This window comes from Oncorhynchus mykiss, chromosome 3 (genome assembly GCF_057628025.1).
Source record: "Oncorhynchus mykiss isolate SJ-2025 chromosome 3, ASM5762802v1, whole genome shotgun sequence".
NCBI classification, from domain to species: domain Eukaryota; kingdom Metazoa; phylum Chordata; class Actinopteri; order Salmoniformes; family Salmonidae; genus Oncorhynchus; species Oncorhynchus mykiss.
Window position 1 is genome coordinate 19,656,361 of NC_143024.1, and position 116,140 is coordinate 19,772,500.

Sequence of the window (116,140 nt, forward strand, 5' to 3'; positions counted from 1 at the left end):
CTGTGAGTGTGCATAGAGACAGTGTGTTAGTGTGTAGGGCCCAGTGAGTGTGCATAGAGACAGTGTGTTAGTGTGTAGGGCCCTGTGAGTGTGCATAGAGACAGTGTGTTAGTGTGTAGGGCCCTGTGAGTGTGCATAGAGACAGTGTGTTAGTGTGTAGGGCCCTGTGAGTGTGAATAGAGACAGTGTGTTAGTGTGTAGGGCCCTGTGAATGTGCATAGAGACAGTGTGTTAGTGTGTAGGGCCCTGTGAGTGTGCATAGAGACAGTGTGTTAGTGTGTAGGGCCCTGTGAGTGTGCATAGAGACAGTGTGTTAGTGTGTAGGGCCCTGTGAGTGTGCATAGAGACAGTGTGTTAGTGTGTAGGGCCCTGTGAGTGTGCATAGAGACAGTGTGTGAGTGTGTAGGGCCCTGTGAGTGTGCATAGAGACAGTGTGTTAGTGTGTAGGGCCCTGTGAGTGTGCATAGAGACAGTGTGTTAGTGTGTAGGGCCCTGTGAGTGTGCATAGAGACAGTGTGTTAGTGTGTAGGGCCCTGTGAGTGTGCATAGAGACAAATAAACGCTCAACAAAGATACAAGGTTAACTCAGATAGTCCACGTAGCTATTTTGTTATCTATTTATCAGTCGTATTGCTTGGGGATAGAAGCTGTTCAGTAGCCTGTTGGTGTCAGACTTGATGCACTGGTACCTCTTGCAGTGTGGAAGCAGAGAGAATAGTCTATGGCTTGGGTGGCTGGAGTCTAATGATTTTCCAGGCCTTCCTTCCACACCTGATATAGATGTCCTGGATGGCAGGAAGCTCAGCCCCAGTAACCTCCTGAGGGGGAAGAGGCACGTCACACCTTCTTCATGACTGTGCGTGTGTTTGGACCATTTTAAGTCTTGTGATTAGGACACCGAGAAACCTGAAGCTCTTGACCTGCTCCACTGCAGCCCTTTCGATGTGGATAGGGGCTCCACTACAGCCCTTTCGATGTGGATAGGGGCTCCACTGCAGCCCTTTCGATGTGGATAGGGGCTCCACTACAGCCCTTTCGATGTGGATAGGGGCTCCACTACAGCCCTTTCGATGTGGATAGGGGCTCCACTACAGCCCTTTCGATGTGGATAGGGGCTCCACTACAGCCCTTTCGATGTGGATAGGGGCTCCACTACAGCCCTTTCGATGTGGATAGGGGCTCCACTACAGCCCTTTCGATGTGGATAGGGGCTCCACTACAGCCCTTTCGATGTGGATAGGGGCTCCACTACAGCCCTTTCGATGTGGATAGGGGCTCCACTACAGCCCTTTCGATGTGGATAGGGGCTCCACTACAGCCCTTTCGATGTGGATAGGGGCTCCACTACAGCCCTTTCGATGTGGATAGGGGCTCCACTACAGCCCTGTCGATGTGGATAGGGGCTTCACTACAGCCCCGTCGATGTGGATAGGGGCACCACTACAGCCCTTTCGATGTGGATAGGGGCTCCACTACAGCCCTTTCGATGTGGATAGGGGCTCCACTACAGCCCTTTCGATGTGGATAGGGGCTCCACTACAGCCCTTTCGATGTGGATAGGGGCTCCACTACAGCCCTTTCGATGTGGATAGGGGCTCCACTACAGCCCTTTCGATGTGGATAGGGGCTCCACTACAGCCCTTTCGATGTGGATAGGGGCTCCACTACAGCCCTTTCGATGTGGATAGGGGCTCCACTACAGCCCCGTCGATGTGGATAGGGGCTTCACTACAGCCCCGTCGATGTGGATAGGGGCTCCACTACAGCCCTTTCGATGTGGATAGGGGCTTCACTACAGCCCCGTCGATGTGGATAGGGGCTCCACTACAGCCCTTTCGATGTGGATAGGGGCACCACTACAGCCCCGTCGATGTGGATAGGGGCTCCACTACAGCCCCGTCGATGTGGATAGGGGCTCCACTACAGCCCCGTCGATGTGAATAGGGGCGTGCTCGCTCCCCCGTTTCCTGCAGTCTATGATCCGCACCTTGGTCTTACTGACGTTGAGGGAGAGATTGATTCTCCGGCACCACACTGCCAGGTCACTGACCTCCTCCCTTTAGGCTGACTCAGCGTCGCCGGTGATCAGACCCTACCACCGTCGTGTCGTCAGCAAACTTGATGGTGTTGGAGTCGTGATTGGCCACGCAGTCGTGGATGAACAGGGAGTACAGGAGAGGACTAACCACACACCCCTGTGGGGCCCCAGTGTTGAGGGTCAGCGTGGCAGAGGTGATGTTGCCTATCCACAGCATCTGGGGTCGGACGGTCAGGAAGTCCAGGATCCAGTTGCAGAGGGAGGTGTTCAGACCCAGAGTCCTAAGCTTGGTGATGAGCTTGGAAGGGACAATGGTGTTGAACGCTGAGCTGTAGTCAATGAACAGCATTCTCACATAGGTATTCCTCTTATCTAGGTGGGTGAGGTCAGTGTGGAGAGCAAATGGAGTTGGACTAGGGAAGAGTTCCCCAAATTTGGCCCGTGGGAGATTTTATTTGGCCCCCGAAGTTTTCTGTGCCCAAATAAAAACGTTGGGGATTTTTAATTATTGGACATAAAAGACCAGGAAATAAAAAACACCAGGAAATCTGCTCCAAGTTATTTTAATTCAAGAAATCTGTTCCCAAGTATTCCCATGTATAATGGAGAGACACGTGATCGTATATAAATGTAAGCAAGGTTTGAAATGATTGTTTTAGTCAAACATTATATCTATTTGGGCTTCTCACGGTCTTTGCATCTACAAATTATTAGTAATTATGTTCCGGCCCCCCGACCATCCACGCAAGAAAAAAATTAAACCTGTGGTTTGGGATGGTGGAGTTAATGTGTTCCATAATCAGCCTCTCAAAGCACTTCCTGGTTACAGAAGTGAGTGGTACAGGGAGGTAGTCATTGTGACATGAAGCCTTAGAGCTCTTGGGGACAGGAATGATGGTGGTCACCAGCTGTTTCTGTAACACCAGTGTGATACTGCCTTTTTGTTTGATTGTTATTCAAACTGTTGATGAGGCATTAGAGTATATGCAAAAATTCTATCATCTATGCCAGCTTCAGAAGTGTTTCGCCTACTGCCTGTCTGACCTTTATTTGAAGTTTTCTTTTGTTAAACAAGCTCCAGTCTCTGTAATAACTATTGTATGTTCTAATTTACTATTCAGAAATTGTGACTCTCAGAAGTTTAAATAATGACTTAACAAGATAATATGCCATGGGTGGATTTCCATTTGTTGATTCATTTATTATTTTACACATTTGGAATAAACCGATTCTATTAGGAATAAACCAATTCCATTAGAATAAACCAATTCCATTAGGAATAAACCAATTATCTTAGCCATTTGTATCATGCCTTTGTTTAGGCTTCTAGATGTGGATGTTAAGCTGATTGTCAAGTATTTTATCATGTAGTTTCTTCAATAGCATTAAGAACAAAGTGGGGAATCAATGAAATCAGTGTCAATCTCAGTGGGCTCGTTTGAGTAATGCAACCGACTACAGAAAAGTTGAGTGAGGTTGGTGCGTCTGCAACAGCCCGAAAGTCAGACACTGATGTGGTTTCCCAACAGCAAGGCATAGTGCAGTGGCAGTGTTGCCATCATTTATATACTTTACATTTTTTTGTACTGTCTAAATAATTTCCAACCCACGTATCGCACACTCACAAACTTTCAATGTATTGTACTATTTATTTTATATATTGCGCAGAATGGCTAATAAGAAGAAAATATTAAGATGTGCAAACGAACACAGACACTGGACAGAGGAATTCTGCCTAGAAGGCCAGACTCCCGGAGTCGCCTCTTCACTGTTGAAGTTGAGACGGGTGTTTTGCGGGTTCTATTTAATGAAGCTGCCAGTTGAGGACTTGTGAGGCGTCTACAGTGCCTTGCGAAAGTACTCGGCCCCCTTGAACTTTGCGACCTTTTGCCACATTTCAGGCTTCAAACATAAAGATGTAAAACTGTATTTTTTTGGGAAGAATCAACAACAAGTGGGACACAATCATGAAGTGGAACGACATTTATTGGATATTTCAAACTTTTTTAACAAATCAAAAACTGAAAAATTGGGCGTGCAAAATTATTCAGCCCCTTTACTTTCAGTGCAGCAAACTCTCTCCAGAAGTTCAGTGAGGATCTCTGAATGATCCAATGTTGACCTAAATGACTAATGATGATAAATACAATCCACCTGTGTGTAATCAAGTCTCCGTATCAATGCACCTGCACTGTGATAGTCTCAGAGGTCCGTCAAAAGCGCAGAGAGCATCATGAAGAACAAGGAACACACCAGGCAGGTCCGAGATACTGTTGTGAAGAAGTTTAAAGCCGGATTTGGATACAAAAAGATTTCCCAAGCTTTAAACATCCCAAGGAGCACTGTGCAAGTGATAATATTGAAATGGAAGGAGTATCAGACCACTGCAAATCTACCAAGACCTGGCCGTCCCTCTAAACTTTCAGCTCATACAAGGAGAAGACTGATCAGAGATGCAGCCAAGAGGCCCATGATCACTCTGGATGAACTGCAGAGATCTACAGCTGAGGTGGGAGACTCTGTCCATAGAACAACAATCAGTCGTATATTGCACAAATCTGGCCTTTATGGAAGAGTGGCAAGAAGAAAGCCATTTCTTAAAGATATCCATAAAAAGTGTTGTTTAAAGTTTGCCACAAGCCACCTGGGAGACACACCAAACATGTGGAAGAAGGTGCTCTGGTCAGATGAAACCAAAATTGAACTTTTTGGCAACAATGCAAAACGTTATGTTTGGCGTAAAAGCAACACAGCTCATCACCCTGAACACACCATCCACACTGTCAAACATGGTGGTGGCAGCATCATGGTTTGGGCCTGCTTTTCTTCAGCAGGGACAGGGAAGATGGTTAAAATTGATGGGAAAATGGATGGAGCCAAATACAGGACCATTCTGGAAGAAAACCTGATGGAGTCTGCAAAAGACCTGAGGCTGGGACGGAGATTTGTCTTCCAACAAGACAATGATCCAAAACATAAAGCAAAATCTACAATGGAATGGTTCAAAAATAAACATATCCAGGTGTTAGAATGGCCAAGTCAAAGTCCAGACCTGAATCCAATCGAGAATCTGTGGAAAGAACTGAAAACTGCTGTTCACAAATGCTCTCCATCCAACCTCACTGAGCTCGAGCTGTTTTGCAAGGAGGAATGGGAAAAAATGTCAGTCTCTCGATGTGCAAAACTGATAAAGACATACCCCAAGCGACTTACAGCTGTAATCGCAGCAAAAGGTGGCGCTACAAAGTATTAACTTAAGGGGGCTGAATAATTTTGCACGCCCAATTTTTCAGTTTTTGATTTGTTAAAAAAGTTTGAAATATCCAATAAATGTCGTTCCACTTCATGATTGTGTCCCACTTGTTGTTGATTCTTCACAAAAAAATACAGTTTTATATCTTTATGTTTGAAGCCTGAAATGTGGCAAAAGGTTGCAAAGTTCAAGGGGGCCGAATACTTTCGCAAGGCACTGTATCAACACCCTTCTAGTGTAACAGGTCCATGAAGCCATGCCTAAACACAGCTATATCAACACCCTTCTAGTGTAACAGGTCCATGTAGCCATGCCTAAACACAGCTATATCAACACCCTTCTAGTCAATGTAACAGGTACATGTAGCCATGCCTAAACACAGCTATATCAACACCCTTCTAGTCAATGTAACAGGTCCATGTAGCCATGCCTAAACACAGCTATATCAACACCCTTCTAGTCAATGTAACAGGTCCATGTAGCCATGCCGAAACACAGCTATATCAACACCCTTCTAGTCAATGTAACAGGTCCATGTAGCCATGCCTAAACACAGCTAGATGTTATCCAATCAGGAGCCCAACAAGTGAAGGAAGGTTGGGTTTACAGCGATAAGATGGAGAGTTAAAAGGGTCTGAAGTTGAGGGACCATGGGGAATGAAAGGAAAGGCATAGTGTGGAATAAGGGGTAGCGAGGGATGGTTGGCCATGGAATAAACATAAAAGGGGGTTTTGTGGATTCAGCACAAAAGCTCTAACAGGGGAACTGATACATCCTAACAGGACTTTGTCTGGTAAAGACTGACTCAAACTAAAAAGTACTGACAGTGACTCCTCTGCTTCACCACGCTCACCACCAGGCCCGCATAGCACCAAACGGCGGGCATCACAAACACCCGGAATCTCCAACCTCAATTGCCCCACGCTACACCATAAATCACTCCTTTTGATGGTGCCCTGTTCCTAAGAGCAAAGAAAGAAACCAATCTTGACCCAAGTTGCATGACACTGGTCAGAAGAGACACAAACAAATATCACAAGTCACAAGTCAATATCACAGGTTACCTTCACTGATTCAACTGCACCCAACTCCTTTCCCACCCACCCTGAAACCACAGATGTCACTCCTACTGGACCAGATTCTTCTTGATCATGACCATCGATGCCATACTGGGGCTCAGAGCTCTTCACCACACCTTCCACCTCATTTAACTCACTTCCATTTCACCTCCAGCACTCGGTCTGGCGAACGGCTCACTCTGTTTGCACTTGACACCACTCTCCTCCAGGTCTCATTCTGTTTGCACTTGACACCCCTCTCCTCCAGGTCTCACTCTGTTTGCACTTGACCCCACTCTCCTCCAGGTCTCACTCTGTTTGCACTTGACACCACTCGCCTCCAGGTCTCACTCTGTTTGCACTTGACACCACTCTCCTCCAGGTCTCACTCTGTTTGCACTTGACACCACTCTCCTCCAGGTCTCATTCTGTTTGCACTTGACACCACTCTCCTCCAGGTCTCACTCTGTTTGCACTTGACACCACTCTCCTCCAGGTCTCACTCTGTTTGCACTTGACACCACTCTCCTCCAGGTCTCACTCTGTTTGCACTTGACACCACTCTCCTCCAGGTCTCACTCTGTTTGCACTTGACACCACTCTCCTCCAGGTCTCATTTTGTTTGCACTTGACACCACTCTCCTCCAGGTCTCACTCTGTTTGCACTTGACACCACTCTCCTCCAGGTCTCATTCTGTTTGCACTTGACACCACTCTTCTCCAGGTCTCACTCTGTTTGCACTTGACACCACTCTCCTCCAGGTCTCACTCTGTTTGCACTTGACACCACTCTCCTCCAGGTCTCACTCTGTTTGCACTTGACACCACTCTCCTCCAGGTCTCACTCTGTTTGCACTTGACACCACTCTCCTCCAGGTCTCACTCTGTTTGCACTTGACACCACTCTCCTCCAGGTCTCACTCTGTTTGCACTTGACACCACTCTCCTCCAGGTCTCACTCTGTTTGCACTTGACACCACTCTCCTCCAGGTCTCACTCTGTTTGCACTTGACACCACTCTCCTCCAGGTCTCACTCTGTTTGCACTTGACACCACTCTCCTCCAGGTCTCACTCTGTTTGCACTTGACACCACTCTCCTCCAGGTCTCACTCTGTTTGCACTTGACACCACTCTCCTCCAGGTCTCACTCTGTTTGCACTTGACACCACTCTCCTCCAGGTCTCACTCTGTTTGCACTTGACACCACTCTCCTCCAGGTCTCACTCTGTTTGCACTTGACACCACTCTCCTCCAGGTCTCACTCTGTTTGCACTTGACACCACTCTCCTCCAGGTCTCATTCTGTTTGCACTTGACACCACTCTCCTCCAGGTCTCACTCTGTTTGCACTTGACACCACTCTCCTCCAGGTCTCACTCTGTTTGCACTTGACACCACTCTCCTCCAGGTCTCACTCTGTTTGCACTTGACACCACTCTCCTCCAGGTCTCACTCTGTTTGCACTTGACACCACTCTCCTCATTTTCTTCAACCTCTTCTTCCTCTTTTTCTCCCCTCCATTATTCCTCAGAAATCCACCTTTGTGTCCAAAACATGTGAATACCAATTAATGTAAAACCCACAATAGCAAAGAGGACTAAATAAGATTACATAACCTTGCCTACTAGCTATACTTATGATCTGCTGTCCAGAGCGTAACAGCAATCGATGTCTTCCCGCAGTAAATTAAATTGAAAGGAAGTCACGCTTCTTGCTTAGCAAGTACCATTTCCTCCCGATTCGGCCCATACGAGACCTCTGCCTTGCTAGCACACATGACTGCCCTCTTGAAGCATCTTACCAGTTAGCGCCACATGACAAGCTAGCCAGTCACTGGCGAAAGTGGGGACACCTCAAGCTGAGGAGTAAGTTTCACACATCCCCATGTGTTACATAAACTCACTGTTGACTCAAGATATACTAATCAGTCAGTCTCTGAAACTTCTCAAAAAAGCCAGCCCAAAATAATACAGCTAGCTAGGGTAGCTACAAGTCAAGTCGGCTACTTGAAGTAGACTACTCGCCCAAAGACACAAACAAGCACTTTCAAGAATTCCTAGCTTTACCATCTAACTTAGTTAGCTAGTTATAACTAGTGAGCTAGACTGTTGGTTTATAAAAGTCAAAGAAGGCTTAATTCGTCTTTATCAATTTCTCATGCATTTAAATGGATAGACAAATAAACCACTAATGTGGCCATCTAGCCAGGCTAATGTTGCTAACTAGCTAGCTAAATGTAAGCTAGCTAGATAACAGGTATTGTGTAAATTTAAAACTTGCCCAAGACTGTTCACAGAATTGTCAATTTAAACAAATTTATTAATTACTGAATTTAGCTAACATTAGATAGTTAATCCAGAGATTCTTACCTTTGCCTCGTTTCGGCAGTCTAGTCCAGATCATCATAGCCCTGGTGAGTAATGCTAAGCTTGAGACAGGCATTTGTAGTTCTGTATGATAGCCACAAATAGCAGCTAATTTGCAATTCATTTTTGGGGGGGTAAATACAGGCAATTATATTTATAAAAGTCACCTTGTTCAAGAGAGAATTACACAGTTATCAAAACGTCCCGCCAGGGTAAGTCTACACGAAACACAGCCCTTATTTGAAGTGTTTCTAAAATTCCCTATAAGAAAAATGTATGGTCAAAAAAACTATTGGAACCATTTCTGTGTTTGACCGCTAGGTTTTATGGGTATTATGACTCATAAGATGGTACTCTATCGCCACATTCACATGCTAGATGGAACTAGGAAATGTTGAAATTTCCAACTTGCTGATTCGTTGAACTCGGCAAGTGTATAACTACAACCAGTTAGCAAGTCGGACATTTCAGAGTTTCCTAGTTCCGAAAAGGACATAAAAGCGGCATATGCAACATACTTTGGAAGGCGTGACCCTATGGTGTCAATATCATCTCAAATGTATTTGTGAACTCACAGCATACATTTTATATTTAAGTATCATGATCTGTACAAATAAGTACCAATCCACAAATGTAAATCACCAATCCACAAATGTAAATCACCAAAACAAATGTAAATCACTTTCCACAAATCTAAATCACTTTCCACAAATCTAAATCCCTTTACACAAATGTAAATCACTATCCACAAATGCAGTTTACTATCACAAACAAAAAAAGTTCTCACATGTAGAAAGAGATGTGTAGTCGTAGAAAAAATGTTCTCAAGCATAAAAGGTGATTTGACGCCATAGAAAAAAAGTTATCACACGTAGAAAAGATGTGTCGTTGTAGAAAAATGGTTTGTACCCATAGAAAGAGATTTCTATAAATCACTGGCAGCCTCTCGTTTGGAAATGTTGATGCCTGCCTTTCAACACTGCAGAAATTACAGTATGGTAACCATAATATGTTAACCATATGTGAAAGCCATAGTATTGTCATGCCCTGACCTTAGAGGGCCGTTTTATTTCTCTATTTGGTTAGGTTGGGGTGTGATTTGGGTGGGCATTCTATGTTGTCTGTTTCTTTGTTTTGGCCGAGTATGGTTCCCAATCAGAGGCAGCTGTCTATCGTTGTCTCTGATTGGGAATCATACTTAGGCAGCCTTTTTCCCTCCTGTGTTTGTGGGTAGTTTATTTTTCTGTTTAGTCTCTGTTACCTGACAGAACTGTTCGCTTTCGTTTTTGTTACTTTGTTTGAGTGTTTTTTGATAATCATGAACACTTTTCACGCTGCGCTTTGGTCCACTCCTTCCGACAACAGGCATTACAAGTATGTCCAACGTAAATAATCAAAGCCCTAGATTACTCTATATTTGCAACACTATTGCGGAGTACACCCGTTCATCATCCAAATAGTTGAATTAGCTGGCCAGTGTAATAGCACCAATACTTTTGGCATGATATTGATTCCATACATATCCTTCACATTTAGGGGTGCTATCACACTGGCCAGCTAATTCAACTATTTGGGTGATGAACACCGCAATAGTGTTGCAAATACAGAGTTATTTTCTATGACTACAAATCGCTTTCTAAGTGTGAGAACTTTTTGTCTTTGTGGCAGTCATTTTACTTAAAGGCCCTTGGAAATGACCTGCGTATCTGCAGGTATAAAAACATTCTAATGCAATATATAGATTTACAAATACAAATAAAAACGTGTTTGTTTGTGGATAGTGATTTACATTTGTGGATAGCGATTTTCATTTGTAGAAAGTGATTTACATATGTGGATTGGTGATTTTGTTGCAACCCCTATTACCAGTCTGTTCAATCTCTTTTTTGTATCATCTGAGATTGATAAAGATTGGAAAGCGGTCGCGGTCATCCCCCTCTTCAAAGGGGGAGACACTCTTGACCCAAACTGTTACAGACCTATATCCATCCTGCCCTGCCTTCATAAAAGTATTTGAAAGCCAAGTGAACAAACAGATCACCGACCATTACGAATCCCACCATACCTTGTCCACTATGCAATCTGGTTTCCGAGCTGGTCACGGGTGCACCTCAGCCGATATCATAACCGCGATCGATAAAAGACAGTACTGTGCAGCCGTCTTCATTGACCTGGTCAAGGCTTTCGCCTCTGTCAATCACAGTATTCTTATCGGCAGACTTAACAGCCTTGGTTTCTCTAATGACTGCCACGCCTGGTTCACTAACTACTTCTCAGATAGAGTTCAGTGTGTCAAATCTGAGGGCCTGTTGTCCGGACCTCTGGCAATCTCTATGGGGGTGCCACAGGGTTTAATTCTCAGGCCGACTCTTTTCTCTATATATATATCAATGATGTCGATCTTGCTGCTGGTGATTCTCTGATCTACCTCTACACAGATGACACCATTCCGTATACATCTGGCCCTTCTTTGGACACTGTGTTAACAAACCTCCAAACGAGCTTCAACGCCATACAACAATCCTCCAACTGCTCTTAAATGCTAGTAAAACGAAATCCATGCTCTTCAGCCGATCGCTGCCCGCACCTGCCCGCCCGACTAGCGTCACTTCTCTGGACGGTTCTGACTTAGAATATGTGGACAACTACAAATACCTAGGTGTCTGGCTAGACTGTAAACTCTCCATCCTGACTCACATTAAGCATCTCCAATCCAAAGTTAAATCTAGAATTGGCTTCCTATTTCGCAACAAAGTCCTTCACTCATGCTGCCAAACATACATAAACTGACCATCCGACCGATCTTGACTTCGGCGATGTCATTTACAAAATAGCCTCCAACACTCTACTCAGCAAATTTGATGCAGTCTATCACAGTGTCATTCGTTTTGTCACCAAAGTTCCATATACTACCCATCATTGCGACCTGTATGCTGTCATTGGCTGGCCCATGCTACATATTCGTCGCCAAACCCATTGGCTCCAGGTCATCTATAAGTCTTTGCTAGGTAAAGCCCCACCTTATCTCAGCTCACTGGTCACCATAGCAACTCCCACCAGTAGCACGTGCTCCAGCAGGTATATTTCACTGGTCATCCCCAAAGCCAACACCTCCTTTGGCCACCTTTCCTTCCAGTTCTCTGCTGCCAATGATTGGAACGAATTGCAAAAATCACTGAAGTTGGAGACTTATATCTTATATATGATTTACACTTGTGGAAAGGGCTTTACATTTGTGGATTGGTACTTATTTGTACAGATCATGATACACGAATACAAAACGCATGCTGTGAATTCACAATACATTTGGCATGATATTGATCCCATAGTGACCATCGACTTGACAAAATGTATCCACTCAAATGAGCCCAGTATCTTGATGTTGCGGTTGCGCAGTAGAGACCCACTCTAACCAGACGATGGGCGGGTTCCAGCGAGGGCAGTCTCTCGAGTCAAATCGGTTTTCGTTTACTTGGTCGCTCCTCCTCTCTCCATCGTTTCTAGCAAGCTAGCTAGATAACTAGGAGAGCTACCTTGAAGTTTGGAGACTCAAAGTGGATAAGGGGGAAACAGGCTGACGGAAAATGGCAGACGTCGAGGGAGAGGGAATTAATTCGGTGGCACCTCCGTTAGTTCAGCCATCCTCCCCTAACGGCTCCGGTGTCAGCCCAACGCAGGGCACCGGCAGTTGCCAAACGGTGACTACCGTTACGTCAGGCCCGCGACTGGTGCGGATAGTCAAGTCTGATTCGGGATATGGCTTCAATGTCCGGGGACAGGTTAGCGAAGGAGGACAACTACGGAGCATCAACGGGGAATTGTATGCCCCGCTACAGCATGTTAGTGCTGTTTTACCAGGCGGTGCAGCGGACAGAGCCGGTATCTCGAAAGGAGACCGGATTCTGGAAGTGTAAGTAAGAGTTAGCTTGCTATCTGGTAGCTGCTAACTACATGCGTAAGCTAGCTCAATGGTAGATATTTGGTCAAGGCAGGGCAAAACAAACAGACCACAGCAAAGTTTAAAAGGACGGTAATTGCCATGTCAGCTCCTCTGCACTGCAGTTGGTTCGTGAAACAAACGTGTTCTGCTGTCCCAAATTTAAGCTCGCTAGCTAACGTTAACTCCATAATTCACAAGCTGTTGTCCTCGGCTCAGTGCAACGCCATAAACGATCATAGCTAGCAACGTTAAATGATATGTTTCACTTGACCTGGAGACTAGGTTAACAAAGCCTTGCTAACTCATGCATCAGTCTGTGCTTGTGCCAGTCTTATCGGGAGTGTACAGGGCAGAAGAGCCGGTTCATCCCAATGAAAAGACGGTCTGTGTGAGAGCATGTGATCATTACGAATTCCAGTCACACTGACTCTCTGAACTTGGATACAAGCTAACTATATTAACACCACCACACACACAGGTTCCTTCCTTCCCTACACATCACGTTACCAGAAAAACAGCATGTGTCATTCTTATTAACAGAACCAGATAATGGAAAAATGGCCATTCAATGCGTGCACATTCATAGTCCGCTACTATTTTTACCTACTTGCCTTGATGATAATAATATGTATTTTAATAGTGTGCCCAAATGCTTTCTATCTAGTCTCAATTAAATGGGACTTAACATTTCCTAATTGTAATAGATCAACAATAGCCATAGTATGCCAAATGTGTCTGGATGCGGATGCTGCAATGCATAGAGAGTGCAGTGTGTCTGTCTGGTCTTTGCGACAGGTTTAGTATGCACAGGGGTAGCTAGCTTGGCGATGTTAGGTTCTGTTGCCATGGCAAGGAGCAGGCAGCATACAGCTCAGCATCAGTACCAGTGTGAGGGGAAGAAAAAGTGAGCGAGGGGGGTTGCTGGATACGGGATACATATTTGATTGGATGTGCTCTCAGTAATTCTCTGTTTTGATTTGTTGGCTCACTGTTTGCTGCTTTATGATTGGGTGCCGTGCAGTGGCCTGGCAGCTTGTTGACTCTAATATTGGTGTGCGTGCAAGGGTGGTTGCACGCCCATTGTGTGTGTGTGTGTGTTGAGCAACACAATTATCTATGCCAGCGAGAGACACCTGCCCATGTGCTCCATATGCTCACACACAGCAGTCCCTCAGTGTTAGCTGCAGTGCTTGTGTAGCATCTCCACAGCTCTCCAAAATCCACACTCCTCAGCAACACAGTCCCAGAGAACACACACACAGTCCCAGAGGACACACACACACAGTCCCAGAGAACACACACACACACACACACACAGTCCCAGAGAACACACACACAGTCCCAGAGGACACACACACACAGTCCCAGAGGACACACACACACAGTCCCAGAGAACACACACACAGTCCCAGAGAACACACACACACACACACACAGTCCCAGAGAACACACACACACACACAGTCCCAGAGAACACACAAACACACACACAGTCCCAAAGGGGTCACACACAGTCCCAGAGAACACACACACACAGTCCCAGAGAACACGCACACACACACACAGTCCCAGAGAGAACACACACACACACAGTCCCAGAGAACTTCTGCCTCTCAGCCCCCTACCCATGCCTTTATGACAGCCTCCAGTCCAGTCCAAACACTCATGGTTATATGACCCACAGTTGTTCCTGAATTCTAACCAGACTAGACTGGAGAAAGACTTGGAAGTGTTTTTGTCTGTCTTTCTGTGTGTGTGTGTTTGTCTCGGTCCAGTCTGTCTTTCTGTGTGTGTGTGTTTGTCTCGGTCCAGTCTGTCTTTCTGTGTGTGTGTGTGTGTGTGTTTGTCTCGGTCCAGTCTGTCTTTCTGTGTGTGTGTGTGTGTTTGTCTCGGTCCAGTCTGTCTTTCTGTGTGTGTGTGTGTTTGTCTCGGTCCAGTCTGTCTTTCTGTGTGTTTGTCTCGGTCCAGTCTGTCTTTCTGTGTGTGTGTTTGTCTCGGTCCAGTCTGTCTTTCTGTGTGTGTGTGTGTGTTTGTCTCGGTCCAGTCTGTCTTTCTGTGTGTGTGTGTGTTTGTCTCGGTCCAGTCTGTCTCTGTATGTCTGTGTGTGTGTTTGTCTCGGTCCAGTCTGTCTTTCTGTGTGTGTGTGTGTTTGTCTCGGTCCAGTCTGTCTTTCTGTGTGTGTGTGTGTTTGTCTCGGTCCAGTCTGTCTCTGTATGTCTGTGTGTGTGTTTGTCTCGGTCCAGTCTGTCTTTCTGTGTGTGTGTGTGTGTGTGTGTATTGTCTCGGTCCAGTCTGTCTTTCTGTGTGTGTGTGTGTGTTTGTCTCGGTCCAGTCTGTCTCTGTATGTCTGTGTGTGTATGACTACCTCAGCAGCTTTCAGTTAAACATTAGCCAGCCGAGAGACTAGTGATTTAAAGGAAATGAGTCTGGGTTTTTTGACACCTGTAAGGGATACATGCAGTGATCAACATGTTGGGACGCATAACACACACAGGCCTACAGATTACAGAATGGACCTACTGTGTTCTCTACCCACACACACTGATTAGGAGTTGTGCCGGCTGTGCGCACACTGTCAGTTTCCTTGATGAAACATTGGAGTGTGTGTATCTCTGTCATTGTCTGTTTGTTTTATGACCCCAGTGTCTTCCTCAGTGTTAACTGCAGTGCTCGTGGAGCATCTCCACTGCAGGTGGTCTGTCTGGCAGTGTTGTGTGTTGATGCTGTAATCTTTGGCCTGCTTTCTGTTCCTCTGTCACTGATGTAACAACATGATAGTTAGCCTGGGTTTACTAGGCAAAGGGCTACTTTATCATTTATTTTCCTGTGAACTTCTACAGAAATATCACGTGGACATCATGTGTATCCTGAAGGTAGGATTGGGTTCTTCTGTATCAATAGTTTCTACTGTGTGAACTGTGAGCCTAACTATAGTTGGTAACTGTAATATTTACTATAGGCTGCTGCAGTGCAGACGTCAGCACTCCTGCTTACACACACACACACACACACACACACACAGTCTCATGCCCTGGCAAGCTGCCATCTGAGTGGCCCAGTCTCTCTTTCTCTCTCTCTCTCTCACACACACACACACACACACACACACACAGAGTCCCTGTAGAGGTCACAAGTCCAGCTTACTAGCTCATGCTCTGACGCACAATCATCTGAGTGACGTGACCCCACCGTGACCCCGTTGCCATGGGAGACGTCAGAGTTCCGGCTGAGGTGAACATTACACTTGCTGACAGCCTTATCATGACGTCTACTGACTGACCCTTAATATATGATGATCACTGTTAAACAAGAGGGCTCGTCCATTCACTCCCAGACACACACAGACTGGTACTTAATATAGGATGATCACTGTTATACAAGAGGGCTCGTCCATTCACACCCAGACTGGTACTTAATATAGGATGATCACTGTTATACAAGAGGGTTTGTCCATTCACTCCCAGACACACACAGACTGGCACTTAATATAGGATGATCACTGTTATACAAGAGGGTTTGTCCATTCACTCCCAGAAACACACAGACTGGCACTTAATATAGGATGATCACTGTTATACAAGAGGGTTTGTCCATTCACTCCCAGACACACACAGACTGGTACTTAATATAGGATGATCACTGTTATACAAGAGGGTTTGTCCATTCACTCCCAGACACACACAGACTGGCACTTAATATAGGATGATCACTGTTATACAAGAGGGTTTGTCCATTCACTCCCAGACACACACAGACTGGCACTTAATATAGGATGATCACTGTTATACAAGAGGGTTTGTCCATTCACTCCCAGACACACACAGACTGGTACTTAATATAGGATGATCACTGTTATACAAGAGGGTTTGTCCATTCACTCCCAGACACACACAGACTGGTACTTAATATAGGATGATCACTGTTATACAAGAGGGTTTGTCCATTCACTCCCAGACACACACAGACTGGTACTTAATATAGGATGATCACTGTTATACAAGAGGGCTCGTCCATTCACACCCAGACACACACAGACTGGTACTTAATATAGGATGATCACTGTTATACAAGAGGGCTCGTCCATTCACACCCAGACACACACAGACTGGTACTTAATATAGGATGATCACTGTTATACAAGAGGGTTTGTCCATTCACACCCAGACACACACAGACTGGCACTTAATATAGGATGATCACTGTTATACAAGAGGGTTTGTCCATTCACACCCAGACACACACAGACTGGTACTTAATATAGGATGATCACTGTTATACAAGAGGGTTTGTCCATTCACACCCAGACACACACAGACTGGTACTTAATATAGGATGATCACTGTTATACAAGAGGGTTTGTCCATTCACACCCAGACACACACAGACTGGTACTTAATATAGGATGATCACTGTTATACAAGAGTCCACTCACACCAAGACAGACACTGACTAGGCAGCAAGAAACGTCAACAACACAATTCATTTTAGGCAGAAAGAACCAATGCTAGTTTCTAATTATGTATGAGTGCTGCTGCTCATTTGCAATGATGACTCAGTATACCCTAGCCCAATTATGAATGAGTATTCAATCTCTACCTCCCTTCATCTGCCTCTCTCTCTCTCCATCTCTCGTCTCAGTAATAGTGTGAACGTGGAGGGGGCGACCCATAAGCAGGTGGTGGATCTGATCCGTGCGGGGGAGAGGGAGCTGATGCTGGCCGTGCTGTCTGTACCTCCCCAGGAGGCTGACTGTCTGGACCCTGGAGACGACGGCTCAGCCCAGTCCTGCTACGACTACAGCGACAAACAGGCCGTCCCCATCTCCGTCCCCACATACAAACACGCTGAACTCAACCAGGAGAGGTTTGTGGTGAGTAGATGGACGGAAGGAGAAAGAAAGGAAGGGGTGGGTGGAGAGAGGGACGGAGTGGTGCGAATAACCTGTCCACATCTGTCCCAGCATGCAAATACACTGAACGCAACCAGGGGAGAGAGGGAGGGAGAGATAAAATGCCTGAGGAAAGATGTACATAACATGTAGGTATTGCCGCAGGTAGCCTAGTGGTTAGAGCGTTGGGCCAGTAACCAAAAGGTTGCTTGATCGAATCCCCGAGCTGACAAGGTAAAAATCTGTCGTTCTGCCCCTGAACAAGGCAGTTAACCCACTGGTCCTAGGCCGTCATTTTAAATAAGAATTTGATCTTAACTGACTTGCCTAGTTAAATGAAATAAAATACCTAAAGTATATTTGAACTGTGTGTCTCTGTTTGCAGATGTATAATGTGTACATGGCAGGCAGACAGCTGTGCTCTAAGAGGTACAGGGAGTTTGCTATCCTCAACCAGAACCTGAAGAGAGAGTTTGCCAACTACACCTTCCCCAAAATACCTGGCAAATGGCCTTTTTCCCTGTCTGAACAACAACTAGACGCTAGACGCAGGGGACTGGAGGAATACCTGGAGAAAGGTGAGAGGGAGGAAAAGGCCAGAGAAATATGGAGCAAAAACCATTTGGAAAGGTGATAGAAAGGGTGGAATGAGAGATGGAGAGATAACTGGAAGAAGGTGGAAGATGATGCAATAAATGGAGGAAGAAAAATACATGTGGAAAGGATTGGAGAGGAGGTAGAGATGGTCAGGATTACAGGCTACTAAGAGAGGCTCATGGGAGTGTCTTAGAGAGGAGGTAGAGATGGTCAGGATTACAGGCTACTAAGAGAGGCTCATGGGAGTGTCTTAGAGAGGAGGTAGAGATGGTCAGGATTACAGGCTACTAAGAGAGGCTCATGGGAGTGTCTTAGAGAGGAGGTAGAGATGGTCAGGATTACAGGCTACTAAGAGAGGCTCATGGGAGTGTCTTAGAGAGGAGGTAGAGATGGTCAGGATTACAGGCTACTAAGAGAGGCTCATGGGAGTGTCTTAGAGAGGAGGTAGAGATGGTCAGGATTACAGGCTACTAAGAGAGGCTCATGGGAGTGTCTTAGAGAGGAGGTAGAGATGGTCAGGATTACAGGCTACTAAGAGAGGCTCATGGGAGTGTCTTAGAGAGGAGGTAGAGATTGTCAGGATTACAGGCTACTAAGAGAGGCTCATGGGAGTGTCTTAGAGAGGAGGTAGAGATGGTCAGGATTACAGGCTACTAAGAGAGGCTCATGGGAGTGTCTTAGAGAGGAGGTAGAGATGGTCAGGATTACAGGCTACTAAGAGAGGCTCATGGGAGTGTCTTAGAGAGGAGGTAGAGATGGTCAGGATTACAGGCTACTAAGAGAGGCTCATGGGAGTGTCTTAGAGAGGAGGTAGAGATGGTCAGGATTACAGGCTACTAAGAGAGGCTCATGGGAGTGTCTTAGAGAGGAGGTAGAGATGGTCAGGATTACAGGCTACTAAGAGAGGCTCATGGGAGTGTCTTAGAGAGGAGGTAGAGATGGTCAGGATTACAGGCTACTAGAGGCTCATGGGAGTGTCTTAGAGAGGAGGTAGAGGTGGTCAGGATTACAGGCTACTAGAGGCTCATGGGAGTGTCTTAGAGAGGAGGTAGAGATGGTCAGGATTACAGGCTACTAAGAGAGGAACTCATGGGAGTGTCTACAGTGGGATCTGCCTTTCTCAGTGTTTCTACTTTCTCTCTCCTCTCCTTTTCACCATCCTGCTGCCCATTCTTCCTTCTCTCTTCACAGTGTGTTCAGTGAGGGTGATTGGGGAGAGTGATGTCATGCAGGAGTTTCTGTCTGACGAGTCTGATGAGGTAAGCGTGTCATTCTGAATGTGTTTGCTTATTCCTCTCTCTAAGATGTATTCTTGTTTTAGACTCTTTCTCTCTTGTTCTCTCTCCTCTCATCCTATCCTCTGGGATGTGTGGTGTGTGAGATGGGGCTGGCATCTCTGTCCTTTTTTCTTCTTTTTGGTTTCCTCTCTTCTGCTTTTCCATCTCTGTCTACACTGTGTGTGTGTGTGCGCATGTCTGGCCTATGAGTGGTCCTGTGACCGCCTTCTCAACCGTCTGGCTGTAAGTCATCTCTTGCCACCCCCCATTCTCCGTAGAACTATAACGGCGTATCAGATGTGGAGTTGAGGATAGCCATGCCTGATAAAACCACCGTCACAGTCCGAGTCCGCAAGAACTGTACAACTGACCAGGTCTACCAGGTAACACACCCCTAACCTCTAGTTACACATACAGCCCTCACACCTAGTCCCCAGGACCATCAGGCCACACCCTCACACATAGTCCCCAGGACCATCAGGCCACACCCTCACACCTAGTCCCCAGGACCATCAGGCCACACCCTCACACCTAGCTAGTCCCCAGGACCATCAGGCCACACCCTCACACCTAGCTAGTCCCCAGGACCATCAGGCCACACCCTCACACCTAGCTAGGACCATCAGGCCACACCCTCACACCTAGCTAGTCCCTGGGACCATCAGGCCACACCGAGTCCCCAGGACCATCAGGCCACACCGAGTCCCCAGGACCATCAGGCCACACCGAGTCCCCAGGACCATCAGGCCACACCCTCACACCTTGGTTACCACTTGGACCCACATTAAGCAATTCTAGGCTGGACCGTAAATGGCCTCTTTGTTCATGCACAGGCCTCTTTGTTCATGCACAGGCCTCTTTGTTAATGCACAGGCCTCTTTGTTAATGCACAGGCCTTTTTGTTCATGCACAGGCCTCTTTGTTCATGCACAGGCCTCTTTGTTCATGCACAGGCCTCTTTGTTCATGCACAGGCCTCTTTGTTCATGCACAGGCCTCTTTGTTAATGCACAGGCCTCTTTGTTAATGCACAGGCCTTTTTGTTCATGCACAGGCCTCTTTGTTCATGCACAGGCCTCTTTGTTCATGCACAGGCCTCTTTGTTCATGCACAGGCCTCTTTGTTAATGCACAGGCCTCTTTGTTAATGCACAGGCCTTTCCCACTCTCCCACAGGCTGTGGTCATGACAGTAGGAATGGACAGCATAACAGCCAGCTACTTTGCTCTGTTTGAGGTCATCAACCACTCCTTTGGTAAGTGTGAGGGTGAGATCTTTTATTTCATAGTACTAGTCTTTTTCCATGTGCTAACTCTAGCATTAACCTTAATCACCTGAGACTTTGGCCCAGAGAGAGAGAGTGCGTGCGTGCGCGGTCCTCTTACTACATTCAGATTGAGAGTGGACCTGAGAGCTCTGTAAAAAGCTATATGACGCTTTAATGGCCTTAATGAATGATTGATAGCTAATGTTGGGTTGTTCTAACTTTAATATGGTCAGAATCTTCCCCCTAAAGCACATTTTACTCACATACAGAGTCGTTAAAGTGACAGTTCACTCAAGTCTTACCTCAATAGTCAAGCTATAGTGTGTGTTGTTTGCATATCCTGCTACAGTGGGTAGCATTGCTCATCTTTCCCATTAATTTGGGGTAGAGACCTGCACATTTTTCCCATGAATGTACCAACATGTAGACACCAGGATCTCTGGTGCCAGTCTCTCATTCATTTAATGAAGTCTGTCTCCACTCAGTAACATCTGTTAAGTCAGCCCTGTCCCTCTTCCATCAAAGACAGGCTAACACCTACTCCTGTGTGTGTGTGTGTCTGTCTGTGTGTGTGTGTGTGTGTCTTTAATCATAGAGGTTAACATTCCTACCCAGGAGCTTTGTTGATTGAATCACTTCTTCATGATGTTGCTGTTGAGGGAGTTGTGGTGTCTGGTTGGTTGGGATATGAGCAAAGCATTTCTATTTGTAGCGAAACACGGTTTTGATTAGATGGTATACAGCTACGAATTGGCTTTTCATAGCCGGGTTAGGAGAACTTACGCAGCAGGTTAGGAGAACTAACGTAGTGGGTTAGGATAATTAACGTAGTGGGTTAGGAGAACTTATGCAGCAGGTTTGGAGAATTAGAACTTATGCAGCGGGTTAGGAGAATTAACGTAGTGGGTTAGGAGAATTTACGTAGTGGGTTAGGAGAATTAACGTAGTGGGTTAGGAGAATTAACGTAGTGGGTTAGGAGAATTAACGTAGTGGGTTAGGAGAATTAACGTAGTGGGTTAGGAGAATTAACGTAGTGGGTTAGGAGAATTAACGTAGTGGGTTAGGAGAATTAACGTAGTGGGTTAGGAGAATTAACGTAGTGGGTTAGGAGAATTAACATAGTGGGTTAGGAGAACTTACGCAGCGGGTTAGGAGAATTAACATAGTGGGTTAGGAGAACTTACGCAGCGGGTTAGGAGAATTAACGTAGTGGGTTAGGAGAATTAACGTAGTGGGTTAGGAGAATTAACGTAGTGGGTTAGGAGAATTTACGTAGTGGGTTAGGAGAATTTACGTAGTGGGTTAGGAGAATTAACGTAGTGGGTTAGGAGAATTAACGTAGTGGGTTAGGATAATTAACGTAGTGGGTTAGGAGAATTAACGTAGTGGGTTAGGAGAATTAACGTAGTGGGTTAGGAGAACTTACGCAGCGGGTTAGGAGAATTAACGTAGTGGGTTAGGAGAATTAACGTGGTGGGTTAGGAGAATTAACGTAGTGGGTTAGGAGAATTAACATAGTGGGTTAGGAGAACTTACGCAGCGGGTTAGGAGAATTAACATAGTGGGTTAGGAGAACTTACGCAGCGGGTTAGGAGAATTAACGTAGTGGGTTAGGAGAATTAACGTAGTGGGTTAGGAGAATTAACGTAATGGGTTAGGAGAATTTACGTAGTATGGTTAGGAGAATTAACGTAGTGGGTTAGGAGAATTAACGTAGTGGGTTAGGAGAATTAACGTAGTGGGTTAGGAGAATTAACGTAGTGGGTTAGGAGAATTAACGTAGTGGGTTAGGAGAATTAACGTAGTGGGTTAGGAGAATTAACATAGTGGGTTAGGAGAACTTACGCAGCGGGTTAGGAGAATTAACGTAGTGGGTTTGGAGAATTAACGTAGTGGGTTAGGAGAATTAACGTAGTGGGTTAGGAGAATTAACATAGTGGGTTAGGAGAACTTACGCAGCGGGTTAGGAGAATTAACATAGTGGGTTAGGAGAACTTACGCAGCGGGTTAGGAGAATTAGTGTAGTGGGTTAGGAGAATTAACGTAGTGGGTTAGGAGAATTAACGTAGTGGGTTAGGAGAATTAACGTAGTGGGTTAGGAGAATTAACATAGTGGGTTAGGAGAACTTACGCAGCGGGTTAGGAGAATTAACGTAGTGGGTTAGGAGAACGTACGTAGTGGGTTAGGAGAATTAACGTAGTGGGTTAGGAGAATTAACGTAGTGGGTTAGGAGAATTAACGTAGTGGGTTAGGAGAATTAGGTTAAGGTTAGGAAAAGGGTAAAGGTTAGGTAAAATGCTACATTTTTCCTTGACGCAACTCAAACATGGAACTTTCCTACTGTAGCTGTATACCATCTAGCCACAACCGGAAAACACCCACCGACCTAACCCTGTCGCTCTCTCTCTCTCTCACCCACCGACCTAACCCTGTCGCTCTCTCTCTCTCACCCACCGACCTAACCCTGTCACTCTGTCTCTCTCTCCCACCGACCTAACCCTGTCACTCTCTCTCTCTCCCACCGACCTAACCCTGTCTCTCTCTCTCTCTCTCTCTCTCTCTCTCCCACCGACCTAACCTTGTCGCTCTCTCTCTCTCTCCCACCGACCTAACCCTGTCGCTCTCTCTCCCACCGACCTAACCCTGTCGCTCTCTCTCCCACCGACCTAACCCTGTCGCTCTCTCTCCCACCGGCCTAACCCTGTCGCTCTCTCTCCCACCGGCCTAACCCTGTCGCTCTCTCTCCCACCGACCTAACCCTGTCGCTCTCTCTCCCACCGACCTAGCCCTGTCGCTCTCTCTCCCACCGACCTAGCCCTGTCGCTCTCTCTCCCACCGACCTAGCCCTGTCGCTCTCTCTCCCACCGACCTAACCCTGTCGCTCTCTCTCCCACCGACCTAACCCTGTCGTTCTCTCTCCCACCGACCTAACCCTGTCGCTCTCTCTCCCACCGGCCTAACCCTGTCGCTCTCTCTCCCACCGGCCTAACCCTGTCGCTCTCTCTCCCACCGGCCTAACCCTGTCGCTCTCTCTCCCACCGACCTAGCCCTGTCGCTCTCTCTCCCACCGACCTAACCCTGTCGCTCTCTCTCCCACCGACCTAACCCTGTCGCTCTCTCTCCCACCGACCTAACCCTGTCGCTCTCTCTCCCACCGACCTAGCCCTGTCGCTCTCTCTCCCACCGACCTAACCCTGTCGCTCTCTCTCCCACCGACCTAACCCTGTCGCTCTCTCTCCCACCGGCCTAACCCTGTCGCTCTCTCTCCCACCGGCCTAACCCTGTCGCTCTCTCTCCCACCGACCTAACCCTGTCGCTCTCTCTCCCACCGACCTAGCCCTGTCGCTCTCTCTCCCACCGACCTAGCCCTGTCGCTCTCTCTCCCACCGACCTAACCCTGTCGCTCTCTCTCCCACCGACCTAACCCTGTCGCTCTCTCTCCCACCGACCTAACCCTGTCGCTCTCTCTCCCACCGATCTAGCCCTGTCGCTCTCTCTCCCACCGACCTAGCCCTGTCGCTCTCTCTCCCACCGACCTAACCCTGTCGCTCTCTCTCCCACCGACCTAACCCTGTCGCTCTCTCTCCCACCGACCTAACCCTGTCGCTCTCTCTCCCACCGACCTAGCCCTGTCGCTCTCTCTCCCACCGACCTAACCCTGTCGCTCTCTCTCCCACCGACCTAACCCTGTCGCTCTCTCTCCCACCGACCTAACCCTGTCGCTCTCTCTCCCACCGACCTAACCCTGTCGCTCTCTCTCCCACCGACCTAACCCTGTCGCTCTCTCTCCCACCGACCTAACCCTGTCGCTCTCTCTCCCACCGACCTAACCCTGTCGCTCTCTCTCCCACCGACCTAACCCTGTCGTTCTCTCTCCCACCGACCTAACCCTGTCGCTCTCTCTCCCACCGACCTAACCCTGTCGCTCTCTCTCCCACCGACCTAACCCTGTCGCTCTCTCTCCCACCGACCTAACCCTGTCGCTCTCTCTCCCACCGACCTAACCCTGTCGTTCTCTCTCCCACCGACCTAACCCTGTCGCTCTCTCTCCCACCGACCTAACCCTGTCGCTCTCTCTCCCACCGACCTAACCCTGTCGTTCTCTCTCCCACCGACCTAACCCTGTCGCTCTCTCTCCCACCGACCTAACCCTGTCGCTCTCTCTCCCACCGACCTAACCCTGTCGCTCTCTCTCCCACCGACCTAACTCTGTCGCTCTCTGTCTCTGTATCTCTCTCTCTCTCCGTCAGTGCGTAAACTGGCTCCTAATGAGTTCCCCCACAAGCTGTATGTTCAGAACTACACATCTGCTGTCCCTGGGACCTGCCTCACCCTGCGCAAGTGGCTCTTCACCACCGAGGAGGAGATCCTGCTCAATGACAACCAACTGGCCGTCAGCTACTGCTTCCACCAGGTGTGTGTGTCAGGGGAATGTGCATTGTGTGTCAGGGGAATGTGCATTGTGTGTCAGGGGAATGTGCATTGTGTGTCAGGGGAATGTGCATTGTGTGTCAGGGGAATGTGCATTGTGTGTCAGGGGAATGTGCATTGTGTGTCAGGGGAATGTGCATTGTGTGTCAGGGGAATGTGCATTGTGTGTCAGGGGAATGTGCGGTTTGTCCATTATAACGCTCTCTCTCTCCCCCCACCTCTCAGGCGGTGGATGATGTGAAAAGGGGATTTATCAAGGCAGAGGAGAAGTCCTACCAGCTACAGAAATTAGCAGAACAGAAGAAGATGGCCATGGTTAGTGTCTCTCTCTCTCTCCCTCTCTGCTAGTCACTAGATGGCCATGGTTAGTGTCTCTCTCTCTCTCTCCCTCTCTGCTAGTCCCTAGATGGCCATGGTTAGTGTCTCTCTCTCCCTCTCTTCTAGTCACTAGATGGCCATGGTTAGTGTCTCTCTCTCCCTCTCTTCTAGTCACTAGATGGCCATGGTTAGTGTCTCTCTCTCCCTCTCTTCTAGTCACTAGATGGCCATGGTTAGTGGCTCTCTCTCTCCCTCTCTTCTAGTCACTAGATGGCCATGGTTAGTGTCTCTCTCTCCCTCTCTTCTAGTCACTAGATGGCCATGGTTAGTCTCTCTCTCCCTCTCTGCTAGTCACTAGATGGCCATGGTTAGTGTCTCTCTCTCTCCCTCTCTGCTAGTCACTAGATGACCATGGTAAGTGTCTCGCTCTGCCTCTCTTCTAGTCACTAGATGACCATGGTTAGTGTCTCTCTCTGCCTCTCTTCTAGTCACTAGATGGCCATGGTTAGTGTCTCGCTCTGCCTCTCTTCTAGTCACTAGATGGCCATGCTACAACAGACATTACTGTCACAACTAATGAGCAAATACAGTACATGACTGTCAAAAAGAAAGGAGGACCAAGGCCCTCTTCAGATAATGAATTAAAATGCCTTTTTTTGTATGGCATGTTCAATGGAAACAGATTTAAAACTCATGGCCTTCGTCAGGGAGTACATGACTGGTAGGGCTGTAATAGATGGGAATAAACTAGGTCATGTAGTGTAAGACTTGGTATATACATGGCATATATGACCAAATAGACATGGAACATAGGATGGTTTCTAGAAATGTTTTCTCTTTCCCCCAGTATCTCAGTATGTTACGGGGCTGTGAAGGCTACAATGAGATCATCTTCCCACACTGCTCCTGTGACTCCCGACGCAAAGGCCACGTCGTCACAGCCATCAGCATACACAACTTTAAACTGCACGCCTGCACAGAGGAGGGAACACTAGAGGTATGGAGAATGTGTGTGTATATGTGTGTGTGTGTGTATATGTGTGTGTGTGTGTGTGTGTGTGTGTGTGTGTGTGTGTTAACCCTGTCTCTCTGTAACAGAACCAGGTGATTGTGTTTGAGTGGGTGGAGATGCAGCACTGGGACACTGATGAGGAGGGCATGGCCTTCTGCTTCCAGTACGCCAGGGCAGAGAAGAAACCTCGCTGGGTCAAGATCTTTACTCCCTACGTGAGTCTCACACACACTCACAGTACACACCTTTTGAGAGTCCCAACGAATGTCTGAACATGATGTATCAATGTGCAGAGAGTTAACCCTTTGTTGTCCTGTGTCCAGTTCAACTACCTGCATGAGTGCGTTGAGAGAGTCTTCTGTGAACTCAAGTGGAGGAAAGAGGTGAGAAGAGGGTTGTATACTGCTTTGTACTGTCTACTGGCTAACCAGGAGTCTTATACTGCCATGTACTGTCTACTGGCTAACCAGGAGTCTTATACTGCCATGTACTGTCTACTGGCTAACCAGCAGTCTTATACTGCCATGTACTGTCTACTGGCTAACCAGGAGTCTTATACTGCCATGTACTGTCTACTGGCTAACCAGGAGTCTTATACTGCCATGTACTGTCTACTGGCTAACCAGGAGTCTTATACTGCCATGTACTGTCTACTGGCTAACCAGCAGTCTTATACTGCCATGTACTGTCTACTGGCTAACCAGGAGTCTTATACTGCCATGTACTGTCTACTGGCTAACCAGCAGTCTTATACTGCCATGTACTGTCTACTGGCTAACCAGGAGTCTTATACTGCCATGTACTGTCTACTGGCTAACCAGGAGTCTTATACTGCCATGTACTGTCTACTGGCTAACCAGGATTCTTATACTGCCATGTACTGTCTACTGGCTAACCAGGAGTCTTATACTGCCATGTACTGTCTACTGGCTAACCAGGAGTCTTATACTGCCATGTACTGTCTACTGGCTAACCAGGAGTCTTATACTGCCATGTACTGTCTACTGGCTAACCAGCAGTCTTACGCTGCCATGTACTGTCTACTGGCTAACCAGGAGTCTTATACTGCCATGTACTGTCTAACCAGCAGTATTACGCTGCCATGAACTGTCTACTGGCTAACCAGCAGTATTACACTGCCATGTACTGTCTACTGGCTAACCAGCAGTCTTATGCTGCCATGTACTGTCTACTGGCTAACCAGCAGTCTTATGCTGCCATGTACTGTCTACTGGCTAACCAGCAGTCTTATACTGCCATGTACTGTCTACTGGCTAACCAGCAGTCTTATGCTGCCATGTACTGTCTACTGGCTAACCAGCAGTCTTATGCTGCCATGTACTGGCTAACCAGCAGTCTTATGCTGTCATGTACTGTCTACTGGCTAACCAGCAGTCTTATACTGCCATGTACTGTCTACTGGCTAACCAGGAGTCTTATGCTGCCATGTACTGTCTACTGGCTGACCAGCAGTCTTATGCTGCCATGTACTGGCTAACCAGCAGTCTTATGCTGCCATGTACTGTCTACTGGCTAACCAGGAGTCTTATGCTGCACATTTCACTGGCTAATATCTTTTGAATGTTGTCCACTGATATTGTTTGAGAATGTTGTGGAATGTTGTGTGTCTCCAGGTGGAAGAGGAGGCTGTGGATAAGGACAATAAGAACTGCAGTAAAGAAGGTATGTGTAGCAAGGTAAGGCTTTGCCTGCCTCTGTCTCTGGTACAGCAGTGGCCTGGGGGTGTGTGTGGGTGGGTGTGTGCGTGTGTGTGTGTGTGTGTGTGTGTGTGTGCGTGCGTGCGAGTGTTCATATTGTGCATTTTTGCCAGCCTGCGCATGTTGTTGTTTCCTGAGCCGTGTGTCTGTTTCAGAATATCTTCCAGCTGTTGAGACACAGAAGGAATGGAGGCACCTAGGAGGAGAGATCATCACCTCCTAAACATGCTCTCCTCCATCCATCCCTCTGGTCTGGTTCGGCCCGGAACTACCACCACTACCTGTCCTCACACAACTACTACTACATCAACTACAAACCAACAAACTACAACTTCTACATACCAATAACAGCAACTACAGATCAACAACCACTACACACCATCAAACTACAAATGAACGACTTCTGGACTGACTGAAGGAGAAACAATGACGCACGCACACTACAACTTAAGCTGTTATTCACCATGAACCCTTGAATACAACCCAAGCACACGATATAAACACAAGCCAACAGGAAGCTACAGTAGAAACATATAGCAGGTTTGTACAGGTGAATAAGTAACTCTAAAAACTTAGATACATGCCTTCAAAACTCCATGGAGACCTGTGACTATTGGCTAAGGAGGCTAACGTCTTGTGGTGCGATTGGCTGAAGGAGATGGTTCTCTGAGACGATATTGGACAAGGGATTTGACAACGTGCAAGGACAACGTTCAAGGCCATTTTGTGGCCACTTTGGAGTGCTCTGGACTGGAACAGAGTGCAGTGGAAGAAGAGAACAAAAGAGGGATACAGATGCTGAAACAGAACCTGTTCTAAAAGAGGAAACGGCTGGTGGTGATGGAACAGAACCTGTTCTAAAAGAGGAAACGGCTGGTGGTGATGGAACAGAACCTGTTCTAAATGAGGAAACGGCTGGTGGTGATGGAACAGAACCTGTTCTCAAAGAGGAAACGGCTGGTGGTGATGGAACAGAACCTGTTCTAAATGAGGAAACGGCTGGTGGTGATGGAACAGAACCTGTTCTAAAGGAGGAAACGGCTGGTGGTGATGGAACAGAACCTGTTCTAAAAGAGGAAACGGCTGGTGGTGATGGAACAGAACCTGTTCTAAAAGAGGAAACGGCTGGTGGTGATGGAACAGAACCTGTTCTAAAAGAGGAAACGGCTGGTGGTGAGGGAACAGAACCTGTTCTAAAAGAGGAAACGGCTGGTGGTGATGGAACAGAACCTGTTCTAAAAGAGTAAACGGCTAGTGGTGATGGAACAGAACCTGTTCTAAAAGAGGAAATGGCTGGTGGTGATGGAACAGAACCTGTTCTAAAAGAGGAAATGGCTGGTGGTGAGGGAACAGAACCTGTTCTAAAAGAGGAAACGGCTGGTGGTGATGGAACAGAACCTGTTCTAAAAGAGGAAATGGCTGGTGGTGATGGAACAGAACCTGTTCTAAAAGAGGAAACGGCTGGTGGTGATGGACTGAGGAGACGCATCTGAAAAGTTATAAACAGGAAGTGTGTGTGTGTGTGTCTGTCGACTGATTATGGACAGCTGTGAGAGTCTAGGTTGGAACCCTGGAGGTAGAAACAACCCTTCTCTCTGACTCTGAACTGAACTCCCAGAATGAGTCTAGACAGACAGACGGAGGGAAACGGCCGCATGATACAAGAGACTGGACTCATATGAACCACACAGACCGATTGACATATAGATATTATCTCCTGTTTGTAGCCACTATCTCCATTTCAAAGATATCTACTGAAGAGACTATTACAGAGAGAGAGAAACCATACATTTCCTTTATTTGTGACTATTGGGCCGAGCAGAACCAAGGGTAGCATGTGTGTTTCAGCTGCTGGTTCTGTTTTAGTTTACAGATGCTGAAATTGCCCTGAAGCCATTTTTGAATACACAAACCTTCTCATTAAAACACACACACACACACACACACACACACACACAATGCTCATCATGTAGGAATTGGATCCCAGAAAAGTATTCTGCCATCTTGACAGATACCTGAACAAGGAACATGTTTACTTCACCTGTGTGTTTTGTGTACCAACAGATATATATATATATCTATCATTTTTAATGTGGACATTTCAGACATTGGACAGAATAGCACAAAAAGAACCCTGTAAGATGTTGACCACGTTAAGCTCAATCTGTATTCATTCTATCCTAGCCTAAGCTTTCTGTTCTGCTGATGCCTAACCGTGGGGTCTCATGAAGACTGTATTTATACTGGGTTGTAAAAACACTGAACTCAAAGTGCATCTCGATTTACATGTTTTGTGTCTTTCTGTTCTTGAGAAAAGGTGTGATGCTTTAGAAAACACATCGTGATTGTCAGTCTGTAGGATATGTCTATGGTGTTGGTTTAGGTGAGTCTTTGGTTCAATTGATATATTGGTCCTTGTGTATCTGAAGACGCTGCAGTGCTCAGAACGACCTGCAGGGGTCTCCCTCCCACTGAGAAACACTAGATCAGTTCCTATACAACAGGGCTGGCCAGTATTCTAACAGAGGGCCGGTGTGGGTGCAGGCTTTTGCCCCAGCCAAGCAGTAACACACCTGATTCAATATCTGGTGGATGTTATCATTGGATGCTGATGCAACACCACACACATCTTTAAATGCAGTGTTAACCTACAGGAGGTATACGCCCTAAACCCCACAGAGGTTTAAACAGTGGTGTAGTAGGAGCTACCGGAGGTATACGCCCTAAACCCCACAGAGGTTTAAACAGTGGTGTAGTAGGAGCTACACGGAGGTATACGCCCTAAACCCCACAGAGGTTTAAACAGTGGTGTAGTAGGAGCTACACGGAGGTATACGCCCTAAACCCCACAGAGGTTTAAACAGTGGTGTAGTAGGAGCTACACGGAGGTATACGCCCTAAACCCCACAGAGGTTTAAACAGTGGTGTAGTAGGAGCTACACGGAGGTATACGCCCTAAACCCCACAGAGGTTTAAACAGTGGTGCAGTAGGAGCTACACGGAGGTATACGCCCTAAACCCCACAGAGGTTTAAACAGTGGTGTAGGAGGTATACGCCCTAAACCCCACAGAGGTTTAAACAGTGGTGTAGTAGGAGCTACACGGAGGTATACGCCCTAAACCCCACAGAGGTTTAAACAGTGGTGTAGTAGGAGCTACACGGAGGTATACGCCCTAAACCCCACAGAGGTTTAAACAGTGGTGTAGTAGGAGCTACATGGAGGTATACGCCCTAAACCCCACAGAGGTTTAAACAGTGGTGTAGTAGGAGCTACACGGAGGTATACGCCCTAAACCCCACAGAGGTTTAAACAGTGGTGTAGTAGGAGCTACACGGAGGTATACGCCCTAAACCCCACAGAGGTTTAAACAGTGGTGTAGTAGGAGCTACACGGAGGTATACGCCCTAAACCCCACAGAGGTTTAAACAGTGGTGCAGTAGGAGCTACACGGAGGTATACGCCCTAAACCCCACAGAGGTTTAAACAGTGGTGCAGTAGGAGCTACACGGAGGTATACGCCCTAAACCCCACAGAGGTTTAAACAGTGGTGTAGTAGGAGCTACACGGAGGTATACGCCCTAAACCCCACAGAGGTTTAAACAGTGGTGTAGTAGGAGCTACACGGAGGTATACGCCCTAAACCCCACAGAGGTTTAAACAGTGGTGCAGTAGGAGCTACACGGAGGTATACGCCCTAAACCCCACAGAGGTTTAAACAGTGGTGTAGTAGGAGCTACACGGAGGTATACGCCCTAAACCCCACAGAGGTTTAAACAGTGGTGTAGTAGGAGCTACACGGAGGTATATGCCCTAAACCCCACAGAGGTTTAAACAGTGGTGCAGTAGGAGCTACACGGAGGTATACGCCCTAAACCCCACAGAGGTTTAAACAGTGGTGCAGTAGGAGCTACACGGAGGTATACGGTGTAGTAGGAGCTACACGGAGGTATACGCCCTAAACCCCACAGAGGTTTAAACAGTGGTGTAGTAGGAGCTACACGGAGGTATACGCCCTAAACCCCACAGAGGTTTAAACAGTGGTGTAGTAGGAGCTACACGGAGGTATACGCCCTAAACCCCACAGAGGTTTCAATAAAGGTTCAATAAAATAAATATGCACAAAACCCACTTTTTGTTCAGTGGACATTGGGTATAGTCACTTCTTAATTCCCACTGATCCGTATCAAAGTAGTGTAGTGGTGGTATAAATGGTATCAAGTATGTGGTACAATAGAGAAAGTAGCCTACACAATCGCAAAGCACGTGTATTATATTCACATGTGCGCTGCACACAGCCAAGTTTCAGCTGAATATCATGGCAGTAAGAGCCGCAGCTGGTTGTCCCATGGAGCAGCTCTTTGCAGTGCTCAATTCAGTCATCGTGCTGTTTTGAATGAACATTTCCAAATGCTTTCCCAAGGAAAACTTCCTAATTAAAGCTGCAATATGTACATTTGGGCGACCAAACGAGATCATAGAGGTTGAGAATGTACAAAGACTCTCTGTACAATTACCTATTGTTTTGTCACAAACTGAAATTAGGCAAACTTAGAATTTTAGCAACCAGGAAATGGCGGAGCTATTTCTGTATAGTGCATCTTTAAATGTTGACTGCAAATTGGGCCTACAAGATATAATTATGATTTGTATCAATCTGGAGGGCATTTCTTTTGAAAACTCTGCAATCACATGTACTCTACTGTAGGCCTACATTGTAGAGTACAGACACTGCGAGCCACATGGTATTTTGCTTAATTATTTTAAAGGGCAACTAGACCCTCGCAAAATAGTATTTTAGATTTTTCCCAGACCTAAAAAATGGTCTCCTTGTGCGGTATAAGCATTGATGTGGGCTTAACATGCATTTGTTGTTTTTCTATGAAAGATTTTTCTGGCAAAATGATGGTGTACTCACTTCTCCAGGCATCGCTACACCAATGGGTTTTCCTGTATCTGTGAGTGATTTGATTTGGGACCTGAATCTCCAACAGGCTTAGGCTGTTTACACAATGGATCATCATGTCTCACTCCCATAGGCTGCTTCACTTGTCAATCAAGCCTCTGCTATCTCGCCCTGTAATCTGCGATATCTCTCTCTCAAACACTCCTCTGTCTCTCATCGTCAACTCTTTATTTAAGTAAGATATTAAGCAACTTCTCTTATCCTACAGTATCTTCACCTGTCTGACAAATGAAGCAAATGAGAAAATAAAACAATCTGAAGAGAACCACACAGGGTTGAATTGATGAAAGCTGATGTCATTTAGTAATTTAACTTATTGACTTATTGTAATGAATTGTAACATTATTTTAAATGAAATTGAAAACATTGATGTCTTCTCTCCTTTGGTGTCTCCAACTCTAATCTCAATTACCTAGTTTCTAGTGCACTTATGCCCAAGAATGGAAAGTGTGTGTGTGTGGGGGGGCACTTGGCACCAGTCTGTGATTGTGTTTGTCAATCGATTATTTCATTGATAAACACCCTGGTAGATATCAGGTGATGACGAGATAATAATGTATTGTTCCACTGAACCCAAATGCAATCTAAGATAAGTAGGTTTTCTGCTGCACCCAGAATGGACCATTTACACTATTACACCATTTTCTACGCATCTTAAATCAGAATGGACCATTTACACTATTACACCATCTTCTACGCATCTTAAATCAGAATGGACCATTTACACTATTACACCATTTTCTACGCATCTTAAATCAGAATGGACCATTTACACTATTACACCATTTTCTACGCATCTTAAATCAGAATGGACCATTTACACTATTACACCATTTTCTACGCATCTTAAATCAGAATGGACCATTTACACTATTACACCATTTTCTACGCATCTTAAATCAGAATGGACCATTTACACTATTACACCATTTTCTACGCATCTTAAATCAGAATGGACCATTTACACTATTACACCATTTTCTACGCATCTTAAATCAGAATGGACCATTTACACTATTACACCATTTTCTACGCATCTTAAATCAGAATGGACCATTTACACTATTACACCATTTTCTACGCATCTTAAATCAGAATGGACCATTTACACTATTACACCATTTTCTATGCATCTTAAATCAGAATGGACCATTTACACTATTACACCATTTTCTACGCATCTTAAATCAGAATGGACCATTTACACTATTACACCATTTTCTACGCATCTTAAATCAGAATGGACCATTTACACTATTACACCATTTTCTACGCATCTTAAAATCAGAATGGACATATTACCACCCCCAGCTGCTCTCTCTCTTCCTCTCTCTCTCTTCCTCTTATCTGCCTTTCCTCCCCCTCTTTCTCTTTTCCTCTAATGAGAGTGGCAAGACAATTATCCGCTGGACAGAAAGTGTCTCCTTATCGACCCACAGAGAGCCATCTACAACCACTAATCAAGCCGTATTGATTAGAGGGGGTGTTGATATCACATACCACTATCTGACTGACAAAGAGAGACACTAAATATACACTCTGTTTTGAAACACTGACTTGAAAAGTTGTCTCTCAACTCTGAACAGAAAAGATTCAGTTGATATGTCTTTGGGTCCTTTAGCCCAGGAGAAATCCAACCTGAACGTCCCTATAACATGGCTAGAACAGATTTTAAATGCGACTATAAATCATTATTTATCTTCATTCTTTTCCCTCTTTTCTTATTTTCCAACTGAGCAGACACAAAATCTGACAGCATTGCACAAAGAGGTGGGTGTGTGTGGGTGGATGCATCCCTGTGCAAATGTGTGAACTGCGACAGGACAGAGGACTTGCTGCAGTCACATCCTGGCACTGTTACTAGTGGTCCTGTGTGTGTGCATGTTCACATCTGCATGTACAGTGCCTTCAGAAAGTATTCACATTCCTTGACTTTTCCCACATCTTGTTACATTACAGCCTTATTCTAAAATGTATTAAATAGAGATTGTTTTGTCACTGGCCTACTCATTGCCCCATTTATCCATTATTTTACCAGGTACGTTCACTGAGAACACATTCTCATTTGCAGCAAAGACCTGGGGAATAGTTACAGGGGAGAGGAGGGGGATGAATGAGCCAATTGTAAACTGGGGATTATTAGGTGACTGTGATGGTTTGAGGGCCAGATTGGGAATTTAGCCAGGACACAGGGGTTAACACCCCTACTCTTACAATAAGTACCATGGGATCTTTAATGACCTCAGAGAGTCAGGACACCCGTTTAACGTTCCATCCAAAAGTCCAGCAGGATCTGGTCTCCCATCCAGGAACTGACCAGGACCAAACCTGCTTAACTTCAGAAGCAAGCCAGCAGTGGTATGCAGGGTGGTATGCTGCTGGCCTGAATAACATCAAATAGGAATGATGTTTTTCCAAATTTTTAGGAGTAAACATGTTCTTAACAATTCACATAAGTTGCGTGGACTCACTCTGTGTGGGATAATAGTGTTTTAACACAGTTTCTGAATAACTACCTCCCCTCTGTACCCCACACACACAATTATATTTAAGGTCCTTCGTTCGACCAATGAATTTAAAACACAGATTCAACCACAAAGACCAAGGAGGTTTTCCAATGCCTCATAGAGAAGGGCACCTATTGGTAGAAGGGTAAAAAATTTAAAAAGTTGACATTTGTATTTATTGAGGCTCCCCATTAGCTGCTGCCAAAGCAGCAGCTTCTCCTTCTGGGTTCCAGAACATTAAGATAGTTATATACAATCAAAAATATGACATTACATTTCATTACACTGTTCACAACATATTAAGTGTGTTCCCTCAGGTCACTACTCTACTATCACATATCTAGAATAAAAATCCATGTGTACGTGTGTGTGTTATCATGTGTCTGTATCTTCACAGCCCCCGTTGTTCCATAAGGTGTATTTTTATCTGTTTTTTTATTAATCTAATCCTACTGCTTGCATCAGTTACCTGATGTGGAATAGAGTTGTAGCCATGGTTCCATGTACCGTAGTACCGTGTGCCTCGCATTGTCTGTTCTGGACTTTGAATATCCCTTTGAGCAGGGTGAAATCATTAATTACACTTTGGATGGTGTATCAATACACCCAGTCACTACAAAGATACAGGCGTCCTCAGTTGGTGGAGAGGAAGGAAATCATTCAGGGATTTCACCATGATGACAATGGCGACTTTAAAACAGTTAGAGTTTAATGGCTGTGATAGGAAAAAACTGAGGATGGATAAACAACATTGTAGATACTCCACATACTCCATAAGAAGGAAGCCTGTACAGAATACAATTTTCCAAAACAAGCATCCTGTTTGCAACAAGCTGCTTAATTAATACTGCAAAAATGGATGGTGGCAAAACAATTAACTTTTTGTCCTGAATGTTTGGGGCAAATCCAATACAACACATTACTGGGGACGGGTGGTTCAGGAGAAAAACAGAAACTGAATGGAGCTAAGCACAGGAAAAATCCTAGAGGAAAACCTGGTTCAGTCTGCTTTCCACCAGACACTGAGAGATGAATTCACCTTTCAGCAGGATAATAACCTAAAACACATGGCCAAATATACTCACAGCTCTTCGAGACTTACCCAGAGAGACTCACAGCTCTTAGAGGCTTACCCAGAGAGACTCACAGCTCTTAGAGACTACACAGGGAGACTCACAGCTCTTAGAGACTACCCAGAGAGACTCACAGCTCTTAGAGACTACCCAGAAAGACTCACAGGTCTTAGAGGCTTACCCAGAGAGACTCACAGCTCTTAGAGACTTACCCAGAGAGACTCACAGCTCTTAGAGACTTACCCAGAGAGACTCACAGCTCTTAGAGACTTACCCAGAGAGACTCACAGCTCTTAGACACTTACCCAGAGAGACTCACAGCTATTAGAGACGTACCCAGAGAGACTCACAGCTCTTAGAGACTACCCAGAGAGACTCACAGCTCTTAGAGACGTACCCAGAGAGACTCACAGCTGTAATCAAACCCAGAGAGACTCACAGCTCTTAGAGACTTACCCAGAGAGACTCACAGCTGTAATCAAACATGTTTTCACTTTGTCATTATGTTTGTAAATGGGTGAGAAAATGTATTTTGAATTCAGGGTGTAACACAACAAAATGTGGAAGAAGTCAAGGTGATTGAATTCTTTCTGAAGGCACTGTATGTGTTTAACCTTTTTTTCTCTGTCCACTCAATAAGGCCCTGTCTCGCTCATAATGCTACATTGAAGCTGTTTAGTCCTGCTGTCAGATATAGAATCGCCAATCACCCTCTCCCCCGCCCCCTCCTCCATTAATTCTTATGGCTGCAGGGGCAGTATTGAGTAGCTTGGATGAAAGGTGCACAGAGGTGCCCATATTCAACGGCCTGCTCCTCAGTCATAGTCGCAAATATTTGCATATTATTATTAGTATTGTATAGAAAACACTCTGAAGTTTCTAAAACGGTTTGAATTATGTCTGTGAGTATAACAGAACTCACAGAAATTCCACTTCCTGTTTTTTTTCTGGGGGTGGCAGATTTTCAACCCAGCTCGCATTGAAATTACAGCGAGATATGGATGAGTTTTCACTTCCTATGCCTTCCACTAGATGTCAACAGTCAATAGAACTTTGTCTGATGACTCTAATGTGAATGGGGGTCGAATGAGACAGGAAATAGTCACCACTGCCACGAGTTGACCATGCTTCACCATGCGCGTTCACAGGGGAAGCACCTGCATTCCACCAGTCATCTGAAGTCATTCTAATTCTTTGGTTGAAAAGTTATTCAAGATGTATGTAACCAACATTCTAAAGATTGATTCAGTACATCGTTTGATATGCTTCTACTGACTGTTACGGTACTTTTGGACATTTCGTCATGGTATACTGGACGCGCTTTCTGACTTTGGAATTGTTTACCAAACACGCTAACCAAAGTAGCTAATTAGACATAAATAACGGACATTTTCTAACAAATCAAGCATTTATTGTGGACCTGGGATTCCTAGGACTGCATTCTGATGAAGTTCATCAAAGGTAAGGAAACATTTATCATGTATTTTCTGGTTTCTGTTGACTCCAACATGGCGGCTAATTTGGCTTCTGTTCTGAGTGCTGTCTCAGATTATTGCATGTGTTGCTTTTTCCGTAAACTTTAAAAAAAATCTGACACAGCGGTTGCATTAAGGAGAGGTATATCTATAAATCCATGTGTATAACTTGTATTATCATCTACATTTATGATGAGTATTTCTGTTGAAACGATGTGGCTATGCAAAATCACTTGATGTTTTTGGAACTAATGAATCTAATAAGCCAATGTAAACTCAGATTTTTTGATATAAATATGAACTTTATCAAACAAAACATGCATGTATTGTGTAACATGAAGTCCTATGAGTGTCATCTGATGAAGATAATTCAAGGTTAGTAATTAATTTTATCTTTATTTCTGCTTTTTGTGAATGCTATATTTCGCTGGAAAATGGCTGTGCTAATTGTGGTTTGGTGGAGACTTAACATAATCGTTTGTAGTGCTTTCGCTGAAAAGCCTATTTGAAATCGGACACTTTGGTGGGATTAACAACAAGATTACCTTTAAAATGATATAAACACATGTATGTTTTAGGAATTGTAATTATGAGATTTCTGTGGTTTGAATTTGGCGCCCTCTATTTTCACTGGTAGTTGTCATATCGATCCCGGTATTGGGATTGCAGCCATAACAAGTTCTAATGACCAATCAGTAAAAACTCTGTTTCTCTACCACTTGCGATGTCAGCACCCACCTCTACCCCCCCCCCCCCCCCCCCCTTCTCCCCTCTACATCTCTCTGCATCTCTCTCTCGTCCTCTCCCTATCTCACAATGCATCACTCAATCGCTCTGCCTATCTCTATCCCATATCACTCTCTGCCTCTGCCTCTCTCTCTCTGCCTCTGTCTCTCTCTCCCTCTGCATCTCTCCCTCTCCTTCCCTTTTTCCACCTCTCCCTCTGCATCTCTCCTTCTCCTTCCTCTACCTCTCCCTCTGCATCTCTCCCTCTCCTTCCCTTCCTCCACCTCTCCCTCTGCATCTCTCCCTCTCCTTCCCTTCCTCCACCTCTCCCTCTGCATCTCTCCCTCTCCTTCCCTTCCTCCACCTCTCCCTCTGCATCTCTCCCTCTCCTTCCCTTCCTCCATCTCTCTCCCTCTGCATCTCTCCCTCTCCTTCCCTTCCTCCACCTCTCCCTCTGCATCTCTCCCTCTGCATCTTCGATCGGAGGGACACCGTCCAGAAAAGACATAGAAAAGTAGAAAATAAGATTATTTATTTTGAGATGCAAAACGTAGACTGACATCTATTGTAGTTCCTCTAGACAGTCTCTCAACAACCAGTTATGTTTTATTTATTAGTGGGTGTTCGTGTGTGTGTATGGTTCTTTTGTTTGAAGCAGAGCTGAGCTGAGCTGAAGCCACAGAACCTGGTGCCAGCCCAATATGACTTCTGTCCCCTCTCTGTCCAGTTCCCATCATCACACATATCACATTCATTAACAAATGGCCAAAGGACAAAAACATCATCATCAGTGAAGGAATTGACACATAACTCCCTACATTAGCCAAACTGGGCATGAAGACCCGGAAAACAGAAGACATGCACAGTAATTGCACAGAATTTAAATTCAATATCATAATACAAATTCTAAATTATGGAATTCAAATACAATTTATGTTCCCACTGAAATTGCTCCATAGTCTCCCACTCCCTTCCTGGGGGGGGAGGGGGGGGGTCCGGGGGCATGCTCCCCCGGGATGTTTGTTAAATATATTTTTTAGGACTGTTAAATGGTCACTTCTGGTGACTTTTTAAAAGGACATTCTACAAAATGTCTCTTTAAAATAATTATAACCTGTAGCCCAACTGATGCAGCATAGCAGCTTTAAATAAGCTTAAGCATGGGTTTGCCAATCTCCATTTACCCCAAATGAAAATCCCCAAAGACTCTGAATGCATCAAATGCAATAAATATGCGTTATAACTTGTCAATCTGATCTTAAAAGCACATCTTGGCAGAAATATGGATATATGTTGTTGTTGTTTTTTTGAGTGGTGGCAACGATTTAGAAGCAGCGGGGCTCCTTCTCAGAAGAAGTCCTTGGAGGCGGCCTCTGCAAAGTTGGGTGCGGCCATGAGGATTGCAATGGTACAAATTATGTTGAACACACTGAACCCCACCAGACACAGACGGTCAATGACCACTGCTGCAAACTGCCACTTCTCCGCCACGCTCACCCTGCGGTCCTGCTCACGGAGACCCTCGGCCAGGAACCGCACCTCCACCAGCAGGGCCTGGAGCTGGGCCTCTGCTTCCCCAGCCTGGAACACCCTGGCCTGGGCATGGCAAGTACTTGCCCCAGCCCCATCCTCCACACAGCTGGAACCTGAGGATGAGGGGTCAGGGTCTGGAGATGTGGGGGGTTGTGAACGGGGGCTACCCAACATTGTGGAGGAGGGTGGGTGGTGGTGGAGGATGCGGGTGTCAGAACCCCTTCTTTCTTCTCCTCCTCCTCTTCCTCCTCTCCAGGTGACAGCAGGGTCAGGTTCAGGAGGACTCTGGAAGCCCATGTATGGCAGGTGTCCATTCGGCTGAGCGTGGGGGATGGAGGGGAGATTGGGGTGTAGGTTAAGAAGGGGCTGGGGATATCGATTTGGGTTAAGGTGGATATTAGGCTGGGGGTTTGGATTATAGTTGGGATAGGACTGGAGGGTAGGGTTGGAAGGTGGGTGTGGTAGGGGCTGGCTGAGCTGGCTTAGACTGGCCTGCAGAGAGGTGAGGCTCTGGGGGAAGGTTAAGGGGGCTGGGGTGGTGGTGGTGGGAGGGGCAGAGGAGCAGGTCTTGGTCTGGGGGTTGGAGGGGCTGTGCTGGGGTGTGAGCTCACCCCACTCTTCTGGACACTTCATCCTCAGAAACCATGGAACCCACTGGAGTAGAACCAACTCAACCTGAGAGACACACACACAGTAAGTAAGTAAGTAAGTAAGTGGACCCAGTGACCTTCTGTGGCAGAACCAACTGAGAGAGGGAGAGGACACACACACGGAATACAATGCATTTGGAAAGTATTCAGACCCCTTTCCTTTTTCCACATTTTGTTATATTACAGCCTTATTCTAAATGGATTAAATAAACATTTTTCCTCATCAATCAAAACAAAATACCCCATAATGACAAAGCGAAAACAGGTATTTAGACATTTTTGAAAATGTATGAAATATAAAAAACAGAAATACCTTATTTACATAAGTATTCAGACCCTTTGTTAGGAGACTAAAAATTGAGCTCAGGTGTATCCTGTTTCCATTGATCATTCTTGAGATGTTTCTACAACTTGTTTGGAATCCACCTGTGGTAAATTAAATTAATTTGACAAGATTTGGAAAGGCACACACCAGTCTATTTAAGGTCCAGAGCAAAAACCAAGCCATGACATCGTAGGAATTGTCCGTAGAACTCAGAGACAGGATTGTGTCAAACACAGATCTGGGGAAGGATACCAAAACCTTTCTGCAGCATTGAAGGTCCAAGAACACAGTGGCCTCCATCGTTCTTAAAGTGAAGAAGTTTGGAACCAGCAAGACTCTTCCTAGAGCTGCGCCCGGCCAAATTGAGCAATCGGAGGAGAAGGGCCTTGGTCAGGGAGGTGACCAAGAGCCCGATGGTCACTCTGACAGAGCTCCAGAGTTCCTCTGTGGAGATGGGAGAATACTCCAGAAGGACAACAATCTCTGCAGCACTCCACCAATCAGGCCTTTACAGTAGAGTGGCCAGACAAAGCCACACAGTAAAAGGCACACAACAGCCCACTTGGAGTTGAACAAAAAGCACCCAAAGTACTCTCAGACCATGAGCAAAATATTCTCTGGTCTGATGAAACCAAGATTGAACTCTTTGGCCTGAATGCCAAGCCTCACGTCTTGAGGAAACCTGGTACCATCCCTACATTGAAGCATGGCGGAGGCAGCATCATGCTGTGGGGGTGTTTTTCAGAGGCAGGGACTGGGAGACTAGTCAGGGTCGAGGGAAAGATGAACAGAGCAAAGTACAGAGATATCCTTTTTATTTTATTTTGATTTATTTTTCATTTTTATTTCACCTTTATTTAAACAGGTAGGCTAGTTGAGAACAAGTTCTCATTTGCAACTGCGACCTGGCCAAGATAAAGCGTAGCAATTCGACACATACAACAACACAGAGTTACACATGGAATAAACAAAACATATAGTCAATAATACAGTATAACAAAATAAAACAAAAAGTCTATATACAGTGAGTGCAAATGAGGTAAGTTAAGGAAATAAATAGGCCATGGTGGCGAAGTAATTACAATATAGCAATTAAACACTGGAATGGTAGATCGGCAGAAGATGAATGTGCAGGTAGAGCTACTGGGGTGCAAAGGAGCAAAATAAATAAATAAATAAATACCAGTATGGGGATGAGGTGGGTAGATAGATGGGCTGTTTACAGATAGGCTAAGTACAGGTGCAGTGATCTGTAAAATGCTCTGACAGCTGGTGCTTAAAGCTAGTGAGGGAGATGTGAGTCTCCAGCTTCAGAAATGTTTGCAATTCGTTCCAGTCATGGGCAGCAGAGAACTGGAAGGAAAGACGACCAAAGGAGGAATTGGCTTTGGGGATGACCAGTGAGATATACCTGCTGGAGCGCGTGCTACGAGTGGGTGCTGCTATGGTGACCAGTGAGCTGAGATAGGGCGGGGCTTTACCTAGCAGAGACTTGTAGATAACCTGTAGCCAGTGGGTTTGGCGACGACTATGAAGCGAGGGCCAACCAACGATAGCGTACAGGTCGCAATGGTGGGTAGTGTATTGGGCTTTGGTGACAAAACAGATGGCACTGTGATAGACTGCATCCAGTTTGTTGAGTAGAGTGTTGGAGGCTATTTGATAGATGACATCACCGAAGTCAAGGATCGGTAGGTTGGTCAGTTTTACGAGGGTATGTTTGGCAGCAAGAGTGAAGGATGCTTTGTTGCGATATAGGAATCCTTTTCTATATTTAATTTTGGATTGGAGATGCTTAATGTGAGTCTGGAAGGAGAGTTTACAGTCTAACCAGACACCCAGGTATTGTAGTCCACGTATTCTAAGTCAGAGCCGTCCAGAGTAGTGATGCTGGACGGGCGAGCAGGTGCGTGCAGCGATCGATTGAAAAGCATGCATTTAGTTTTACTTGCGTTTAAGAGCAGTTGGAGGCCACGGAAGGAGGGTTGTATGGCATTGAAGCTCGTCTAGAGGTTGGTTAACACAGTGTCCATGGAGGGGCCAGAAGTATACAGAATGGTGTCGTCTGCGTAGAGGTGGATCAGAGAATCACCAGCAGCAAGAGCAACATCATTGATGTATACAGAAAAGAGAGTCGGCCCGAGAATTGAACCCTGTGGCACACCCATAGAGACTGTCAGAGGTCCAGACAACAGGCCCTCCGATTTGACACACTGAACTCTATCAGAGAAGTAGTTGGTAAACCAGGCGAGGCAATCATTTGAGAAAGCAAGGCTGTCGAGTCTGCCAATAAGAATGTGGTGATTGACAGAGTCGAAAGCTTTGTCCAGGTCGATGAATACGGCTGCACAGTAATGTCTCTTATCGATGGCGGTTAGGATGTCGTTTAGAACCTTGAGCGTGGCTGAGGTGCACCCATGACCAGCTCTGAAACCAGATTGCATAGCGGAGAAGGTATGGTGTGATTCGAAATGGTCAGTAATCTGTTTGTTAACTTGGCTTTCGAAGACCTTAGAAAGACAGGGTAGGATAGATATAGGTCTGTAGCAGTTTGGGTCTAGAGTGTCACACCCTTTGAAGAGGGGGATGACCGCGGCAGCTTTCCAATCTTTGAGAATCTCAGACGATACGAAAGAGAGGTTGAACAGGCTAGTAATAGGGGTTGCAACAATTTCGGCAGATAATTTTAGAACGAGAGGGTCCAGATTGTCTAGCCCGGCTGATTTGTAGGGGTCCAGATTTTGCAACTCTTTCAGAACATCGGCTATCTGGATTTGGGTAAAGGAGAAATGGTGGGGGCTTTGGCGGGTTGCTGTGGAGGGTGCCGGGCAGTTGACCGGGGTAGGGGTAGCAATGTGGAAAGCATGGTCAGCCGTAGAGAAATGCTTATTGAAATTCTCAATTATAGCGGATTTATCGGTGGTGACAATGTTTCCATGCCTCAGAGCAGTGGGCAGCTGGGAGGAGGTGCTCTTATTCTACATGGACTTTACAGCGTCCCAGAACTTTTTTCAGTTAGTACTACAGGATGCAAATTTCTGTTTGAAAAAGCTTGCCTTGGGGCCTCACGGATGGCGCAGATGGCTCTGTCGTAACCGGCCGCGACCGGGAGGTCCGTGGGGCGACGCACAATTGGCCTAGCGTCGCCCGGGTTAGGGAGGGCTTGGTCGGTAGGGGTGTCCTTGTCTCATCGCGCACCAGCGACTCCTGTGGCGGGCTGGGCGTAGTGTACGCTAGCCAAGGTGGCCAGGTGCACGGTGTTTCCTCCGGCGCATTGGTGCGGCTGGCTTCCGGGTTGGATGTGCGCTGTGTTAAGAAGCAGTGCGGCTTGGTTGGGTTGTGTATCGGAGGACGCATGACTTTCAACCTTCGTCTCTCCCGAGCCCGTACGGGAGTTGTAGCGATGAGACAAGATAGTAGCTACTACAACAATTGGATACCACGAAATTGGGGAGAAAAAGGGGTAAAATTAAAAAAAGAAAAAAAAAAAAAAGAAAAAGCTTGCCTTAACTTTTCTAACTGCCTGTGTATATTTGTTCCTAACTTCCCTGAAAAGTTGCATATAACGGGGGCTATTCGATGCTAATGCAGAACGCCACAGGATGTTTTTGTGCTGGTCAAGGGCAGACCGGTCTGGCGTGAACCAAGGACTATATCTATTCCTAGTTCAACATTTTTTGAGAGGGGCATGCTTATTTAAGATGGTGAGGAAGGCACTTTTAAAGAATAGCCAGGCATCATCTACCGACGGGACGAGGTCAATGTCATTCCAGGATACCCCGGCCAGGTCGATTAGAAAGGTCTGCTCGCAGAAATGTTTCAGGGAGCGTTTGACAGTGATGAGGGGTGGTCGTTTGGTCGCAGACCCATTACGGATGCAGGCAATGAGGCAGTGATCGCTGAGATCTTGATTGAAAACAGCAGAGGTGTATTTGGAGGGCGAATTAGTTAGGATGACATCTATGAGGGTGCCCGTGTTTACTGATTTGGGGTTGTACCTGGTAGGTTCATTGATAATTTGTGTGAGAGTGAGGGCATCAAGCGTAGTTTGTAGGATGGCCGGGGTGTTAAGCATGTCCCAGTTTAGGTCACCTAGTAGCACAATCTCAGAAGATAGATGATGGGAAATCAGTTCACATATAGTATCGAGGGCACAGCTGGGGGCAGAGGGAGGTCTATAGCAAGCGGCAAAAGTGAGAGACTTGTTTCTGGAAAGGTGAATTTTTAGAAGTAGAAGCTCAAATTGTTTGGGTACAGACTTAGAAAGTAATACAAAATTCTGCAGGCTATCTTTTCAGTAGATTGCAACACCGCCCCCTTTGGCAGTTCTATCTTGGCGGAAAACGTTATAGTTAGCAATGGAGATTTCAGGGGTTTTGGTGGTTTTCCTAAGCCAGGATTCAGACATGGCTAAGACATCTGGGTTGGCTGAGTGTGCTAAAGCAGTGAGTAAAACAAGCTTAGGGAGTAGGCTTCTAGTGTTAACATGCATGAAACCAAGGCTTTTACGTTTACAGAAGTCAACAGATGAGAGCACCTGGGGAGTGGGAGTGGAGCTAGGCACTGCAGGACCTGGATTAACCTTTTTGGGGAATAATCAGAATGGAATGGTAACATAGGTAAGATGTTTTATATTCATCATATGTTTGTAAGTTACTTCTCATCAGAATGTTATTTTTGTATAATACTGTGGCGGGGTTGCAGTATCTGTTCTATGTCAAGACTAAGTTGCTTGGGCCGGAGAGAGGGGAGAGGTCAAGAGTATCTCTTGGCTCCACAATGTCTGTGTGCCAGTCAGTGTGTCACTGTGATCTTGTCAAGATAGGATGGATTTGATATATGCCTGTTGAAATGGAGGATTGGTTTATGGTTCTGAGTTTGAGTAAAGAACATGTTTTAGGAGACAAAGCTGAACGATGAATTATGCCTATGCTGTCTTATCCTGTGTGTGTCTTTGCTATAAAGGATCTCAGTTGAAATGTGGAAGGGACTCTCAGAGAATTCATTGATAGACACTGAATTGATCTGAGAGTCACAGGGTTGTGATAGAGCTCATATAATTAAAAATGGACTTTGTGATAACTAACTCTGACTTGTGTGTGGTTTGCTCTCATGATTTGGTAAATAGAAGAAATTTCCACGACAACCTCCACATCACCAGAGGAACAGAGGAGAAGTAGGATAAGGGTACGGCTAAAGACTATATGAACTGGCCGTCTAGCACGTTCAGAACAGAGTGTAAAGGAGCAGGTTTCTGGGCACGATAGCATAGATTCAAGGCATAGTGTACAGACAAAGGTAAGGTAGGATGTGAGTACATTGGAGGTAAACCTAGGCATTGAGTAATGAAGAGAGAGACATAGTCTCTAGAGATGTTTAAACCAGGTGATGTCATCGCATATGTAGGAGGTGGAACAACATGGTTGGTTAAGGCATATTGAGCAGGGCTAGAGGCTCTACAGTGAAATAAGACAGTAATCACTAACCAGGACAGTAATGGACAAGGCATATTGATATTAGAGAGAGACATGCGTAGCCAAGTGAACATGAGGGTCCAGTGAGTGGTTGGGCTGGCTGGGAACACAGCGATTCAGACAGTTAGCAGGCTAACAAGCTAACAAGCTATCCTTGATGAAAACCTGCTCCAGAGCGCTCAGGACCTCAGACTGGGTCAAAGGTTCACCTTTCAACAGGACAATGACCCTAAGCACACAGCCAAGGCAACACAGAAGTGGCTTCAGGACAAGTCTCTGAATGTCCTTGAGTGGCCCAGCCAGAGCCCGGACTTGAACCCGATCGAACATCTCTGGAGACACCTGAAAATAGTTGTGCAGCGACACTCCACATCCAACCTAACAGAGCTTAAGAGGATCTGCAGAGAAGAATGAGTAGAATGAGAGAAACTCCCCAAATACAGGTGTGCAAGCTTGTAGCGTCATACCCAAGAAGACCAAAGGCTATAATTGCTGATAAAGGTGCTTCAACAAAGTACTGAGTAAAGGGTCTGAATACTTGTGTAAATGTCATATTTCATTTTTTATATATATATACACTGCTCAAAAAAATAAAGGGAACACTAAAATAACACATCCTAGATCTGAATGAATGAAATATTCTTATTAAATACTTTTTTCTTTACATAGTTGAATGTGCTGACAACAAAATCACACAACAATTATCAATGGAATTATCAACCCATGGAGGTCTGGATTTGGAGTCACACTCAAAATTAAAGTGGAAAACCACACTACAGGCTGATCCAACTTTGATGTAATGTCCTTAAAACAAGTCAAAATGAGGCTCAGTAGTGTGTGTGGCCTCCACGTGCCTGTATGACCTCCCTACAACGCCTGGGCATGCTCCTGATGAGGTGGCGGATAGTCGCCTGAGGGATCTCCTCCCAGACCTGGACTAAAGCATCCGCCAACTCCTGGACAGTCTGTGGTGCAGGAGTGGATGGAGCGAGACATGATGTCCCAGATGTGCTCAATTGGATTCAGGTCTGGGGAACGGGTGGGCCAGTCCATAGCATCAATGCCTTCCTCTTGCAGGAACTGCTGACACACTCCAGCCACATGAGGTCTAGCATTGTTTTGCATTAGGAGGAACCCAGGGCCAACCGCACCAGCACATGGTCTCACAAGGGGTCTGAGGATGTCATCTCGGTACCTAATGGCAGTCAGGCTACCTCTGGCGAGCACATGAAGGACTGTGCACCCCCCCAAAGAAATGCCACCCCACACCATGACTGACCCACCGCCAAACCGGTCATGCTGGAGGATGTTGCTGGCAGGCAGCAGAACGTTCTCCACGGCGTCTCCAGACTCTGTCACATCTGTCACGTGCTCAGTGTGAACCTGCTTTCATCTGTGAAGAGCACAGGGCGCCAGTGGTGAATTTGCCAATCTTGGTGTTCTCTGGCAAATGCCAAACATCCTGCACGGTGTTGGGCTGTAAGCACAACCCCCACCTGTGGACATCGGGCCCTCATACCACCCTCATGGAGTCTGTTTCTGACCGTTTGAGCAGACACATGCACATTTGTGGCCTGCTGGAGGTCATTTTGCAGGTCTCTGGCAGTACTCCTCCTGCTCCTCCTTGCACAAAGGTGGAGGTAGCAGTCCTGCTGCTGGGTTGTTGCCCTCCTACGGCCTCCTCCACGTCTCCTGATGTACTGGCCTGTCTCCTGGTAGCGCCTCCATGCTCTGGACACTACGCTGACAGACACAGCAAACCTTCTTGCCATGGCTCGCATTGACGTGCCATCCTGGATGAGCTGCATTACCTGAGCCACTTGTGTGGGTTGTAGACTCCGTCTCATGCTACCACTAGAGTGAAAGCACCGCCAGCATTCAAAAGTGACCAAAACATCAGACAGGAAGCATAGGAACTGAGAAGTGGTCTGTGGTCCCCACCTGCAGAACCACTCCTTTATTGGGGGTGTCTTGCTAATTGCCTATAATTTCCACCTGTTGTCTATTCCATTTGCACAACAGCATGTATTGTATTGTCAATCAGTGTTGCTTCCTAAGTGGACAGTTTGATTTCACAGAAGTGTGATTGACTTGGAGTTACATTGTGTTGTTTAAGTGTTCCCTTTATTTTTTTGAGCAGTGTATATACATTTGCAAACATTTCTAAAAACCTGTTTTTGCTTTGTCATTATTGGGTATTGTATGCAGATTGATGGGAAAAAACGATTTAATCAATTTTCGAATAAGGCTGTAACGTAAAAAAATGTTGAAAACGTAAAGGGGTCTGAATACTTTCTGAATGCACTGTAAAGTAAGTAGATAAGAGGAACCAGGGAATGTACTGCAGCAGAAAAGACTGCACCTGATAGAAGAGGACAGGACACACACAAGGTGCAGACATTCACAGATATGAGAGGAACACACACAGACAGTCACAGACACACGTCATAATCAGTAGACAGACAGAGAGCCTCACCCATTGAGGCATGTCTCCACTGTTGGGGTCGTGGTGATGGTACTGAAGTACAACTACAGTCGCCACCACTGACATCCCTACGGTAACCATGGTACTCACAAAATACTGACCTAGGATGGAGACACAGTATTATAGTACACGTATACAGAGACATACACCCACACACACACACATTCACTGACCTATCAGTGGTATGCAGTCTGAGGTAGCTGGCATAATCTCAGCCACAAGCAACATGAAGAAAGTCTGAGAGAGAAGAATTGTAATGCCTGGAGAGAGAAATGGGGAAAAGGATATTATTACACTGGGAAATACAGCAATACTTGTGGGTAGTACAATTCTCCAAATCTCTGCCAACTCACCCCACCCATCCATCTCTCCACCATCTCTGTCCTTCCCCTCCACACTCTCCTTCTCTCTCCCCATCTCTGTCCCTCTGCTACGGTCCCCACCCCTCTTCTCTCCCTCTATCACTGTCCCTCACCTCCCCGCCCCTTCTCTCCCTCTATCACTGTCCCTCACCTCCCCACACCTTCTTTCCCTCTATCACTGTCCCTCACCTCCCCGCCCCTTCTCTCCCTCTATCACTGTCCCTCACCTCCCCGCCCCTTCTCTCCCTCTATCACTGTCCCTCCCCTCCCCGCACCTTCTTTCCCTCTATCACTGTCCCTCACCTCCCCGCACCTTCTTTCCCTCTATCACTGTCCCTCACCTCCCCGCCCCTTCTCTCCCTCTATCACTGTCCCTCACCTCCCCTTCTCTCCCTCTATCAGTCCCTCACCTCCCCGCCCCTTCTCTCCCTCTATCACTGTCCCTCACCTCCCCGCCCCTTCTCTCCCTCTATCACTGTCCCTCACCTCCCCGCACCTTCTCTCCCTCTATCACTGTCCCTCACCTCCCCGCCCCTTCTCTCCCTCCATCTCTCTCCCGCTTTCTGATTGTAAAAATCACTTGAGGTTTTCTTGGACCGCTGCAGAATTACTGACAGAGAAACAATAAGAGAGGGCAGGTACGGAGAGAGACAGAGAGAGAGAGAGAGAGAGAGAGAGAGAGAGAGAGAGAGAGAGAGAGAGAGAGAGAGAGAGAGAGAGAGAGAGAGAGAGAGAGAGAGAGACAGAGAGAGAGAGAGAGAGAGTTATACAGCAGGACCATTATCTCATCTCTAACACCTGATTTATTTTTCATCACTCTGAACTACTATTTCTTTCTCTTCTATCTTTCCCTTACACCTCATCATCTTCCCTTACACCTCATCATCTTCCCTTACACCTCATCATCTTCCCTTACACCTCATCATCTTCCCTCTTTTCATCATATTTTACACTTTCCAGCACCTTAGACCTCCCCTTTTTACCTCCAACATCTCTCCTGTCTCCATCCCTTCTCCCTTTTATACTCCTCTTCTCCCTCCCCCTGTCCTACGCCTCTCCCTCTTCCTTCTCCCTCCTCCCCCTCTCCTCACCCAGACCGATCTTCTCCCCCGATTGGGCTGGCAGTAGAAATACCAACAGTGTCAAGGAGGAGATGAGAACACAGGGGACGAGGAGGTTGAGAGCGTAGAATAGAGTTCTCCGTCGTAGGGTCACAACAAAGGTCACATCAGAGTAGGGCTCTGTACAGCACTCATAAAATATCTCATGACGATCACCTGGTACACCTACAAGAGGGGGTAGGAAAGAGGAAAGAGGAAGTGAGAGATTAGAAAATAAGAGAGAGGAGAGAGATACAAGAGGGATGGAAAAGAAGAGAGGGAGGGTAAAGGAGGAGGGACAACCTGGGTCAGGGGCAGACAGAGCTCTCTCACCCAGCAGTTCCCACTCTCCATTGGACATGTATCCTGACAGGTCAGCCTCCTGCATCTGGAGGTCCAGCAGCCAGCCGTCAAACGTCCACGAGCCAAACTTCAGCTCACAGTGCTGGACGTCAAAGGGAAACCAACGCACGTCCACTTCACACGCACTGCTGAAAATACCTGGGACAGGAAGAGAGGGGAGGGGAGATGTGGGGGAGAGGGAGTGAGAGAAGGGAAAGGGGGAGAAAATAAAATAGAGATTGAGAGAGAAGTGCATTATCAGTAGGGGAGAGTGGGGTAAGTTGAGCCATTTGTTACATTCAGCATCAAAGGAAACATAGCATTATTTCTAATAAAGATATCTACATATATTTCAGGATGTTGTGTATCACTGGAAATAATCAGAATTAATGTAAACCCTACAGTTTTGAAAACACAGCTTGTCCAAAAAAAGGCTTAACTTACCCTAAGGCCATTGGCTCGACTTACCCCAAGTCCATTGGCCCGACTTACCCCAAGGCCATTGGCCCGACTTACCCCAAGGCCATTGGCCTGACTTACCCCAAGGCCATTGGCCCGACTTACCCCAAGGCCATTGGCCCGACTTACCCCAAGGCCATTGGCCTGACTTACCCCAAGGCCATTGGCCTGACTTACCCCAAGGCAAACATTTTGACTATATTTGTCCACACAGCTACCAAGGATGTACTTTCATGCTTGTTTTAGGACCTCATGTTGAAGCTTATAGAGACCCCAACTGATGTATAGAACAATCCTTAAATGATCTACCTTGGTTTAGATATAAGCATCATGAAACATCTAACACAATATATTTGTTTGACTTGGTGAAAATACTTTTTTTGGACCTAACTTGCTTACCACTTTTTCCATGTTGTCATGACTCCCACCGAAGGTGGCTCCCCTGCCTGTTCGGACGGCGCTCGGCGGTCGTTGTCGCCGGTCTACTAGCCGCCACCGATCCCTTTTTCTTTTTCGTTTTGTTTTGTCTTATTGGTTGCACCTGTTCCCTGTTTCGGTTCTTGATTTATGTCTATTTAAGCCTGTTAGGTCCGCCTAGGTTTGTGAAGGATTGTTACTCTGTTGGTTGTGTTTTGTGTTTGTTTTCTCCAGACTGTTTGGTCTTGTGTTTGGGCTGGTCTGTTTTGTGTTTGTTTTCTCCAGACTGTTTGGTCCTGTGTTTGGGCTGGTCTGTTTTGTGTTTGTTTTCTCCAGACTGTTTGGTCTTGTGTTTGGGCTGGTCTGTTTTATATTTGTTTTCTCTGGACTGTTTGGTCTTGTGTTTGGGCTGGTCTGTTTTGTGTTTGTTTTCTCTGGACTGTTTGGGCTGGTCTGTTTTATGTTTGTTTCTCCAGACTGTTTGGTCCTGTGTTTGGGCTGGTCTGTTTTATGTTTGTTTCTCTGGACTGTTTGGTCCTGTGTTTGGGCTGGTCTGTTTTATGTTTGTTTCTCTGGACTGTTTGGTCCTGTGTTTGGGCTGGTCTGTTTTATGTTTGTTTCTCCAGACTGTTTGGTCCTGTGTTTGGGCTGGTCTGTTTTATGTTTGTTTCTCTGGACTGTTTGGTCCTGTGTTTGGGCTGGCCTGTTTTATGTTTGTTTTCTCTGGACTGTTTGGTCTTGTTTGGGCTGGTCTGTTTTATGTTTGTTTTCTCCAGACTGTTTGGTCTTGTGTTTGGGCTGGTCTGTTTTATGTTTGTTTCTCTGGACTGTTTGGTCTTGTGTTTGGGCTGGTCTGTTTTATGTTTGTTTCTCTGGACTGTTTGGTCCTGTGTTTGGGCTGGTCTGTTTTATGTTTGTTTTCTCTAGACTGTTTGGTCCTGTGTTTGGGCTGGCCTGTTTTATGCGCCCTGTATTTTGGCGTGACCGTTTTGTGCCCGAGAATAAATTATGATTTACCAAACCCTCTGCTCTCTGCGCCTGACTCCAACCCACCACTCCTAGTAAACTCTGAAACATGTAGGTACTTCCTTCCCAGACTTCCTCCCATTTATAATTTTGATCAAATTATAAATGTTGTGTATGATTTATTAGAAACCAGCGTGGCTCAACTTACCCCACTCTCCCCTATATCTATGTTAAACTAAAATGAGAGGGGAAGGTCAGGGAAGAATAAAAAGAGAGGAAGGTTGATCTATAGACTTACCTGGAGGTAGGTACTCACAGAATCCACTGGAGTTGACCAGCACATAGCTCTTAAAGGTGGCATCAAATTTATCATGGGCACTGAGAAGGACAAAAAAGAAAGATCAGCAAGGGGTGTGTGCGCATGCGTGTACTTTAACTTAACCAGTTGCTTAATCAGCGTTATTCTCTGGGTTGAGTGAACTTCAAAATAGCATTGAAGTTGATTCAAATTAAAATATCAAGGCAACCAGCTGCCATAGGATTTCTAGTTTTCTCAACACTAGATTCTAGTTTGCTCAAAACCATGCCCATCATTAACATATTTCCCAGCATGCTTTATTGCAGGATGATTTTCAGAATTGTTTGTTTTAATACCTGTGTTTTTGCATACATATTGTTTGGTTGATTAAGCTTATGCTACACAAAGACAAAAGGCCTTTTTCTAAACTAATCCAATCTATTAGTCTGGATATCTTCACTCTGGCTAGGTTCTAATAGGAATTACACAACTTTGCAAGCCAGCAATTATGTGACTTGCAGGCTTGATGTGGCCTGTAAACCAGGAGTATCCGATCACTGTGTTAGGGTATGTGATGAGTATTTTTCGGGAAGCCAGATCTTTGGTGCCGTTCACCTAAATGAGCCATTCATTTGGCTCCCAAACGGCTCTTTATTTAGTAGTGCATAAAAAAATGTGTGAAACATAAAAAATATATTTATAATTTAAAGCCTAAAATGTTCCCTACCATTATGCAGATAGTGAAATGTGAGTTCAAATACATTTTAAATGACGAAATTAGATTGCTTGGCTCTCTCCTCACTACCTACTGTTCCTGCAGTGAGGAATGAATAGCTTCAGAGAATGGTTGTCTGGAGCTCATAAAGCAGTAGTAGCAGGGAGTCAAATGAACGCCTCATTCACAGATACAATATGGTTCCAGTTCATCAAAAAGATCTGTTCAAAAAGAGCTGTTCATTTGCGAACAACTCATCACAATATGTAACGTTTTATAATGTAGCTCATAAAGCATTCACAACCTTTCACATTGTCTAATGATTGGAGACAGGTGCAGGAATGCGTAATAGGGGGTTTATTCTCTCCACCCAAACAAAAGAGCTTCTACGAGACCCGTAAAACAAGTGCACAATAACACGTATAATGGAAGTTGAAACAACAGCACAGGTACTCACAGGACCAAGGGACATGGTAACAATAACCGACAAGGACAATGGGGAACAGAGGGCACATATATAACATACTAATCAGGGGAAATGGGAACCAGGTGTGCGTAATGAGACAAGACAGTCCGGGGTTGGCAGTAATGAATCCAGTTCAGTGACGTCTAGAAGGCTGGTGACGTAGACCCCCGAGCTGGTGAACGAAATGAGCAGCAGTACTGGGGGTTGATCCGTGACAGTATCCCTCTCCCCCGACGCACTGCACCAGCAGCGGGATGACACCGGCCTCGGGGGGCGACCACATGGACGCGGTGTGGGTCGCATTCAGGATGTCCACTACAGGAACCCAGCACCACTCCTCTGGGCCATACCCCTCCCAGTCGATGAGGTACACCCGATGAGGTACTCCCTCAATGTCCAGAGAAGGAGGCAGGGCATTACTGGGTCCAGCCTCAGACACCACTGGCCTGAGGAGAGACACATGAAAAGTCGGGTTAATGAGGTAATCAGTAGGGAATTGCAAACGGTACGCTACCTAATAAACCCTCCTCAGGACATTAAACGGCCCGACAAACCCCAGGCTCAGATTCCGGCAGGGCAGGCAGAGGGGCAGGTTCTGAGAGGAGAGCCAGACCCGGTCACCTGGAGAGAAGACAGGTGTCTCACTGTGGTGGCGGTTGGCCTGTTCCTTGTGCCGATGCATGGCCCACTGGAGATGAGTGTGAGCAGCATTCCAGGTCTCCTCAGCGCGCCAAAACCACTTGTCCACCGCAGAGGCCTCGGTCTCGGATGCCAAAGCACCAGGGCCAGCTGATACCCCAACACGCAATGGAAAGGAATGAGGTTAGTGGAGGAGTGGCGGAGGGATTTCTGCGCGTACGCAGGTACAAGGTAGAAAACCCGCCCACTCCCCAAGCCGGTCCTGACAGTAACGCCTCATGAACCTGCTCACTTTCTAATTGACCCTCTCCACCTGCCATTTAGCTTGAGGATGGTACCCAGAGATGAGGCTGACTGTGACCCCCAGGTTCCATGAACGCTTTCCATACATGTGAGGTGAACTGAGGGCCACGATCTGACACAATGTCCTCCGGGATCCCATAGTGCTGGAAGATGTGCGTTAAAAGACCCTCCATGGTTTGAATGGCCGACGGGAGCCCAGGCAGAGGAAGGAGGCGATAAGCTTTGGAAAACCACAACAACAAGAACGGTGGTGTTCCCCTGGGAGGGGGGGAAGGTCAGTGACAAAGTCCACCGAGAGGTGAGACCAGGGTCATTGTGGAACCGGCAGGGGAAGGAGCTTTCCATAAGGGAGGTGTCTGGGTGTCTTTGACTGAGCACAGATGGAGCAGGAAGAGATGTAAACCCGGGCGTCCCTAGCCAAGATGGGCCACCAGTACTTCTCCGTCAGGCAGGCGATGGTATGGCTTATCCCAGGATGACCCGACACAGGCGCCGTGTGCGCCCAGGAAAGGAAGCGGTCTCACACACCTGTGGACATACAGGCGTGGTTCTCCAGACACTGTGTAGGTGTGGGTTCCGTGCGCAGGGCCTGCCGTATGTTGGTGTCCATGTCCCACACCACTGGCGCGATGATACGGGATGGAGGGATGATGGGGTCTCCTCTCCCTGCCTCTCCTCTGCGTCATAGAGGCGAGACAGGGCATCCGCCTTCACGTTCTTTGAGCCTTGCCTATAAGAAAGTGAGAATTGGAACCTGGCAAAGAATAGAGCCCACCGGGCCTGTCTCGGGTTTAGCCTCTTCGCTGCCCTGATGTACTCCAGGTTGCGGTGGTCCGTCCACATCAGGAAAGGGTGTTTGGACCCCTCCAGCCAGTGCCTCCACGCCTTCAGAGCCTCCTTGATCGCCAAGAGCTCCCGGTCCCCTACTTCGTAGTTCCTCCGGGCGGGGCTCAGCTGTTTGGAGTAGAAGGAGCAGGGTAGCAGGTTTGGAGGGGTTCCGGTGCGCTGGGACAGCACTGCCGCGACTCCTACTTCGGAGGCATCCACCTCGATGATGAAGGGACGTGAAGGGTTGGGATGTGCCAGCACGGGAGCAGTGGTGAAGTGTGCCTTCAGTGTCTCGAACGCCCTCTCCGCTTCCGCCGTCCAACGAAGCTGCTGGGGACCTCCTCTCAACAGGGAGGTAAGAGGCGCGACCACCATGCTGAAGCCCCGGAAATAGTTGGCGAACCCCAGGAATCGCTGGACTGCTTTCCCAGAATTGGGGATGGGCTATGACCTGACTGCGCTGACGCATTGCTCCTCCATCTCCACTCCCTCTGTGGATATGAGATAGCCAAAAAAGGACAGGGACCGCTGGAAAAACAAACACTTCTCTTGTTTAACACATAGATTATGCTCCAACAGTCTTCCCAGCACAGACCTGACTAATGAGACATGCTGGGCGCAGTCAGCAGAATAGACCAAAATGTTGTCTATATAAACCACTATGCCCCGACCCAGCATGTCACAAAACACTTTGTTAATAAAGACCTGGAAGACTGAAAGAGCATTAGACAGGCCAAAAGGCATTTCGAGATACTCGTAATGGCCTGTGGTCGTGGAAAAGGCCGCTTTCAATTAATCGCCTGTACGAATGCGCACCAGATTGTAGGCGCTCCTCAAGTCCAGTTTCACAAAGTATTGTGCCCTGTGCGTTTGTTCGATGATGGTTGGGATGAGGGGTAAAGGATAGCTGAACTTAACGGTAATCAATACATGGGCACAGTCCCCCATCTTTCTTTTTAACAAAAAAGAAGCTTGAGGAGGCTGGTGGTGATGAAGAGGGGTGGATAACACCCTGCTGGAGGCTCTCCTGTACATAGATCTCCATGGCCTCTGTCTCTGCATAGGAGAGGGGATAGACGTGTCCTCTCGGGAGGGCTGCATCAGACAGGTCAATGGCACAGTCCCAGTCCCACGATGAGGAGGCAGGCGTGTAGCCTGGGTCTTAGAGAAAACCCGATGCAGATCCTGGTATTTCTCCGGCAACTCCACTTGAGGTGTGTGGTCCAGACTTTCCACCGTAGTGGTGTTGACAGACACAGCGAGACACCTCCCCTGACACTCCTGCGACCAACCCAGAATTCTCCCCTCGGACCAGGAAATAACAGGGTTACGCCAACTCAACCAGGGGAGACCGAAAACAATCAAAAAGGTGATAGGTTCTAAATGAGTCCCATGGGTCAGCAGAGAAACGGGAACATTGATGTGATGTATGAGACCTGTCCCTATTGGACGATTATCCAGGGCTCCCACTGGAATGGTTGACTGTAGGGCAAACAAAGGAATGCGTAATGCAGTGGCAAAAGATTGCCGGGCAGCTCCGGAATCAATCAGAGCTAACGGGAGTGAGGGGCTAGGGTATTCAGGGAATTTAATATGAAAACATACTGGTTGAGTTGACAGAAAAGGAGGGGAGATCTTACATCCTACCTGGGTTGGAGCAGGAGAATACCCTGGCTTGTCACCTCCTCGTCTATTAGTGGATAGAGGGCAGGTCAGGGAGAAATGACCCCTTTCTCCACAATAGGAGCAGAGGCCTAGATTCCTCCTTCTCCTACACTCTGCCTCGGGCAAACATGCAGAACCCACCTCCATCGGCTCTGGCCACGGAGCAGGTGTAGCAATGGGCTCCGGATTCCGTGTAGGTCTTCGTCGGGACAGCTGGAGGTTGTCCAAACGAATCGCCATGCTGTCGAGTGACAGGTTGTCATCACGGCAGGCTAACTCCATCTGTACCTCCTCCCACAGTCCGCAGCGGAACACGTTAACCAGAGCCGACTTGTTCCATCCGGTGGAGGCCGCAATGGTCCGGAAATCCAGAGTGAAGTCCTAGATCCTGGCGTAATCGGAGTAGACATTTTCGGCCCTCCACAGGATGATCAAACACCGAACGGAAGAGGGTGAAGCGCTCATAGGACTCGACCTCGGGTCCGCCCGTTTCCCAGACCGCGGCACCCCAGTCCAGGGCCCATCCGGTCAGTGCCGAGATGACGGTGGCAACCCTGTCTCTCCCAGAAACAGCCTCGGCATAGCGAGCGAGGTACAGGTCGCATTGCAGAAGGAATCCCTTGCATCTCGCTGGTGCGCCGTCAAAGCGCTCCGGGAGGGACAGGAGTATTCCGCGGACTGGCTCAGATGGGACGGAAGCATGTAGTGGTGTGGGGGCTTGTGTCGGAACCGGTGCTGGAGACTGGAGGGACTGTACATTACCCTCCAAACGCTGTATGGTATCCATGTCGTTGCTGAGTCTGGAGAGACAGTCCTTTTGATGCTGGACTGCCTCTACGATGGTCGACAGCTCGGTCGTTCCTGCTGTCTCCATTTCAGGGGTTGGTTATTCTGTCATGTTGTCTAATGATTGGAGACAGGCGCAATAATACGTAATAGGGGTGTTATTCTCTCCATCCAAACAAAAGAGCGAGGTGGAAACCTCTAAATAATACAAGACCTGTAAAACAAGTGCACAATAACACGTATCATGGAAGCCGATACAACAGCACAGGTACTCACAGGACTAAGGGACATGGTAACCGTAACCGACAAGGACAATGGGGAACAGAGGGCACATATATAACATACTAATCAGGGGGAATTGGAACCAGGGGTGCGTAATGAGACAAGACAGTCCGGGGTTGGTGGTAATGATCCAGTTCAGTGACGCCTAGAAGGCCGGTGACGTTGACCTACGGAGCTGGTGAATGGAATGAGCAGTAGTACCGGGGGGATCCGTGACACAACCCCTTGACTTTATCCACATTTTGTTGTGTTACAGCCTGAATTTAAAATGGATTACTTTGAGATTTTGTGTCACTGGACAACACTAAGTACCCCATAATGTGAAAGTTGAATTATGTTTTTTAGAACATTTTTGAAATGAATTCAAAATAAAAAGCTGCATGTCTTGAGTCAATAAGTATTCAACTTTAAAAAATATATATATATTGCTTGCTCTGTGTGCAATATTAGTGTTTAAGATGGTTCTTTACCTAATCTCTGTACCCCACACACAATTATCTGTAAGGTCCCTCAATCGAGAAGTGAATTTCAAACAGATTCAATCACAAAGACCAGAGAGATTTTCCAATGCCTCACAAAGAAGAGCACCTATTGGTAGAGACGTAAAAAAAATCAGACATTGAATACCCCTTGGAGCATGGTGTTATTAATTCCATTTTGGATGGTGTATCAATGCACCCAGTCACTACAAAGATACAGGTGTCCTTCCTAACTCAGTATATAGTACAACGCACGTGTGTAAAGCTCTTGCTATCTATCCTATACAGTTGAGCAAACTATAAATCCTATTGCAGCTGGTTGCCTTGACATTTTAAGTTAAATAAACAAATACATTTTTAGAGAGAGAGAGAGAGAGAGAGAGAGAGAGAGAGACCCACACCTGTTGTACAGTAGTATATCAGGTATCCAGACCTGGTCAGTAGTGAAGCGAAGGGTTTTCACTCCAGGGTACTCTGACTGGTTCCACTGAAGGTAGTGGTCAAACCATTGCTATACAAATCCAGTCAATAAATTATTAAGGTTACAGGGGCTGGTTACACAGGCAGACCAATTCTGATATTTTTCCACTAATTGGTATTTTGACCAATCACATCAGATCTTTTCAGAGCAAAAGCCAGGGAGCCACCCACACACACACACACACACACACACACACACACACACACACACACACACACACACACACACACACACACACACACACACACACACACACACACACACACACACAAGCGGGCATGGACACAAATGCAGGGTCATCCTCACCATCTGAAGCCAGGCATTAGTGGTGAGAATCTGGTTTTTCTCATCCTGGAATAAGATGAAGATAGTTCAGTGTGTGCGTGTGCGTGTGTGTGTGTGTGTGTGTGTGTGTGTGTGTGTGTGTGTGTGTGTGTGTGTGTGTGTGTGTGTGTGTGTGTGTGTGTGTGTGTGTGTGTGTGTGTGTGTGTGTGTGTGAAAGTGTAAGAGAAGATGGTAGCGTACCACATTCATGACTTGTAAGAGAGTGTAGGAGAATCGGACAGTGAGTGGTAGAGAGTCGTTGGCAACAGGTCTCTCCATACGGTTATAGTCCCTCAGTAGCTCCCTCAATAGATTACGCTGGTGGGGACCCTGCTCAGATACTGAGAGAGGGGGAGGGAGAGAGAGGGGAGGGGGATAAGGAGGGAAAAGGATGAGGATGAGGGAGGAGAGCGGGAGAGAGAGAGGGCAATGACGAGAGGGAAAGAATAAGAAGACAGAGGAGACTAAATGGACAGTTACAAAGAGACAACTACATTCCTGTAGACAGAATGGACCGTTACAAAGAGACAGCTACATTCCTGTAGACAGAATGGACAGTCCTGTAGACAGAATGGACCGTTACAAAGAGACAGCTACATTCCTGTAGACAGAATGGACCGTTACAAAGAGACAGCTACATTCCTGTAGACAGAATGGACAGTTACAAAGAGGCAACTACATTCCTGTAGACAGAATGGATCTTTACAAAGAGAGAGCTAAATTCCTGTAGACAGAATGGACCTTTACAAAGAGACAACTACATTCCTGTAGACAGAATGGATCTTTACAAAGAGAATTGGGCGTGCAAAATTATTCAGCCCCTTTACTTTCAGTGCAGCAAACTCTCTCCAGAAGTTCAGTGAGGATCTCTGAATGATCCAATGTTGACCTAAATGACTAATGATGATAAATACAATCCACCTGTGTGTAATCAAGTCTCCGTATAAATGCACCTGCACTGTGATAGTCTCAGAGGTCCGTTAAAAGCGCAGAGAGCATCATGAAGAACAAGGAACACACCAGGCAGGTCCGAGATACTGTTGTGAAGAAGTTTAAACCCGGATTTGGATACAAAAAGATTTCCCAAGCTTTAAACATCCCAAGCAGCACTGTGCAAGCGATAATATTGAAATGGAAGGAGTATCAGACCACTGCAAATCTACCAAGACCTGGCCGTCCCTCTAAACTTTCAGCTCATACAAGGAGAAGACTGATCAGAGATGCAGCCAAGAGGCCCATGATCACTCTGGATGAACTGCAGATATCTACAGCTGAGGTGGGAGACTCTGTCCATAGGACAACAATCAGTCGTATATTGCACAAATCTGGCCTTTATGGAAGAGTGGCAAGAAGAAAGCCATTTCTTAAAGATATCCACAAAAAGTGTCGTTTAAAGTTTGCCACAAGCCACCTGGGAGACACACCAAACATGTGGAAGAAGGTGCTCTGGTCAGATGAAACCAAAATTGAACTTTTTGGCAACAATGCAAAACGTTATGTATGTTTGGCGTAAAAGCAACACAGCTCATCACACTGAACACACCATCCCCACTGTCAAACATGGTGGTGGCAGCATCATGGATTGGGCCAGCTTTTCTTCAGCAGGGACAGGGAAGATGGTTAAAATTGATGGGAAGATGGATGGAGCCAAATACAGGACCATTCTGGAAGAAAACCTGATGGAGTCTGCAAAAGACCTGAGACTGGGACGGAGATTTGTCTTCCAACAAGACAATGATCCAAAACATAAAGCAAAATCTACAATGGAATGGTTCAAAAATAAACATATCCAGGTGTTAGAATGGCCAAGTCAAAGTCCAGACCTGAATCCAATCGAGAATCTGTGGAAAGAACTGAAAACTGCTGTTCACAAATGCTCTCCATCCAACCTCACTGAGCTCGAGCTGTTTTGCAGGGAGGAATGGGAAAAAATTTCAGTCTCTCGATGTGCAAAACTGATAGAGACATACCCCAAGCGACTTACAGCTGTAATCGCAGCAAAAGGTGGCGCTACAAAGTATTAACTTAAAGGGGCTGAATAATTTTGCACGCCCAATTTTTCAGTTTTTGATTTGTTAAAAAAGTTTGAAATATCCAATAAATGTCGTTCCACTTCATGATTGTGTCCCACTTGTTGTTGATTCTTCACAAAAAAATACAGTTTTATATCTTTATGTTTGAAGCCTGAAATGTGGCAAAAGGTCGCAAAGTTCAAGGGGGCCGAATACTTTCGCAATGCACTGTGTATATATATATATATATATATATATATATATATATATATATATATATATATATATATATATATATATATATATATATATATATAAAAGTTTACATACACCTAGGTTGGAGTCATTAAAACTTGTTTTTCAACCACTCCACAAATTTCTTGTTAATTAACAAACTATAGTTTTGGCAAGTCGGTTAGGACATCTACTTTGTGCATGACAATAGTAATTTTTCCAACCATTGTTTACAGACAGATTATTTCACTTACAATTCACAATTCCAGTGAGTCAGAAGTTTACACACACGAAGTTGATGTAACGGGATTCGTCCTCCTCTGACGAGGAGTATGAGAGATCGGACCAATATGCAGCGTGGTACGTGTTCGTCATGTTTTAATGAACAAAATCACTAAACACGAAAATACAAAATAACAAATAGAAAGACCGAAAGGAAAACCGAAACAGTTCCGTGTGGAACACACAGACACAGAAAACAATCACCCACCAAACACTGGTGGTGTAACGGCGTTCTTCGTTTGTTGAGAGAGAGGACCGAAATGCAGCGTGGTGATTACTCATGTTCTTTAATCAATAATTGACGATACATGAAATAACTAAACGAATACGAAAACAACAAACGGAACGTGAAACCTAATACAGCCTATCTGGTGAACACTACACAAAGACAGGAACAATCACCCACAAACACACAGTGAAACCCAGGCTACCTAAATATGATTCTCAATCAGAGACAACTAATGACACCTGCCTCTGATTGAGAACCATACTAGGCCGAAAACATAGAACTGCCCCAAAACATAGAAAAACAAACATAGACTGCCCACCCAACTCACGCCCTGACCATACTAAATAAAAGCAAAACAAAGGAAATAGAGGTCAGAACGTGACAGTACCCCCCCCCAAAGGTGCGGACTCCGGCCGCAAAACCTTGACCTATAGGGGAGGGTCTGGGTGGGCGTCTGTCCGCGGTGGCGGCTCTGGCGCGGGACGCGGACCCCACTTCGCCATTGTCCTAGTCCGCCTTATTGTCCGCCTCCGTGGCTTACTCACCCTGCCCACCCCTCTCAATGACCCCACTGGACAGAGGGGCTGCTTGGGACAGAGGGGCAGCTGCTCGGGACAGAGGGACAGCTGCTCGGGACAGAGGGGCAGCTGCTCGGGACAGAGGGGCAGCTGCTCGGGGCAGAGGGGCTCTAGCAGCCCCTGGCTGACTGGCGGCACTGGCGGCCCCTGGTTGACTGGCGGCACTGGCGGCCCCTGGCTGACTGGCGGCACTGGCGGCCCCTGGCTGACGGGCGGCACTGGCGGCCCCTGGCTGACGGGCGGCACTGGCGGCCCCTGGCTGACTGGCGGCACTGGCGGCCCCTGGCTGACGGGCGGCACTGGCGGCCCCTGGCTGACGGGCGGCACTGGCGGCCCCTGGCTGACGGGCGGCACTGGCGGCTCCTGGCTGACGGGCGGCATTGGCGGCGCTGGGCAGACGGGCGGCACTGGCGGCGCTGGGCAGACGGGCGGCACTGGCGGCGCTGGGCAGACGGGCGGCACTGGCGGCACTGGGCAGACGGGCGGCACTGGCGGCGCTGGGCAGACGGGCGGCCATGGCGGCGCTGGGCAGACGGGAGGCTCCGGCAGCGGCGCCGGACAGGCGGGAGGCTCCGGCAGAGGCGCCGGACAGGCGGGAGGCTCCGGCAGCGGCGCCGGACAGGCGGGAGGCTCCGGCAGAGGCGCCGGACAGGCGGGAGGCTCCGGCAGCGGCGCCGGACAGGCGGGAGGCTCCGGCAGCGGCGCCGGACAGGCGGGAGGCTCCGGCAGAGAAGCCGGACCGGCGGGAGGCTCCGGCAGAGGCGCCGGACAGGCGGGAGGCTCCGGCAGAGGCGCCGGACAAGAGGAAGGCTCCGGCAGAGGCGCCGGACAAGAGGAAGGCTCTGGACGGATGGGCCGGAGAGACAGCCTGGTACGGGGAGCTGCCACCGGAGGGCTGGGGTGTGGAGGTGGTGACGGATAGACCGGGCCGTGCAGGCGCACTGGAGCTCTTGAGCACCGAGCCTGCCCAACCTTACCCGGTTGAATGGTCCCGGTCGCCCTGCCAGTGCGGCGAGGTGGAATAGCCCGCACTGGGCTATGCAGGCGAACCGGGGACACCGTGCGCAAGGCTGGTGCCATGTAAGCCGGCCCAAGGAGACGCACTGGAGACCAGATGCGTAGAGCCGGCTTCATGGCACTTGGCTCGATGCCCACTCTAGCCCGGCCGATACGCGGAGCTGGAATGTACCGCACCGGGCTGTGCACCCGCACTGGGGACACCGTGCGCTCCACAGCATAACACGGTGCCTGCCCGGTCTCTCTAGCCCCCCGGTAACCACAGGGAGTTTGCGCAGGTCTCCTACCTGGCGTAGCCATACTCCCTGTTAGCCCCCCCCCAAGAAATTTTTGGGGCTGACTCCCGGGCTTCCATCCACGACGCCGCGCTGCCTCCTCATACCAGCGCCTCTCCGCTTTCGCCGCCTCCCGTTCTTCCTTGGGGCGGCGATATTCTCCTGGCTGAGCCCAAGGTCCTTTACCGTCTAATTCGTCCTCCCAACTAGTATACTCCATGCCATTGCTGTCCATAACGTCCTCCCTTCGCTGCTGCCTGTTAATTAACACGCTGCTCGGTCCGGGTGTGGTGGGTGATTCTGTAACGGCGTTCTTCGTTTGTTGAGAGAGAGGACCGAAATGCAGCGTGGTGATTACTCATGTTCTTTAATCAATAATTGACGATACATGAAATAACTAAACGAATACGAAAACAACAAACGGAACGTGAAACCTAATACAGCCTATCTGGTGAACACTACACAAAGACAGGAACAATCACCCACAAACACACAGTGAAACCCAGGCTACCTAAATATGATTCTCAATCAGAGACAACTAATGACACCTGCCTCTGATTGAGAACCATACTAGGCCGAAAACATAGAACTGCCCCAAAACATAGAAAAACAAACATAGACTGCCCACCCAACTCACGCCCTGACCATACTAAATAAAAGCAAAACAAAGGAAATAGAGGTCAGAACGTGACAGGTGGGAAAAGGCTACCTGAGTATGATTCTCAATCAGAGACAACTAACGACACCTGCCTCTGATTGAGAACCATACCAGGCCAAACGCAAAATACAACATAGAAAAACAAACAGACTGCTCACCCCAACTCACGCCCTGACCATACTAAAACAAAGACAAAGCAAAGGAACTAAGGTCAGAACGTACCCCCCCCCCCCCCCCCCCCCCCAAAGGTGCGGACTCCGGCCGCAAAACCTGAACCTATAGGGGAGGGTCTGGGTGGGCGTCTGTCCGCGGTGGCGGCTCTGGCGCGGGATGTGGATTCCACTTCATCATAGTTTTTATCCGCCTCTTTTTCCGCCTCCGTGGCCTCTTAAAAACGGCGACCCTCGCCGCTGACCTCGGACTGGGGACCCTAGCCCCGGGTCCCGAATGGACGGGAGATTCCGGCAGCACCGGACGGAAGGGGAGACTCCGGCAGCTCCGGAGTGAAGGGCGATTCCGTCAGCGCTGGCATCTCCTGGCTGACTGACGGCTCTGGCATCTCCTGGCTGACTGACGGCTCTGGCAGCTCCTGGCTGACTGACGGCTCTGGCAGCTCCTGGCTGACTGGCGGCTCTGGCAGCTCCTGGCTGACTGGCGGATCTGGCAGCTTCTGGCTGACTGGCGGCTCTGGCAGCTCCTGGCTGACTGGCGGTTCTGGCAGCTCCTAGCTGACTGGTGGCTCTGGCAGCTCCTGGCTGACTGGCGATTCTGGCAGCTCAGGACAGACGGGAGACTCTGGCAGCTCAGGACAGACGGGAGACTCTGGCAGCTCAGGACAGACGGGAGACTCTGGCAGCTTAGGACAGACGGGAGACTCTGGCAGCTCAGGACAGACGGGAGACTCTGGCAGCTCAGGACAGACGGGAGACTCTGGCAGCTCAGGACAGACGGGAGACTCTGGCAGCTCAGGACAGACGGGAGACTCTGGCAGCTCAGGACAGACAGGAGACTCTGGCAGCTCAGGACAGACGGGAGACTCTGACAGCGCTGGGCAGGAGGAAGACTCTGGCAGCAGTGGACAGGCGGGAGCACCTATAGGAAGGAGACGGAGAGACAGCCTGGTGCGGGGGGCTGCCACTGGAGGGCTGGTGCGTGGAGGCGGCACAGGATAGACCGGACCGTGGAGGAGCACTGGAGCTCTCGAGCACAGAGCATGCCCAACCATACCTGGTTGAATGCTCCCCGTAGCCAGGCCAGTGCGGCGAGGTTGAATAGCCCGCACTGGGCTGTGCTGGCGAACCGGGGACACCATGCGTAAGGCTGATGCCATGTACCCCGGCCCGAGGAGACGCACTGGAGACCAGATGCGCTGAGCCGGCTTCATGGCACCTGGCTCGATGCCCACTCTAGCCCGGCTAATACGAGGCGCTGCTATGTACCGCACCGGGCTATACACGCGCACCGGGGACACCGTGCGCCTCACGGCATAACACGGTGCCTGCCCGGTCCCTCTCTTTCCACGGTAGGCACGGGGAGTTGGCGCAGGTCTCCTACCTGACTTCGCCACACTCCCCGTGTGCCTTCTCCCAAGAAATTGTTGGGGCTGCCTCTCGGGCTTCCAGCCGCGCTGCCGTGCTGCCTCCTCATACCACCGCCTCTCGGCTTTCGCTGCCTCCAGCTCTGCCTTGGGGCGGCGATATTCCCCAGCCTGTGCCATCCAGGAGCTCCTCCCATGTCCAGGAGTCCTGAGATCGCTGCTGCTGGTGCTGCTGCTGCCCGTTACCACGCTGCTTGGTCCTTTGGTGGTGGGTTATTCTGTAACGGGATTCGTCCTCCTCTGACGAGGAGTATGAGAGATCGACCAATATGCAGCGTGGTACGTGTTCGTCATGTTTTAATGAACAAAATCATTGAACACGAAAATACAAAATAACAAATAGAAAGACAGAAACGAAAACCGAAACAGTTCTGTGTGGAACACACAGACACAGAAAACAATCACCCACCAAACACTGGTGGGAAAAGGCTACCTGAGTATGACAACTAAGGACACCTGCCCCTGATTGAGAACCATACCAGGCCAAACGCAAAATACAACATAGAAAAACAAACATAGACCGCCCACCCCAACTAACGCCCTGACCATACTAAAACAAAGACAAAACAAAGGAACCTAAGGTCAGAACGTGACAGTTGACTGTGCCTTTACACAGCTTGGAAAATTCCAGAAAAGTATGTCATGGCTTTAGAAGCTTCTGATTGGCTAATTGACATAATTTGAGTCAATTGGAGGTGTACCTGTGGATTCAAATTTCCAAATGCCTGAAGGTACCACGTTCATCTGTACAAACAATAGTACGCAAGTATTAACACCATGGGACCACGCAGCCGTCATACCGCTCAGGAAGAAGACACATTCTGTCTCCTAGAGATGAACGCACTTTGGTGCGAAAAGTGCAAATCAATCCCAAAACAACAGCAAAGGACTTTGTGAAGATGCTGGAGGAAACAGGTACAAAAGTATCTATATACACAGTAAAACGAGTCCTATATCAGCATAACCTGAAAGGCCACTCAGCAAGGAAGAAGCCACTGCTCCAAAACCGCCATAAAAAAAAGCCAAACTATGGTTTGCAACTACACATGGGGACAAAGATCATACTTTTTGGAGAATTGTCCTCTGGTCTGATGAAACAAAAATATATTTTTTGGGCCATAATGACCATCGTTATGTTTGGAGGAAAAGGGTGGAGGCTTGCAACCCGAAGAACACCATCTAAACTGTGAAGCACGGGGCTGGCAAAATAAAGTGGTGATCCTGACCTAAGACAGGGAATTTTTTACGAGGATTAAATGTCAGGAATTGTTAAAAACTGAGTTTAAATGTAGTTGGCTAACATGTATGTAAACTTCCGACTTCAATTGTACATCAGTCAAGAGTAAAGAGTAGCCAGTTTCTGCTCTGCTTGCTTTTTCAACTCGGAGAGCGCAACACATATGGACTGACAGCATCTGCCTCTGTTCAACTTTCCAGTGCTGGTCCAGCCAGCCTTTCAGAAGCTGGGCCTTTACACAGCCTGTCTGCCTGCTCTGTGGTGTCCACGTGGTCCTAAATCCAGCTGGCTTGGTGTCCGCATAGTCCTAAAGCACACAGAAGCTGTTTTTCGTATCACAGTGCAATGATAAAACTGTGGGGAACAAAAATGCATTTTCAGAATGTGGGGGTATCATTACCCCTCTGTCCCCAATGAAAGTTGCACCCCTGGAAAAATGAGAGAGAGAAATATATAGAAGAAGGTGTAGAACGAAAGTGATATAATTGCACAGATAGAGATGAAGAATATCTAAAACGGGGAAGAGATGAGCTGTAGGAGAAGAAAATATGAATCCAGAAATGAGTGAGAATAATAAAACCATAATGAGAAGAAAGACACCAAAAAAAGAAGAAATCATCTGAATGGAACGGTTTCAAATCGTTTTAAACAAAGCTGCTTTGAAAACGAGTACAGAGATTTATGACTGGAAGAGGCAGGGGGCGGGACGTGAAGAGAGGGTGAAAGAGGAGAATCAAGAGGAGAGAGTGAAGAGAGGGAGAAAGATGAGGTGAGAGAAGACAAATGAGGAGAATCAAGAAGAGAGAGAGTGAAGAGAGGGAGAAAGAGGATAATCAAGAGGAGAGAGACTGAAGAGAGGGAGATCGTATCCAGACAGGCCCATTAATTGTTAAAGGTAGAGTCAGCAATATGACGTAGCTGAACAAAGTAAACAGTATAGTGGGTCAATTTCCGCAACAACTAAGAATGTTGGAGAGTGAGGCTAAACCCCTCTTTTGGTCCAGTGGCTACCACGTTGTAATAGCGTGAAGCGAACCTGTGCACAAAAGCAGATACTGTGTGTGACTATGTGAGAGCAAAGTCTTGCATCTTGCTCATCGTAATATCTGCGGTGCTGCTCGTGCAACGTCATTCCGCTGACTCTACCTTTAAGGGGATTGACTAGTCTCTCTGTGGCCATTAAAACGTCTGATCTATTCCACACTGGAAATAGTGACGCATTAAACACTAAAACCCTCCACCCTTCTAGCAGCTCCATCGTGGACTGATTTCACTCATTCCTGTTTCACAACTGTATCTGACTTAATGTATCTGTGCAGTTGATGAAATTCGGAAGCAATGTCTAACTAAAAATCTAATCAAATCAAATGTTATTAGTCACATACACATATTTAGCAGATGTTATTGCAGGTGTATTGCAGTAGTATCTAACAATTCACAACAATACACACAAATCTAAAAGTCAAAGAAAGGAATTAAGAAATATATAAATATATAGAACTAGTGAATGTAATGTAGACCCACATAGAATCGAGTACAGTCTTTATAACAGCATGTTGCGTTTGTATGTAATATGCTATTATGTACCACAAAGCTTGTAAACAGCCTTTGTGGAGATTAATTTGTTGTGTTGTATTGCAATGTATTGCATTGTATTACTCTGGTGAATATCACCCCACAGAAAGAGCATTCCAGGTGGTACCATATCAATATACAGTCACAAGATGGTACCATATCAATATGCAGTCACAAGATGGTACCATATCAATATGCAGTCACAAGATGGCACCATATCAATATGCAGTCACAAGATGGTACCATATCAATATGCAGTCACAAGATGGTACCATATCAATATGCAGTCACAAGATGGTACCATATCAATATGCAGTCACAAGATGGTACCATATCAATATGCAGTCACAAGATGGTACCATATCAATATGCAGTCACAAGATGGTACCATATCAATATGCAGTCACAAGATGGCACCATATCAATATGCAGTCACAAGATGTTAGCCATCTAAGACACTGCTGCTGGTGCAGAGAGGAACACATCAACCAATGATGGATTAAAACAGACAGGAGAGTTGGATTTTACAACTGTGATAAACAACATCCTAACCTGTAAGCTCTGTGATCATTCCTCTCCCTTGTCTCTCTTTATTCCTGCTCCTCTTCTCTCCTCCCTCTCTGTTCATTTCCCTCTCCTCTCTTCTCTCTCTGCTATGCAGCTGGAACTGTGCGGTTGAGTTCTCATATATCAATGGACTTGCACATAGTGTACGTACACGTAGAAGCACATACACAACACACAGAGAGAGAGAACATGAAAGTCACTCACCGTGGAGCAGAGCTGAGAGTCCAAGCAGACAGATAGCCACAGACTGCCTCATGTTGCACTACTGAACATAGAGAGCAGAGAAAGAGATGGGGAACAACAGAGACGGAGAGAGAGAGAGGCAGGGTAGAGTGGAATAGAGAGGGAGGGAGGCAGGACATGTCAGGAGCAGGGCAGGCAGCAACAGACAGAGAGAAGAGAGAGAGATACAAGGAAGAGAAGACGGGTAGTGAGGCAGAGAGGCAAGAAGAAAAACCAGCTGAGTTCACAGGAAGATAGAGGGAGAAAAAGGGAGGTTGGATTGGTGGAGAGGGAGAGAAGCTGGCAGCAACACAGGGAGAGAGGTACAGGGAGGGAGAGAGGGAAAAAGAGGAGAAGAGGCCATAGTTACTCTTAGACAAAAGGGTTCCAGAAGGGTTCTTCAGCTGCCCCCATAGGAGAACCCTTTTTGTTTCCAGGTAGAATTTCACTATATATGCAAAAGTAAGTGGACACCCCTTCAAATTAGTGGACTCAACTATTTTAGCCACACCCATTGCTGACAGGTGTGTAAAATGGAGCACACAGCCATGCACTCCCCATTGACAAACATTGGCAGTAGAATAGCCTTACTGACAAGCTGAGTGACTTTCAACGTGGCACCGTCATAGGATGCCACCTTTCCAACAAGTCAGTTCGTCACCTGCACACATTTCTGCCCCGGCCAACTGTAAGTGCTGTTATTGTGAAGTGGTAACATCTAGGAGCAACAATGGCTCAGACGCGAAGTGGTAGGCCACACAAGCTCACAGAACAGGACCGGCGAGTGCTGAAGCGCGTAGCACGTAAAAATCGTCTGGCCTCGGTTGAAAAACACACACTACTGAGTTCCAAACTGCCTCTGGACGCAACGTCATTACAAAACTGTTCGTCGGGAGCTTCATGAAATTAGTTTCCATGGCCGAGCAGCCGCACACAAGCCTAAGAACAGCATGCGCAATGCCAAGCGTTGGCTGGAGTGGTGTAAAGCTCGCCGCCATTGGACTCAATGGCAGTGGAAACATGTTATCTGTAGTGATGAATCACGCTTCACCATCTCACGGATGCCAGAAGAACACTACCTGCCCGAATGCATAGGGCCAACTGTAAAGTTTGGTGGAGGAGGAATAATGGTCTGGAGCTGTTCCATGTTCCATGGTTCGGGCTAGGCCCCATAGTTCCAGTGAAGGGATATCTTAACGCTGCAGCATACAATGATATTCTAGACGATTCTGTGCTTCCAACTTTGTGGCAACAGTTTGGGCCCTTTCCTGTTTTAGCATGAAACAGCAATGTCAGCAATGTCCCTATGCACAAAGTGAGGTCCATACAGAAATTGTTTGTCGAGATCGGTGTGGAAAAAATTGACTGGACTGAACCAAAAGGGGTTCTTCAAAGGGTTCTCCTATGTGGACTGCCGAAGAACCGTTTTAGTTTTAGATAGCACCTTTATTTTCTAAGAGTGTAGAGAGGTAGTGAGCCAGGTGTTAGCAGCAACGGTGATTGAGAGGGCAGAGAGGAAAGGGGAAGAGAGGAAGGAAAGCAATAAGCCGTTTTGATACAAATGGAGAGACTATGGTCTGGATGGAGAGACTGTGTGAAAGAGGGAGAATTGCCCTGATACATTTGGTAATTTCCTTGCTAAATTACCCATGAGCACCACTCCTGTGGCGGGAAGGGCGCAGTGCGCGCTAGCCAAGGTTGCCAGGTGCACGGTGTAGCCTCCGACACATTGGTGCGGCTGGCTTCCAGGTTGGATGCGCACTGTGTTAAGAAGCAGTATGGCTGGTTGGGTTGTGTATCGGAGCCTTTGTCTCTCCCGAGCCCGTACGGGAGTTGTAGCAATGAGACAAGATAGTAGCTACTACAACAATTGGATACCACGAAATTGGGGAGAAAAAAGGGGTAAAAATTCAAAAATAAATAAATAATTATATCTAGTGTGTAAAATAATAACCAAATATGCAAAGGAGGTTATTACATATTTCTATCTTTGTTTATTTAGGATACATCACCATGAAGAGAATGACATTCATAACCATAATTATTACTCTTGTTATTATACTGTATATTGTGATGTCACTTTACCCTGCCTTTATTTACATACAGTAAATGTATCTACATCTAATACATCGTACCCCTGCACATTGATCTGATGTATCTACATCTAATACCTCGTACCCCTGCACATTGATCTGATGTATCTACATCTAATACCTCGTACCCCTGCACATTGATCTGATGTATCTACATCTAATACCTCGTACCCTGCACATTGATCTGATGTATCTACATCTAATACCTCGTACCCTGTACATTGATCTGGAACTCCCTGTATATAACTTCATTCTTGTGTATTTTATTCCCCTTGAGTTTTAAAAAATGTTTCTTTTTTTACTCTGTATTGTTGGGAAGGGCTCATAAGCAAGTATTTCAAGGCAGTTGTATTCGGTGTGTGACAAATACAATTTGATTTGGTTTCTTTCTTTCTGTGTAGTTCAGATCAGGGACCCAAGACGAAATTCTGTACTGCAATTCTGTTACTATGTGTACATCCACATCACTTACTGTTGTTTAATAACCTAAATAAACATTTTCAAACTCAATGTGCCATGTCATAGCTGACACCTCATTTTTTCTGCAGACATCTTTGAATCTTAATTCAGAGCAAATAATTAAACGTTTTTGGAAAACGTGGTCACATAAAAAAATAGATCTACCTAAATTCTAAAAACATTGCATCTGCACAGTTCTTCCAGTAAATGTGTTTTTGTAAAATGCCGGACGCGACCGGGAGGCACATGGGGCGGCGCACAATTGGCCCAGCATCGTACGGGTTAGGGGAGGGTCTGTCCTGCAGGGATGTTCTTGTCCTATCGCGCACTAGCGACCCCTGTGGCGGGAGGGCGCAATGCACGCTGACACGGTTGCCAGGTGTATGGTGTTTCTTCCCACACATTTGTGCAGCAGGCTTCCGGGTTAAGCGGGCATTGTGTCAAGAAGCAGAGCAGCTGCTTGGGTTGTGTTTCAGAGGACGCATGACTCGACCTTCGCCTCTCCCGAGTCCGTACGGGAGTTGCAGCGATGGGACAAGATTGTAACTACCAATTGGATACCATGATAAAGGGGTAAAAATAACTTCTAATTACAGTAAGGTAGTGAGTGACACTTTGAATGTTAGCAGTACCATAGCTTCTACTTTAGAATATCATTATACACCCCAACACACCTGCTAGAGATTCAGTGTGTTAATATATAACTCAACCAGTATAACAAAACACATGCATATATACAGTAGTTATATCATGAACAAGCACCAAACAACAACTGGGTTGTCCATTACCAAACCCCCAGTAGGCAGGGGTAGAGTTTGGGTTTGTTTGAAAATGGCCATTTGTCTCTATACTTGACTGAAATACTTATTTTTATTTTATTTTTATTTCACCTTTATTTAACCAGGTAGGCTAGTTGAGAACAAGTTCTCATTTACAACTGCGACCTGGCCAAGATGAAGCATAGCAGTGTGAACAGACAGCAACACAGAGTTACACATGGAATAAACAATAAACAAGTCAATTACACAGTAGAAAAAAAGAAAGAAAGAACATTTCTATATACATTGTGTGCAAAAGGCATGAGGAGGTAGGCGAATAATTACAATTTAGCAGATTAACACTGGAGTGATAAATGATCAGATGGTCATGTACAGGTAGAGATACTGGTGTGCAAAAGAGCAGAAAAGTAAATAAATAAAAACAATATGGGGATGAGGTAGGTCAATTGGGTGGGCTATTTACCGATGGACTAAGTACAGCTGCATCGATCGGTTAGCTGCTCAGATAGCATATGATAATGATAATATGATGCACTGACTGTAGCCTACTGGACATTACAGTGATGTATTTCAGGTTGATCCGCTGTGACTTTGAGGAGGGCAGAGCAGGACAGAGGACACGATGGAGTGGTGCTGACACCTACTGGGGGATGTAATAAGTGCAATTTTGCAGGAAACAGTTTGAACATGGATCCAGTCGGGTTCATTGATTGGTGGATAGTATAGCAGCTTAGCGCTCTATGGGTTGGTGAGCGTTCAGGCGCTGCAGTAGGCTGTGCTGCTGTAACGTGATGTGCTGATCTGCTCCCACTGCCTCTGTGTATCATGCTGTAAATAGTTCACTAACGTGTTCATTAAAAGATACAGGCCTCATGTTTGTATTTTGTTGGATTCCCCCTGCAATATATGGGGCCTTTTTTTCCCTACTGCCTTCTCTCACCTCTATCCAGCCAGCCATGCTTTGGGTGTTGAGTCTGGTTCCTCTCAAGGTTTCTTATAGAAAGTAAATCCCGATAAGATGTACTAGGTCTTTTTTCTAGACCGGGTTTGTGTCAAATAGATTTGTGGAAGTTTTTTTTTTTTAGATCTGATTAATCCAGTCCCAATCCTAAACAAGGGAATGCAATAGCAGTGGCTTGGAGGTACTGCTATTCTACATGTCCTATTCACCTGCCTAAATTAGTCCAATCGACCTGCCGCAGCAAAGTTATTCCACCTTGTGTGATGTTCTTTTTTGGGGGGACCGCACTCTGCAGTAAAACGGGCGGCGTCACTCCAACTGCGCCAGGTAAACTGTCGCAAATTAGTGATGTCATCATGCGCCCCCCTAACCCCCTTGTTTCTTTGTCGACACTGTCGCTAGCAAGCAGGAACTCGGACTGATACAAAGCTTCAATCGCAAACCCAGGTAAATGAATTACATTTTTAACTCTTTTTTTTTTTTTACCTTTCGTGTTAGTTCAATTGAGATCTATATTTGGTTTCGCGCTAACTGAATAGCTGTCAAATGCGACTATGGTTGTTTGCACGCTTGTGCCGCAGTGATGCTCAATCAATGCTAACGTTAGCTGGCAAGCTACATAGCTAGCTAGTCAATCCGCGCTATGCATAATTATCATTATTTTCACTGCGCGTTGCATAGTTGTTTACACTTGGGAGTTAATTGGGAAAGTGTTTCAGGAACAAATCGACAGTTGTGCATGTTATTTGCGATGCACAATCGCGGTTCTACGTTACCTAGCTAGTGAACCCGCTTGGAGCCTCCATCTGCGCAATATCTTGTTCGGAACATGCGTGCGCAGTCCAAACGACAACCATCCATTCAATGATGGCAGATGAGTCCATCTCTGCTAGCAGGTTGCTGAGAGAAATAAAATATTTACCAGGGTATTCGATGTGTAGTGTCAGTTAAAACCAAGATGGCTTGCCTAACTCGTAGCTAATTTCAGGTTATATTCATGGAGGACTTCAGTCAAGGGATAAACGCCTGTAAAAAGGGAATTGAGGATTAAGGGAGATTTACTGAAAAACGACTGTATTCCAATTGGATCCTATGTTCATCCAGCGACAGACAGCGTTGGGGGTCGGAGGCGGGCTGAAATTGTACACTGATAGTTGATCCTCCTCCTGTCCACCTAGCTAACTAGTTGTGCGGGGTTCACTTTGACTGGGGGGATTGAAAAGGTGTGCATCAGAACCATCCCATGGCAAAAAATAAACATGGGATGGTTATTCAGTCGCGTCCTTAATTCCACACTCAAGCTGATGGCAGCAGTGATTAATAGTTAGGTTTTTGTTTCTTTTTCAACCGCGCCAGAGATGCTCTCGCGTGGCGGTGTTTGATTGCCCATTGTATGCATGCGTATCCGTGCGTGATGGAATTGGGTTTGATGCTCCGTTCAAAACAACTGGGAACTCTGAAATCTCATACCTCAGTGCGTTCAGAGAACTGGGAACTCGGGGAAAAACGAGCTCCGCCTGGGAAAATAATTTTGTTTTGAACGTTCATCCAAGTCGGAAACACGGGCATCTTTCTAGAGCTCCGACCTCAAGATTACTGACGTCATGCTTTGACCTCGTTATTTTACATCCGAGTTCCCAGTTGTCTTGAAAGCACCAATATCTGGGTACAGTGGCCACTAGCTATATTCGGCAGCTGCTGCGTGCTCAATTAAACTGTTCTGGTGTTTTTGTCACAACAATAGTTTCACGCAACAGCAGCTGTGAGACATGACAACTAAGAGGCGATTTTGAATTATCATATTTTTTTTTTTTAGGCAGGTTGGTTGAATGTTTTGGAGTTAGCCTATTCATATATAGACATAATTTCTGAAGATTTTCTTGTCCAGATTGATATTTTCTAAAATGTAATGTAATTGTCTGTGCCTAGAGGGGATGCATTGTATAATAAATATTGGCTTACTGGATAATAAATAGAAAAAACGATTGCCTTAGCATTTCAATCAATATACTGTATCCTCTAACAATAAATACATCCTGTTTGACATAACACTACGGCACGTTTTCATTCACATGACAGGGACCGATTATTTTGTATTATTAGTTGACAAAATTATATTATAATATCCACATGTTGTGAGAAATACATTTGATATACATCCAAGTATTCAAACAGCCTAGGCCTTGGTACCTTGAGCTTGCACCAGTTTTGGCTACATTCTTACTCTAGCTAGTGAAGCCTATGATAGGAACTATTGCATCACGTGACTCACCCAGACAGGCTACAGAACGTGTTTAGAGAAAGGAAAACGAAACTATTCTGCCCTTCCGTGCTGTTTCTCGTGTTAAGAAACTGTAAATACAGACTTTATATGCGTTTTTAATAGGCCTATCCATCATTTCACATTGTAACGTCTGGTATAAGTATCTTGAATGGTAGGGGTACTAGATGTCTCTTTGAAATTGAGAAGCGCTCGTGCGGTATGTAACAAAAAAAAAAGAAAAAGAAGAAGAAGAAAGAAATATAGCCAAGTGGTTGAATTCGTTTTGTATTTTGATAGAACGTAACTGTTTATATCTAGACTGTTTGAAGTGTAGTCATCTTCTGACCCCGGCAGCGCGCCCGCGGACCTCAAGATCTCTCGGCCATTCAAAAGTGACCTAAACCTACTCTCCTTTCTGCCGCCTTCAAGCCAGGTGGTGAGGTAGTAAATCTGTGTTTTATCCCGCGAACTTTCAGGTACGTTCATTGAATTAGTTAATGTCTTTCTACTGTAATCGAATCGTTTATGCAACCCACTAAGCATGAATTTGTTTTATAACACGTTGACCAGGGCGTATACCCCAATTCTGTAATTCAAATAGAAATGACTCATCAATAATCCCGGAACGGGAACATACCGAAAACAAGGCCAAACAATGTCTGTTTGGTCCATGGGCCAAAGACGTCCTAATATTTAATGCGAAGCTCTGTATATTCATATTGCCCATGGAAGCAGCAGACTGAAGTTGAGCCATGCTGGGTTGTTATTTTGGCCGTCTGTTGTCGGCTTGCATTAGGGTCAGCCAGATCCCGCTTTGACCCGGGTCACCTGACCCAGTGCTGCTGTCCGTTACCATTGCCGTGAAATAACTCGATCCTGCTCGTGGTTATATTATTATTATTATTATATGGTGGCATTCATAGCGATCGTTTCGGGAGCAGCATGACAAAAGTTTATGTTGGCTAGCACCATGCCTGGCAGGGCTGAAATCTGAGGAGCAGGGTTGAGTGTCTTCCTTTAGCCTAGTCTGTCAAAAGTTAGTGTAGCAACCACCTTGAATCTTTTCTTTCCTTCTGCCTCACTCACTTCCTATGTGAAGCTGCAAATCATCCATTAAACCAGAACTAAAACAGTGAAGCCACAACCATGAATTATACATTTCTGACCTTTTATACATGGATCTCGTTGCGGCCAATTGGGTCCAACAGCATGTGACACTGGGGCTGTATTGGAGACAGGATGGAGTACAGTGAGACTGTGTGTAAAATATATGTTATTTGTCATAAGCCCTTGATTTACACTGTTTTTCTCCCGCCCTTTTTCCATTTCCATCAGGATTTTCCACCAGTCTTATGTCCCTAGTTTCTTCTTCATATTGCTTTATATTTGGCTCTTTATTTTAAATTTCATGGCTCCTTTCCTCACCCACTCAGTCACTTTTGCTTTCGCTCACACCCATCTCGTCCTCTCTCTCAGGTGCTGACTGCCACTTTGCGTTCATCGCCCACCCGGTTGTTCTGCCTGACTGTGTTGTTGCATCAGTATCCAACACAGAGACACATCCTCCTATCTGCTGCGTAACAGGCGGCCCTGGTCCCCCCTCAACCTGCCCCCTGCGCTATGAGCAGAGGACGAGGAGGGCCCCCCATAGAGCATTACCACCGACCCCCTCTCCCCCAACTGCAGGCTAAGCATCAATACTACAGAGCTGGACCCCTGGGATTTAACCCCAGAGCCCCCCCGCAACAGGCCCCACACCCAAACGTCCATTCATACCTGGGCCCAGTTCCCCCTCTAGTACCACCCAGTGCCCACTCTCAGCCTCTCTACCCCTCTGTCCCTCCCCCACCCGGTCACAGCCCAGCCCTGAGTCAGCAGAGCTCTTGTCCCAGTGGTCCTAACTCCTTCAGGCAGCAGCAGGTCCACTTCCTGAGGGGACAGAACACTGAGGCTCCCCAGTTTAGGGTGAGCCCCAGAGGAGGGGCGCAGAGCTTGGGTCGAGGGGGACCGAACGGACTCTATAACGAATCGAACCAGACCCAGGCAGGGTACAGCAGGTACTCCCAAAACAGCTCTAGGGGGAGAGGGGGATACAGCAGCGAGCGAGGCAGAGGGAACGGTAGGGACTTCGGGTACCCACACTGTCAGGGACCCCCTAGAGGACCAACCGGCCCTAGATTCTGGAACCAGAAGCAGACTTCAACACAAAAGCAAGGCTTCAACAGACAGTGGAGCCTTCATGCAGACTGTGCTGACGGGCCGTCTTTCTCAGAAGACTTTCAGAGTTTATCCTTAGACAGAGAGAGGTCCTACAGAGGAAGAGTTGACCGAGGCGACAGCTTTGACAAAGCTTCTGTTGGTAGTAGTAATAATTCAAACAACAAGAGTGTCCCTACATTTCAGCCACCTGACATCCGAGAGCAAGTTTTACAAGCCTTGGCAGATTTGAGCCCCGGTGAGAAGCTACAAGCAAAGTGTTTGGCAAAAACGCTGCGGTTGCCCAAAAAGTTTATCAACCAGGCCCTTTACGGTCTCGAGCGTGATAAGAAAGCTTCAAAACACGGTGAAAGTCCTCCAGAGTGGACTGTCTACGTAGAACCACAGGAAGAACCGGAAAGTAGAGATTCTGATCCGGAAAGCCCACGTTCCCAACCGAGGGAACATCCAGTGGAGTCACAGCAAAGGCCTTCAGAAGAAGATTGCTCTCACTTCCTGTCTGTGAAGGAGGAGGACGTTGCCATCGACGCTGAGATCCAGCAAATTGAAGCGCAGGGTCCTGAGGGCGACAAAGAGGAAGATTACTACGTAGAATCTGATTCACACTCCTCTTCCTCAGAACCATCTGAGTCATATCGGCAACATTCCCAGTCCCAAACCCAACAACCCAGTATCAACAGCAGCAGTAACGAAGAGCTTGACCTAGACCTTGACGAGAGCGACATGGCGGACTGCGGCAGTAATCAGAAGGAGTTGATCCTGCAGTATCTGCTGGAGGCAGGGGAGGCCACGGCCCTGGTGATCTCCAAGAACCTGGGCCTGAGGGGCGCCAAGCAGGTCAACCCCACCCTGTACGCCATGGAGAAGCAGGGCGACGTGAGCCGCAACGCAGAGGTGACCCCTCACATCTGGGAGCTATCTGTCCATCGCAGGGAGAGGATGGAGAGGAGCCTCAAGGCCGAACGCAGCGCCCCTGCAAAGGTCGAAGGAATGGGGTCTGGATTCCAAGCGGTGCCACCCGGATTGGAGTGTCTAGAGGCCAACGCTGAGGCGGTAGGTGGACACTCTCACACAGCGAGGGGGGGTGGTGGGGGGAGTTCGGTTGGGGAATTCATTGACGTCTTCCTGAATTTGGGAGACCCCTCGCTCACTTGGAGCCCGTCTCCTATGAAGAGTCGGAAGGGGAGGAGGAGTGCGGCAGTTACCCTAGTAACATAATGTTGGTTGGAACATTGAGGGGTGAACATAGCTCTGTAGATTCCGAGCTGAGAATGTCAGGTCTGGAGCCCTTAAAACCGCCTGTCACCGATTTTACCCCCCCCCCCCCACTTCTGCTCCACTTCTTCCTTTCCTCACCTTTCCTCTTCATCCCTCTATCAGGAGGACGAGTCGAACGGAGGGCAGTGGGCGACCGACGATATCCCCGAATTCCTCAACGCCATCAGCCGGGATGGAGGGGGGACAGTAGCAGTCTCCCTGGCAGCGCCCCCACCTCAGAACCTCCGTGCCAAACTCCAGGAGGTGAGGGCCAAGAACCCCGTCAGCGGCCTGATGGAGTTTGCCCAGTACCAGGGACACAATTGCGAGTTCCTGCTCCTCGACCAATCAGGGCCCTCACATGACCCCAGGTCAGTGATGTCATAATGTTCCCAACCAATCATGGTTGGCCATTGCTGGTATGTCTAAGAGAGAACCAGCTGATTGAATTAGCAAATTCATTTAAAAAAAAAAAATTGCAAGAGAAAGTGTGACGAAGAAATATCAAAAAAAGTGTTGTCCCTGCTCTCACTCCCTACCTCTCACTCCCTACCTCTCACTCCCTACCTCTCACTCCCTACCTCTCACTCCCTACCTCTCACTCCCTGCCTCTCACTCCCTGCCTCTCACTCCCTACCTCTCACTCCCTGCCTCTCACTCCCTACCTCTCACTCCCTACCTCTCACTCCCTACCTCTCTCTCCCTACCTCTCACTCCCTACCTCTCACTCCCTACCTCTCACTCCCTACCTCTCACTCCCTACCTCTCACTCCCTACCTCTCACTCCCTACCTCTCACTCCCTACCTCTCACTCCCTGCCTCTCACTCCCTGCCTCTCACTCCCTGCCTCTCACTCCCTGCCTCTCACTCCCTACCTCTCACTCCCTGCCTCTCACTCCCTGCCTCTCACTCCCTGCCTCTCACTCCCTACCTCTCACTCCCTACCTCTCACTCCCTACCTCTCACTCCCTACCTCTCTCTCCCTACCTCTCACTCCCTACCTCTCACTCCCTACCTCTCACTCCCTACCTCTCACTCCCTACCTCTCACTCCCTACCTCTCACTCCCTACCTCTCACTCCCTACCTCTCACTCCCTACCTCTCACTCCCTACCTCTCACTCCCTACCTCTCACTCCCTACCTCTCACTCCCTACCTCTCACTCCCTACCTACCTCTCACTCCCTACCTCTCACTCCCTACCTCTCCCTACCTCTCACTCCCTACCTCTCACTCCCTACCTCTCACTCCCTACCTCTCTCTCCCTACCTCTCACTCCCTACCTCTCACTCCCTACCTCTCACTCCCTACCTCTCACTCCCTACCTCTCACTCCCTACCTCTCACTCCCTACCTCTCACTCCCTACCTCTCACTCCCTACCTCTCACTCCCTACCTCTCACTCCCTACCTCTCACTCCCTACCTCTGACTCCCTACCTCTGACTCCCTACCTCTCACTCCCTACCTCTGACTCCCTACCTCTGACTCCCTACCTCTGACTCCCTACCTCTGACTCCCTACCTCTGACTCCCTACCTCTGACTCCCTACCTCTGACTCCCTACCTCTGACTCCCTACCTCTGACTCCCTACCTCTGACTCCCTACCTCTGACTCCCTACCTCTGACTCCCTACCTCTCACTCCCTACCTCTCACTCCCTACCTCTCTCTCCCTACCTCTGACTCCCTACCTCTGACTCCCTACCTCTCACTCCCTACCTCTCACTCCCTACCTCTCACTCCCTACCTCTCACTCCCTACCTCTCACTCCCTACCTCTCACTCCCTACCTCTCACTCCCTACCTCTCTCTCCCTACCTCTGGCTCCCTACCTCTGGCTCCCTACCTCTCTCTCCCTACCTCTCGCTCCCTACCTCTCTCTCCCTACCTCTCTCTCCCTACCTCTCGCTCCCTACCTCTCGCTCCCTACCTCTCGCTCCCTACCTCTCGCTCCCTACCTCTCTCTCCCTACCTCTCGCTCCCTACCTCTCGCTCCCTACCTCTCGCTCCCTACCTCTGACTCCCTACCTCTGACTCCCTACCTCTGACTCCCTACCTCTGACTCCCTACCTCTGACTCCCTACCTCTGACTCCCTACCTCTGACTCCCTACCTCTGACTCCCTACCTCTGACTCCCTACCTCTGACTCCCTACCTCTGACTCCCTACCTCTGACTCCCTACCTCTGACTCCCTACCTCTGACTCCCTACCTCTGACTCCCTACCTCTCTCTCCCTACCTCTCTCTCCCTACCTCTCACTCCCTACCTCTCACTCCCTACCTCTCACTCCCTACCTCTCTCTCCCTACCTCTCACTCCCTACCTCTCACTCCCTACCTCTCTCTCCCTACCTCTCACTCCCTACCTCTCACTCCCTACCTCTCACTCCCTACCGCTGACTCCCTACCTCTCACTCCCTACCTCTCACTCCCTACCTCTCACTCCCTACCTCTCTCTCCCTACCTCTCACTCCCTACCTCTCACTCCCTACCTCTCACTCCCTACCTCTCACTCCCTACCTCTCACTCCCTACCTCTCACTCCCTACCTCTCACTCCCTACCTCTCACTCCCTACCTCTCACTCCCTACCTCTCTCTCCCTACCTCTCTCTCCCTACCTCTCTCTCCCTACCTCTCACTCCCTACCTCTCACTCCCTACCTCTCACTCCCTACCTCTCTCTCCCTACCTCTCTCTCCCTACCTCTCTCTCCCTACCTCTCTCTCCCTACCTCTCACTCCCTACCTCTCACTCCCTACCTCTCACTCCCTACCTCTCACTCCCTACCTCTCACTCCCTACCTCTCACTCCCTACCTCTCACTCCCTACCTCTCACTCCCTACCTCTCACTCCCTACCTCTCACTCCCTTGTATTTTTCTCCCTCTCAGATTCCGTATGCAGGTCATGCTGGACGGCAGGTTGTTTCCTGTTGCTGAGGCATCTAATAAAAAGGTGGCTAAGAAAGATGCTGCGGCAGCAACCCTGAGGATTCTGCTGCGTGAGATAGAGGGGGGAGGGGCTGAGGAGGGGCTCACTGCAGGGGTGGACCAGGCCATGGACCCCACCTCTGACGTCCCTGTAAGTCTGAAGTGTGTTCGTGTGTGTGCGGAGGTTAGTAATAATCAATGTGCTCTGTTGTGGTTGATTGTGTTGTAAAGGCCAAAGATGTATGTCTCTTTTTTCCCCAATCCTTTTCTAACTCTCTGCTCTCTCCCTCCCTCTCCCTCTCTGTCAGGAGGTGGTGGAGGGTCCGCCCCAGGCCCTGTCCCGTTCCCTGCCGGGGGGTAAGAACCCCGTGTCCATGCTGATGGAGTACAGTCAGCGCACTGGAAACCCCATTGAGTTCATCAACACTGGACAGGAGGGCCCACCTCACGACCCACGGTATCCATCTGTCTACATCCTCATCAGGGATGGGGTCAATTCCAAATGAAGTCAGTCAATTTAGGAAATAAACTGACATTCCAATTCAATAATTGAAAAAATAGCATCTATTTTCAATGATTTCTCAATAAACTGAAAAGGAGAAGCTATTTATTTCAAGTTTTCCATTTTTGAATTTAAATTCAAATCACTTCCTGAATTGAGTGACTTCAATTAGAATTGAGCCCAACCCTGCTTCTCATTTTTCTCTCCCTGGTTCTCTCTTCTATACATAAATGAATCATTAGGAAAGGTGGGCCTGCCCTCACCTCTCTTTCTCTCTCTCCCACTGGAGCAGTTATTTGTGTCCTGTATGACTTTCATACTGCAGCAGTCTGCTGACTGGATGATACAACAGCACCTCTGTGTCTCTCTGCATATAACCTTCCCCTAGGCACCTACTGTACTGTCCCGCAGTAATCTGATACTGGGAAGTGTGACCATCTTTGTCCCTCTTCCCCTCTTCCTGAGTGCTGTAGTCTCTGTGAAGGAGATTCACAGCTCTACTCCCATGTGGTTAGAGAGGAATGTCCTCTTACCTCTCTCACCAATGTATGTTTAGGATGTATAAGTTAGTCTCTGCTCCCTCCTCAGGTTCATGTTCAGGGTGAAGATCGGGGAAAGCCTGTGTGCTGAGAGCTCAGCCCCCAGTAAGAAGGCTGCCAGGCAGCTGGCTGCAGAGGAGGCAGTCAAGGAGTTAATGGCCGACGGGAGACTGCAGCTCAACAAGGTGAGTAAAGGACCCAAACATGGGACTGAAAGAATGGATGGTTCCCTGAAATAAACACTACCCCATCTATTTAGGATTTAGGCTTGCCAAGCTAGCTAGCTGTTTAGCTATGGACTGACAGAATGTCATAAGACCAATGTGGACTTCTCTCATTGTGCCTCCAGGCTGTAATTCTAAGAAAAGATCCTCCGAACACTAAGATCACTCTTCTCTCTCTTCCCACCTCCTCTCCTCTGTCTTTTCACTGCCTTATCTGTTTTCTCCTCCCTCACTCTCCATTTACCCCGTCCTCTCCAGCCCCAGTTTCCCCTGTGTCTGTCTGGTGATGAAGGGGGCTTCATGCCCGCTTGCCCCTCCCTGCCCCCGCTGACAGAGGAGGAGCTGCGTTCTGCCCACGAGGCGGGGGTTGGTGACCTTATCAGCCACCTAAACAACAACGCTGTGTCAGGTCTGCTGGAGTACGCCCGGGCCAGGGGCTTCGCTGCAGAGATACGACTGGTCGGGCAGTCAGGACCACCGCACGAGCCCAAGTCAGTACACACACGAACATACACACTAAGTGTAATTCAGAGTCCACAGCTGCAGAGCTGCGGTAGTCTGGCGGTCCATTGTGACATATAAAACACTATGAAAGTCAACGGTTCAATATTGTAAAACGCGGCTGTGCAGACATGGATGCTTAACTCTCCCCTCTCTCTCAGGTTTACCTACCAGGCTAAACTAGGGGGTCGCTGGTTCCCTCCTGTCTGTGCTTCCAATAAGAAGCAAGGGAAACAGGAAGCAGCTGATGCAGCTCTGAGGGTTCTGATTGGAGAGGCAGAGAAGGCTGCCCGCACCGGGGAACTAACCCCTGCAGAGGTCAATTTACCTCTCTTACTATACTACTTTTTAAAACTTTGGGTCAGGACCCACACTGGGCTTTGGGTGTGTTGGAGGTGGGTCGGGAGTGAGGAGACTGCACCTAGAATCACACACTATTTTCTCTTCATTTGGGTTTTGGGTCACGGGAGGACAGTGATTTTCTCATTGGGTCTGGAGCTGAAAAAGTTGAAGAATGCCTGCTATACTATGAATACACTGTTAATACTATGATTCTGCTATAACCTACTTCTGTGACTGGTGGGCCGTTCATAACCTGTTATTGTTTCTGTCTCTAGCTGCCACTGAGTGGTGGGACAATCCATGACCAGATCGCCATGTTGAGTCACCAGCGCTTCAACGCCCTCACCACACGCATACAGCACAGTCTTCTGGGAAGGAAGATCCTCGCCACCATCGTCATGAAGAGGGGGGAAGGGCTGGGGACCGTGGTCAGTCTGGGAACAGGTGTGTGTGTGTGTGTGGCGCAAGAAAATAATAACAAGCCTTTTGGAATGATTTTTGTCTCAACCTTTTGAGATAAAATAAATGTATTTTTGTTTGTTTTTCTCCTCAGGAAATCGCTGTGTTAAAGGGGAGGAGCTGAGTCTTAAAGGGGACACCGTTAATGACTGCCACGCAGAAATCATCTCCAGGAGAGGATTTATCAGGTAGGAAGTTACTGCTGCTCCTTTTATATAACCAGTCTTTTCCCCTTCCTCCTTTGCTCTTCGTTTTGATTCCTTTATAGCTACTCTCCCTGCCTTTCTGAAACCTCTCTTTCTCCCTCTACAGGGTGTCATATGTCAGCTGGGAAGTCATTACAGACTATGATGTGTGTTAATGTGACTGTGGAGTCCATCTGGTTAGTGTAGAGTGTATTAACGCCACTTACCAGATCCTCTGTTTCTCCACCAGTCTCCCTTTATTTGTGTGTTGGATGCTGGACACTTTCACTGATCTGAATCACTCCAATATGGATTCTACCCCCCCCCCCCCCCCCCCCACCTTTCTCTCCAGGTTTCTATATGCTGAGTTGCTGAAGCACTGTGAAGGATCAGAGGACAGCATATTTGAGCCAGCTGAGGAGAACAAGCTCCGGATCAAACCTGACACCACCTTCCACCTCTATATCAGGTGGGCCTACGGAGGATGTCTCTTCCTCGCTTTTTGACCCTTCACCCCATGGCTCATTCTTCTCCACCTACTGTCTTCTCTCCCCTTTCCTTCTGTGCCCTGGAACTCAACTGGGCCACCAACCCACCCCCACACACATGTTGTTCTAGGAGTTTGAGAAGCCAGGGTTTTTTTTCTGCATGGAAAAGTCTTGGGCGGGCCCCTTAAGTGTTTTCGGGCCACCACGTATGTCAAAACAGTAAAATAAAAAATGTCATGTTTAGATAATGATTTCTGGGGTGGAAAAACGTCAATGTAAACTGAAGACTAAAACCAGATATAAAGTATGTAGAAAAGATAATGGCGCTATATACAGTGGGGCAAAAAAGTATTTAGTCAGCCAACAATTGTACAAGTTCTCCCACTTAAAAAGACGAGAGAGGCCTGTAATTTTCATCATAGGTACACTTCAACTATGACAGACAAAATGAGAGAAAAAAAATCCAGAAAATCACATTGTAGGATTTTTAATGACTTTATTAGCAAATTATGATGGAAAAAAAGTATTTGGTCAATAACAAAAGTTTATCTCAATACTTTGTCATTGCCAACAAAGGGTATATAACAGAGGTCAAAAGTTTTCTGTAAGTCTTCACAAGGTTTTCACACACTGTTGCTGGTATTTTGGCCCATTCCTCCATGCAAATCTCCTCTAGAGCAGTGCTGTTTTGGGGCTGTTGCTGGGCAACACGGACTTTCAACTCCCTCCAAAGATTTTCTATGGAGTTGAGATCTGGAGACTGGCTAGGCCACTCCAGGACCTTGAAATGCTTCTTACGAAGCCACTCCTTCGTTTCCCGGGCGGTGTGTTTGGGATCATTGTCATGCTGAAAGACCCAGCCACGTTTCATCTTCAATGCCCTTGCTGATGGAAGGAGGTTTTCACTCAAAATCTCACGATACATGGCCCCATTCATTCTTTCCTTTACACGGATCAGTCGTCCTGGTCCCTTTGCAGAAAAACAGCCCCAAAGCATGATGTTTCCACCCCCATGCTTCACAGTAGGTATGGTGTTCTTTGGATGCAACTCAGCATTCTTTGTCCTCCAACGACGAGTTGAGTTTTTACCAAAAAGTTATATTTTGGTTTCATCTGACCATATGACATTCTCCCAATCTTCTTCTGGATCATCCAAATGCTCTCTAGCAAACTTCAGACGGACCTGGACATGTACTGGCTTAAGCAGGGGGACACGTCTGGCACTGCAGGATTTGAGTCCCTGGCGGCGTAGTGTGTTACTGATAGTAGGCTTTGTTACTTTGGTCCCAGCTCTCTGCAGGTCATTCACTAGGTCCCCCCGTGTAGTTGTGGGATTTTTGCCCACCGTTCTTGTGATCATTTTGACCCCACGGGGTGAGATCTTGCGTGGAGCCCCAGATCGAGGGAGATTATCAGTGGTCTTGTATGTCTTCCATTTCCTAATAATTGCTCCCACAGTTGATTTCTTCAAACCAAGCTGCTTACCTATTGCAGATTAAGTCTTCCCAGCCTGGTGCAGGTCTACAATTTTGTTTCTGGTGTCCTTTGACAGCTCGTTGGTCTTGGCCATAGTGGAGTTTGGAGTGTGACTGTTTGAGGTTGTGGACAGGTGTCTTTTATACTGATAAGTTCAAACAGGTGCCATTAATACAGGTAACGAGTGGAGGACAGAGGAGCCTCTTAAAGAAGAAGTTACAGGTCTGTGAGAGACAGAAATCTTGCTTGTTTGTAGGTGACCAAATACCTATTTTACACCATAATTTGCAAATAAATTCATAAAAAATCCTACAATGTGATTTTCTGGATTTTTTTCTAATTTTCTCTGTCATAGTTCAAGGGTACCTATGATGAAAATTACAGGCCTCTCATCTTTTTAAGTGGGAGAACTTGCACAATTGGTGGCTGACTAAATACTTTTTTGCCCCACTGTATATCTCGCTCTACCTCTCTCGCTCTACCTCTCGCTCTCTACCTCTCGCTCTCTCGCTCTCTACCTCTCGCTCTACCTCTCTCGCTCTACCTCTCCCTCTCGCTCTACCTCTCTACCTCTCTCGCTCTACCTCTCTACCTCTCTCGCTCTACCTCTCTACCTCTCTCGCTCTACCTCTCTACCTCTCTCGCTCTACCTCTCTACCTCTCTCGCGCGCCCTCCCTCTCTCGCGCGCCCTCCCTCTCTCGCGCGCCCTCCCTCTCTTGCGCTCTACCTCTTCCCCTCGCGCGCCCTACCGCTCTCGCGCCCTACCGCTCTACCTCTTCCCCTCTCGCGCTCTACCTCTTCCCCTCTCGCGCTCTACCTCTTCCCCTCTCGCGCTCTACCTCTTCCCCTCTCGCGCTCTACCTCTCTCGCGCCCTACCTCTCTCGCGCTCTACCGCCCTACCTCTCTCGCGCTCTACCTCTCTCGCGCCCTACCTCTCTCGCGCTCTACCGCCCTACCTCTCTCGCGCTCTACCTCTTCCCCTCTCGCGCTCTTCCCCTCTCGCGCTCTACCTCTTCCCCTCTTGCGCCCTACCTCTTGCGCCCTACCGCTCTACCTCTCTCGCGCCCTACCTCTCTCGCGCCCTACCTCTCTCGCGCCCTACCTCTCTCGCGCCCTACCTCTCTCGCGCCCTACCTCTCTCGCGCCCTACCTCTCTCGCGCCCTACCTCTCTCGCGCCCTACCTCTCTCGCGCCCTACCGCTCTCGCGCCCTACCTCTCTCGCGCCCTACCTCTCTTGCGTTCTACCTCTCTTGCGTTCTACCTCTCTTGCGTTCTACCTCTCTTGCGCTCTACCTCTCTCGCGCTCTACCTCTCTCGCGCTCTACCTCTCTCGCGCTCTACCTCTCTCGCGCTCTACCTCTCTCGCGCTCTACCTCTCTCGCGCTCTACCTCTCTCGCGCTCTACCTCTCTCGCGCTCTACCTCTCTCGCGCTCTACCTCTCTCGCGCTCTTCCCCTCTCGCGCTCTTCCCCTCTCGCGCTCTTCCCCTCTCGCGCTCTTCCCCTCTCGCGCTCTTCCCCTCTCGCGCTCTTCCCCTCTCGCGCTCTTCCCCTCTCGCGCTCTTCCCCTCTCGCGCTCTTCCCCTCTCGCGCTCTTCCCCTCTCGCGCTCTTCCCCTCTCGCGCTCTTCCCCTCTCGCGCTCTTCCCCTCTCGCGCTCTTCCCCTCTCGCGCTCTTCCCCTCTCGCGCTCTTCCCCTCTCGCGCTCTACCCCTCTCGCGCTCTACCCCTCTCGCGCTCTACCCCTCTCGCGCTCTACCCCTCTCGCGCTCTACCCCTCTCGCGCTCTACCCCTCTCGCGCTCTACCTCTTCCCCTCTCGCGCTCTACCTCTTCCCCTCTCGCGCTCTACCTCTCCCCCAGTACTGCTCCGTGCGGAGACGGGGCGTTGTTTGATAAGTCGTGCAGCGAGGACGCGGGGGACGGCCAGGGCCACCAGCCCCTGTTTGAGAACGCCAAGCAGGGCAAGCTGCGCACCAAGGTGGAGAATGGTGAGTTACAGCCAGATGCCATCTGCAGCACCGTTCCATGAGGACCCCCTCTGTTACTGAGGACAAGCACATAGAGCCACCATGTTGCATAACTCCCCTCTCTGCAGGCCAAACAGAGCATGACTACACATTCACACCTCATTTGCTGCTGCTGCCACAAACACACCTGGTAGAAAGGACAAATATCCCAACGGATTTGAATGTTCCAGTCTAGAGCATGGACTGTGTGATTCTAGTGTACAACCATCACTTTGACCACTGGCTCTCTCATACACCCTATTCCTCATACTGCATGGCTTTGTCGTTGGAGTCAAAAGTATGCCTCAAGGGTGTCTGTGCCGTGTGTAGGTGAGGGCACCATCCCGGTAGAGTCATCGACCATCGTGCCCACCTGGGACGGCATCCAGCACGGCGAGCGTCTGAGGACCATGAGCTGTAGCGACAAGATCCTTCGCTGGAACGTCCTGGGTCTGCAGGGAGCCCTGCTCTCCCACTTCCTCCATCCTATCTACCTGGCTTCAATCACCCTGGGTGAGGAGGGAACGATAGTACATAGAGGGAGATTGGTGGAAGGAGAGAAGAGATGAGGGAGGGAGGGGACAGTAAACATTTGAGGGAGGTTTGATTTGAAAAAGAGTGAGGGAGGATAGATTGAGTGTGGGAGTAAAGGGGGAGAGAGGGGGGGTCAACGGTCACCATTGGCTTCAGTCATGTTTAACAAACTCCACTCATAAGTAGACAACATCTCAATCCCAAACTACATTGTCCTTATACTGTAGGAGTCATGACCAGCTAACTATCCACCCAGGCAGTCCCTGTCCCTTATACTGTAGGAGTCATGACCAGCTAACTATCCACCCAGACAGTCCCTGTCCTTATACTGTAGGAATCATGACCAGCTAACTAGCCACCCAGACAGTCCCTGGCTGACTCTGTCCTTATACTGTAGGAGTCATGACCAGCTAGCTAACTATCCACCCAGACAGTCCCTGGCTGACTCTGTCCTTATACTGTACGAGTCATGACCAGCTAACTATCCACCCAGACAGTCCCTGGCTGACTCTGTCCTTATACTGTAGGAGTCATGACCAGCTAACTATCCACCCAGACAGTCCCTGGCTGACTAGGTCCTTATACTGTAGGAGTCATGACCAGCTAACTATCCACCCAGACAGTCCCTGGCTGACTCTGTCCTTATACTGTAGGAGTCATGACCAGCTAACTATCCACCAAGACAGTCCCTGGCTGACTCTGTCCTTATACTGTAGGAGTCATGACCAGCTAACTATCCACCCAGACCCCTGAACCCCTCAGACATCCATCTCTGTACTCACCTCTCCTTGTCAGAGTACTCTATGATGTGATCATCCTTGTTAACATGGAAATACACTGACTCACACACTCTTCTGTCATTCTCTTTCTCTCCCTTTTTCTTTCCCTGTCACTCTCTCTGCCCCCCTCTGTCTCGCCCCCCTCCTCTCTCGTACCCCTTCCTCTCTATCTTCTGTTTTGTTTTCCATGTCCTTGTCTCTTATATTTGTCCATCCAGGCTACCTGTACAGCCATGGCCACCTGACACGTGCTGTCTGCTGCCGATTGGCCAGAGACGGCGAAGCCTTCTCCAAGAGTCTACCTGCTCCCTACACACTCAACCACCCCGAGGTACACGTACAGAAACACTCAACCACCCCGAGGTACACGTACAGAAACACTCAACCACCCCGAGGTACACACGTACAGAAACACACGCAACCACCCCGAGGTATAAGCACAGTACACACTCAACTACCCCGAGGTACACACACACACAGTACACATACAGAAACGCACTCAACCTCACACATACAAAAACACACTCAACCACCCCAAGGTACGTACACACAGTACACATACAGAAACAAAAGACAGTACTGTGCAGCCGTCTTCATCGACCTTGCCAAGGCTTTCGACTCTGTCAATCACCATATTCTTATCGGCAGACTCAGTAGCCTCGGTTTTTCTGATGACTGCCTTGCCTGGTTCACCAACTACTTTGCAGACAGAGTTCAGTGTGTCAAATCGGAGGGCATGCTGTCCGTTCCTCTGGCAGTCTCTATGGGGGTGCCACAGGGTTCAATTCTCGGGCCGACTCTTTTCTCTGTATATATCAATGATGTTGCTCTTGCTGTGGGCGATTCCCTGATCCACCTCTACGCAGACAACATCATTCTGTATACTTCCGGCCCGTCCTTGGACACTGTGCTATCTAACCTCCAAACGAGCTTCAATGCCATACAACACTCCTTCCGTGGCCTCCAACTGCTCTTAAACGCTAGTAAAACCAAATGCATGCTTTTCAACCGTTCGCTGCCTGCACCTGCACGCCCGACTAGCATCACCACCCTGGATGGCTCCGACCTAGAATATGTGGACATCAAAGGTACCTAGGTGTCTGGCTAGACTGTAAACTCTCCTTCCAGACTCGTATCAAACCAATCAAACCTCCAATCTAAAATCAAATCTAGAGTCGGCTTTCTATTCCGCAACAAAGCCTCCTTCACTCACGCCGCCAAACTTACCCTAGTAAAACTGACTATCCTACCGATCCTCGACTTCGGTGATGTCATCTACAAAATAGCTTCCAAACACTCTACTCAGCAAACTGGATGCAGTTTATCACAGTGCCATCCGTTTTGTTACTAAAGCACCTTATACCACCCACCACTGCGACCTGTATGCTCTAGTCGGCTGGCCCTCGCTACATGTTCGTCGCCAGACCCACTGGCTCCAGGTCATCTACAAGTCCATGCTAGGTAAAGCTCCGCCTTATCTCAGTTCACTGGTCACGATGGCAACACCCACCCGTAGCACGCGCTCCAGCAGGTGTATCTCACTGATCATCCCTAAAGCCAACACCTCATTTGGCCGCCTTTCCTTCCAGTTCTGCCTGTGACTGGAACGAATTGCAAAAATCGCTGACGTTGGAGACTTATCTCCCTCACCAACTTTAAACATCTGCTATCTGAGCAGCTAACCGATGCAGCTGTACATAGTCTATCGGTAAATAGCCCACTTAATTTTACCTACCTCATCCCCATACTGTTTTTATTTATTTACTTTTCTGCTCTTTTGCACACCAATATCTCTACCTGCACATGACCATCTGATCATTTATTACTCCAGTGTTAATCTGCAAAATTGTAATTATTCGCCTACCTCCTCATGCCTTTTGCACACAATGTATATAGACTCTCTTTTTTTTCTACTGTGTTATTGACTTGTTTATTGTTTATTCCATGTGTAACTCTGTGTTGTTGTCTGTTCACACTGCTATGCTTTATCTTGGCCAGGTTGCAGTTGTAAATGAGAACTTGTTCTCAACTAGCCTACCTGGTTAAATAAAGGTGTTCTCAACTAGCCTACCTGGTTAAAAAAAGGTGTTCTCAACTAGCCTACCTGGTTAAATAAAGGTGTTCTCAACTAGCCTACCTGGTTAAATAAAGGTGTTCTCAACTAGCCTACCTGGTTAAATAAAGGTGAAATAAATAAAAAAATACAGAAACACACTCAACCACCCCGAGGTACACACACACAGTACACATACAGAAACACACTCAACCACCCCGAGGTACACACACACAGTACACATACAGAAACACTCAACCACCCCGAGGTACACACACACAGTACACATACAGAAACACACTCAACCACCCCGAGGTACACACACACAGTACACATACAGAAACACACTCAACCACCCCGAGGTACACACACACAGTACACATACAGAAACACACTCAACCACCCCGAGGTACACACACACACACAGTACACATACAGAAATACACTCAACCACCCCGAGGTACACACACACAGTACACATACAGAAATACACTCAACCACCCTGAGGTACACACACAGTACACATACAGAAATACACTCAACCACCCCGAGGTACACACACACAGTACACATACAGAAACACACTCAACCACCCTGAGGTACACACACAGAAATACACTCAACCACCCCGAGGTACACACACACAGTACACATACAGAAGCACACTCAACCACCCCGAGGTACACGCACACAGTACACATACAGAAACACACTCAACCACCCCGAGGTACTCGCACACAGTACACATACAGAAACACACTCAACCACCCCGAGGTACACGCACACAGTACACATACAGAAACACACTCAACCACCCCGAGGTACACGCACACAGTACACATACAGAAACACACTCAACCACCCTGAGGTACACACACAGAAATACACTCAACCACCCCGAGGTACACACACACAGTACACATACAGAAATACACTCAACCACCCCGAGGTACTCGCACACAGTACACATACAGAAACACACTCAACCACCCCGAGGTACACACACACAGTACACATACAGTAATACACTCAACCACCCCGAGGTACACACACACAGTACACATACAGAAACACACTCAACCACCCTGAGGTACACACACAGAAATACACTCAACCACCCCGAGGTACACACACACAGTACACATACAGAAATACACTCAACCACCCCGAGGTACACGCACACAGTACACATACAGAAGCACACTCAACCACCCCGAGGTACACGCACACAGTACACATACAGAAACACACTCAACCACCCCGAGGTACTCGCACACAGTACACATACAGAAACACACTCAACCACCCCGAGGTACACGCACACAGTACACATACAGAAACACACTCAACCACCCCGAGGTACACGCACACAGTACACATACAGAAACACACTCAACCACCCCGAGGTACACGCACACAGTACACATACAGAAACACACTCAACCACCCCGAGGTACACGCACACAGTACACATACAGAAACACACTCAACCACCCCGAGGTACACGCACACAGTACACATACAGAAACACACTCAACCACCCCGAGGTACACGCACACAGTACACATACAGAAACGCACTCAACCACCCCGAGGTACACGCACACAGTACACATACAGAAACGCACTCAACCACCCCGAGGTACATGCACACAGTACACATACAGAAACACACTCAACCACCCCGAGGTACACGCACACAGTACACATACAGAAATACACTCAACCACCCCGAGGTACACACACACAGTACACATACAGAAACACACTCAACCACCCTGAGGTACACACACAGAAATACACTCAACCACCCCGAGGTACACACACACAGTACACATACAGAAATACACTCAACCACCCCGAGGTACACGCACACAGTACACATACAGAAGCACACTCAACCACCCCGAGGTACACGCACACAGTACACATACAGAAACACACTCAACCACCCCGAGGTACTCGCACACAGTACACATGCAGAAACACACTCAACCACCCCGAGGTACACGCACACAGTACACATACAGAAACACACTCAACCACCCCGAGGTACACGCACACAGTACACATACAGAAACACACTCAACCACCCCGAGGTACACGCACACAGTACACATACAGAAACACACTCAACCACCCCGAGGTACACGCACACAGTACACATACAGAAACACACTCAACCACCCCGAGGTACACGCACACAGTACACATACAGAAACACACTCAACCACCCCGAGGTACACGCACACAGTACACATACAGAAACACACTCAACCACCCCGAGGTACACGCACACAGTACACATACAGAAACGCACTCAACCACCCCGAGGTACACGCACACAGTACACATACAGAAACGCACTCAACCACCCCGAGGTACACGCACACAGTACACATACAGAAATACACTCAACCACCCCGAGGTACACGCACACAGTACACATACAGAAACACACTCAACCACCCCGAGGTGTACACATACACAGTACACATACAGAAACACACTCAACCACCCCGAGGTACACACACACAGTACACATACAGAAACACACTCAACCACCCCGAGGTACACGCACACAGTACACATACAGAAATACACTCAACCACCCCGAGGTACACGCACACAGTACACATACAGAAACACACTCAACCACCCCGAGGTACACGCACACAGTACACATACAGAAACACACTCAACCACCCCGAGGTGTACACATACACAGTACACATACAGAAACACACTCAACCACCCCGAGGTACATGCACACAGTACACATACAGAAACACACTCATCCACCCCGAGGTACACGCACACAGTACACATACAGAAACACACTCAACCACCCCGAGGTACACGCACACAGTACACATACAGAAATACACTCAACCACCCCGAGGTACACGCACACAGTACACATACACAAACACACTCAACCACCCCGAGGTACACGCACACAGTACACACAGAAACACACTCAACCACCCCGAGGTGTACACATACACAGTACACATACAGAAACACACTCAACCACCCCGAGGTACACGCACACAGTACACATACAGAAACACACTCAACCACCCCGAGGTACACGCACACAGTACACATACAGAAACACACTCAACCACCCCGAGGTACACGCACACAGTACACATACAGAAACACACTCAACCACCCTGAGGTACACACACAGAAATACACTCAACCACCCCGAGGTACACACACACAGTACACATACAGAAATACACTCAACCACCCCGAGGTACTCGCACACAGTACACATACAGAAACACACTCAACCACCCCGAGGTACACGCACACAGTACACATACAGAAACACACTCAACCACCCCGAGGTACACGCACACAGTACACATACAGAAACACACTCAACCACCCCGAGGTACACGCACACAGTACACATACAGAAACACACTCAACCACCCCGAGGTACACGCACACAGTACACATACAGAAACACACTCAACCACCCCGAGGTACACGCACACAGTACACATACAGAAACACACTCAACCACCCCGAGGTACACGCACACAGTACACATACAGAAACGCACTCAACCACCCCGAGGTACACGCACACAGTACACATACAGAAACGCACTCAACCACCCCGAGGTACACGCACACAGTACACATACAGAAACGCACTCAACCACCCCGAGGTACACGCACACAGTACACATACAGAAATACACTCAACCACCCCGAGGTACACGCACACAGTACACATACAGAAACACACTCAACCACCCCGAGGTGTACACATACACAGTACACATACAGAAACACACTCAACCACCCCGAGGTACACACACACAGTACACATACAGAAACACACTCAACCACCCCGAGGTACACGCACACAGTACACATACAGAAATACACTCAACCACCCCGAGGTACACGCACACAGTACACATACAGAAACACACTCAACCACCCCGAGGTACACGCACACAGTACACATACAGAAACACACTCAACCACCCCGAGGTGTACACATACACAGTACACATACAGAAACACACTCAACCACCCCGAGGTACATGCACACAGTACACATACAGAAACACACTCAACCACCCCGAGGTACACGCACACAGTACACATACAGAAACACACTCAACCACCCCGAGGTACACGCACACAGTACACATACAGAAACACACTCAACCACCCCGAGGTACACGCACACAGTACACATACAGAAACACACTCAACCACCCCGAGGTACACGCACACAGTACACATACAGAAACACACTCAACCACCCCGAGGTGTACACATACACAGTACACATACAGAAACACTCTCAACCACCCCGAGGTACACGCACACAGTACACATACAGAAACGCACTCAACCACCCCGAGGTACACGCACACAGTACACATACAGAAACGCACTCAACCACCCCGAGGTACACGCACACAGTACACATACAGAAACGCACTCAACCACCCCGAGGTACACGCACACAGTACACATACAGAAATACACTCAACCACCCCGAGGTACACGCACACAGTACACATACAGAAACACACTCAACCACCCCGAGGTGTACACATACACAGTACACATACAGAAACACACTCAACCACCCCGAGGTACACACACACAGTACACATACAGAAACACACTCAACCACCCCGAGGTACACGCACACAGTACACATACAGAAATACACTCAACCACCCCGAGGTACACGCACACAGTACACATACAGAAACACACTCAACCACCCCGAGGTACACGCACACAGTACACATACAGAAACACACTCAACCACCCCGAGGTGTACACATACACAGTACACATACAGAAACACACTCAACCACCCCGAGGTACATGCACACAGTACACATACAGAAACACACTCAACCACCCCGAGGTACACGCACACAGTACACATACAGAAACACACTCAACCACCCCGAGGTACACGCACACAGTACACATACAGAAATACACTCAACCACCCCGAGGTACACGCACACAGTACACATACAGAAACACACTCAACCACCCCGAGGTACACGCACACAGTACACATACAGAAACACACTCAACCACCCCGAGGTGTACACATACACAGTACACATACAGAAACACTCTCAACCACCCCGAGGTACACGCACACAGTACACATACAGAAACACACTCAACCACCCCGAGGTACACGCACACAGTACACATACAGAAACACACTCAACCACCCCGAGGTACACGCACACAGTACACATACAGAAACACACTCAACCTCCCCGAGGTACACACACACAGTACACATACAGAAACACACTCAACCACCCCGAGGTGTACACATACAGAAATACACTCAACCACCCCGAGGTACACACACAGTACACATACAGAAACACACTCAACCACCCCGAGGTGTACACATACACAGTACACATACAGAAACACACTCAACCACCCCGAGGTACACACACAGTACACATACAGAAACACACTCAACCACCCCGAGGTACACGCACACAGTACACATACAGAAACACACTCAACCACCCCGAGGTGTACACATACACAGTACACATACAGAAACACACTCAACCACCCCGAGGTACACGCACACAGTACACATACAGAAACACACTCAACCACCCCGAGGTACACGCACACAGTACACATACAGAAACACACTCAACCACCCCGAGGTACACGCACACAGTACACATACAGAAACACACTCAACCACCCCGAGGTACACACACACAGTACACATACAGAAACACACTCAACCACCCTGAGGTGTACACATACAGAAATACACTCAACCACCCCGAGGTACCCACACACACACACACAGTACACAAACATTTCGTTCCGCTCTGTTTAAAATGGTCGATTCATCTGAAAGGATTTATTTAGTCTAATTTCAAATTATACCTGTTATTGCGGGTATAGTGAAATGCCTGTAATTGAACACACTCTTCATCTCCCTTTACTCTTCTCCATCACTCCATCTCTGTCTCCCTTCAGGTGGGCAGGGTGAGTGTGTATGACTCGACGCGTCACACAGGGAAGACCAAGGAGTCCAGCGTGAACTGGAGCCAGCCAGACCACATCACTGTGGAGGTGCTGGATGGGACCAAGGGCAAACTGGACGGGTACGCACCCCGCACCACAACTAGAACCAGACCCTCAGACCTCATCCACCCTCATCCAGATAGCAGCACCAGGTGGTTAACCTGGGCTACACAGGGCCCCATTTCAGTAGAATAGCAATCACTATTGATACTCCATATCGAGTAGTGGCATTTAATTCATATGAAAAACATTTTGAAAATGTTTCAATCCCAGCGCAGTAGCTTCTGTGTATTCCTAAACCCTGTTTGTCTTCCCTCTAGCCCCAAACTGGACGTGTCGCGGGTCTCCAAGTCCAATATCTTCCGTCAATTCCGGTCGTTATGCCAACAGTGCGGGCGCCAGGACCTGCTGGCTCTCCCGTCTTACGCCCAAGCCAAGATGGCCGCCATGTCCTTCCAGGTCGCCAAGCAGCAGTTCTTCGATGCGCTCGGTAGCCATGGCTACGGTGCCTGGATTGGCAAGCCATTGGAGGAGAAGAGCTTTGACGAAGCGGCGGCCTCCGATGGCCAAGGGGCAGGAAGTGTTGCTAATAGCAACCAGGGATACAACAACAACAATAGCTATGGAAGCACAACCACTGACTATAACAGCAGCCAGTGGGGTAGTAGTGCGTACACACAGGCCATGTAGAAAGGAGGGAGAAGGGAGGGTTGGCTAGGGATAGAAGGACATGATCCTGGAGGACAGGGGGGGAAGGGAGGAGAGGACAGAGGAGCTAGCAGCAAGTACTGGAAAGAAGGGGTAGAGGTCAGACAGATTGGAAAGGACAGAGTTTCTGAGATGGAGGGAGGGAAGGGGATAACAGGCCAGCCCAAGGGGTGAGGGTCAGACAGCAGCAAGAGAGATGGAGAGAGAAGGGGTTGCTACTGCTACACAAAAGCAACAGAATATAGAAAGAGAGGGGAGAATAGGGGGATAGTAAGCATGATGACTGTGATGTGGTGACATTCAGAGCTGCATAGCATGCACTACTGCTCCACTGTAACAGTAGCCCCAGGACACTCTATCCTCACATTTACCTACAGGACAAACCCTCCCTGCCCTCACGCACACAGCCCTGTCTCTCTAGTTCAGACACCCTACACCTGACCCTGTCCTACTCGCCAGCCAGCCATTCAATCACGCATGACTAGTTTAATCTGTACTTATCAGCCTGAGCATGGATAGTAGTGATCACACTTTATATATATATAAACCAGCCTTGTAACGTTTAGCTACTCCCCGACCTAGTAACCCACCCCTTTACACTGTTGTTAATGCTATGGCTACGTCTACAGGTCACAGCCTGGTCCATCCCATAACTCTCGACTGTAACATAGATTTGATGATGACTAACTAGCCTAGATCATAATTATTCTGTTATTGTTGTGTCCTATGTGGTGTGTATCGCTATTGTTCTTGAGGTTTTTGGTGTTGCCACTCGAGGGCCACGTCAGAAAGGACAACGGTGACGTTGAGAACTGCTGAGAACAAGTAAATCAGCTACTTGTTCTCATTTTAGGATTCATGTTAGGGGGGGTCAAAGTTCAGGTTAGGATAAGTGATTACTCGTAGTTGTGATAAAAAAAAGAGAAGAAAGGCTTTGCACTCTTGTCCTTCCTAGCGTGGCCAGAATGTGGCCGGCAGGTTTTATGTGGACAGGGAGAAAGACTGGTTTGTTTTTATGTTTTAGTTCAGTCTGATCAAATACATTCAAGGGTGAAGCAATATATACATCATGTACATACAAATACATAAATACACAGATGTATATGCAATAACAATGTTTGTGTAGGGTATGTATATATCTCTGTGTGTGTATGTATATGTATATATTATGTATATATTTTGTAAGTCATGCCTAAAATTGATTTTCTATTAACTATTTTTTTGAAACGTTTTATCAAGTGGATGACAGAAAGCATTTTGTTTTATTATGTATGGAAATTCTGTCAAGTTTTAAGTGATTATAAAGACCGGCTTTGTAAAAGCTGAAATGTGTGTTTGTCTTTTTTAAAATGTATACTAAAGCCCTCCTAACCGTGAATATAGACTGTTAGCCAAGTATAAACACTACAGTCAACACACTTGAATGTTTGTGTGTTTCTTCAGTCTTGTTTGTCTCTTGTGCAGAAAGGGGTAATTGGTAATTTAAGCGATGGAATCCATAGAGGCGTGTGTGTGTTATAAAAGAGGATGTCTGGTGGAGGGTTGATCTTCAACACTGATGCAGTGAATGGAATATGTGCTGTGTGTGTTTACCTGTTATTCTGTCCCTCAGTTGGACTGTGAGGGCACGTTACATCAGTGTCTGTCTTGTTGATATTCTCTGACAGCTAAGTATTGCCAGGCTAGGCCCGGGGTGCTGTGAGTGACCAGAAGAGCTCTGGCTGAACTGAATATTGCCAGGCTAGGCCCGGGGTGCTGTGAGTCTGGCTGAACTGAATATTGCCAGGCTAGGCCCGGGGTGCTGTGAGTCTGGCTGAACTGAATATTGCCAGGCTAGGCCCGGGGTGCTGTGAGTCTGGCTGAACTGAATATTGCCAGGCTAGGCCCGGGGTGCTGTGAGTGACCAGAAGAGCTCTGGCTGAACTGAATATTGCCAGGCTAGGCCCGGGGTGCTGTGAGTCTGGCTGAACTGAATATTGCCAGGCTAGGCCTGGGGTGCTGTGTGAACTGAATATTGCCAGGCTAGGCCCGGGGTGCTGTGAGTGGCTGAACTGAATATTGCCAGGCTAGGCCCGGGGTGCTGTGTGAACTGAATATTGCCAGCCTAGGCCCGGGGTGCTGTGTGAACTGAATAATGCCAGGCTAGTCCCGGGGTGCTGTGTGAACTGAATATTGCCAGGCTAGGCCCCGGGTGCTGTGAGTGTGGCTGAACTGAGTATTGCCAGGCTAGGCCCGGGGTGCTGTGAGTCTGGCTGAACTGAATATTGCCAGGCTAGGCCCGGGGTGCTGTGAGTGGCTGAACTGAATATTGCCAGGCTAGGCCCGGGGTGCTGTGAGTCTGGCTGAACTGAGTATTGCCAGGCTAGGCCCGGGGTGCTGTGAGTCTGGCTGAACTGAATATTGCCAGGCTAGGCCCGGGGTGCTGTGTGAACTGAATATTGCCAGCCTAGGCCCGGGGTGCTGTGTGAACTGAATAATGCCAGGCTAGACCCGGGGTGCTGTGTGAACTGAATATTGTCAGGCTAGGTCTGGGGAGCTGTGTGAACTGAATATTGCCAGGCTAGGTCCGGGGAGCTGTGTGAACTGAATATTGCCAGGCTAGGCCCGGGGAGCTGTGTGAACTGAACATTGCCAGGCTAGGCCCGGGGTGCTGTGAGTGACCAGAAGAGCTCTGGCTGAACTGAATATTGCAAGGCTAGGCCCGGGGTGCTGTGTGAACTGAATAATGCCAGGCTAGGCCCGGGGAGCTGTGTGAACTGAATATTGCCAGGCTAGGCCCGGGGTGCTGTGTGAACTGAATATTGCCAGGCTAGGCCTGGGGTGCTGTATGAACTGAATATTGCCAGGCTAGGCCCGGGGAGCTGTGTGAACTGAATATTGCCAGGCTAGGCCCGGGGAGCTGTGTGAACTGAATATTGCCAGGCTAGGCCCGGGGTGCTGTGTGAACTGAATATTGCCAGGCTAGGCCCGGGGTGCTGTGGGAACTGAATATTGCCAGGCTAGGCCCGGGGTGCTGTGTGAACTGAATATTGCCAGGCTAGGCCTGGGGAGCTGTGTGAACTGAATATTGCCAGGCTAGGCCCGGGGTGCTGTGTGAACTGAATATTGCCAGGCAGGCCCGGGAAGCTGTGTGAACTGAATATTGCCAGGCTAGGCCCGGGGTGCTGTGTGAACTGAATATTGCCAGGCTAGGCCCGGGGTGCTGTGAGAACTGAATATTGCCAGGCTAGGCCCGGGGTGCTGTGAGTCTGGCTGAACTGAATAATGCCAGGCTAGGCCTGGGGTGCTGTGTGAACTGAATATTGCCAGGCTAGGCCCGGGGTGCTGTGTGAACTGAATATTGCCAGGCTAGGCCCGGGGTGCTGTGTGAACTGAATATTGCCAGGCTAGGCCTGGGGTGCTGTGTGAACTGATTTGTTAAAGTTTTGTTTCTCTGTAATGCCACTTAGCAATTTTCTGAAGTTGGCTATAGATAGGTTCCCAACCCCATAACTAGCTACTAAGAAGCCATTTCAGGCTGTTCAAGTTAGAGTAGCTGGTGTGTGTATTTAGCTGACATGCCTGCTGGCAAGATTGATAGACTTTAGAAAAGCAAACAATGACTAAATGAACTGAGTTCCTGACATTCCTTTCAATCTTTTAGCAGAGATGCAGAGAAGCATACTTAGTTTCTTAAAAACAATAACCACCAGTCTGAAGGATACCGACTTCTCGAGGTATGATTAGATATGCAATTATGTATATTTTTGTACATAGAATGAATCATGAGTATGGCTCTAGGTTGCAGGAAAAGGCTGTTTCAGGTGTATAAAAAATTATCCAACTTCCATACGCTGACCTAGCCCCCCTCCAGACCCCACCCCCCAGGCATCCTCAAGTACTTTGTGCCCCCTCAGATTTTGAAGGTGCTTTGATGCCCCTACAGAAAATATCTAAATGTTGTCAGGCCTGGGGAGTTGTGTGAACTGAATGTTGTCAGGCTAGGTCTGGGGAGCTGTGTGAACTGAATGTTGTCAGGCCTGGGGAGCTGTGTGAACTGAATGTTGTCAGGCTAGGTCTGGGGAGCTGTGTGAACTGAATGTTGTCAGGCTAGGTCTGGGGAGCTGTGTGAACTGAATGTTGTCAGGCTAGGTCTGGGGAGCTGTGTGAACTGAATGTTGTCAGGTTAGGTCTGGGGAGTTGTGTGAACTGAATGTTGTCAGGCTAGGTCTGGGAGCTGTGTGAACTGAATGTTGTCAGGCTAGGTCTGGGGAGCTGTGTGAACTGAATGTTGTCAGGCTAGGTCTGGGGAGTTGTGTGAACTGAATGTTGTCAGGCTAGGTCTGGGGAGCTGTGTGAACTGAATGTTGTCAGGCTAGGTCTGGGGAGCTGTGTGAACTGAATGTTGTCAGGCTAGGTCTGGGGAGTTGTGTGAACTGAATGTTGTCAGGCTAGGTATGGGGAGCTGTGTGAACTGAATGTTGTCAGGCCTGGGGAGTTGTGTGAACTGAATGTTGTCAGGCTAGGTCTGGGGAGCTGTGTGAACTGAATGTTGTCAGGCTAGGTCTGGGGAGCTGTGTGAACTGAATGTTGTCAGGCTAGGTCTGGGGAGCTGTGTGAACTGAATGTTGTCAGGCTAGGTCTGGGGAGCTGTGTGAACTGAATGTTGTCAGGCCTGGGGAGCTGTGTGAACTAAATGTCAGGCTAGGTCTGGGAGCTATGTGAACTGAATGTCAGGCCTGGGGAGCTGTGTGACCTGAATGTTGTCAGGTTAGGTCTGGGGAGCTGTGTGAACTGAATGTTGTCAGGTTAGGTCTGGGGAGCTGTGTGAACTGAATGTTGTCAGGTTAGGTCTGGGGAGCTGTGTGAACTGAATGTCAGGCTAGGTCTGGGGAGCTGTGTGAAGTGAATGTTGTCAGGTTAGATCTGGGGAGCTGTGTGAACTGAATGTTGTCAGGTTAGGTCTGGGGAGCTGTGTGAACTGAATGTCAGGCTAGGTCTGGGGAGCTGTGTGAACTGAATGTTGTCAGGTCTGGGGAGCTGTGTGAACTGAATGTTGTCAGGTCTGGGGAGCTGTGTGAACTGAATGTCAGGATTGGTCTGGGGAGCTGTGTGAACTGAATGTCAGGCTAGGTCTGGGAGCTGTGTGAACTGAATGTCAGGCCTGGGGAGCTGTGTGACCTGAATGTTGTCAGGTTAGGTCTGGGGAGCTGTGTGAACTGAATGTCAGACTAGGTCTAGGGAGCTGTGTGAACTGAATGTTGTCAGGTTAGGTCTGGGGAGCTGTGTGAACTGAATGTTGTCAGGTTAGGTCTGGGGAGCTGTGTGAACTGAATGTCAGGCTAGGTCTGGGGAGCTGTGTGAACTGAATGTTGTCAGGTCTGGGGAGCTGTGTGAACTGAATGTTGTCAGGCCTGGGGAGCTGTGTGAACTGAATGTTGTCTGGTTAGGTCTGGGGAGCTGTGTGAACTGAATGTTGTCAGGTTAGGTCTGGGGAGCTGTGTGAACTGAATGTCATGCTAGGTCTGGGGAGCTGTGTGAACTGAATATTGTCAGGTCTGGGGAGCTGTGTGAACTGAATGTTGTCAGGCCTGGGGAGCTGTGTGAACTGAATGTTGTCAGGCTAGGTCTGGGGAGCTGTGTGAACTGAATGTTGTCAGGCCTGGGGAGCTGTGTGAAGTGAATGTTGTCAGGTTAGGTCTGGGAGCTGTGTGAACTGAATGTTGTCAGGCCTGGGGAGCTGTGTGAACTGAATGTTGTCAGGCTAGGTCTGGGGAGCTGTGTGAACTGAATGTTGTCAGGCTAGGTCTGGGGAGCTGTGTGAACTGAATGTTGTCAGGCTAGGTATGGGGAGCTGTGTGAACTGAATGTTGTCAGGCCTGGGGAGCTGTGTGAACTGAATGTCAGGCTAGATCTGGGGAGCTGTGTGAACTGAATTTCAGGCTAGGTCTGGGGAGCTGTGTGAACTGAATGTCAGGCCTGGGGAGCTGTGTGACCTGAATGTTGTCAGGTTAGGTCTGGGGAGCTGTGTGAACTGAATGTCAGGCTAGGTCTGGGGAGCTGTGTGAACTGAATGTTGTCAGGTTAGGTCTGGGGAACTGAATGTTGTCAGGCCTGGGGAGCTGTGTGAACTGAATGTTGTCAGGCTAGGTCCAGGGAGCTGTGTGAACTGAATGCCAGGCCTAGGGAGCTGTGTGAACTGAATGTCAGGCTAGGTCTGGGGAGCTGTGTGAACTGAATGTCAGGCCTGGTCTGACCAGAAGAGAGATCTGCAGTGCCATCACTCACCACCAGATGGAGCCTTATCACCGACTGCAGGCCCAGGGGGTGTGTGTGTGTGTCAGTATGCATCAGTCCCAGGTGACCTGTTAGTCATGCTTAAGAATCTGTTAGAAACAGACAGAAACTGTGAGAGACTTGTCTTATGAGTACCTTGACAGTGTTTTCTGCGTTTTACATCAGTAAACTAGATTAAGCTGTGTTATGAAGCCTTATTTGGTTTGATTTGAATTCATTATACATCTATTTTTCGCTTCCAATAACTCATAAAACAATTATAAAAGTGCTCTGTTGGTGAGTCCGTCTGCTCTATCAAGCTGCTCTCTCTCTCTCTGTGTGTGTGTGTGTGTGTGTGTGTGTGTGTGTGTTTCCTGACCTCCTGTGTCGAGCCTATGTGCGCTTGTTAAAAAGTTATATATAATATACTTCTACCACAATCTCTTGACCTGTCAGTTGGATTTATTCTGTCAATCCAATCAGTCACCTTTAGAGGGGAGGAAGGTGTGACTAATGAGAGAGTGAAATACTAGTTCAGACTGAATGGCTTATCAATGTACTCAGATGGAAATAAATGAGAGAAGGGAATAAGGGAATACAAGAGGGAGAAGTAGACAGAAATGACCAGAAAGAATAGCAAACAATAAGAGAGGAGAAAAGTGTGTGTGGTAGTCATGGCTACAGTGGTGAAGAGCATGAGAGAGGGATCACTTTGTAGGAAAAATAAGAGGATGAGAAAGAGAGAGAGTGTGTGTGTTTGTAGATGAGAGAGAATCTGTCAGTGTCACTTAGCCGAAAGGTTGCAGACAGCTGACTAAGTAAGAATATGTAACACCCTTTCAGATACACACACACACACTCCACCCCCGTGTACGCTCACACACTCTCCTCCTGTCTCACGCTGACACTGCAAAACACTAGTTAGCCTCTGAACTCCTCAAACACTTCCAAGTAGCATTAGTGACAGACACACTGACTCTTCTGATGTGACATCCCCAACAGATCATGGCAATGGCACCTCAACTTCAAAAAACCTCATACCCCTCCCTGTTCAAAGGCACTTCCATCTTTTGTCTTGCCCTCTGAATGTCACACATACACAATTCATGTCTCAAGGTCTAAAAATAATTTTTTGACCTGTCTCCTCCCCTTCATCTACACTGATTGAAGTGGATTTAACAAGTGACATCAATAAGGGATCATAACTTTCACCTGGATTCACCTGGTCAGTCTGTCATGGAAAGAGCAGGTGTTCTTAATATTTTGTATACTCAGTGTATATCGCTTACTTACTTCCTCTTGTTCTTATTTCTATTTCTCGTGTGTTTTTGTTCTACTTGAGTTTATATTTATTTGTTAGGGTACTACTGATATTGATTACTACATTGTTGGGAAAGACCAAGAAAGGCATTTCACTGTACTTTTCCATGGGACAATAAAAACTGCAAACACAGGCAGCACATGGTGAGGCTGCATCATAGCTGCATTAGTGGGCTTGTGTCAGCAAGTAGCAAGAACAAACTGGACATAGAAAATATATTCAGCTGCTTTGGGAGAAATAATCAGTGTTGATTTATGATCAAAAACCTGGAAGAATAAAGAAACAGATACTCAAACGGGTGATGAGTCTGTTGACAACGTTTGGCAATAGAGAAGACTTCTCTGACTGGCATAGTCACTGTATCAATTCATTCACTAAATCATTGGGAATTGGACTATATTCACTACTGACATACTGTCAAATAGCTGTGGCTGTGTCTCCCTGTTCACTGACGCTATGACACCTAGCTCAAAACGCAGTATGAGAATGGAAGGGCCTTTAGTGTGTGTGTGTGTGTGTGTGTGTGTGTGTGTGTGTGTGTGTGTGTGTGTGTGTGTGTGTGTGTGTGTGTGTGTGTGTGTGAGTGTGTGTGTGTTACATGTAGTGTTCTTTCATTAAAAGGCGAGATGTTCTGCGCTGCTGTCTCTCCACTTAGATGGGAGCAGGAACACATTACGGAGAGCTCTCTCCCTCCATTCTCTCCCGCTCTCACTCTCATCCTTCTCTATATTTTCCCTACCTCTATTTCTCTCTCTCTCCCTCTCTTTATATTTTCTCTATCATTTCACTGTCTCTGTTCTCTCCTCCTTCTCTCTCCCTCTGTTCTACTTGATTAGGCTATCAGATAGAGAACAGAACGCTGGGCTGTGGCTGTGTCCATCTGCATACAGTGATTAGTATGAAGCCCTGGGTGAGCCCACACAGCTCTCAGGCCACTAATGCAATCACAACCATTAGGATATGATGGAAGCTGTGGAGCTCAGCTATTACTGACTGTCTGATGGACTGAGGCCCTGTCTAGTGCTTTCTTGAGGAGGTCCTATACTTCACTTGCTCATCAGTTCAAATCAAATCAAATCTCATCAGTTCACATTTGATCTGTGGCCATCTGCTCAGTGCCACTGTTTGTTCGTTGTGACGACTTAGTCAAAGGAGCTGGAACATGAACATGATCATTCAGGATTAGCTGTTAAGACCTGTGACAAGGTTAGAAGGAAGGAAAGAAGGGAGGATGCACTTGAACAGGCCTTGTACAAACAACACTGTGTGCTTGTGTGTGTGTTTGGGGAGTACTAGTGCCTCTCATCACCCTTGTAAAGGTTAAGGGGACTATGAGAGATGGAGAGATTGGAGGAATGAAAGAGACAGAGGGAGAGTGAACGAATGTGTGTGTGTGTGTTTTATGGCCGATCGGATCCATGGATGGGCTGATCTCTCTCTCCCTTCTGTCTATCTCCCCATTTCTCTGTTTCGTAGCTAAATCCGTATGTAATTTACTGTCCTTACAACACAACAACGCTGTGTTGCTTTGTACACGCTTTTATAGACAGAGAAGGGGGATAATGAATCTGTATACTGTGGGGTTGGCATAGCAACTGCCTTTCCAACCATTATTGCTCTATGTGTTGTATTATTCCTCTGTCACATCTGTTTCACACCATGTCTGACATATGCTTCAGAGGTGTGGCTTAACCTTTCCAATACAAAGCACCCAAATCACTTTTTCTCGAGGTCTTTACACCAATCTCTCCATCTTTCTTGCAGGCCCCTAACCTGTATGGGGGGCATGGGTATCCCCCTCCATCTTTCTGTCTTTCCCAATTTCTCTCTTGATCACTCACCTCTCCCCACCTCTCTCTGGGCCAGCCCTCTCCTTCTGGGCCTGCCCTCTCCTTCTGAGCCTGCCCTCTCCTTCTGGGCCTGCCCTCTCCTTCTGGGCCAGCCCTCTCCTTCTGGGCCTGCCCTCTCCCTCTGACCACTGATTGCCTCCGTCTAGTTTGTCTCTCTCTCTCTCTGTCTGGTAAAGTTGTATGGACAGCGGTGTCCCTTGACGTCACTGTCTTCTTCCTGAGATGTCTCTCTCTCCCGGTGACCCTTAACATTTCCCCGGGGTTTTTATTTTGGTTGCGCGATCGCTGGACCCGCCACTCTCCCGCGGTGACCTGTCGCCCTGACCCCAGAGCATCCTCACTCCTCCACACTCCTGCACTTTCCCTCCTCCTCTTCCCCTCTCCTCTCTCTCTCTCTCTCTCTCTCTCTCTCTTTATCAAGCTGTGAATTCAGTGACATCTGCTCTCTTTCTCCATACCTCTCTGCCTGTCTACAAACTGCCATTTAATATTATCATGACTGTTCAGTTCACTGTTAAGGTCCGGAAGTTTTGCCCCCATCTTTCCATTACCATGACTACGGTCGGTCGGCGATGAGGCACTGGCTGTGATACAGGGAAGGAGAGTTGACATTTGGCAGGTGCCGTAATAATTTAGAAATCCGTTGGAATTGTACCCTAGACGACATGATGCGCTTTACTATCTGCAATATTCCCTAATCGCAAAGAAGATTATTAGGCTACAGGGAGAAAAGGTGCTGTCACATTTCATAATCTTCTCCTACACAACACAATTCCACGCGCGCGTTATTCACTCATCCGGTTAGAGTGCATAGGCTTAATATTCTATTAAGAAAAAGCACAATATGGAAAACGCATGAGAGTGTGTATAGCCCCCTACACTGTGCATAATCATAGGCTCATGGTTGAAAATAAGATCATTACTTAGATAATATGTTATGACATCAAAAGTCCTAAGGCTGGTTGAGGTAGACTATGTGGAGGAAGAACTAGGCTGTAACACCATATACTATCCTATCAGCCTATAAGCATGGCTCAATCTAGTAACATTTATATTAGTGCTTATTGTTTTTGCATATAAATGGACCTGCAATCTGATGATAGGCTAGGAGGCTATAGCCCTATCATAAGCATCATGCACTATAGCCCTATCATAAGCATCATGCACTATAGCCCTATCATAAGCATCAAGCACTATAGCCCTATCATAAGCATCATGCACTATAGCCCTATCATAAGCATCATGCACTATAGCCCTATCATAAGCATCATGCAGTATAGCTCTATCATAAGCATCATGCACTATAGCCCTATCATAAGCATCAAGCACTATAGCCCTATCATAAGCATCATGCACTATAGCCCTATCATAAGCATCATGCACTATAGCCCTATCATAAGCATCATGCAGTATAGCTCTATCATAAGCATCATGCACTATAGCCCTATCATAAGCATCATGCACTATAGCCCTATCATAAGCATCATGCAATATAGCCCTATCATAAGCATCATGCACTATAGGCCTATCATAAGCATCATGCACTATAGCCCTATCATAAGCATCATGCACTATAGGCCTATCATAAGCATAATGCACTATAGGCCTATCATAAGCATCAAGCACTATAGCCCTATCATAAGCATCATGCACTATAGCCCTATCATAAGCATCATGCACTATAGCCCTATCATAAGCATCATGCACTATAGGCCTATCATAAGCATCATGCACTATAGGCCTATCATAAGCATCATGCACTATAGCCCTATCATAAGCATCATGCACTATAGCCCTATCATAAGCATCAAGCACTATAGCCCTATCATAAGCATCATGCACTATAGCCCTATCATAAGCATCATGCACTATAGGCCTATCATAAGCATCATGCACTATAGGCCTATCATAAGCATCAAGCACTATAGCCCTATCATAAGCATCATGCACTATAGGCCTATCATAAGCATCATGCACTACAGCCCTATCATAAGCATCATGCACTATAGGCCTATCATAAGCATCATGCACTATAGGCCTATCATAAGCATCATGCACTATAGCCCTATCATAAGCATCATGCACTATAGCCCTATCATAAGCATCATGCACTATAGGCCTATCATAAGCATCATGCACTATAGCCCTATCATAAGCATCATGCACTATAGGCCTATCATAAGCATCATGCACTATAGCCCTATCATAAGCATCATGCACTATAGGCCTATCATAAGCATCATGCACTATAGCCCTATCATAAGCATCATGCACTATAGCCCTATCATAAGCATCATGCACTATAGCCCTATCATAAGCATCATGCACTATAGCCCTATCATAAGCATCATGCACTATAGGCCTATCATAAGCATCATGCACTATAGCCCTATCATAAGCATCATGCACTATAGCCCTATCATAAGCATCATGCACTATAGGCCTATCATAAGCATCATGCACTATAGCCCTATCATAAGCATCATGCACTATAGCCCTATCATAAGCATCATGCACTATAGCCCTATCATAAGCATCATGCACTATAGCCCTATCATAAGCATCATGCACTATAGCCCTATCATAAGCACCATGCACTATAGGCCTGTGTGGCTTATTATGACTCTTGATGTAGGCTCTCAGCAGTGGTGTAAAGTATTGAAGTGAAAATACTATAGTTACTTAAGTCGTTTTTTTTTGCATCTGTACTTTACTATTTATATTTTGTACTTTACTATTTATATTTTGTACTTTTACTTTACTACATTCCTGAAGAGAATAATGTACTTTTTACTCCATTCATTTACCCTGATACCCAAAAGTACTTATTACATTTGAAATGCTTAGCAGGACAGGAAAATGGTCCAATTTATGCACTTATCAAGAGAACATCCCTGGTCATCCCTACTGCCTCTGATCTGGCAGACTCACTAAACACAAATGCTTCATATGTAAATTATGTCTGAGTGTTGGAGTGTGCTGCTGGCTATCAGTAAATAAAATTGTGCTGCCTGGTTTGCTTAATATAAAGAATTTGAAATTATTTGTACTTTTACTTTTTGTATATTTTAGCAATTGCATTTACTTTGATACTACTTAAGTATATTTAAAACCGAATACTTTTAGACTTTTACTCAAGTTGATTTTTATTGAGTAATTTTCTATGAAGATTTCTTTACTTTACCTCAAGAATGACAATTGGGTACTTTTTCCACCACTGGCTATCAGATAGGTGGGCTATCAGCCGCTCCTCGGTCAAACTCTGATTGGGAATAGGCCTATTATTACGCGTCTCTAAGTCTCCGGTGTCGCTCTGCAAACTCAGCACCTTCATTTCCCTCATCCTGATTGCGATGTCTTATATCGGACTGACCACGGACAATTTACCCCACGAGAAGGTAGACTCCAGTTGCCTAAGTGACCACAATCAGAGACCACAGGAAACTTACCGGATGCGGCCGGCGGCCTCATCCGCCAGCCCACTTAGCAGAGGCGCACCCCTCTATATCTCCCACTCTCTTGACTATTGAGCTCTCTTTGTTGTCTTTGTTCACTAGTGAATGAATTGTTGTCGAGCAATGACCCGTTTTCCAGCATTCAATTAGGCCTATCTTAATTTGACAGCGTTAGTTGACATTAGCTTAAAGGTCGAAAAGCCTATTGGTTTTCACCTGTAGCTGTCTAATTCTGCCCGTCAAAATAAGACTTGTCTATTGTTCTTGTCTGTGTATGCCTTTGTTTATTGTAAAAAAAATATATTTATATATTAGAAAATAAAACTTGTTTTTGTAAAAAAATAAATAAAAAAAAACGTGTTCACCCATGCTCGAGCTGCTGAATAATAAATACAATAAATCAGTTGTGTGTTGGCAACTCCCAAGAACGAATGAATTCCGCACGCTGTCAGAGAGGATGTAGGCTATATGACACAGTTTCCCGGAGAACTGTGAGCAAATGTAACAGTTGCATTAGATAAACTAGTAGTAATATTAGCCTATGTGATCGTGATCCATACTAGCGTAATATAATTTATATTAGATTTATTATTATGGGGTTCAACGGGAAAGAACGTCTGGATGGCGTGATAAAAATGTGTTGGTAGTTTTTCTTGTCTTCATAATTACCCAGTGACTGTCCAATGAGAATTACAGGGAGGGGAGGCAGAGAGCGAGAGCAAGCGAGAGAGAGTGAAGTTGAGAGAAACATATTCGAAGAGACAGTGTGAGCGATAGAATGAGTGAGTGAGGTAAAGGAAGAGTTGCATAGAAAATCATATTTGTCATTTATAGGCTACCTTTCTCCGTTTAGCATAGCATGTTTGCATGTAAATGTCGAGTAGTCTAGCGATTCAGTTATTTTATATGGTGAGAATGCTGACGGAGATTTTCATATCAACAGTAGGTTCATAATATAATCATGAAAGATTATTCAGTTCTTTCATTTTTAAGGACATTTGAAATATTCGATATTCGTGATATCAATTCATTGATCCATGGACTGACGGAGATAAAGACTGATTGATTTTACAACGGCGAATTGAGGGAAGGAATCATCGAGCACAGAGGGAAGGAAGGGAACCAGTGAATTATTTGGGAGAAATCAAAGCGCTCCGTCTCCTGTGAGGACCTGTCGCTGGTCTCGCACCTAGAAGAAGGGGAGCAAAAGATGATGGAATGGCCGTGACAACATGAAAAAGAAAAAGTGTGGGGGTCTATTTTCATCCAGCCAGTGATTCAACACGACTGACCTGGGGGACAGAGAAGGGGAAGAGAAGGTAGGAGGAGGAAGAGAGAGAGAGGGGGTTTTGGGGAGAGAAAGACAAAGAATGCATGGTGTCTGGGTGTGAGATAATTTGGGAGATTTTAGGAAGGTAGTTTAAGAATGAATAAAAGTGAATTGAAAGATCCTTGCCATGTAAGCTATAGGACACATATAAACACAGATTTGACAGAAGCATGCATTCTAGGGGACCAGTATTCAACTGTGCTCAATAAAGTCAATACTTTGAAAATAATCATTTTTCACTAATGATCGGATTTGCCTTGTACACGTCCAGATAATTTGCTATAGTCTATCCTATCTGAACTTCTCATCCATCATGTGCTCCCTCTCTTCCACGCCTCCCTTCCTCCATCTCTCTCTTCCTTCCTCTCTCCATTGTTTCATAATTAAACCCCATCTCTCTTCTAATTCTAATGTTTCTTCTGTACTTCTCTTTCCATTTTTATCTCTCCTTTTCCTCCCTCTGTCTCTCCGTTAGGTAGAGAGCGGCCTGTCGCCCTCCGGCCCCCACCATGGAGCCCCCTCCCTCTCTGAGCTTGACTCTCCTGGGAGGCAGTGAGGACGAGGACCCGCGGTTCCCCCTCCCTCTGAGTGGAATCTCCCACTCCTCCATGACCGGCAACTACCCGGGATCAAACCACTCCAACCACAGGGGGGGATCCAGTCTGGACCGGCTGAATGGGTCCCCCACTACACCTAACATGCCCAAGGCCTCCCTCCCCAAACTGCCTCTGTCCTCAGTGGGGGGTCAACCCCTGCCCCCCCTCCCCAATGCCCTTCACCCCACCAGCACCCCTCTGTCCTCGTGCCTGGGTTCCCAGCACAGCCTGAGTGGAGACAACTCCCCAGTCTACAACGCCCTCTTTTACTCCTCACACTCCCCTTCCATGGAGAGAGAGAGGGACAGGGATAGAGAGAGGGACAGGGATAGAGAGAGGGGATGTAAGCACCGCCAGGCCAGCCCGCTGGTCCATCGGAGAGACAGCAACCCTTTCACAGAGATCGCCATGAGCTCCTGTAAATACACAGGCGGCGTGATGAAACCTCTCAGTCGCCTCAGCGCCTCCAGACGCAACCTCATCGAATCAGACAGCGGCAGCGACACCAAAGAGGGCGGGGCAGCACCTGTTACCGCCACAACTGCCATTGGAGGGCGGGACCGGGACAGAGAGGGTCCACCCACTTCCTCATCCTTGCCATCCTCCAATCAACCAACCCAGAATCCTCCAGAGATAGTGATCTCATCAAAAGAGGACTCGCCGTACGCGAGGGGTTATGATATCACCGACTCATCCTCCAATCAGATGTCAATATACCATCAGAACCACGC

The 116,140-nt window shown here is 47.5% G+C and overlaps 4 protein-coding genes across 17 annotated transcripts in view; 3 read left to right on the top strand and 1 right to left on the bottom strand.

Moving 5' to 3' along the window:
- The first annotated feature begins 12,108 nt into the window (after nucleotides 1-12,108).
- LOC110520873 (sorting nexin-27) lies at nucleotides 12,109-33,500 on the top strand. 2 transcript variants are annotated; one of them, XM_036967786.2, is made up of 13 exons: nucleotides 12,109-12,626; nucleotides 17,295-17,526; nucleotides 17,930-18,122; nucleotides 19,333-19,400; nucleotides 19,697-19,801; nucleotides 20,593-20,671; nucleotides 24,936-25,099; nucleotides 25,342-25,431; nucleotides 26,282-26,431; nucleotides 26,533-26,661; nucleotides 26,770-26,829; nucleotides 28,081-28,143; nucleotides 28,320-32,294. In XM_036967786.2, exons 1-13 carry the CDS (start codon nucleotides 12,301-12,303, stop codon nucleotides 28,362-28,364), a joined length of 1,704 nt encoding a protein of 567 aa, XP_036823681.1. In that variant the 5' UTR covers nucleotides 12,109-12,300; the 3' UTR covers nucleotides 28,365-32,294. The 2 variants fall into 2 exon arrangements, with proteins under 2 accessions (XP_036823681.1, XP_036823664.1); XM_036967769.2 differs by having other exon boundaries at nucleotides 12,111-12,626; nucleotides 28,081-28,129; nucleotides 28,320-33,500.
- A 5,927-nt stretch (nucleotides 33,501-39,427) lies between these two features.
- LOC110520844 (neuronal acetylcholine receptor subunit alpha-7) lies at nucleotides 39,428-71,001 on the bottom strand. 2 transcript variants are annotated; one of them, XM_036967794.2, is made up of 10 exons: nucleotides 70,755-71,001; nucleotides 60,491-60,630; nucleotides 60,272-60,316; nucleotides 59,886-59,995; nucleotides 53,322-53,401; nucleotides 51,173-51,340; nucleotides 50,831-51,025; nucleotides 49,551-49,637; nucleotides 49,369-49,478; nucleotides 39,428-41,118 (listed from the first exon to the last, which is right to left on the bottom strand). In XM_036967794.2, the coding sequence occupies exons 1-10, from the start codon at nucleotides 70,804-70,806 to the stop codon at nucleotides 40,258-40,260; spliced, it is 1,848 nt and encodes a 615-aa protein (XP_036823689.1). In that variant the 5' UTR covers nucleotides 70,807-71,001; the 3' UTR covers nucleotides 39,428-40,257. The 2 variants fall into 2 exon arrangements, with proteins under 2 accessions (XP_036823689.1, XP_036823684.1); XM_036967789.2 differs by lacking the exon at nucleotides 70,755-71,001 and adding an exon at nucleotides 70,536-70,707.
- A 4,400-nt stretch (nucleotides 71,002-75,401) lies between these two features.
- On the top strand, nucleotides 75,402-101,930 carry adar (adenosine deaminase RNA specific). Of its 12 annotated transcripts, none has more exons than XM_090223909.1 (17): nucleotides 75,438-75,511; nucleotides 77,682-77,803; nucleotides 78,804-80,597; nucleotides 80,925-81,172; nucleotides 83,683-83,872; nucleotides 84,030-84,178; nucleotides 84,812-84,947; nucleotides 85,245-85,477; nucleotides 85,649-85,805; nucleotides 86,105-86,273; nucleotides 86,383-86,476; nucleotides 86,826-86,942; nucleotides 90,301-90,428; nucleotides 90,777-90,959; nucleotides 91,978-92,090; nucleotides 99,847-99,974; nucleotides 100,215-101,930. In XM_090223909.1, exons 3-17 carry the CDS (start codon nucleotides 78,948-78,950, stop codon nucleotides 100,582-100,584), a joined length of 4,065 nt encoding a protein of 1,354 aa, XP_090080035.1. In that variant the 5' UTR covers nucleotides 75,438-75,511; nucleotides 77,682-77,803; nucleotides 78,804-78,947; the 3' UTR covers nucleotides 100,585-101,930. The 12 variants fall into 12 exon arrangements, with proteins under 12 accessions (XP_036823696.2, XP_036823708.2, XP_036823705.2 ...); XM_036967808.2 differs by having other exon boundaries at nucleotides 75,442-75,511; nucleotides 83,683-83,905; nucleotides 99,847-100,046; XM_090223890.1 differs by having other exon boundaries at nucleotides 75,442-75,511; nucleotides 99,847-100,046.
- Nucleotides 101,931-114,238: 12,308 nt separating this feature from the next.
- Nucleotides 114,239-116,140, top strand: part of LOC110520896 (small conductance calcium-activated potassium channel protein 2) — a 124,180-nt gene continuing 122,278 nt past the window's right edge. Inside the window, exons 1-2 of the mRNA XM_090223934.1 lie at nucleotides 114,239-114,802; nucleotides 115,289-116,140. The exon at nucleotides 115,289-116,140 is cut by the window's right edge and continues 289 nt beyond it. Of these exons, the coding sequence (XP_090080060.1) occupies nucleotides 115,323-116,140 (818 nt within the window). The 5' untranslated portion in view covers nucleotides 114,239-114,802; nucleotides 115,289-115,322. The remainder of the gene's footprint in view (nucleotides 114,803-115,288) is intronic.

Coding starts and splice junctions, on each gene's coding strand:
- LOC110520873 (XM_036967769.2), top strand. CDS start 12,301: ATGGCAGACGTCGAGGGAGAGGGAATTAATTCGGTGGCACCTCCGTTA. Junction 18,123..19,332: donor GGAGGAATACCTGGAGAAAG/GTGAGAGGGAGG, acceptor CTCTCTTCACAG/TGTGTTCAGTGAGGGTGATT. Junction 19,802..20,592: donor CAACTGACCAGGTCTACCAG/GTAACACACCCC, acceptor ACTCTCCCACAG/GCTGTGGTCATGACAGTAGG.
- adar (XM_036967801.2), top strand. CDS start 78,948: ATGAGCAGAGGACGAGGAGGGCCCCCCATAGAGCATTACCACCGACCC. Junction 85,478..85,648: donor GGACCACCGCACGAGCCCAA/GTCAGTACACAC, acceptor CCTCTCTCTCAG/GTTTACCTACCAGGCTAAAC. Junction 90,960..91,977: donor CCTGGCTTCAATCACCCTGG/GTGAGGAGGGAA, acceptor TTGTCCATCCAG/GCTACCTGTACAGCCATGGC.
- LOC110520844 (XM_036967789.2), bottom strand. CDS start 70,611: ATGAACAGAGAGGGAGGAGAGAAGAGGAGCAGGAATAAAGAGAGACAA. Junction 60,317..60,490: donor TCTTACAAGTCATGAATGTG/GTACGCTACCAT, acceptor ATCTTATTCCAG/GATGAGAAAAACCAGATTCT. Junction 59,996..60,271: donor CTAATGCCTGGCTTCAGATG/GTGAGGATGACC, acceptor GGATTTGTATAG/CAATGGTTTGACCACTACCT.